The sequence below is a fragment of the Coloeus monedula genome, assembly GCF_965178545.1.
Source record: "Coloeus monedula genome assembly, chromosome: 2".
Classification (NCBI taxonomy): domain Eukaryota; kingdom Metazoa; phylum Chordata; class Aves; order Passeriformes; family Corvidae; genus Coloeus; species Coloeus monedula.
Genome location: NC_138782.1, coordinates 75,050,395 through 75,194,573, shown reverse-complemented (window position 1 = coordinate 75,194,573; position 144,179 = coordinate 75,050,395). Strand labels below are relative to the sequence as shown.

At 39.9% G+C, this 144,179-nt stretch overlaps 3 protein-coding genes across 4 annotated transcripts; 2 read left to right on the top strand and 1 right to left on the bottom strand.

The window, feature by feature from the left end:
- Positions 1 to 27,853: 27,853 nt before the first annotated feature.
- CRYBG1 (crystallin beta-gamma domain containing 1) lies at positions 27,854 to 93,090 on the top strand (the record flags this gene model as incomplete). Its single annotated transcript, XM_082276703.1, is given in 24 exon segments — positions 27,854 to 27,889; positions 50,179 to 51,668; positions 57,620 to 57,632; positions 57,634 to 57,671; positions 58,089 to 59,538; positions 59,616 to 59,792; positions 62,255 to 62,302; positions 62,411 to 62,529; positions 63,858 to 64,020; positions 64,968 to 65,107; positions 68,876 to 69,002; positions 69,384 to 69,419; positions 69,821 to 69,963; positions 70,213 to 70,339; positions 70,431 to 70,576; positions 76,867 to 76,993; positions 77,173 to 77,205; positions 78,965 to 79,074; positions 79,295 to 79,424; positions 83,157 to 83,296; positions 85,591 to 85,714; positions 86,827 to 86,985; positions 89,715 to 89,877; positions 93,002 to 93,090. Coding segments are annotated over 24 exon segments (5,328 nt in total).
- A 2,640-nt stretch (positions 93,091 to 95,730) lies between these two features.
- Positions 95,731 to 119,785, bottom strand: RTN4IP1 (reticulon 4 interacting protein 1). 2 transcript variants are annotated; one of them, XM_082302759.1, is made up of 9 exons: positions 119,429 to 119,785; positions 118,078 to 118,229; positions 117,220 to 117,288; positions 116,859 to 116,983; positions 111,475 to 111,523; positions 109,863 to 109,999; positions 107,581 to 107,764; positions 106,139 to 106,231; positions 95,731 to 95,864 (listed from the first exon to the last, which is right to left on the bottom strand). In XM_082302759.1, exons 1-9 carry the CDS (start codon positions 119,673 to 119,675, stop codon positions 95,748 to 95,750), a joined length of 1,173 nt encoding a protein of 390 aa, XP_082158885.1. In that variant the 5' UTR covers positions 119,676 to 119,785; the 3' UTR covers positions 95,731 to 95,747. The 2 variants fall into 2 exon arrangements, with proteins under 2 accessions (XP_082158885.1, XP_082158886.1); XM_082302760.1 differs by lacking the exon at positions 106,139 to 106,231.
- Positions 119,786 to 119,857: 72 nt separating this feature from the next.
- QRSL1 (glutaminyl-tRNA amidotransferase subunit QRSL1) lies at positions 119,858 to 133,718 on the top strand. The gene is made up of 11 exons (XM_082277033.1): positions 119,858 to 119,985; positions 120,198 to 120,357; positions 121,552 to 121,650; positions 122,662 to 122,758; positions 124,448 to 124,624; positions 126,846 to 127,021; positions 127,130 to 127,242; positions 128,780 to 128,972; positions 129,375 to 129,492; positions 132,596 to 132,801; positions 133,271 to 133,718. Exons 1-11 carry the CDS (start codon positions 119,962 to 119,964, stop codon positions 133,480 to 133,482), a joined length of 1,575 nt encoding a protein of 524 aa, XP_082133159.1. The 5' UTR covers positions 119,858 to 119,961; the 3' UTR covers positions 133,483 to 133,718.
- The last annotated feature ends 10,461 nt before the right edge of the window (positions 133,719 to 144,179 follow it).

The following is a 144,179-nucleotide window of genomic DNA, read 5'->3' as shown; positions in this document are numbered from 1 at the left end:
CTGTTACACAGGTGGCTGTTTTGCAAAGTAAAATATGAGCCCTCAGTTCAATGTACTTTATATGTTTAACTTCACATTTGTACATCATCTGGTTGAGAAAAAGAAAAAGGAATCATTCACCCATGTTCTTTTGTAACACTGAATATGGATTTCTGCAAGTGTTCCTAGTTGCACTTAGTTAATGGGAAGTGGAAATGGAAAAGGGTAATTCAGTTTGATGTAAAATTCTTGGTAATCTGTAATGTAAGCATAACTCATTAGGAATAAAGATGTAGTATTTTAATTTTTTTTATAGGGGAGAGAAGATATCTTAAGCTGTCATGATCAAAGAATTAACAGCAGATTTTTTTTTTTCTGAATTTCTTTTCTACATTGTGACCTAATGAGGAAATTGGTCCTTAGAAAAAATATATGTTTCTACAAAGATACTTAGAGGAATGATGTGCTAAAAAATTAATTTGCTTTTTTTTGCATTTTTAAGAAGTAAAAAATACTGTCCTGTGAAAGTGTAATGACATTTGTGCCATGAAAGTAGTAGTCTGTCTCTCCTGCATGAGTTTAATATCAGCTGCAGGTTTGGTGGCTGTGTAAACACCACGGTGAAGAACACTCTCTTTTTCATTTTCTCCTTTTCAAAATCAAATGAGAGTCTGAAAAATATGAAGCAGTAAGACTGCTGGTGTCTTCCTGGTCAGCCTGCTTGGATGTCAGGGTATAAAAGGTAGATCCTGGTAGAGAAGAGTGGCACCTCATTCCTGACTGCTGTGGTGCACAAGAATTGCTGACTTTCTTTGCTTGTGCTTTTTCCCTTAAATTAGAAAAGAATATCTTTAAAAAACAAAGAAGTGAATTAATGGACTCATGCCATTCACAGTCCAGGATTTTTCCTTGGTTTTTTGGGTGCTTCTATCTTTGTTGGATGTTTATTTGAGGAGATGGTATACCTTACTGTATCTGGGTGAATCTGATCCATGGTAGTGCTGAGTTCCGTTCAGGTGACAGGAGTTCTGTACAGAATATTTAAATGTCTGTTAAAACAAGGACTGTTGTGAAAAGCAGGTTCTATCCTCCTCAAACTAGGTGCCAGTGTCAGATCCACACTTGGAAATAGTGACAAATAAAAATAGAACGGTGTTTTGGGAAATTACTGTTACTAAACATCACTGTAGAAACCACCCAGGAAGATGCACAAACAAAAAGTTCTTATTGAGTGCAGGTACATACAGCTGGCACTTAGTGATGCATGGAGTGCTAAAAACGGTATTAAATACTGAATGCATACCAATTCAGTGAGTACCACTTGTCTGAATGAGGAAACAGCAGTTTTCAATCTCTGCTCTCTCTCAACATATTTATCCCTTGTCTCTTCTCCTTGTCTTGGTCCTTGCTCCTACAACTCTGTCCCATCTTTCCTTCCCTCTCCACCCTCTCAAGATTTACATCATGCAGGTTATGCTGCACACGCTAGTGGGGTCCGGCTTGCATAGAACAAACAGAAGAGCGGTACTTTATTGCACCTGTGGTGATCTCAGGGAAAAGGCAGGACAACATCTGTAGATAGAATTTAGCATGCTATAGAAAGGGTCAATATAATTCGTTTAATTTACTTCATATACAAGATGACATGCATATGCTCTAATTTCAGATATCTGCATCTGAAATAGTTCTTCACTTTATAATTAAGGAGGGCAAATAGTCATGTCTGGCTGCGATACATCTCACCTTAAGGTGAGTGTCCAAACCAGGCTAAATTAATTGCATCTTAGAAGTGCAAGCTTCTTCTCGTTGACTTTAAAAGCTGCCTGAAGGTGACACCTCCAACATCTAAATCTGGCCATCTGAGTTCCATCGATGTTATCCAATATGAGGGAGTCCATAGGCTGATAGTCCATGTAGGAGATGCTTCAGTGCAAAGTCAAACAGTCATGAGTTTCAAAAACTGTGTTCTGGTTTTTCATGTGCAGCTTTAAGGCACCTTCTTTGTTCACAAGCAGTCTGGTTTTAGAGACTCATTTTTGCATAATTCCTGTTATTCCGTATACCCTGTTATTCATTTGATTGTGGTTAAGACTTTCCAAGTTTCTTTAGGGAACTGGGATTGATCCCTACTTCTGCATTTTCTTGGGAAGGCTGGGAAAGGCATGGGAAACAAACCTTCCCCAGACGGCTAGAGTAAGAGAACGGGGGAAGCAGGAGAAAGGGGAGAGGACGCTACTACACCTATGGTCTGATTTGCATTTTAGCCAAAATAGTAATGCTTAGGAAAGTTAAATTCTGCTGGAAATATAATCCTGTGATAGGAAAGACGGGGAACTGTTGATACTAGGCAGTTCTTCCTTTAGCAGCTTGCATTTTAAAATAGAATAAAAACATGAGGACCTGTTCTGTCATCAGAGGTTCCTGTGCAAGGAAAAAAAAAAGCCTTCTTTTGCTTTCAAAACAGACAGAAGTCATCAATGGTTTGCATGCATGTAATGCATCTGATAGCAGTGTATTTTTGTATATACAATTCTTATATTCATCACACCAGCAAACCTTCTGCTGTACAGCTTATCTGCACACGTGTTTGTTCATGCAGCCACATACTGTGAGCTCACACAATCTATCATCAAATATTTAATCATTAGGTGCTCCCTTGAGACAAGAAGGGAAAGATCAGGCAAAGACTGATCAATATAAGAGATTGGCCTCCTTTAGTGCTCTCTGAAAAAAACCTCCATAGTATTTATTTAAAGACAATAAGATACCATCTTCTGTATTATTCTGGAACTGTACTTGGAAATTCTGAAATAAAAATTTAAAAAATATTAGTTGGATGAAATTTCTTTTTGGTACCTGAATCCTTTATTCATTTAGGATTCACAGTTATAAAGTCAACCAAACTAAAATTTTAAAGTATCCTGAGCTATGAAAATCTGTAAAACAGACATGTTTGATGAATTCCCCAAATCCTGAGTTTCAGGTAGACCCCAACACCAGAAGCAAAACTTCCATTTTTGTTGTCCCAAAATAGGTTCTTTTACTCTGTGTGCAAGGGGCCATTCCACACACATAGTCAAGGTATTTGATTTATTTACAGTTCTGTGCAGAAAGGGATACTGGGTGTCAAACCCACAAAGCCAGAACTACCAAAACTTTTCACTATACGTTTTAGCATTGATTCATTGGCTACAAGTTACACAGTTCTCATATTAATCAGTGTTCTATCTTCTCTTGGTTAATGATTCTCTTGCTTCTCATGCTAATCAGTCCCAAGGTGTTTCTCTTCTTTTGGGCCGATGGGTTTTTGGGTCGATGAGTCGGTGGTCGGGATCTCCCCCTGCAGAATTACCTTTTACCCGGTCAGAGCTGATTCAGCACAGTTGCTGGGTAGGGTTTATTAGTTTGTTCCTCATCTTGGGGATTCTGTCAAATGTCCTTGTGGCCCATAAATTCTGCATTCTTTGTGTCTGCTGTCAATGGTACATCCTTCTTCCCAACTTTGCTAACCTCCCTCTAGGTGTGAGATGGCTGAAACCTGTCAGGCCCTAAAGCTTAACAAGGCATTTCTACCAACAAGTAATTTGTCTTTGTAACACCTGGACATCACTTAGAGCTTGTTGTCTGCTCTCTGTTTCACAGATTAAATCTCCCCTCTTGTTGATTAGGCTTGAAAGTATACAAAGATCAAATATCAAAAAACTCCTTTCTTAAGAAAGTTTTTACATATTTCACATTTTCCAACATTTTGACAAAAGCAAATACAAAAATCTCAGTAACGATACCTTATTGCAGTGCTCCTTGTGCAGTTTAATCACTCCATAAGTACTCTAAGAAAAACAGGCAAAGAGGGGCCCCTGTGCATCCTTTAATCAGCTTTTTTATAGTTGGTCTTTCTTCTTTGTAAGCTACTTCTTTATTGCCTCCAGCGTATTTTGAACTGTTGCTGGTGCCACAGCTGTGGTGCTGCTGTTGAGGCAAGGCTGTAGGTCAGGAATACTGTCCGATGCCATTCAAATCCAGAAGCATAAGCAGCCAAGTCCACAGACTATGAGCAGTCGAGCAGAAAACACTTAGGTTGCATGGTCTCGTGGAAACCATAATTTTCTATTTGTCCCTTCTTTATTGCCAGGAGTAGGTGCCACAATGCAGTCTCTCAGGGCTCATGGAGAGTCATGTAGATGACTTCTAATTAAAAGATTACTTTTTCTAGGAAAGTGGGAGAGAACCTCTAAAATCAGTGGACTTGTGAGGAGAAGCTGCTTTTTAGGAGGTGAGGAGCTTGTATGTTTTTTCCTGGCAGGAGGCTAGCAGAATTTCTCGTGCTGCAACTTGCACCCCTTGCATCTTAGTCCTTCCCTGCGCACCTCCAAGTAGAGATTGGTCCCTGCTAAGCAGCCAGTTTCTACAGCCAGGTGTTTCTTGCACCTCATACCCCAGCATCTAAGCATCTTGGTGGCCCTTCTCTGTACTCACATCATTTTGTACACCTTTCATGTACAGGAGATGTACAGGTTGCCCACATTGTCACAAGGGCGTGCTGCTGATAATGACTGATAGTAGAATAATATGAAGACTAAGGACTTGCAAAGACTCGGCACTGAGAAGTGCAAGGTCACTGTGAACCTGTGGATTTCTGGGGGAGTGCCTATAGTTTCTTATTCTTTTACTTTCAGGAAGTTTTACTGATCTATTTGGTTTGGTTTCCATAATTTTAATTCCTTGGAAACCACCGGTGGGATTTCACAGTGGACATTCCACAACAGCCAGGGACGTGCTGTGTGGTTAGCAGTCCTGACACATTTTCCTACCCTTGGCTGGGAATCCTGTGACACTTACGAATTATTTAGTGAATAACCAGTAATTCTTGTGGCAAAATAAATATTTCGGATTTTGGTACAGTATAAACACATTTGGCATAAAATGAAACCATATGATCATTAACAAGATTCTGTAACATTGTAGTGCCATCTCTATCTTCAAGGAGAGCGTTTTGATGATTCACCCCTGGTTATACTGTTTTACAGATAAAGTACAAATAATTCATTCTTCATGGTAGAGGGAGGACACCTATGCTGGACCTTCCCTGTTGTCCCCTCTTGAAGCAAATTTGTGACCTCCCTTAGCTATGTGCAAAAGCTGAAGGAGTAGGGGAGAAAATAGGGATGGAAATGGTAAGATATCTATCCTATGTTCTCTCTGTTGGAAATGAAATGTTATGTTCTTTCTCCTTGAAGATTTGTGTGCTTGGTGAAGAGGAAGAAATTGTTGAGTCTGGAAGGCTGCAATTAGGTCACCCTGAAGCCACCTCTTTTCCAGGCTAAACAATGCCAATTCCCTCAGCCTTTCCTCAGATGAGAGGTGTTCCATCCCTCTAATCAACTTGGTGTCCCTCCTCTGGACTTGCTCCAGCAGGTCACTGTCCTTCCTGTGCTGGGGAACCCAGAGCTGGATGCAGCACTCCAGGTAGGGTCTCGCCTCCCTGGGTTAGAAGTTGTCTACGAACAAGGTACCTTCTCTTTGGAAGCAACATAGCTGGGTTTGTCTAGCTACCATAAACAAAAGTAGCTTAGTGCTATTACATTCTGTAGAGAGGCAGATTGATTGATTGGGCTGGTGGATTTGTTTCTACAGCACTGAGAAAAATCTCTTGTAGTCAGCCTGGAAGGACAAATGTGCAGACACAGCACCCAGCTAACACAGTGACATGGCTTTTGAACTAAAGCTGCTTTTTACCTGGCTGATTCGGACTTGGGCATATTGAACACAGATGTCTGCCTCACCCCACCTTGTAGAGATATTCTGAGTTAACTTTGTGGGATTCTTCTGATTTGTGGCTGGATTCCTTAACTTATTCAGTTGTCTGTTTTCAGTTTAGGCAGTAAGAGATCTTTTTCTCACACTTTTTGTCTGTGTTGTTAGTTTACAGAGTAATCTCTCCCAGGCTGTGGTGGCTTGGGTTGTGTGTTTATCAAATGTCTAGAATAATGGAGTCTGGTTTTGACTATGCAAATAGTAAATAACAGCACAAAAGACCAAAAAAGGTTGGCATCTTTCAAAAGCTCTGAATGAGTGCATATCATTTGCAATTTCAGAGCGGAACTTATCAGGCTTTTTAGTCCTTGTGTAATTTAAAGGGTGTGTATGAGGTGACGGATTAAAAAAGAGGCTGAGAGGCCTATGAACATTCCACAGGGGAGTATTTTAAATACAATGTAAGTGACAGTCCTGCAGGTAATAAGTGTACTCACATGAAATGGACTCCCTGGTTCCTGATGAGCAGCTCAGTGCCCATTCCTGTCACGTTACCTGTCAGTAGTAGAGTGTAGCCAGGGCTCTTCTGTATTTGGGTTGAAACCTCCTGATGTTTTCAGGAAAAAGCTTATGTTTAAAGTTCTAACAAGCCTGAATTGTGGTGATTTCTGTCCTCTCTGTTGGAAGAGTGGAAATCCAAAGGCAGCCAGAGCTGTGCTATTACTCATAAGAGTCTGTCTTGTTGGCACTATCTTAGACCCCGTATCTGTGGCTTGGAGCGACTGGTAATTGAACTAACCAGTTCTTCAATAAGATCTAGATGATATCTTCCTCTCTTGGGATGAGTAGAAAACTTCACTATATAGCCTTTGAGTTAAGGTAGAGTGAGTCATTTTAACACAGGATTTTCAGTGTTCCAGATGAGATAAATTTATGGGTAAGTTAGATTCTGTGGGAGACACTTCATGTTTTCACTGTAGTTCACTAAAAAAGGACAAAAATGAGTAGAGGCACAACATGACTGTCTAGTGGTTCCGTATAGTTAATAAAACAAAAAAAAGACCTAAAATTAACTTTAAAAATTCTGAGGCCTAAATGCAGCTTTTTCTGTTAAGATACCTAACTTCTCATCTTGACTTTCAAGAACGATTTGTTAGTGCAAACATAATATGTTTGGATTGAAGCATAGTCTATGAGGATGCTTTAATTTTTATAAACTTAGGTTCATAACAAACAGGAGTCTTATCCAAAACAACTTCTACATGTGTGCCAGGGTGCTAAGAATATCTTACAGAGAAATAAAAAATTAGAAAATCAGCATGTATTTCATAATGTAAGTTTTTGTCAGAAGTTAATCTAGTCAGATGATAAACTAGTCTGGTTTTTCATGTGAAAAGTTCCCCTTTTCTCCCTGTAAGTACTAACCACAATGTGGGAGTGAGACTTTAATACAAACACATGATTGAAAGGTGACCTCAAGTACAAACATTGTGAAAAAGTGTAGTAATTTAGTCCTGAGTATTTTTATGAATCCTCTGCATCCTAAATGAACTTAGGTTTAATGGGCTTATATCTCTTTTCTCCGCACTGCAGAGTACAGTACTCAGAAGCCGTGTGTGAGCCTGGCAGGAGCTGCTGGCGGGCTGCTGGTGCTGGAAGAATGTCCCACTAGCTGCCAAACCAGTGGGGCAGCATTGGAGGCAGTAATAATAGTTCAGGGCTCACCCGGAGGTATTCGAGGGAGGAGGATTGCATGTTACAGGGGTGCTTGCTTTGGCTGCTGGGGAGAAACTGAACAGGAAGTGTCCAACAAAACCTTGGCAACTTTGAATTCTTAATTTCTATGTCTACATGTCCTCTAGCAAGTTCAAATATTGAGCACAACAGTATTTTTGATGATGTTGTAGTGTTGCCTGATGTAATCAATATTTTTGTGATGAGTATTTATGTTTTAATATTCTGTCAAGTTTCTTCTAGAAGTACAAAATACAGTTAGGCCATGAGAGATGTTTAATTACTGTTAGAAACTTATTTGGATCACTTCTCACTGTTGGATGCCTGTTTACTTTATGTGACTTCTCTTGAAAGATTTATTTGTCAGTTGTTTTCCTTGGAATTGTTTAAATTTTTTTTTTTGTGATTTTGCTAAGTATGATCAGGGTGATTCCTTAATATCACTGCCATTGTGATTAACTTGCAGTTAATTAACTCTACAGTTTAATTTTGATTGGTTTTGTTTGGTTTTAAAAGAAAAAGAAAGGTCTGTATACCTGTTTGGACATGTCTAATCTCTTCTAAGCTAGATCTGAGTTACTTGACAACCTTTGGCATATTTCCTTGTGTAGTTCTTCTAAACAGCTCTCTCCCCCTCCCTGCCTGTTTTCTGCAGCAGGGCTTCTCCTGCATCCATCTTAAAGCAACTCCTTTATGCTCTAAGGACTCCACATTTTGATAATTGGTTAAGGTTTGTCCAAGTCCAGAAATTTTCTGTTCCCACTGTTCTTTACTGTGCCCCATGGAATTCTTTCTCACCAAATAATGTACTGGATAGGCTTTTCCAGTTAAGTTGAACTTTCCTGTCATTACCGTGGGAGAGCTGCCGAAGCAATGTGCTATTATGTATACATTTCTTCCCACAGTGAGATGTATCCATTCTGACTTTGTTTCACATGAAGTAGCAGTTGACAGCAGTTTACCATTAGTTTCCTGGTCGACACTCTGCCACCAAGATAGAAGGATTTCTCTCTCATTAGTAGTATTACTTATTTTTTACCAACATGCAATTCCCTCTGTTCTTTTTCTCGACATAATAATCCCCAGACTATCCACCATCTGATCTGTATCTCTCATAATTCTGAAATACATTTTTATTTATTTCCAGAGGACTCAGTGATATACAGGCTGTATTGCAGCATAGGTGTGTAGAGTAGATTTGATATAAATTTAAAATATATATACAAGACGTAATAATTGCTTTCATCTAACGTGCATTTTGGTTTACTACTGTGTTTTCTTACTAGCAGGATGTCTATTATATGTGCGGATAATTATAAATAAATTTTACTGCTGATGACAAATTAATTGTTTATGTCATCTAATGAAGCAAGTGTGAGCAGCCAGGTGTTGGCAGCAGCATGCCATGATGTGTGTGCCTCCTTTTTTTTACTTTCAAAAGAAATCAGGGTCCTTCTTCAAGCATAGTTTTTGTTACTTTGTGGGTTTGGTTTTTGTTTTTTTTTTTCTCTGTGTGTGTAATATTCCATCTAGTGTTTTACTTTTGAAAAGAGCTGTGAATCCTCTTCCAAGAAGCCTCTTACTCAGTTTGTGGGAAGAACACATGCAGATGCAGTTGCCTTTACCTCTCCAATCACATTAAGTGTCAGGGGAAACAGCTGTGAAATAAAGGCTGTTAGGAGTTAAGGTCATGAAAATAAATACTGTCTAACTGGATACTGAAATGTGGATGGACTTACTTGATTTAGCATTTCTTGTATCTTCCCTGGGTTGCCCTCACTTGCCTCTTTTCCTTGTGATTTTAGCCTGTGAATACCAAAACTTTGGTGAGACTTTTGAGTATGCCATTTTCTGAACTTTAGGGTCAGGTTTTTACAGGAGATGTTAGAAGTTGGTCAAAAATAGAGAAATTATCATAACGGCTCCTGAGAACAAGGGTTTGGCAGAACCTTTTTCTTTGCACATATATTTTAAATTGTCTGTTTTGCTTTTGAGCAGTGGTCATCGTTTGTGTTCACAGATGCATGGGTGTGTGGTTACTGGGCTCAAACGTAAGGACTTTCTGATCTAGCAACATCCACAAGGATCCATGGATTTGCTGCTGCCGCTTGTGCTTCCTATCAGAGGAACAAAGGGCCAGATTTCTTCCTATGTTTCAAACACTCCTCAGCCCGAGTGCAAGTTTCTTGTTCTCGCAGAGCTTTTACCTTCAGTTTCCAATACTTTTAATAAGCTGGGGTTCATTGGTTTAGGTCCTTTGTCACCGAGTTCACAAAGCTAAAGAAGGACACATGAACAAACAAGGCAGTGACTGGGTTCATCTGGAGGAGTAGTGAGCACCTCCCAAAACTGGGAACATGAATATTTTCCATTGGTGCTCATGCAGCTTTGGATGTTGGTGACTTGCTTCCAAAGTGCTTGGGTGAGGAACAGGTGCTGTGGCACTGCAGTGCCTTCTCCATCTCTGCCAAGGTCAAATCACTATCAAGGGACAATAAGGAAACAATTTGGGTGCTATCCTCCCGGTAGTATCTTGTTATGTAATCCTTATTATCACTGTGGTGTCCAGTACCATTGCTGGCACAAGCCAGGATGCCAGGTTATATTTGGCAGAGAAGCCAGATTCTGTCAGGGTGTGTGAGCAACAGGCAACACTGACTAATGCTCCAGGACTTGAAACAGTGCTGCTGATGCCATTCAGTTCCTGTCATGACCCTGCTGCCTTTGGCACCAAAGTTACTTCTGTGCGAAGGAAGGGTGTTGCATTTCCCTATGACTCCTCATCATTCGCAGGAATTTAGGAGGACATGGTGGGTGTAAATATTCTCAGTCTTTGGCAATATGAATAGGTCATGGAAAAAAAAGACGGTTTCTGAGACAGTCTAGGGATGCAAGGCATTTATGGTGGACAGGGTGGCCTAATTAGAGACTCTTCAGCCCTGCATCCACCCAGGAGCAGTCCCCATGGCAAAAAAATGTTTGGAATACAGTAATTGAGTTCACAGGAGATCCTGTTTCCAGCTCATCCTGTCAAGATGAAGTGACTGCAGATGAGCACTCTACAGAAGATTTCAGAGAGTTAAGGTCTAAGATGTCATGGACTGGTAACATGCCACCACATCAAACAGCCTGCCAGTATTGCTGGTAGTCCAGCAGACAGCCTTGGGAACAGGCTCTGTGCCTATAAATAAGTGTCCTCTGGGTGATGGACTTACTGAACTGACCCAGGCTGCTGGGGAAGTAGCACCTCCAGCATGGGCAGAAACTGTATTTATCTTATTTAAGAGGTCCAACAGACAGTTTTACAGTTCCACATTCATGAAATACTACACATTTTCTAAGGGCATCCAAATTTGATGGTATATTCAGAAAAACACTCCTTGAAGTCTTCCTTTCACTTCCCACTTCTGAGTTAACTTATTATTCCTTTGTTATTATTCATGTGTGTGCCTGTGGACAACCACAAACAGAAGAATGGAATTTTTTTAATGTGTTACTTAGCTTTCCTGAAGATATGTAGTGCATAGGCACCTTCTGCAACCACTTGCTCTACACATATGGCAGACTGGGATCACAGGCTCATGAGGAAACTGAAATTTTGGGTGTGTTTTGTCTTTTATGACACCAATGCAAAGAATATTAAGCTACATATGAAGAATATCAAATGCATAGGTACTGCTACGAAAAGCTCATCAAGTATGTATGTTTCTACTGGAGTGTATTTATGGCCAGTACTGATTTAACTCTGGTATCTTCTTTTTTTCTGTTTAGAACAGTCACACAGGATTGAATTAAAGCAGTTTTCTTTAAGTGAAAGAAATAGTGCAACATGATGGCAAAGTAAAGTAAAACCAGAGCAGTGTACATTTTTGCATGATAACCAAAAAATGGTATGAGTTTCATAAATAGGCCTTGGAACATATATAATCTCCTGAGGACATTTTATTGTGAAGGAATCCCAATCCCAGCCCCATGAGAAGGATTTTGTGATGGGTTGACCTTGGCCAGCAATTAAGCACCCACCCACTTCACTTGTTCCTCCCCATCAGTGGGATGGGGTAAGAATTGGAAGAGCAAAAGCAAGAAAAGACTCAGGGGTCAAGACAAGGATATCTTAATAAGCAAAGGAGAAGAAAAACAATCCCAACTGATGCACAGTCCCTCAATAATTCCACCAGCAGACCAGTGCCCAGCCAGTGCCTGAGCAGTAGCTGCTTTGGAAAGACATCCCCCGTGACAAAAACAGAGTTTGTATTGCTGAGCATGATGTTACATGCTGTGGAATATCCATCCCTTTGATCAGTTTGGGTCAGCTGTTCCCTGCCAGCCCACCTGCTGAGGAGAATGTATGAGAAATTGATAAAGCCTTGGTGCTGTACAAGCACCCTTCAGCTGAAACTTTGATGTGTTTTTCTGTTTTGCTCTAAAACACAGCACCATATGAGATGCTATGAAGAAAATTAACTCCATTCCAGCCAGACCCAGTGCATGCCCTTAGGTGCATTTCCATAGTTACTGATTTGTTCTTCACTGAAATATTTATTATATCACTTTGTGATCTGAAAAATTGGTGGAAGAACCTTGATAGTTAAAAGTGTGGTGAGTTTTATGCACATACATACTCTGGAAGACAGAGAAAAAAGCCAAACAGCTGTGACTTGGAAGATCAGAAAAGTCATTATGAAATAATCCAGGTTGCCAAAAAAATGAATATTTTCTTATATAAAGCTGATGAACAATATTGTTTTATACATGTTTAAAACCCACACAGAATCTTTAATGTAGGAATCACCAAATTAATAAAGGAATTTTAAGGCTGATTTTTTTTTTAACAGGAATTAAGAAATGACATTGTATTTTGAAAGCTCTTGAAATGAACTGCCTGGGGTGCACATGAGGTCAGAGCTGCAACTTAGTTTTAGCAAAGTCCTTGATAATTTTTACAAATGAAAGCATTTGTAGTTAGTAAGCTTAGAACAAGGAAAAACAAATCGTAGACTTCAGAGCTTAATAAGATTGCTTAGGAAAGACAGGAAAGGCTGTTTTTGCTCAGTATGCTTTATCACATAATTAGAGAAAAAACTGCCCCACTTTGTTTATAAAATAAACGAAATAGTGTCTTTTTAATGCTTTAATGAAACAGAGGTTTGCACATCTAACCTTATTTCACTCTCTTTAACTTTTTGTTGTATAAGTTTTCTTTCTTCCTTGTAGACTTCCTTTTTGAGTACTTGTTGTTGAACTTCCTGTTTGCATTTCATAATCCATGTAAGCATCAGTCTGGACACAAATCCATATCCAAGCAAATGGCTGATCACACCTTACCGCAGTGTGACATTCCCTGATGTCCTGCATCACTTAGGTAGTAGTGAAGTGTTATCACTGATACATCTGCTACCCTGGAGGTTACTAGAGATGCCACCAAGTTGGTGTGACTGTCACTGATGCCCCATGATCCTGATTTGAAAGACCATAGAGATATCTATGTTGTGTCCATCTTGGATGACTCCCGGGAACTTGCTCACGTCCTCTCAGTGGCTTTGATGTTCACACCAGCTGTTACGTCGTGTTGGTGCCTCCTGCCACAAGTCTTACCTGGCAGATGCTGGGTCTTGGTGATGATAAATCTGATGAAGCAGCTGCTGGGCTGAAACTGTTAGGATAATTGCAGATGTTTCAGTGTAATTGTGTCTCCTCCCTTCCCTCTTACTGGACATACCCAGTTTTTGGTACAGGGCTTACCACAGCGAGACTCAAAAGACTCTCAGCATAACTGCAGTGCAAATAGTACTAGATTTTACCTCTTACACCCTTTTCTTTTGGCTCTAATGCAGTTTACCTGTTGATTACATTGTATTACTTACTATTTGAGTTTGAATTTTTATGTGGCACCTACATAGAACAAGTGCAGCAGAAAACAACAAATTGCAAAAGCTTGAATCACTGCAGACAATTTTTTAATGTTTATACAAATTGATTTTTCCTGAAATGTCTTTCCATTTCCTCCAAGAAGAAGAAATACATTATTTTTAAAATGGCTTGAGGAGTCTCCTTCTTCTGCTAATTGTTGAAGAAGTCCTCACACTCCTTCATCTCTCATACTTTCAGAAGTGTTTTACTTCTTCCACTCTGGTTTCTTTATGTCTCATATGCTGGAACAGTCTCATTATTTACATCTGCTCAATAATGTGTCCCAAATGTGTTTATTTTGGTTATGTTTGCACCCTTCCTTTTGTGCTGGTCCACTATCCTTTAATCTAGCCCAAATTACTGTTTAATAATGAAGGTGAGGTTTGAGGAGGAGAGATAGTTCTAGTTCAAAAAGTTATCTGTAAAACAAAAGCCTTCTGCCCTCTCACATCTTCTGGTGTTGTGGTCCATGGTTCAGTCTGTCCAAGCTTTCCCGGGCACTTCTCTGTTTTCTTGTACCTGTGTACAGAGTGAAGTGCAGACTTGCTGCTGAATGTGGCTTACAAAACCAAGGGGGAACTGAGGCTTTTCTTTAATGAAAACTCTGTGCCTTTTTACTAGGGATGAGAAGAGTCTTTTAACAGAAATAGTTTGCTAAGTGCCTGCCGAAGTTTCTGTAGCAAAACTGACTTTTGAGCCAACTCTTTGAGTATTTGCCTAGTAGAGCACTAAAGAAGAATTACTAAGGACATAGAATCAAGCAAAAGGAAAGCAGAGTATAACATAATCAGTTTGGTTTGCCCTTTCTTGTATTTATCTTCTAGAGGGTTTCCATCTTTACTTCTGCATCACAACAGCTTTATTAATTTGTTTTATTCCAATTAACATGGGGAGGTGTTTGGCTATACCAGCTATACCTGAGCTGGAGATCTTTTGTTAGGAGATTGATGTTTCATTTTAACCTATTTTATGACTTCTGATAAATACTGGGAGGATAAAAATGGATTTGGGGTAATATTAAATTATACAGACTTATGTGGTAAGAAAATAAACTTCTAATGAATGAGCTGGTTTCATACCCATAATGAGATGGGTGTGTAAAATGCAGGTTGTTAATTCTAGATTTTTGTGCTGAGATTTGTAAAGCTTGACTTGTGTTTATTGCCTCCATTTTCACTGCTCTTCTGACACGTTCTTAAGGAAGACGTGTATTGGGGATACTCGTGTAAGTTATTTTGTACAACTGAACTTACCTCATAAACCACTGCCTGAGAAGGGTATAGGGTCTTGTTTCCAGGTACAGCCATTGCTGTTCTGAAGTTCCTAAAAATGTTACCACGTGTTAATTAGTGAGACCGAAATTATTAAAATTATGTTGAGCTAGCTCTCATTAGGGAAACCAAGACTTCAGAGTCCTCTTGTTTCTGTAGCTCCTGGGTTTTTTTTCCCTGTTAATTAATGGAAACATTAATAGAAAATGGTGTATTTCATTTACTTTTCTTACGTTAAAGATTTGTAATTAACAGACTTACAGACCAGGCTACAGTGCTGCCTTCTGATGGAAACAGACCAGCAGAGGTCTTTCAATAAGGCTATTTCTTTATGATGCTTCTGCAAAAGCATGCCATTTTCTGTTTATACCTGTAATTTACTATTTCATAACATTTAAACTAATGAAATCATCCATCTCAAAAATAAATTTCAACTATTTAGGAATTATTTGTCATTCTTAGCTACCTCTTCCTGATCTTTGACTTCTTTGAAGTCAGTATTATTGCATTTGAAGACAGAAAAAAGTACAGCTCTGCGTTATGGTTAATGAATATCTCTTGACAGAGATTTCAGGGTCTGTATCTTTGCAGGAAGAAACTTTGCAGTCCTAAAGGTCTGTTGCCAGGATGACTGCATCTTCACATGTGCATTTACTGCACACAGAAGCCTAGAGGAGGCTTTTAGAGTGCTTAAAGGTCTGGGTTTGGAGACTGGATCCAAATATTTTGAAATTGTCCCTTGTTTAATTGTGCATGTAATACAATGAAAACACGATGGTTTTCTTTCTTTTCCCTTGCATAACTAATTCTAGTAAGAGAGTGTTGATTACCTCAGTTGTTTACTCATGCTCTCTTTTGGAGATTACTTAGGGGTTTGGAAAGGAATCTGTGGCTCCTTTAGCTGCAGGAATATTTTTAAGAAAGGAGGGGTTTACATTATACTTTGAAAAATCACCGAGACAAAATACTCTGCTGTCTCAAACCAAGTATCAAAAATGTTTTGCCCCCAGATCCTGAGGCTTTATCTGTGGGACATTCTGATTTCTTGTTCCTTGTGAATGAGTTGCCCCATCTGGGTCACAAATGACGAGATAAATGCCTTGTTAAACTGGTTCTAGCCCTTAGAGGGTTGAAAGTAGGCAAATGCAGAAATTAAAATAGAAGGTTTTAGCAGGTAACTACAGAGTTGCTGGCAGATGACTCTGTAGTCAGCTATTGTAAATAGGACATCCTAGATGACTTAAGTCAGTCTTTGAACTGGCTCCAGAATGACTTGCATTTCATGTGTAAAGTCCAAGGCTCATAATGCATTTGTACCACATGATGCTTTAGGATAAAGTTTACTGTGTGAACTATTTTAAAATTAAAATGTGATTGAAATGGTGTAGTAGAATTATTTTTTGTGATTTGAGATGTTTGCTTAATTACCCTTTGTACTCAACTGTCAATTAAACATCTTGCGTAAGACCCAGAGCCAAACTGAGCCACATAACCAACCTACTGAGACACTGGGATGGTACAAACACCCTTGGCTCCAAAAGAACACCAGAAAACTTTGTATGTGGAGCTTTTGCAGTTTTGTTTGTTTTAAAATGGTCACATGGATATTTTAAGACTTGAAGCTTTCAGCAGCTTGTACACTGAAAGCCCATAAAGCTCCCTGAGATGGTATTCACGCACACTTGAACAGTGCGGTTTGTCACCAGAACAATGCATTTCTTGATGACAAAGAGCTGAAGCACGACATTTACTGCAATGAAAATTCCTTCCTTCAGCAAAGACCATGGAGGCTACTCCTGCTCAGTACAGACCAGGTCAGGTACACATAAGAATATGCAATGCTATAGCTGTAGGCTATTAAGAGTGAGTTCACTCTCTTAAGTTTTTGTTTTAAATCAAACGCTTCTTCAAACACTACCATAGTAATCTCATCGTTTTATACATGGCATCTTTAATCAAAGATAAGGGGGATAATATAAAAATTTGCTTGTCACATGGAGAGGGAGATTTCATTAATTACAGACTTGACCCAAACAGAAGAATAGGTGTGGCTGAAAGTTAATGCTTGTGGTGGACAAATCAAACTTGTTTTCATGCAGAAGTGCATGTGCATTGAGATTAGCCACCTCTGCTCTGGCTGTTTGTTAACTCTAAGAGACAAGATAAACTTATTTAGATCAGTGCCAGAGATAGAAATAGTTTGTTGTAACCAGCTTCCTCGAAATTAAGACCGTATTTTGTTTTTTTCTGAGGATTTTTCTTTACATGTAATGATTCCATTATAGGAGCACATTGTTTTTATTCATCACAAAGAGTCTGTGCCTGGTTTACTGTGTTCAGAACTCCTTGGCAGGCTTCAGCTCAGACAGTTAATATAATTAACATGAAGGTGTTTCCTGCTCAGGAGGTATTTAAGCATTCTAGGAAGATCAAGCATTGAGGCTGGAAGATGAGCTGTTCAAAACCAATAGTTGAAGGCCTTGTAGATTAGTAATCCAGAAGAGAGCTGTTAATGAGCAGAGTGGAAGCAACATTAAGTAAGTGAACTGAATTGTAACAAAATGCTCATCATTTTAAATAACAAAGCCTTACACAAAATTAACTGGGCTGTCAGTGTCCCAGTTTAAAAAATATTCTCCCTAGTTTGTCTGCACCTCCTTTCCCAGGAGCCTCCCATTTTCACTTTTCATTTCCCTGTCTCTTCTGTTTTCTGCATCCTTTCTTTTATCTTCTCTCACTGCCTGCAAGATCACTTTTGGTAGCTGTGGAAAAGAGAAGGAGGTGAAACAGGGGAGTGGTAAATGGATTTGACAAGAGGCAAAGATACTGTCAGGAGACAACTCATTCCTGAAAAGGTGAAGCAAAACAAACTCTGAAAGTGAAGCCCGTGGTCTTCTGGCTCTGTAAAGATGCAGAGATGCAGGTAGGCTGCCTTCAGTGAGCTTGTATCCTGAACAAATCCTGAATTCTGCTGCTATTTACTCGGTAAGCTAGTCCTTCTGAAGAAGCCAATGTGACTTCAAAGAAGCACTTCATAGTGTAAATCCATGTTATGATGTCTGTTTGAGCTGGCAGAAAGCCTGACCTCTGTGGAGGTATGTAGAAAACCCATCCACATCCATGTGTTTATTTTGATGTGTAACTTTTGACAACTTAAGTAACTGTATTAATGGCTTTTAAAGGAATGCAAGAATGAAGAGCTCTGATGATAATCTGTAGGGCTATGGAATGTACTGTGAAATGGTATCTTACATTGGTGCTGTGCTAGAATTTGTGATAAAGGTCACCTTCTGTGATGCATCTGTGACTGCAATTGATACAAGTTTTTGAGTCACCTTTTCATTTTCTCCATTGTTATCCTGTTGGAAGGTCTAATATTTTTCAAGACTTCCCTGAACTACTACTTCTGCTGGAGATGTGACTTGAAAAGCCATATGAAGTATGAGAATAGATTTTTACAAGTTGTATCTAAAAAGATGTCTGTGTTAAAGCATTTTTAAATTGTTTTCATAAATATAACTGTATATACACATTAAAGAAGATTGTTTGCACTAAGACGTGAGAGTCATGGACCTGGCCCATTAAACACTCATAAATTGTGATTCAGTATTGTCATCTTTTAAGAAATGATGCTTCACTCAGATGCTCCATATTGAAATATGCAGGGAATTTAAACGAAAATAATTAATCTAGGATTTATATTAAAATCTCTGCAGATGCGTGTTTTCAGGCAAACGAAAAAATCCGTAGTGATATCTTTTGCAATAAAGTTATAATTACTTAAAGCCTGAAATAATAAGTCCATTATTAAGTCTGGAAGCAACAAAATGTCTCATATTACATGAACTGCCTTATCTAAGTATAACTCTGTGTTTTCCTACTACTTCTTACCAAATATATCATTTCAATTCAGTTTTCCATTCCTGACATCAAAAAGGAGTTGTTTAATTACTGTAGTATAATTGTTCTTCCTTTCTTCTTCGAGCTCAGTAAAATTTTAATGGCCAATTTTCAAAGCTAAATTTACAAATCTAGGTCTACATTCTGAATTGGTGCCTCTGTAGTGCCACTTGAAAAAACATGTGGTCGCTCTTTTCTGCAGCACGTTTGTAACTGCAGGTTACCTAGGTACTTAGATTGTTGATATTCAGAGGTGACATAAACTTACATTAATGCAATTTGTAATCACAAATCTCCATTGAATGTAAGCCACTGTGTTATTTTCTGAGAAAAAGGTGGCTCAGTGCCTTGTTGCCAAAAGTCTGAGTTTCAATTGGGCTCAGCATAATTGATGCAAATGTGGAATAGCTGGTACCATACTAGTTGCTTCTCTTTGTTCTAGACAGTAGGCTAATTTAGTCCATGAAATCAACTCATTTTAGGTGAGTTCCTTTGCTGAAATTGCAGGGTGTGGTTTATGAAGATTTTGATGCTTAGATAAATGGATGAGTTTATGCAGCACCAGCCAAACCTCACAAGTCCTGGTTGCATCTCATTCATTTGGCCCTTTCTTCGCTCTCAGGCTGTGCTGTCAGGGACTCACCCTCATGCTGGACTCAAGGACCTGCCCAGGGTCTCCTCATTGGTCCAATGGGTAGAGGAGAGGCTGGAGCAGGGGAGAGCATTAGATTGCTGAAAGGCCATGTAATCTTCTAGGATCTCACACTGAACAGGACCTTCCTGTCAGCTGCAGTCCCCAGCTGCAGCCTGGAGCTGTGGTCATTCATTTCCGTGTGACAACTGGTGTCCCCACCACAAGACCTAGTGTTCAGGTGTGTGTAACAGTGCATCCCTGCCTCCCTGCTGCCTCTGTACCCATCCTGCATGGCCTTTCCTGCCTTTGGACAGTGGGAACTTGAGAGGCTTGTTTTGGTGTATGCAAACCTGTTATATCCCTTCTTGTGGACAGAAATTTTTTTCCCAGGAATTAAAGACTTTCCTACTTGTTGCTGGACTTGCACAGTATTTAGAATTGTCCAGGTGAATTGGACTTATTCAAAGTTCTGCTTTGTTTCCACTAAAGTGGAACTTCAGTCCAAGGCAGATTACTAGATGCTCACAACAAACTTTAAATAGTAAAGAGTACAAACTGTGCTGATTTTTTTTCAGCTATCACTTTGAACCGAAATGCTAAAACTCACATAAAAGAGTAGATGGGGAAATGCTGCAAGTGTGAGTCTGTATGTTCAAAAGCATTTTCATGTCCCTGGATTTGTAAGCAATCTTCTGTATCTCCCAATATAGCTACAGAAAGTAGGAAAATGATGCAGTAACATTTCTGTTCCTCAAGTCATGGTGAGTCAATATGAACAAAGGAAGACAAGCATCATGTGTTTAAAGAAATGAGTGATGCTGGCTTTTCGTCTCCTCAGTCAAACAGCTTCATCTGGTTCTTTGAGCTTCTTGCTATATAAAATGAGATATTACCTGTGTTAGGTAACTCAGTGTGATGATTGTTGTTTATACAATGCTTTAGAGCTAGACCAGAGTATAAATATCAAGATGAGCTTTTCACTCATTGAGATAGTCTAGTGCAGCATAGTTACAATTGACCTCAGGGGCAAGGACTTTATTAGTTCATTGCCCACCAAAACTGGAATTTAACTTGGCTTGGGCTTGTTGGATGCTACTGTAATATTAGACATGATTTTTTTTATATTGCTACAAAGCAACAAAGTTCATTATATATTTACTCTGGCACGTCTGTCAAAACAATTTCATATACTATCAAAAGTTGCCCATACCTACACATATTCAAAGAATCAGGTTTCTTTGTACAGATTAATTTTTCACAAAAGTTAGGAGTTGAAAAATTACAGCGGAAAATCCCAGGAATATTTCACAAAGCCAATATTTAGTAACCAGCTTTGACTGTCTCCCAAACATGGCTGTGCACACGAAGCTGATGTAATGTCAACACTTGGCTGTGGGAGGAATGGAGTGATTATTGAAGGCATCATGGATTTGTTGGGGCACACCTGGCATCTATGTAGAGGTGCCACCCAGTGGCTGGATGGTAATAATGAGCTTTTCTGATGAATTTTTTAAAAAGGCCAAAAAAAGTAGGAAAAAAAAAAAAGCTTAAAGGAGTACATCTTACATTAATATTTTACTAAGATTGGGGATTTTCTTTAAACATCACTATCATCACTATCAGGAGTTCAGTTTCACAAAAAATAGTAACTGACAAATTTGTTAATGGCCTTCAAATTACAGGATAAAAAAGAGCTTCAGTAATTCGAATAGTCTCCAAGTGATGAAATGACAAAATGTGTTTTTCCTTTGAAGTGAGGCTTTAGAAAGTGGATCAGTACATGTTCCCGTTATTTTGTACTAAACCAAATTGTTGTTGGTTGTTAGACTGTGATTTTTTCCTATGCAAATGAGGGCTAGAAATACAACTAGAGAGAAGTGATTGTTTGTGGTAGGCATTAACTGAAATTTGTGATGGATTTCCTCATAGTAACATCAATACAGAATGCTAATAATCTGGTTTGTGGATATAAAAAGAGAAAAAGTGGAGTTGCTGTGAAGATACTCAAGATGACAGCAAGATACAAAATTAAATCTATTACAGTTAATTCCATAGCTGAGAACATCAGGAGGCAAAAGAGTGAAAGGGTGATGAGCATCTGGCACAAGTCTGGTATAGATCAAACTCTATGCTACTACTCATGAATATTTTAACTGGTTATATAATGGCAGGGTTTCTGGGCATCTAACCTCATTATTCTCTAAATTTCCAGATTATCTAGCAGATAGCCTTATAATTCAACTTTCTTGTTGGATTTATAATCCATCTTTCTGTAGTGTCTTTCCTAATTAATAGAGGTGCTAAAGGAGTTAACTTTAAACATAATTAATAATGGCAGTAATTTCTGTGATGGAGGGGCTTTTTTGTTTTGTAAAATGGAAAAGGATTACTTGGGATAAGAAACCAGAAGCTGCTTGGATTCACTGTATTAAATATTTGGCTACAGAGCAGCACTGTGTGCCTGTGTTAGCCCTCAGAAAAACATGTTTTGAAGGCCTAATGACTGTAGTATTTCCAGCTGAATGCTGTTTGAAGTGCAGGAAAGCCAGAAGCTTGGAGCCATTTCATCTCATGAGCAGTTGCTCAGAGCTTCAACAAACTGCCAAATGCAAACAAATACATTTAATAACCTGAAATTAATATATTGTACCGGGAAGGCGGTAGAAAGAAAAAACAAACACATGTAGGAATGGAAGTGGACAACAAGTATGACAAGTTTGTGGTATTAGAGTGGCTCAGAAAAGCTCTGTGCAGTTTTTGTGTGAGCAAGTGTATCGTGGAACAAAGCAATGAGGCAGTGGACCTGCTCTTTGTGAGTGGAGCAGGGACATTGTATCCAGCTCTGGACACATCTTGGCTGGAGAGGTCTTGTCAGAAGGAAACAGAGAGGAGAACATGGAAATTCCTTTACAAAAGGGAGGATGATGCTAAATAAAGATTGAGTGAGAGATACAGGTGAAGTCTGCAAGTATTTAAATGGTGTGAATTTGCCAAACAAAGGAAGGAATTATTCAGGCTGAATTAGTAAGGCACTGTGGAGTAACTATAACAAAAGGTACTTTCAGGTGAGGTATTAACCCTGTTATTAAGATGTATGACAAAACACCTCGAAGTAAGCCAGTAGGAATACTTCTGTGCTGACAAGATGGTACCTAAGGTAGTTTAAACAGACTTTTCTATCTCTAGGATCCAGAACGGTGGAGACAAAAACGTAAAACGTGATTCACTTGTGGATCTGAAGCCTGGCCATTAGATGGCAGGGTGCTGGCACAAGAGGGTGCGTGCCTCCCTGCCACTTCTTAGTGCCATGACCAAGGAGGAGCTCAGAGCCATTCATCAGTCCCAAGGCCTGGGAGAAGTTTGAAATGCTCAGTTTCCCTGTAAAAATCACACACACACACGCACACAAACACCCCCCGTCACTCCCACAACAGAGGGTCATGTGGTACATGTCCCCCAAGCATACTTCCCTTCAAAGATGTGTGTCTGCTCTGGATTTTCACTCCTTGAATCTCTGTGTGAGTAGGTAGGTATGTGCAGAGGTGTCCCAGTGTAGCAACCACTTTGTGTAAGAGCTGAAGTTGGCTCTTCTCTTCTATAACCAGGGACACAGAAATGGGACTGCTGAGGCAGTGGGAAGAGGTGTTATAAATGTGGTAAGTAGCTTGCTGTAGACTGTGCAGGGAGTCCACATACTGGTTCTGTGGAAAAGATGACAGAAAGAATAACAAGCAGTAGCTTTGTAGGGAAAACTTCAGCCCAGAGCAGGCTGTTTGAAATTCTCAAAAGATATTAAGACTGTAACGACAGCAACTCAAATAATGCACAATTAAAAAAACCCTTGTTTAAAATAGTCTACACTGCTAAAGCATCTGCCCCAAGGAATGATCCTTACGGATGTATCCACACCTCTTTCGCCTCTGGAGTGAACTGTTTGTGTTTGTGCTGTCTAACATTTGACCTGGGTCCCCATGGCTCTAAGATCATAATTATATTTTGTGGCTTCAGTTCAAAGTGTCTGAAGTAATGTGAAGGCTGCTTTGTTGCCTGCAAGACTGGTGTTTTTATAGCATTATGCCAAAAGTATGCTGCATGCTCTGGGGTGTGGGGCACACAGAGGCTGTCTGAGGACAGCAGGCTGGTTGGGATGGTGGAGGGCAGGAGAAGCCACTATTGGTCTAGTCCCATCCTTGCTGTGACATCCTTAGGGCAGTCCATCCACAGAGCTGCACCTTGGCTTTTCCTTGGAGGGAAGCAGTCGGTCTCCTTCAGAAGAGAGTCCAAGGACACGGTGATGCATGTGCGGCACAGCTGACAAGGGCACCAGGACCAGGGAGTGAACCAGGGAGGTAAATTATTTGGCAGTGTAGGTGCACCTATCGTAGTCACGAGCACTGAGGTGGTGGATGAACCAGGGGAACGCCCCTTACTGCTCTTCATATTGTTCTGTGTTTTGCAGTAAATCTTTAGTCAGGTATTTCGCTGATCAGATTGATATTTCCTGCTCCCAGGGAAAAATTCTAGTGCTGATATGGTGTGGGAGGGCGAAGATTGGGTAGAGGATCTGAATAAACAAACAAAATATCTTTCCATTTTAATCGAGTTGCTCTTGCTCATGCATGCTCTCTCTTAAAAAATTATTCTGTGTTGATTGAAAAGTGGAAATTAGTAGGCAAGAACCATCTACTGGATACAGACTGAAGACTGTTCTGAAAAATAGCAGATGGGAGATGGATCTCAGAGCTGAATATGATGGATTATGAAGGAAGCCATGTCTGCAAAATTTATAAGGATGTTAGTTTAGTAAGCAGTGTTAGTTTAAAATGTATGGTAACCCAGACTTCTCTTCTTTTTGTTAGTGAGCTGTTTGCTCATTGGTCCTACATTGTTTTTATATACTTTTGTCCGCAGGCTAGTTCCAAATTATTTGCGATTGTCATATTTTAAGTCGATATGTTAAGACAGTTAATAAGATAAGGTTGTGTTGCTACTTAGCACTTAGGCAAGGACAGGTAAGAGTGGTGGGGCTGAACTGCGTGGTCTGCAACATAAAGAGAGCACTGCCAGATCAGTTCCCGTCTGATGGTTTCCTTTTCCAGCCAGTAGTTCTACTGTAAATCAGGTAAAGAGAAGATGTATGTACCTACAGAACTCCTCTTTCCTCCTTTTCGTGCCTCATGCTTTCTCCAACAGCTTGATAATCTCCAAGGCCTCCTGCTTGCTCCTCCTTTGCTTCACTGTAAAATTAGTTGTTACTGTAACTAATAGCTCTATGAAAACATATATGCTGGTTTTGGCTCGCATAGAGTTAATTTTCTCCATGATTGCAGGTATGGGGGTATGGTTTGGATTTGTGCTGGTAACAGTGTAGGTAATATGGGGCTGCTGTAGTTACTGCTGAGCAAAATGTCTGGGAAGGTTTCATAACACGCTCAGTGTGTTGCAAGTACCTTCTCCCCCCAGAGCCTCAGGGCTCTGAGCAAGTGGGTATGGTTACACAAACATGCCTGGGTGAGAAAAGCAAGGGTGTGGGTTGACAGTGCCTCCATTTCTCTATGGTGACTGTCCCCCCATCTGCCCTTGCCCTACAGTGATTTTCTCTGCCATGCGTTGGGGTGAGCTGCTCCGCATCTGGGCTGGAAGGAGAGAATTTGGCTGGGCAGCTGGGGCAGAGGAGGTGCAGCCCTGTGTCTTCACACCCTGTCTTGCCCTCAGGAGCTTGTGTGCATGCCCATGCCTTCAGGTGGGAAGCGTACTGCAGCGTTTCCCTGCAGCGTTTTCCAGTTTCCCTGGAAAACTGCCCAGTGCCATAAAGTAAGACTTCTTGGAGGCTCTGGTGAGCTCAGCTTGTCAGCAGATTTTTGGGAGGATAGACCTCAAACCGTGAAGAAATTCAAAGAGTACCTTTTCTCACCTGGTTAGAAATCTGGAGCTGGCTGTTTTCCAGTGCAAACGTCTTTGGGTTGAAACCTCCCAGGCTGCTTCTGTCAGCTCCAGTGAAATCGGTGTGAATTTGGTGTGAAACTGTGTCCTTTAAAAAAAAGGTGCCTGAAAGAATCAGTGCTGCTTCACTGTATTCTGAAGGCAGCAGCTTTCTGGCTACCACACTGTGAACATGTCAGAGCCCTGATGTCTCATGGTGTCTCAGGGACTGATGGCCATCAGGAGTGGGCACATGGGGCAAGGTGTGACGATGTCCCAAGGAGGCCCAGCCTTCATTGCTGAAAGGGAGCCAGCAGGAGCATCCCAGGTAGATGTTGCTGGCTTGCCTGGGGACCTGCACAGCCCCCTTCTGCAGCAGGACAAAGGGTATCCTGGCAAAATACTATGACTTCCTACCTAGAATGTGTCCAGAGCTTCCTCCTTTTGGCGTTTGGGGATGTGTTATTTTCTGACACATGTTCATTGGATATCACCTGGGGTGCAGAAGCTTGTAACCGGCCCAACAGCACCATGATGAATGGTGGCCTCTTGCAGAGTGTCAGTGTCACCTCAACAGTTGATGGCTCTTCCATCCACTTCCCCTGGTGTGCCATTATTTTCCTCCTCCTTACTCAGGCTTCTTATCCACACTTCAGCCAAGTACCTTCCCAGTCTCCTGTCCATACCGTGTCTCTTGTTCCATTGCTCTGAGTCACGGAGTTGACAGTCCCCAGCCTACTCTTCCTCCCTTCAGCAGTATTGACCTTAGACAGGGTAGGGTGCCACAGGATCTTTCAGCACTACTACTTTCAGCAGCTTTTTAGTGCAACTTTTGAATTGTCTCATATGCAATGTGTGTGGAACCACCCCAAAAGCAAGCTCTATCGGTGGAGGCAGAACACGAAAATCAAGATGGACAGCTCAAAGTCAGCTATGTCCTGCGGAGGGTAACCAGATATTAAGAGTGATGCAGTTTCTTCCTTAGAAATAGGTAAATAAACAAAATAATTGCACATGTTTATTGGGATGTGTTAAAATGTCAAAACATTTTCACCACAATTATGCAATAAACTGAACAACTTTATAAATATGCCCGAGGCTTTCCTGCTCACTTATTTACTCTTTGAAAACTCTATATGAAAGTCAGTTATAAAACTGAATTTGCAAATAAAGCTGTACAAACAGAGCTGGATTTGGGACAATATGATGAGTCTGGAAAAGAAGCCTGTGGGAAAAAAGGAGTTTTGTTCCAACCAAAATGGAAAATATGCATATTTTAAGGACAAAAAACCCCCAAGAACATTTTGAGACTTCTTTTTTTCCCCTGAAAGCAAAATATTTGATGAGGGGATTTTTTCTGCCTAAAGACCTCTCAGTGTTTCAAACTGGGGTGAGTTCACTGAATGGCCACCAGTTTGGTGGTTGCCTGTGAGGCTCCACTTGCCCTCTGAGGAGAGGATGCAGAATTGGGGCTTGTTCAGTTTTGGAGAGGAGGCGTCTTTGAGAGGTGATGGAGAGGAACCCAGACTTTTCACAGTGGTGCATGGTGGGAAAACGAGAATACTGGGAAAAGTTGATAAAGGAGAGACTCAGATTGGATGTAAGAGAAAACATTTTCTCTGTTGTCCAGAGAGGTAGTGATGTCTCTGTCCTTGCATATTTTCAAGAGTTGGTTGGGTAAAGCCCTGAGGGATCCCACAGCTGACCCCCACTTCAGGCAGGACACTTGACCAGGGACCTCCTGGCATCCCTTCAAAACGGAATTGTCCTATGATCCTATGAAAAATTTAGTCCAATTTTGAAATAAAAATACCAAAATACATACAATTTCTAAAAAGCTGAATTTTAACCAATTGTTGAATCATCTAAAGGAAAAAAATATATAAAGTGTTATATTTATTAACCTTTTAATAAAACTATCTTCAGAGAATTCTGGATTCTTGCTACTTTGGTTTTTCAGACAGTGAAGTGAGAGATTTTATAACTTGGTCAGTTTTTACTATTTTATTTCTCTCTTGGGAGGAGACTAAGTAAAATTTTTCACATTCTTTGGATTCAGAATTTGAAAATTGACACTGCAGAATAAACATAAGAAAAATTAGGTTCCTTAAGTTTTAGGACTGACTTGCTAAAAATGAATGTATTGTTTTGAAGATTGTAGACACTTTTATTGTGACAGCCTCTTCCCAGTAAATGACTTGTTGTCAGAATTCAACTGATTCTTTACTGAGACATCTTCCAGAAGGAAAGTGAATGGAACATGTGATGTAATGTGGAGCTATAAACTCCAAATGTTGTAATCTGCTGTCTCTGAAGAGGTGGAGTGACAGGAGATAAGACGACTAATTTTTCTGCCTTGTGGCTCTGATGTGGTTATCCTGCTGAGTACTGTATTTGGATTTTGGTTGCTTTATTATCAGGAAAAAGCTGACAGATTAGTTTCAGAGAGCTAAAGCAGGTGGGATGAATTAATGTCTAATAAGAGGAGCAAGTAGTTTGGCTAAAATAAAGCAGTAAACTTTAGAAGTACCAGAGGCCCGGAGCCACGGCAACAGGAGAAAACATCTTAGTGTTTTCTCAGAAATACAACAAATACTAACTCAGGCTTTATTTTGCTAGGGTGCAGTAGTTGAACAGTGTTTCCTCTCCTCGCAGGTACTATGATGTATCGGGCAGACGCTACACTGTTCAGGAGAGCCAAGCACCGTCAGTAACCTGTCCCCACTCTTATGCTCTGCCAGCGATATCAATGTCTACTGCCTCATTACCAGCAGCACTTAGAAAGGTAAGAGAAAATGAAATATGTGCCTTTATATAAATGTAGATATACACAAACATGCTTACATATATCATGAAGATGTCTATTCTGAAAACAGGATTTAACACAAGGCATAATTGTAATCTTCCTTTAAAAGACCTGTGTTTGAAGTACTGGAAAATTTTCAAATTAATAACATGTGTGGAAATAAGGAAGGTACATAATGACTATAGCTGGCATGAAGAGACAACAAAGAAAATGGCTCGAGGAGATCTTCCACATGCTCCCACAAACCATATGGCTTTTTCCTTTTTTTTCATAAAAAATATATAAGCCAAAATAATAAAGGAACAGCACCTACATTTCTACAGTTCTCCTCTTAACCCATACTGTTTTCTTCCCTTACTGTGTAAGTTTTTTTCCCAGAGAAGGAGGAATGGCTACACGTTTGTTTCTAGTGTTCATTTAGCTCATGTAGTGTTACTCATTTGCTTGGCAGCAGTATTACTGCATGGAAGCAAGCTAGGGAAAATGCTAATTACTCCTGTTCTAATGTGAGAACTTAATTTCAGATTGCAGACAAAGTTGTGCAATGCCATTCTTGTCTTTATTGTAATCTTTCCATGGAGAGAGAAATACTGTTTTTCCACATTAACAAAAGTACTCAGCAGGCCAGTAATTGAAAAAGTTTCTTTCTTCTTCCTTGTGGAACTAATATTCATCTGAATGTATTTGATGAAGGCTTAAAATATTCTGTCTTTAAAACAAATACTTTTATTGTCTAGTCTTCTCAAGCCAGGAAATCTCATTTACTAATTTCTGCATTTGGAAAAGACTCATTGGTCTTTAGCTGAATACACAAATAACACAAACCCCAAACATCCCTTTCGGTCTCATTCAGCATCTTAGTTCTATTGATACTGTTGAAACATCCTATAAAAAGATCTCAGTTCTTCACAAAACAGCAGAATGGCACATTACTATGCTGGGATGGCATTCCATTGTAGTAGAGCTAGCTGGGGAATTGGCTTTCCCACAGAAAAAATTGCTGTTCACTCTGTTGCTGTCTTGTATATTAGCTCCTTGCAAGGACTTCTAGAAAAGCAAGTAGAGGTTTGGTATTTTTCAGTGGAAAGAATAGCAGGACTCAGCTGTTGCTTTGAAAGCTCTGAGCTGGCATTTAGTTCTTCTTTTGGAATAATTTGTTCATACTTACAGCTAAATTAAACTGGTGGGGTGTCATTTCTCTAACTTGGAACCAATCCATTTGTACTAAGAACATTTACAACCTTTTAAATGAAACTTCTGAAAACGAGTGAGACCAGGCCACATAATTTTACACTTTGATGTATAACGCAAAGGTCTGATTGTTAGATAAATCATAAAAATCAAGGAAATTGCCTGGGGGTGTGTGTGTGTGTGTGTGTGTGTGTATGTGAATTCAGCAGTTTCTTTTGTACTGGGATAATCTCCTAATGTGTGTAATAATACAGTCACCTGCTGATGACAGATGGTTTATGGGAATTGGGATTTAAGGAAGCCCTACCTTCTCGCAGCATTTCTTGTGGGAGACTGGTGGAAAACGGTGCATTACAAAACATAAACTGTTTGCATCAGACTCCTCTCTGTTGCTGTTCTTTCTGTGGAAATCTGTTCAGAAGCCTTTCAAAGGTAAATGTACTGAGTAGAGTCTTGCAGAATAATGTACCCAGACTAATTTGTTTTATCCTCTGTTTTTACCTAATTCATATTATTCCCTTTACCTCGGGTAATTAAGAACTGACTCCAGCAATGACTAAAACAGACAAGCTCTCCTACATTCTTTTATTAATTAAACAGTCTTCCTAAGAAACCCTGCTTATCAGTCTCTGGAGCTTGTAAAATTTTGGTTTTGTTTTCTGGGAAAAAAAGAGTAATTTTGTTTTGCTTCTTTCCGTTTTTGTGGTAGTGATTATTAAATGATGGAGTTCACTTTCACCTAGATTGCCTTCCACTCTCAGCCAGTTCGTGCCCTACTAGTCAGCAGATCTAAAATAGCCACACCCTTAATGGTTTTCTTTACCTTCTGAAGAAAAGGCTGTCCCCAGCATATTCCAAGAACTTGTTGGACTGTCTCCTTCTTGTATTTATTTTCCAACAGAAAAAAATTAATTCCAAGAAGTAATTAAAGCCATCAGGTTCTGTCCTTTTGGATGCTTCCCTTGCATGATCAAAAAACACAACTTCTCTCCACCCAAAAAGCTAGTCTATAATAAACTTCTATCGTAATATACCCTGGTTTTCCCTTTTCATCTTCTTCCAGGATTGTTTAACAAATCTTCATCTTGCCTCTTCCTGTAGTTCACAGCAACTCTTCTTGATGTACAGTGCAACTTTTTTTCTCTTTCTTTTTGTTTGACTTCCATAAATAGTGATGGTAAAAGCAGGATATTAAAAAAAGTTTAAGATCACTTGCTTGATTGTATTACTCAGTGAGTAAATGTTGTGTTGCCCAAATTATAAGGTAAAAAGATTTGCTTTCACTACACCATTGTCTTAGGAAAAGAGAGGCATCCTTCTATAATAACTTTGCTTTCTCATCAAATACTTCTGATGTTGATTCAGATGTACTTCTGGTTCTGTACAAAGATCTCCACTTCTTTTTCCTTTGCAAGGCCATCTGAAATTTATAATTTTGTTTATTGTAAGCTTCTGATTGGAGCAACTGAAAATGTCAGCTATATAACAATGAAAGAGATTTCAGAGTGCTCTTATCAAAATATAAATAACATATATTTATTAAGTCACTGAAGGTAACTGGATCTATGAGAAATTAAAAATCATATAAATCTGAGTATACATTTCATTTTTGGGTTTGAGCCCCTTATAGGCCATTCACTTAAAAGTGGGACTTGATTATCCTTGTGTGTCCCTTCTAACTCAGAATATTCTGTGATTCTGTGTGATTCTTGGCTTTTCTAGTCCTGTGATATTTAATGTGCAAAGCATTTACTTCATGAAATCAAAGATTAGCAGTTTCTCTTTTGGTATTTTGACAAATAGACATTTGGTAACACATTATTAAATACTAAAAAGCCCCCTGAAATAATTTCTAGGTGTCAGATCCACAAAATACACTATTTCTAGATTCTAAAACTCAGCTTATTCCTTTTCCTAAATAATGCATTACATCACTGGTTACATTTTCATAGTCCAGTTTCACTAATTGAAGCTAAATAGGGGCATTTGGTATCCTTAAGTTTGTTTGCAAATGAAGGGTAAATAGCTTTATTAGATTCCTGTTTATATTTAGAATGTCTGTGTGGATTCACACTGAGGATTGAGCTGTCATATAGCCTATACTGCATGAAGTAGATAGCTGTGCCCATGATTTTGTTATCTTTTTTTATATCTTTTAGACTGTTTAATTAATCAATGTGGCTAGTGTTCTCACTATGAATAAAGAAACAACTTCCTGAATGTTTGATTCATTCCATTCTCCTTGGATAAATAATAATTCAAATTGAGAATCAAATCACAGATACAATGTGTATTTTGCAGTCATACAGCTTCAACAGTGAGGAAATGCTAATACCAAGGGTGAAGGAGTCCTACCTGTGCTATGGCAAACTCAAATGACCTTAAATTATGTAGTTAAAGACAAACAGGTGTTAAGGTGATAGGTTTCTGCATAGTTAAGCCAAAAGGCATTTATTCCCCTAGAGAACAATTTCAAATTTAGATTGGCTTCTGCTGATAGTAAAATGAGTGAACGAAAATAGAATTCTTCGTGCTTTGTTATTTATATATTTCCTGTGCATTAGGAATAATGATCACAAAAATCTAGACTTTAAAATTTCATGCAAGATACTTAGACTTCAGCATTTTTTTTTCTAAGTCACATCTGTGTGCTCTAATGCTGTCTCTGCTCTTATATTCAGGTGTTGATTAGTCATATTTTCAGACTTATAACCAGGTACCTGTCTAAAGGTTTCTCAGGATTCTCCATCTAGATAAGAGTTCTCACACCTACCTGCTACCTGAACACAGCTACTGCCTTTCACACAAAGATTTAGTTCTCTGACATGAATATTCATCGAAGGAAACCGGGTGGAGTACTTCTAACACCCAGGTGTGGCTATGGAAGCCCATTTTGATTCTGCGTCAAATTACTGGAATAAATGAGTTTATTCTATCGCTGCCTTTGCCATATTCCTGAGACAGCAGATATGCGGATCCTGAATTCCTCCTGCTCTTTTAACTCATCTTTCAGGATGATAGTCCATCAAGGTCTAAGGTATTTTCATGTTAGTCTTCCTCATCTGCTTCTTTAATTTCTGTCTGCCTTGCCCAGAGAAGTGTTAGCAAGACATCCAGCCCAGGTCCTCATACTGCTTCTTCTTACAGTGGTTGATTTTCTCAAGAAATAACAAAACCTAAAGTCTGTTTGGGATCCATGGGGTTACTAAATTACCTCCCAGAGTGATGTTTAAATGGTAGAAACAAAGCATTTAATACTGTCATTTGATAAACTTCCATACCAAGTAAGTGAAAAAGCAGGTGAGTCGCTTTCCAAGGTAACAGACAACAAAATTATCAGTTCATGGGTAGGTGAGAGGAACCTGTCCAGAAGAGAACAAGTCGTTGCCTTAAGGTTCACCCCAATTCTTAATAGATAAGGCCTTTCAGTGGTTAACCAATCTCCTCCCAGAATTTGAGACCGAAAGAAGAGAAGGCCTCCTTCTCCAGCTTGGAATCAGAAAGCTGAACAAAACCTTGTAGCCAAGGTCCTGTGAAATGAGTCATGCAGGGGCTGAGAATATTTGCTGGTGTCGGTTTTCTCAAAGGAGAAGAAACCCCCACAATTTCAGGAGAACACAAACCTCCCTTGTTCAAAGACTGAAGGGAGAAAAGGAGGGGAAACTATATGACACAGAAGCATTTTTTGAGGTGAAGGGGAGTTATAGCAAAGCAGTCACCTAAGAGAGTCCTAGGTGAGGCAGGGGGCTGGGCTTCTCCGTGGTTTGGTTTTGTTTTGTTTTCTTTTGCAATCTAGACAGGTCCTCCCTCAGCTGTTTGGAATAGGTTATATCTTTCCAGCTAATTAAATGTTGCAGCAGGACAAATTTTATTGTATTACCTGGAAAAAAACAGGAAAAAACCTGCTCACTGCTGTGCTGGATGTCTGGATTCTTGCCAGAGTTTCTATCTGCTTAACTACAATTATGCTCAACTTTTTTTTTCCCTCTTCTTCAGTAGAACTGTTGTGTTCCTTACCTGGTAAAATTACTGTTATTCCTTGCGTGGGAAATATAGCAAGGGTACTCAGGGTGGTTGTACACCTCACTGAGAGTGCGTGTTCAGTGCAGACAGGTCATTTGCTACCATGTGGTGGTTCCAGCCACCATCCTTCCCCCAGTGTAACTTGTTTTCCTGAAATAATGGTCATACTTTCCACCTCCCTCTCAGGCTTAACCAGATGAATAATTTTCCTTTCCTTTTTTCTTTCTTTTCTTCCTTTTTTTTTCTACTAGGAATTCCCCCATGCTACTAGACACATAGATTCAAAATCCCTTGGTAATCCCCACAAAACGCTGGCACTTACTCCCTTTTCAATTACTCATATTTGTGCTCACCCTTCTAGGGTTACTTTTTAATCACATTGCTCCCCATTATCATTCCTACAGAGGAGACAGTAGCCTCCCATGTTTTAAATTTAAAGTAAAACTTTTAAGTTCTTTATATAGACAGATTTGCTTGTGAGAGTTACTTACATGTGATGTGCCTCTAGTTCACTAATTTATGGGAAATCTGGATAAATACATTTCTTTGATTTAAATCAATCAAAAATACAGCAATAAATATTTTTATAGGCTAAAGTATGTAGAGTAATTTTATTTACATTTTTATATAGAAATGGATATAGATATGTATGTATGGGTGTATATTTAAATGTAGATAAGAACTGGAGGATTTTTTGGGGGATGTTATTCATAAGCCATGGCTTTGGGATTGCTGTCCTGATGTATTTGTGTGAGTTGAAGAAAACAGTATATAGAGAGAATGGAAAAAGAACAGATGTGGTGAAGCACAGATCACGTGAGAGCTCTTTGACAACATTCAGAACAGCTACATTATTCATTGTCATGTATTCATTCATGTATGGCTGTTAATAGGATGCTGTTGTGCTGACCAGCACAGTAATTCCTTATTATGCTTTAAAATATCTAGGAAAACATGAAAATGTTATAATGGTGTATTTAACTTGTTTTTTTTCCTTTTTATCCTTTCTACACAATTTGTTCCTATTCTTGGGCTTCAACCATGATGTGATTTGGGCAAGAAGGTGATGTTAATGTGAGAAGAACACTGAAGTATTTACTTTGAAATTCATGGGGGGGAAGTAATCAGACTCTCAAACCAAACCAGTTGAGTAGAGTGGAGAAATGTGGGAAGGGAAAGAGAATGCTTCATTTTGCCCTTGCCATGCAAGTGTTTCTTATATGGTTGACAAAGTATCTATACACTTAAAAAATATTTGATTTGCTCTGTCCCTTAAACTTCTAGAGTTTTTTAAGATGTTTAGTTCTGAGTCATGCTCTGTTTTACAATAGTATGGGATAATTAATACAGAAGTATTTTTTGAGATTTATTTAGTTGATAAACATGCAATTCATAATTAAAAACACAACATCACCATAACCATTAAGAAAAAACCAGAAATTAGAGAGTATTGAAATCATTATGGAAGCCAGGAAATGCAGAACTGGTGGGACAGAATTTAAATGCTGACAATTTAAGTCACAGTGATGTCTCCCACAAACACTTGTGCTCCAAGAAGCCACTGTATATTAAATTACTTGACCAAGTGTTTTGGTGAGTAGTGTCATAAACCAGTAAACTGAAACGGCATGGCAAATGTTAAAACCCACAAAGTACAGGGGCAATAATTTGAATATAACTTCTATCAAAGCATTTTCTGCAAAGAGAATATTTAAGAGCATGGTCTACAGAGATGTAATGGCAGTGTTGACTATCATAAGTATATTTAACTGAAGGGGGTGCTCAGGATCGTGGAAACAAAGAAAAATTGACCCCAGCATGTCCAGATAGTGTTTGTGTAATGCCACCTGCCAGCAAGAACCCACGTGTAGGCAAGCTCTTCCTAAAGAACAGCACTAAATAAGAGTGGAGGACTGAACTATGCTCGTTAATTTTTTCAGTTTTAATAACTTATGGTGCTGTCTTTTAACATAGAGCTCTCTCAACATTAACACTAAAAAATATAGAAGTAGCAGAGCCCTTATACAAGGAATTTGCTTTTAATAGTGTATGGGTGCTGTTGTACCTGTGGGAATGCTGAATCAGGACACTTGGGCAGCCAGCTGTAGTTGTAAGTCACCATTTTGGCTTATTGCACTGATAGAACCTAGATACCGTGGCTGGTTTTATGAAAAAAAATAAAGAGAAATGTGATATGAATTTGTGTACATCAAGCCCATTTGCTTTTGGGCTGTAATAATTGCACATCCATTGCTCCACCTGTGTCAGTTCTTTGTTAAGGACTCGATAGGAGGAAGGAAGAGGGGACAAGAGGGATACCAGAGAGGACTGACCAAAAAGGTTGCGCAAAAGCAAGCCAAAACCCCAAAGCAAGAACAACTAATTGTTTATAGATTAAATTCACAGCAGATAGGAAAGAAAGCTAACCCAAAAATGGAAGTAGGAGTGTTCAGAACACTGAATAGGCAGTTTCTGTCATTTAAATGCTTTCAGTTACATGATAAAAGGTTTGTGCTTTTCTAGGATTCTGCTGTAAGTCAGATTTATTTTATGTCTCTGCTTAAAGAATTAACATTCTGATGTTTGCATCCCTAAAAGAGTAAGTGATTCATAGTAGAATTGCCTTTCTAACACAATTGATTTGTCCAAGACACATGACAGAATTAAAGATTCCTTAGTTTAGAGTATCCATAATGATACAAACTTTTAGTTAAGCGTCATTCTGCCCACGTTTCCCAGGATACAGCAAGCATTCATAACACTGCAGCAGAGATGCTCTGGATACAAAGATATGGTTCTTTAACAGAAGAAGATAACAGGTGTCCTCATTTCATCCATATTGGCTAATAAAGAAGACAAAAAAGTCAAGCAACTAGTTAGTTATACACGTGGTGTCATACTCACTGTGTAGGCAGAGACCAAAATTCTGAAAAGTCCCAGTGTCAAAAAGCCTGGGCAACAGGTCCACTATAAAACTATCTGATTATTATGATTTGGCTTTAGCCCACTGAAGACATGCTTTTGTCTTCCAAAAAGTCTGGAAATTTATGGCTAATTACAGTACAAGAGAGGTTCTCAGCTATCCATGACAAAACCTCTCTGGGTATTGCTCAACAAAATTACTTCTCTGCTTAATAAAATACTGAGCTGCTGACTAGACTGATGGCATCATGGCAATTTCCTTGTCGGCTAACTTTTTTTCCATATTCCCAGCTCATTATTCCTCTTATCCCCATTTGAACCACAAATTCATTTCAGTATTAACTTACAGAGGTTTTCATTTTGCTGTTTCCAACACGGCCTAAGACATTAACTCTCTTATTTCCTAAAAACATCTCAGTTGGGTTATGTCCAATTCTTATGGCTGACTCTGAGAGACCTTGAGAACATCTTTTTCTCTTGTATTTCTACTGCTTTTTGGTGAGTTAAATAGGAGAGCATTTAAGCTGTGATTGATTTTAGGTGTGTAGGACCACAGCTGACAACAAACATGGGCCTTAGAGAAGGGCAAAACACAGGAGGGAAGATGGCATGGGGTTACATACCATTTTCACAGAAGGAACATAGATCCTGGAATACTGGTGCAGGAGGAATCTGTCTCGGAGTCTAATATTTTGGCATTCAAGATGGCAGTAGATGTATTGGGTCAAGAAGGCTCCCTCCACCCCTTTAGAATACATTTGAAGGCAGGGATACCAGTAAATTCTTACTCTGATAGACATCTTTCAAGTACTTCAAAGTTTATTGAGGAGATTGTTGGGGTTTTATGTACACAGTTAAAAACACCCAAACTAACTTTAACTTGTATCAGACAACTTACATGTATTTATTCTTGGCTGGCAACTTAAGACAGATGTCACTTGGACAACTCTCCTTCTGAGCAATTAAATACATTCACCTTGATGCAGGTGAAGTATAAAAAGGTTATGTTCAACTTTACATTGGATCTGAATCCTGAATAGTATTCATGTTCAGCTATGTTTGGAATTGAATTTCATCTGAGTTATTGCATGCTCCATGTAATATTGTGAACATATTTAGTGGAAGCAATGGATTAAAATGTGTTTCTGCTAGGATTAGTGATGGCCTAGAGCCATGTGAGCAGTGGTCCCAGAACGTGATAGTGCTGAGGTCTTCAGGGCTGGGCTGCTGCATAAGCTACAGTCTCCCAAGCAGGGACAAAATGAAAGGTCTATCACACCAGCACATGTCTGTGCTTTGCATGAGTAAGGTAATGTGGACAGCCACATACTCCGTGTGGTATTGCCCAGGGAAGGCAATGAACCCTTAATGCATTACAAATTATTTAGGAGGTCTGTCATCAATGATCAAGCATTGACAGCACATAATGACTCTGGTAATGGTGACATGGGAGTGTGCACCAGGCAGTCTAGTATTATCGGTGACCATCCTTTATCTGCCCCACCTCCGTGTATCATCATGCCAAACACCTAGCTTCACAGCATTTCAACATTTCACAGGTGTTACTTATGCTAGTACGTAACTCTTCCCTAGGATGACACCAGGCACTTTATTGCTTTCTTCCCAAAGGGTATACTCCTCCCTTCTCTTTCCCGTGGTGAGTACATCCTGTGAAGTTGCTCTTTGAATTACCAGGGGTTTGTTTCTGGCCTCCATGATAGACTGCTGTGCAGTGATGTCTGTGGAGAGCTGAGGACTTGTTCTGCATCATGCTTTTCTTGTACCATTTCCACACTTGTGCAATGTGTTGGAATCATTTTCAGGACCTTGGCAGCTAGCTCTGTGCTCTCCTTGGGTGTGGCCCTCTTTCCATTTTGCCATGCTACGTGACCAGGTGGCTCACAGTCTACCTGAGCACCCTCAGATCTGAGGAGGTTGCGACACAAAGCTTTTAAGCTTTTACTAATAGTCCATTCCTCCTGACCAGGCTTTTGCCACTTTTTAAGCTATATAATGCATATGACAATTAGGAATGTGTATATGCTTACATATATGTGTAATTTATTGCTCTGTAGTTCCAGCTGCAGTGTAATAATGGGTTTGAAGAGGGTAGTCATGAAAAACTTCATCTTTCTGGTTTTATTGTCTCAAGAACTGAATTATAGTGAGTAAGCTGGAATGCTCCTTCACTTACCTCTTTAAAACAAGCGCTTGACCTGCCATGGCTCAAGATCTGCAAAAGCAAAGCATGAACCACTTAAAAAAACCAAACTGCCTAAATTACTGTTTGAATAAGATTTAGAGATTGTAAGAGAAATCTACCATTCCTACAAACTAGTATTGTGCATATAATTTTCAAAATCACAGTGGGTAACATTTCACCAGATAAGTTTTGAGTTTGTTGTGGTTACAAATAATATCTAAAGACTTAAATAGAATGTAATGTTTTCTACTACAAACTTTGCTTTTTATGATGGAACCTTGACATCATAATTTCCTCTGAATCATACCTTATGATAGGCAAATGAAAATATACCTTCTTTTCCTCTCCTATCTTTACAATTCTCCTTCCCCCCTTATTTTTTTTCTTTTCCTTTTACTCAATTTGCTTTCTAGGGTATATTTGCTGAAAAAAAAAGAGAACAATTGTCTCAGAGGAAAATAGGGATTTTAAAGTTTTTGAAAAGCTTTTGAAAAGTCTGAAAAATCTGACAAACTACACCATAAATGTTTAACAACCAGAGTTCAGATAAAAAGAACATCAAGATCTGTTCAGGTTTTTTTGTGTTTCATCTGGAGAAATTAATGATTTTAAAAGGCTCACCAGAGGTAATTCTGGATATTCCCCCTCCCTCTTCTCCAGGGAAGTTTTGATGGTTTTGCTTCTGGAAACACCAAGGGTATGTTTTTTGTCTGGTGTGTCAGACAGTTTTAGTTAAGTATATTTCTGACTCTTGGACCTGAAAAATAATCCCACTTTCCGAACATGGGAGATGCATAGACAGTTTGTGAGGGTTTTTTTCCAAATGTCCAGCAAGCAAAAGAGAAGCTCCCCCTGCTTGCTGCTGGCTGCTGTTCAGAGCCTTGTGCACAGCTGGGAAACTGAAGAGGCTTGTCAAGTTCACCGTGTGGCAACTGAAGAAGTTGCAGAAGAGACAAGAAGATGGAATTACCTGCAGAGGAAAAGGGTAGGTAGCTAGAGAAAAACCATACAGAGCAGGAGAGATTTGTATTCCCAGCCTTTCCCAACAGGTGCCAAGAAGGCGTGGGAGGGAAGCGGTAGATTAGGAACGGGAGAGAAGACTCACACCTGCCTTCTGCATGTAGGAAACTCTTGTTGTCTACCAGGATTTCATGGTCGACAACCACCTCCCTCCTGCATTCCAAAGCACCAACAAATAATGGAATAAGTTTATGCAAAGGAGACTCCAGGAGTTGCTAATGCAGTGGTTTTGCTATAATTTATTTAGAAAGTATCTAAAATAGTTTGAACCCAACACTAGAACTGTTGTAGCTAAAACTGTGGTTAATCATGATGCTTTCAAGGTTTAGCTTTAAAAGTACCTTTGTCAAGTCTGTTGCTCTAAGTCACAGATGCCAAAGCCAATCATAGAGTATGTTGGATTGGCCTATATCCAAATTAACAACTTCAGAAATTCAAGTGCAGAATCAATAACTGTGTAGTTCTTGACATTTCCTGGAAATCTGGGTATTTCTGAACTGTACAGTTTCATCCAGTTTGATCTAGTTAATTCCCTCTTGCATTATGTTAATCAAAAAAAAATATTTTTAGAGGTAAGACATGATGTAGGCTTTTTAATATCAGGTAGGAATTAGAAATTCCATCCAATTATCCACCAACAATAGTAGTGCAATTTAAATGCTGTTCTAGTTGTATCTTTTTAGTAGCTAACATTTAGCAGTTTGAGTGCACATAATGCAGCATGTCTGTAGTAATTCATCTGTAATAGCAGGAAAACATGTATCTCCCTTTTTCTTCAGAAGTAATAATGTATCTGTTTTCTAGACAGACGTATTGTTTATTTTAATGCTTTCTACATTAATTAGTTCTGTTTGGAGCCTAAAATAAACACACCTAAGAATATAAATGCATTTCATGAGAACATTTCCTCTTAGAAGTTTCTCTTGCTTAATGGAAAATATTGCGATATGGAAGTAATTGTGGGATTATAAGTAAAGAGTTTGAAGGACTCTTCCACTTGATTTAAATTTTTGCCCACAGCACTGTAGGGAACCAGTGGGTTTGGAGTCATTCCTATTTTCTTCATACTGGTTTTATAAAGTTTATTCTAACCAATATTGAGGCAGTTCTCTGTAATAATTATTATAAGAAATAATTTTAATGACTTCCGGAAGCCTTAGGTGAACAGTGTTATTTAGAATAACTGCTAAATTATAATACTGTAATTTGGATGTAAAACAAGGTATCCAGCCAATTTTTATTAAGCCAGGATAAGGTATTTTAGTAATAATAGTTTCTTGTACCTAAAACTCTTCATTTGTACATAATGAAAAATCTGTGCATCAAAGAAGTTATCAAGGAGTGTAAACACTTTATACACTTCATAAAAGGGCTCTTTGAAGCACTAGACTATCAAACCTAAATTTTCCAAAGCAGCTGCTATGTTGGGCACCTTCATATTGGGGGGCTGACTTGAGACACATTTCAGTTGAAAGGTACCAAATGGTACCCTGGTATAACGTGTAATAGGATTTACATTGCATGATCTATTTAATGAGAGCTTCTGTGAAGAAAAGAGATTATATTAATTTCATATTTAAATACAGTTTGATTAAATATTGTCATTTTCTGTCCTGTTAAATGGTTTTCAGAGTCAGAACCATACAGCAATTTTTTTCTGTCACAGCACCACCACATCAACTTTCCAAAGCAAGCATGTTAAACATATAGTTCACTTTGTTGTCTATGAAATTTGGCTTTGATCAAATTAGCAATCCAATTTACAATGTGTTTACTGTCTTTATTCTTTCACACTTTAACAGCCTCACCTCAGTAACACAGTGCTCACAAGAATGGCTTTCTGCCTTTTGGCCTGTGACAGCCTATATTCTACTGTGCCTGACCCGGGGAAAGTCCCTGTGTTGCTAGCAAAAGGCTTTTAGTCTTCCTTTTATAGTTTCAGCCTATCTGATACCCAAGAAAAAGATCTCTGGTTTTATAAATTTCAAATTACATAACAAGTGACTTCTGTGTATCTAGAGCTCGAGCTGCTGAAGGACACTTTCGTGCTTCAGTTAGTTAAACTAACTCCTCAGCATCTGTTCCCTAGACTGAATTTAAACTGCAGGTGAGACCTAGGTTTCCTACCTAGTACTGTGAGACAATCTATAACCTTCACCTGCCGAGTTTTAGAGCTAATGAGAAACACTGGGCACAGGAGTATATTAGAAATTCTGCCTTACTCTTGAGTTACATAGAATCATAGAATATCCTGAGTTGGAAGGGACCCCCAAGGACGATTGAAGTTCAACTCCTGGCCCCGCACAGGACACCCCAAGAGTCACACCCTGTGCCTGTGAGCATTGTCCAAACCCATCTTGAACTCTGTCAGGCTGGTGCTGTGACCACTTCCTTGGGGAGCCTGTTCCAGTGCCCAACCACCCTCTGTGGGAAGAACCTTTTTCTAATACCCAACCTAAATTTCTCCTGGCAAAACTTCAGGCCATTCCCTCAGGTCCTGTCACTGGTCACCAGAAAGAAGAGATCAGTGTCTGCCCCTCCTCCTTCCCTTACGAGGAGGTTGTATACTGCAACGGAGTCTTGCCTCAGTCTCCCCTTCTCCAGGCTGAACAAGCCAAGTGCCCTCAGCCACTCCTCATATGGCTTCTCCTCAAGATCCTTCACCATCTTTGTAACCTTCCTTTGGAAGTTTTCTGATAGCTTAATATCCTTCTTATGTTGTAGCACCCAAAAGAGCACACAGGACTCAAGGTGAGACCACATGCAGCATCATGTAGAGATGCCCAGGAAAAGCCAGCTCAGTTAACCAGCACAGAGTAGCCACATCAGTGCCCTGTTTGGGAAAGGCTGATAATATAGGTGGCTCTGTAGGATTATTTTTTTCCCTATATTCATTTAATGTAATGCTGCAAGACTTTTTCAAGTGCCATATACTTTCAAGACTGCTGAGCTCCATTGACAGCAACAGTTTTGTGTGAAAGCATGAGGAAGAGATCAAGATTGATAGTGCTTAAGAAAGAGCTGAATTCCAGAGATTGATTGCTCTTTCTGTCATACAGACACTCTTAGGTTTGCAGAAAAAAAATCTTATTTCTTGTCTCTGGTAACTATACACAAATTCTTCATCTAAAAGGAGTAAGTTTTGCAGTAAGCTATAGATCTAAATTAGACAATTTATGTTAAATCTATATTAACCAGTATACACCATTTAGTTAGTGACAGGACACTGTACACTCACAAAACAGAAGAGGGACCTACAAGCCTAGAAGAAAAGAAAGAGACCTCCTAAATCAAAACCACTTACATAATAGATTCTTTATAATTGTGAATTGCATTCAGAAATGAAAAAAAGGGTTGGGGTTACATTTTTTAGTTGTGGCTTCTGACTAGAGGACACTTAAAAAACTCCAAAAGCCACTCTCTTGCTCTCCAAAACACTTTTGCCATTTATCCTTTATTGCTCAAGAGAAGAAGTACTTTCAAGTTCCTATCTCTTAGAACAAAACACATACATGTTTATTTTCACTCTTTGAAAGAGCTAGTTTTGATGAATCTTTACCCTAAGTAGATTATCTAATGATACAGCTCTGACCCAACAGCAAGAATCAAAATCCTGAGAGCAAAGATGTGAGGCTAACTGATATCAAACTTCCTCAATTTCTCTTGTAATGAAACACAATGAGTTTCAAGTGCAATCATTTATGTTAATACTATTTTTTGCATATAATTTTTTAATGTATGTTTTTAAGGTTCAGGAGAGTTTAAATATTCTCTCAGTTATTCAGTGTTGAATAATCCCTGCTCCTACTCTTGGTGCTAGTTCTTTTCTGCTTTTTCAAGTCCCTTTTTAGTACCATTTTACCATGAGTAGCTCAGAAAATACAGTCTTAATATACCAACCTAGGAAGGTGAAGAACCAAGGACACCGATATAAATCAGTCTCTTTCTGCATAGACGCACAGGTGATTTTTTTTTTCTTTAGCCATCTTAAATGTGGATCAGAAAACAGTAACCAGGTCTGTGAGAACCAACGTGTGTGGTATATTTTTTCCTACTGTTGCATATCTCTGCTCTAGTATTGCACTTTAATTAATACACGTAAGGCGTTTGCCCAACACTAACTTTGTAGTTCTTTGCAACATGTTCTCTGCTTCTGTAGAGCTGCTTACTGAAGGACTTGCTGCCACCCTTCTGCAGTTCTTTCTCCTATCCTCTAATTGAGCCCCTTTCATAATTTGTCTGCCAAATGACTTATCAGTTGGAAAGGCTCAAGTCAGATACTACTTCCTTTTTTTTTTGCTCGTTTTTACCTGAGTGCTGCCAGAAGAAAGAAGGGGTTAAAGCGTGGGAGGATTGCTAAGAAAAAGGGTTTGGTTAGTGACACACAGGACTGCATCTCACACACGATAGTTTGTTTATTCTTCTGTAAACAGCAGAAAGAATTATCATCATCATGGTAAGGCAAACAACACTATTTTATTCCCTTTTTAAACCCCACCATAAATCTTCAGGTTAATACACAGTTATATTTTTTTTTAATCATAAAATCAACTGATCTCCATTAGTTTTATAGAGCATTTGTTTAACCAACAGATGCTCCTCTTGACAGAAGGGGAGGGGGATAGATTTTAGTTTATGGAAATAACTAGCTCTGGGGAAGAGGAGATGGGAGCAGACATGCCTTTTCTGACATGCCTGTTCTTATTTATCTCCCTCCTCTCCTAAATACTCATGTAAGGATTTGTTTCATCTGAAGAATGCTTCTTTGTCTTTCCTGAGCTCTTTTGAAAGATTTCCATTTATTTGATTTTGCATGATTTGCTCCTTTCAGTTTTGCTGTTCTTTTCTAATACATCCAATATCTAAATAATATGGGATATACAGATACATCTATGCTTCTTGAGCTGATTATTTCTGTTCCAAAAAATCCGTTAAACATGCAGACTCAGTAGTCTCATTAATCTAGATGCTGCTGCAAAATAGCCAAAATTTACAGAGAAAAAATAAATCGGAAGGAGACAGGTCCTGTTCTCTTGAAGATATGAAATGTTTCACTAAAATATCCTGACTTAATAGAAAATACGGTAAATGGAAAAATATGACTACTAAGAAAACTTACATTTGTTTGTTTCATCTGCTCAAGCCTCACATTTATAGCCCCTTGGTTACTCAGGTAAGTTCCCCAATCTAAATAAATGCATTCCCTGCACAAATTGCTCAGGTGAAGCTGAAATTTGTTTAAAATCCAGTTATTGCTGTTTATAGCCTCTATCTGCATAGCAGGCAAAGAGCTGGAAGAGGCAGGGAGTGAATTCCATGCTAGAGTGGACTTTTTAAATTTAAAGTGTGTTTCTTTCTCTAACTCTGAAGAGGACACTGTCAACCTGGAACGTGGTATACTTAAAAGAAATGCTAGAAAAAGTTTAAAGAGCATATGCCAAACTCTTGGTGTTTGGAAGAAGGCAGTTTGGGATTTAAAATAACATAAGTCATACTTTTCCTAATAGTAACCCCCCTTTTGTGTCTTTGTGCAGGGTCAGCATAAACAAGGAACAATTAGTGTAGTGAATTGAAGTAATTCACATCTATTTGATTGACAGCAATGTCAGTTAAACTGGTTAAGTTCAGAAATCATTTAGATTAACTTAAAACATAACTGCTTTTTTTTTTCCCTCAGTGAATCACAACAAGAATTAATTCAGGTCAAATGTTTTGTTAAGTATATTTTCCCCCCATGGTTTTAAAAGAATTACATAAGCACCAAACCTTTATTTCCATCTGCAACTCACCCCTCTCTCTCTGCCAGTAGCTATGGGACTCACCTGTAGGAAATCAGTATGAAATCTTCTCTCTGTAGGACTTGAAACAAGGACTCGAGTGGGTCTTGTGCTTCTCAGACTTTTCTCTCTCTTAGCTTTGATTTGTACATTGTTCCTTCCAGTTTTTCTACCAATATTTTTACAGCATGTTGAGCCAGCAATACTCCAGAGGGATTTTCAGTCTCACAAAGCCTGGCAGTGTTAGTGTGGGATATTTGAGTCTCAGTCTCTGCAGAATGTCAAAGCCTGAAGATTAATAGTTTATTTATTTAAATGTTTTTGGCTAAAGCACTTTTTTTGGATGTCATGTGACTGCTAGAACTTCGAGGCTTTCTGTTTCTCATGGCTGGTGGAATTATGATACCATGATTTAAAGATACTTGAAATTACTGGCTTTCCAGCATGAATTTGTAAGGGTCCTACACTACTAGAGTTGTTGAAGATAGAAGGGTCTCAGAGGTTTTCATGTAACTTGAAATCCAGTTGTTTATGACCTTCTAATGAATGACAAAGCTCAAACTTACTCTTCACTAAATGGTTTGTTGTCTTTTCCCCTCTGAAAGTGAACATATGCTGGAAAATAAATGTTTAAATTAAAGATCTGTCCACACTAGATATTACCATCTATTAGTTACCACAGAGTTGTTAATGACTAGTAAAAATACTGCTTTTTTGCTCTAATGTGTGCTCTAAGAAGTGTATTCATTTATGTTCAGCTGACTCAGATGAACTCATCTAAGAAAATAGCATCCAATTGATCCCTCAAGACACATCCTGACATTTTGATTCAACAGATCATAGTAGCTTATGCTCTCTTTCCACTGGAGACCAGCAAAGCACATGTTTAATTACACTGTTAAATTAGGGGTTTGGCTGTGGCAACTTACATTAGCTAATGAGGAAAAAAACTCAGCCAAAAACAGAGGAAATATTTTAATGCTAGCATAAAGAGGTATGAATATAAATACAAACAAGATTTACGTTTCTTGGTTAAGAAGGCAGCGGCATTTTGCTTTCAGATTAGAGCACTTTAAGGCTTTAAAGGTTCATGCAGAGTGCTTGAAATGACTTCCTCCAGTGTCCAAGGAACGGGTAGGCAGGTCCTCTGGGCTTTTCAGTTGCCAGAGCCTTTGATCGGTTATTTCTCAGGCAGCTAACATCTCAAGAGTAAGAATGCTTGAGCATAAACACATTGAAGAAGCCTGATCTGCAGAACAAGGGTACTTCTTGCCTTCTGAAATCAAACATTTCTGTGCGGTGCTCTGGAAGTCAAGCATTCTCGTGCTGTGCTCTGGCAGGCTGGGTCCCACTTCAGAGTCCCTTGAGAAGCGCAGTCTCTGTGCCCTCTTGCACTGGCAATACTGGCTCACCTACATTTATCTGACTTAAAATACAAGCTCTTCAGGGCAAGTACCTGGTCTTTTATGTGTTTTGAAAGAGCTGTATATAATTAAGGTACTTTGTATGAAGAAATTACTTCAAAACAGTTCACATAGGGCAGCTATTTCAAGATCAAGAAAAAATCTTTAGCCTTGTTCCCCGAGGAAACAAGGCTTATGTGACTGGACTGGCTGTCTGTCCCTCCTCACTTCCATTCAACACCTTTTGAACTTGTTGGTTGTAGTTTAAACTACATTTGAAAGGGGGAGACGTCTGAAAGATAATTAAGTTCCCATGGACTTTATGAAAATCACTGGCTGGGAAGAGAGAAATCCAGATCCCCAGTTCAAATAACTAATTCTTCCAAGTGTAATCTTGCAAATTCAAAACTTGACAGCAAGTGTAATAATGACAGTCAGGTGGACAATGTACTCCCAACTACTTTAGAAGACTGACAGCTATTCCATCCAAATATTAATGTGCAGGTTGACACCACAATAAAGTTAAATTTTCCCTGTTACAGTGTTCCAACAGTTTTTAGTATGAACAATATAGTCATCCTCCTCACAGTTATAGTTATAATGAATTTTAAGAGAAATCAGTATCATACTTTATTAGCTTGCATTAAGTGTAAAAATTTTGTGTTTTTGCTGATTTTATCTAGCAATGGTCATTATTGTAATCTTATCCTTTCCCCATAATTAGTTAGTACTGGCAATATATACATAGAACAAGAAATCGATAATTGGGCTGCATTACTCATGATTGTTGCATCTGATAGGGAAATTTATAGTTGGTTTTGTTATCACTAAAGCACTTTACCTGTCTGAGCTGTATGAACTCAATGCAGCCCTTAAGGTTGCTCTTTAATTAATTGTTTTGGTTCTACTGGCAGAAAAAAGTCATCAAAGGGAGGGGGAAAGCACAGGCATCAGCTTTCTCATTTGTAGATTATTTCACTGTCTAATAAAACCTAAACCCCAACAATACAAAAACTTAGCTTAAAGTTATGATCATAGACCTGCCTATTTGAAGGCCACTGGTTGAAGATCACTGTGTGAGGACACAGGACTTGGTTGGTGGTACAGCTGCTTATCAGTTGAACGAGTGATACTGGTTAAGAGAGAGTAGGCAAAGACAAGGGTTCCACGGATTTCTGTTAGGTTGCAGTATGGTAAGTCAACTCTACCTCTTCCCCAATTTAGGCGTTCTGTGTTTTTCACGTTTTTTAGTGTTTTTCATGTGCTTGGGCAAGCCTTGCTGCTGCACATTCACTGACATTAAGCAGGTTCTGTGCAGCTCTCCTAAGCCAAGACTATGCAGCCTGTTGCTTAAGAAAAAATAACTAACTTAACACTTTTCCAGCTGGAGGAGGAAGTGACTCCATAAGAAAGGTCCTTATTTTCTTCAATAGCCGGAGGGCCAGACACACCGCAGGCCGGGCACCCCGGCCAGCTGCAGGCGAGCTGACCTGGTGTCTCTCCCGCCTCCGCGCTGAGCCCTTAGACGCTCCGAAGTGAGACTTGCGTGGTCCTTCCTGTTGAAGCTGTTCCACTTCATATAAGTAATTAAGCGTTAATTAGAAGAGGACTAGTTGAGCATTCATTAAACATTAAATACTAATTGAGCGCCCGGGGAGAGTGCCGGCACCATTCGGCCGCGGAGTCATTCTCACGCCGGCCCGGCCGGGGCCGGGGGCAGGCGGCGGAGCCCCGACCGCCTGCAGCCGTGTTCCCGGCCCGCGGGCGGCCTGCCCGGGGCGGGCAGGCACAGACGGCAACCAGCCGCGCCCGCCGGGGCGAGGTGGAAGTTGCGGGTTCATCTTTCCGCAGGGCTTTGAACCCAGATGTCCCACGGCAGCCCCAGCGGCCGGGAGGTGCCGGTGCGGGCACACCTTCCCGGGGCTCGGGGGGAGCCCCGCCTGCTCCGGGCACCTCCGAGCGGCCGGCGTCGGGGGGCGGCCGGGTCACGGCGGCTCCACACGCCCCCGCACTCCGCTGCCCCTGTCCCGGCTCGGGCGCCGGCTCACGCCGGACAGCCCGCACTGCAGCTCGCCGGGGCGGCGGCGGAGCGAACCGCCCGCCTCCAACCCTCGGTGCTTTTCCCTCAACATCAAAGGACGTCGGTTTTGCCCGGGGCGGCGTTTTGCCCTCAATAACAAGGCAGCAGCCGCAGCGCGGGCTGCTGGGGCACGTACGGGGCGCGGCGCCCACCCGCGCCCCGCCGCCCCCTCGACGGCCTCGCCCGTGGCCGGGGGCGCCCGCGCTTCCCGCTGCCCCGCGGCCCTCGCTGGGGGCCGGTCCAGCGCCGCCGCCGCCCTTCCCTCCGCGGCCGGGAGGGGCGGCCCGGCCAGGTAGAGCCGCTGCCCGCGGCGGGGCGGCGGCTCGGGGCGGGCTGCGGGGGCGGGCCGAGGCGGAGCGCACAGACGGCCGGCGCCGGGGCAGCGGCGTGGGGCGGCTTCGCGCAGGGGCCGCCGAACCCAGCCGAACCGGGCGGTGAGTGTCGGGCGCTCGGCGGGATGGGGAGGCGAGGCGAGGATGCGGCGCGGCCGGCGGCGAATAAAAGTCCGCCACGGCACCTTCCTCCTGCTTATCCCGTTTTGGGACGGGGGAGGATAGTGGCAGCCTCGGGCGTCTTCACCCTTCTGGTAACGCGCGGACCGGGGTCCGTGACTCCTCCGGTGAGGTGGTGCTGGGCCGGTTCTCTGCAGCCGTACCTGCGAGGAAGGGATCGGCGGCCGCGGGGCTGCGCGGAGGGCGCGGGGGTTCAGCGCCGGCCCGCGCTGGGCGCTGGGGGGACGCCGGGCAGTGGCAATTCGCTGGGCACTGGCAGGCGGTCTGAGCGTTTGCAGCAAGAAACAAGTTGGAAACTGCCGAAACAGGGTCCGTGCTGCCGAGGGAACCCGCTCACCTCGAGGGTCTGGTGCGCCGGAGTAGAAAATACTCGCGGTGTTTTGAAATAGACGTCTCAAAACAAGTATTCATCGTACCGGCATGTAAAAAGGGCTAATGTATTAAAATGCAAATATGCATGTGTACTCGGCGATGCTGTTGCGTGTTTCCTGTTTACCATGTTAATTAGAAGTTGTAAGGCAGAACCTCACCAAGAGTAATCCAGGGCAGTATTTGACCCAGTAACGCTCATTGAATGATGCAGTGGCTTTTATAGTTCTGGGTATTTTAGCCCAAAACACAAGCCAAATATTTACTGAACTTCATTATTGAGAAATGTATGAATGGTAAGACAACTTACACCTTTGAAACTATTCTTTACCAGCACAAGTGTGAAAACTGACTCAGCCAGTATACAGAGAAAGTTAAACTTCCCACTCTTGTTTTCATAAGGAAAACGTTGACATGAAGTTTGTCACCGGTCTTGCAGGCACCACGATGCTTTTCTGTAATGTTTTGGGTGATGTTAATTAATTGTGCAAAAGTTTGAGATTTGGGACGTATAATGCTGCCATCATAAGGCAAGATGAGCACACTTGTAAACAAATGCAGGTAAAAACATACAGAAGCATTGTGGAATAGTAATTGTTTTGCAAGGGTTTTGTTTTTCTTGTTCTTTTTTTTCGAGAGCTAGTATTGTTCAGTAAACTGTTTTGTTTCTATTCACTGTGTCCTTTTAATTTATAGATGGTGCTAAAACAAACAAACATATTACAGAAACAATTTTGACATTAACCAAATGTTTGTTTGCTTTTGTAGTCCACCTCACACCTTCCAGATCCTTCCAGAGAAGAAAATAAAAAAAAACCTGTTTTGGAAAGACTTGGAAATTTGTTTGGTACAGGGAAGAGGAAAAATGTCAAAAGTTCACTAGAACACACTTCGCATCATAAGGGTGAGAGGTCAGGTTCTCCTCACGGGGCGCAGCCAGTATACTGTAGGCACTTCAGAGAAGGACACGAAGATCCTCAAGTACAGAAACAAGTGAGAAACATAAGCGCCCTTTCCGAGGCACAGGAATATACTTTCAGTGGGGAAGTAAGACCACTGTATCACGATACAATTTCAGAATGGAGTAGTAGGGGAGTCTCTTCTGACAGTGAGTGGTCAGCAGATTGGAGCGGCAGCAGTGAAACCATTAAAAACTCTTTCTGTGAGAGTAGCCTGAATGTGGAAACACTGGGACTGGAGAAAGAATCCATCACAGATATAAGTAATTCCACAACTCCAGATTTCATACAGAGCTTGAGAAATTTGTCTAGTGAAGACTTAGAAAAGAGTATCTTAAGCCACAAGCAGCTTGTGAGCACGTGGGTGTCTGAGGAGCCTGGGCATGCAAAACCAAAGGATTTGCCATACGAGTTGGAATCTGCAGCGAGTGAACACGCATATTCTGCTAGAGTGTTAACAGTTGATATCTATCTAAGGAAAACCGACGAACTCCTTAATGAACCCGTGACTCTCAAATCAGAAGAAAATTGTAGTGATTCAGACACAATGGATAAAAAATCTGCTAGTAAAAGATCTGGAAAACGGAGAAAGTCTCAGTCATCTAGTGACATTCCAAATGGAGAGAGAAACCAGGCTGAGAATACGGCAAGAGAAGAACCTGTTTTTGAGGATGATGCCCATTCTGAGGTGTTTTCAGACAAGATAATAAACTCTGAACGAAAAGTGAGGTCTCTTCAACAGACTCCTGAAAGAAATTCCTCTTCCTCAGGTAATAATCAGGACCTAAAAGTTGGATCTTCTCACAAAGGGGCATCTAAAGCTGAAGCTGACAAGGGCAAGCAGCAGATCTCAAACACAACTTCTGCAAGGAGAAGATCATATAAAAAGAATCAGTCAGATTCTGTACCCATTTCCCCTACTGGTTTGAAGGGTCAGGTGAAAGATTATTCTTCAAAAAGGCAACCATTAGCATTGCCAGAGACCAACCCAGTAACAAAAAGAACTTCAGTGGAAAAGGGAGCTATACCTGTGGCTTTTGGGGAAGACAGTTTGGAGTCTCCCAAAGCTTCTTTGGCTACTAAGACAGAAGACAATGCCTTGGTGTTTGCTGAAGGCAGAAATGATACCAAGGTAGTAAAGCATGGTAATGGTCCAGATGGAAGAGCTTTCTTGCATACTGATGGGATTAAAAATGGAGACCTGTGTCTGTCAGCTGAGAGACAGACAAATTCTGATTTAGACACATCGAAGCTGAAGAGTTTGGATGCTTCCAGAACAGTTACAACAAAGATTAGCCTGTAAGTAACAAACAAGTTTACCTTGTCCTTGTAGCTGTAGTTTTGCTTGTGTCTGGGTATAGAATCTGTAGAAACACTAGCTGTCTATCTGTTATCAACCTAAATTGTTTTCAGTTAAGAACTGCCTTAAAAAAAAAAAAAAAGTTACCATAATTAAAGCTGCCACTTAACAAGCACTGTAGTCTGCATGTATTAGAAAAATAATTCATTTTTTCATTTTTTAAACGGATAGGGAATATCTTTGTCAATTCCATTATATGGAATAACTTAACATATATGAAAGCTGCTCAGTCATCATTGTTGTGGATCAGAATAATTCAACTATTGTTGACCTTAATGTTATTTTTTGCTCTGTAACCAAATCAGAATGTGGTTGAATATTTCGTATGTGAAAATCTTTGAATAAGAAATGTGTTCAGGTTTTCCATGAAACAGCCTAAGTTCTGCTATTATTTTATGAAGAAATGTAGGATGCAATGTAGAACTTGATTGTTCAAATTATATGATTGATCACACTCCAGAGATTTGAATACATATGGTTGCTTCCTTAAGTATGTGCAGGATGAATCATTTAAATTTTGATGCATGTGATAACATCAGGTATTTGCAGAATTATGCATATATTAGTTTTCAGTATTTGGTTTTACACTTGAAGAAACTGTCTCTGTCAAACAGGTGATCAGAACTTTCCTTAGGATTATAAAGAATTGGCTGTATTTATAAAGTTCACTGTTATCACTAGTATGAGGCCAGTGATTGATTTCTTGGATTCTTCTGCATTCTCATCCACAGGGAATGATTTTATTGGGTTATTCATTTCTGTTGTTTGGTTGTCACAGCTATGTGCTGTGTGCTATTGCACTCCTCATTCTGGCATGTTCAGGTACAGGTGTTGGGGTTCACCAAATCCTGTAGGCCCACCTGAGGTACACCGTGTGTCCATAATTGTCATTGTTTTAGAGAGGTGTGAAGGTTCAACGTGATGGTTTAAGAGACATTTCTGTTTCCAGTTATGCTTCCCACATCTGAGAAGCACAGAGCAATTTCCTTTGCACAATTTGTAACACTACATCTGAGCTGTTAATTTGTAACTTAAATTTAAAAAGCCGAATATTGAAAGTTAAACTGTGGCATTTTTGTTCTTGGTGATGCTTTGCCATCTGGCAGTATAGATTGCAGATCTTAAACTCCTGAGTTTGTATCTTCGTAGCTTCAAAGAAAGGGTAGCTTTCATATTGTTTTTTCTCTATGTCTCTGTTATTAGTGATGATGAAGTTATAAGTGCCTGCATAGCTGGATTGCATTTTTCGGTGTATCTCCTGGGCTTGCTGTACAATGAATTATCTTTTACTGTACTCATAAAGTAACAGATAGGTGTCCTTTCTAAAAGAGACCAAATTTTAACGAATAAACAGCCTGTTCTATTCAATCCCATTTTGTCAGGTGTGTGACACTGTGTCTTGGCCTTATCTGCTGCTATAAGGACTTTAGCCCTGGGTGTAGACTGCTGTGTTGCCTGCAAGGTTCCTGATGCATCTCAAGCTGCCATTACACAGCACCAAACTCTTTCTCTAGCCAGAGTTACATGCTCAGGTGATCTGGTATAATTTGTAGTCATTCATTAGAGCATACGAACTATAAACCTGGCTATGGTTTAAGGTGCTGTAAAGTGGGAAAGGAAAAGTTGGTGCCATTACTAGAAGATGGTGTGTTTTTGTTCTCTAGTTATTGCTTTGAAAAGATAACTTTTCTGTTTTCAAAGGTTAAAAAATTGTTGTTAGGTAGTTCACATGAATTCCTTTCACGTTGAAAAATACACATTTACTTACAGGTTCCTTGGCCCCCTGTAAGATGGATTTTGTATAATACAAGTAGTTCTCCCTTAAAAATGCATGGTGTCTCTTACTAATGACATTGTGCCAATTCTGGGAATCAAATTTCTTTAGAAACCATTTCAAAACAGGTCAGTTTCTCCAGTCACCTCCAGAAATGCAGGTTTCCTGTAAATAAAGATAGCATTTTCTATCTTTTCTCCATTTATGTCTCTGTAGTGGATAACTTGAAAGCCACTGGATACTTTGCTTCTAGCTTTTGAAAGGGAAACCTATCAGATTTGAGACTAAAATGAGGTTGATGGTAAGTCTTAATTGGCAAATAAAACCTCAGGCAGTAGTTACTTTGATGTGCTTAGCAGAAAACTTGGCTTCAGTTGTCATACTTTATGTTCAGACATGGTTTTGTAGTTGCCTTTACATTTAAGCCCACTTGCTGAATTATTCTGCTCTTTTCACATGCCATTTTTCTTTGCTCACCTCAATCTGATATTTTGGCATCAGAGTTTTTTGGCACCAGTTGCATGCTTGACGTATGACTCACCTTCCATTTATGACTGGGAGAGGTTTAACTGCTTGCTTCTCAGTTTAGCTGCAAGGTGTAGCCAAAGAGAAGGACATTGGTATTTCTCTTGTGCCTGCTTGTTCCTGGCGTTGCAGATCAGGAATGGGTAGTAAGAATCAGCCACATTGGACTGTTTGTTAGGAAAAGCATTTGTACTGTTAAGTGAATCCATCTTTCAATGCTTTTTCCCCATATGAGATGAAAGGATACTTGTACTTAAAGGATACTCAAACAACATCTCCTTTTAAACAAGCTTAGAAATTCAGTTCTTGCAATAAAGTGCATCTTTTGGCTGTATTTAAAATCAGTATTTTGTAGTGTGGAAAAAGGTGTAATGAAAAGATTAGTTAGAGGAGGCCAGCTGTAGTGAGTAGAGCTGCAGGGCTGAGCTTTGTCTTGCTCTTTGGTCTCAGCTGTTTGGCGGCTGCTGCTGCTGTGCAGAAATACTGCGGAATATAAAATACAGAGTGTTGAAGTGGTTGTTTCTGCATAAATTTGCAAAGCTTGAAACGATACCTTTGAGGGGTTAGCTCTTCATTTAAAATAGGTTTTAGGTGTGGTTGATAAGTATCACTGCTAGCCATTAAACTTGCTTGTGTCAGGGCATACAAAGAGACATGGATTTTATCGGGAAGATATGTATTGTTATGTTGAAATAAATGCATGTAGTAGCACAAGTGACAGGCTTACAAAAGGGTGGTATGGGAATGAATTTAAGACAATTGGGACATTAGTATTACCTCTTAAAAATACAGGTAAAAGAAGAGGATAGGTACATTCTTTTTTTCTGATCAGGAAAGGATATGAAGGGTCCTGGTGAGCAGGAAATTCACACGTCAGTAGTGCATTGTAGCAGGTGAAGGCTAAGACTGTCGTTCCATAGGCAGGAGCATAGCCAGCAGGTCAAAGGACAAGGTATTTAGTGCTCGTGAGTCTGCATTTGGGTCCTTATATTGAGTTGTAGCACTTCCTCCCCTTCCAACTCTCTTCTGGTACAAGAGAGATGTTCCCAAATTGGAATGAGTCTAGCGGTGAGCCATTAAAGAAGGTGACAGCTCTGGAGCAAATCACATATGGGGAGAAGCTGAAGCAGCTTGGTTTCTTCAACTGAGAGAAGGATACAGGTAGACCTCAGTCATCTCTCACTACATATAGAGAAGGCAGAGCCACATTTGTCCCTGAGCTGTAGAGTGAAGGGACAGCAGCCACAGCTGCAAGTTGTAACAGTGAAGTTTTATTGGCATATAAGGCAAAAAAAATTCACAGCAACAGTGGCTGCCCTGCTGCAATGCTTCACTAGGAAGGTTGTGAAATCTTGATCCATGAAGTGATTCAAAACTTGGTCAGGCAAAGCCTTCAGGAACTTGATCTAACTTTGAAGCTGTCCCTGTTTTGAGTAGGAAGTTGGACTAGCTGACCTTTAGAGGTCCCTTGCAACCTATGTTCATTTTCCAAAGAGAAAAATCATAGAATAATTTAATTTTTAAAAGCTTAGGAAAAACCAGATGTGGTTAAAATGAAAAGTAGGGCCTCAATATATTTCATCTAATGCTGTATGATAGTTCCCTCCATACCTCCCCTCTTTCAGGAACATTTTGTTTTTCTGTTTTTCCGTAAGTTTTCCAAGCGTGTTTTATTAGGACCTATCTGAAGTACGGACAGTTGCTTTTAAGTTTGTTATTTCCTCTTTTGTTGATCATGCATTCTTCATAAGAGCCTTCCGGCTGTGAACCAGCTTGAGTAGGCTGGTAGTTACAGGGAGCACTGTTGGGAAGTCTTCTCTGAAAAGACATGATGATAAGAAGGAAATGGAACTGTTGGAGCAAACCCAGAGGAGGCCACAAAGTTGATAAGAGGACTGGAGCACCTTCCCTATGGAGACAGGCTGAGGGAATTGGGGCTTCTCAGAGAGGAGAAGGTTGTGTGGAGACGTCATAACCTTGCAGTATCTGAAGGAGGGGTCTACAGAGAAGCTGGAAAGGGACTCTTTGCCAGGAACTGTAATGACAGGACAAAGAGTACTGGGTGAAAACTGAGAGACAGGAAGTTTAGGTTAGATATTAGGGAAGAAACTTTTTACTTAGGGGTTGTGAGACACTACAGAAGGTTGCCTGGGGAGGTTGTGGATGCCCCAGCCCTGGTAGTGTTCAAAGCCAGGTTGGATAAGGCTTTGAGCAACCTGGTCTAGTAGGAGGTGTCCCTGCCCCTGGCAGGGGAGCTGGGACTAGATGATCTCTTAAGATCCATTCCAACCTCTTAAAAGTCTATGATTTTTAACAGTTGCTCTCTGTATAGATTCTTAGGTAACTATTTTTGATTCCTTCTGTTATTTCAGTTAATTTGTTCCTCGTGGTATTCCCAAGAAATAAAGCTTGTACAATGGGGAGTCTCGCATTAGTAGGGTTTAATTTCTTACTTGGGATGGATTGCTTGAGGAAGACAGGAAAGGATCTCACTTTTTGGGTTGTTCCTGTATCTCACACCTCTTTCTTGAGCTAAACAGCTGCCTGAGAACTCAGTGAACACAGTTTGTGTAGGTAAAAAAAGAAGAAAGTACTGGAATACCAGAATCATCCATTGATTGGTAGAACATTTGGGACTCTGGAGATTGCTGCATGCTATTTTCTTTTTATCTCCCACCTTTGTCAGTTTTCATATGGGGCAGTGTTCCCCTGTCACTGAGTGTCCCCAGATTCCTCTTTGGAGAACAGGACTGTCTTTGAGGTGATGGTGGGCTCTTTGACACGCCTTAGATCTGACTGATAAATTTTGAAGCCATCTGCCTGGCATCTTCACAGCTGTTCATACTGTACTGTTGCTGTTGTCCACAGGGACGGTGAGAATCATGACATGGAATTCAAGCCCAGGATAAATGGGATTATTTAATTAATTATCACCTCGTTTATATAACTTGGTTTGCAATAGAGAAATTACATTATTGGCTGCTTGACCATACACCTCCCAGAGTGATTGGCTGAATGCTACAACGCCTATTTCAAAATATTTTCTTCAGTGAACCAAAACAAGACCGTGCAGGTGCAAGATAGAGAGTTAGTTTACAAAACTGTCTCACTGTTTCTTAGCTAAAGCATGAGAAAGGAAAACTTCACAAAATGCTTCAGCAGCTGGAAATTTCCTCTGCTCCTGCTCTTTGGCATCCATACTGTACAGTATGCAGTAGCAAGTTACATGGACAAATAATTTTTCCTGGTTGTAGGTATTCAGAGGAAAGGAGGCTTGAAACACTCAGCTACGCATCAGCAGCCTTCTGCCATAGCACAGGAGCACTGCGTGCTATGTACTTGTACATGCGTCTCTGTCCACTCTGACAGAGAAGTTTTGTGTTTCCAAATTCAATTCTCGTGAAATTATTAGGGTTAGTTTACACAATTTAAATTGTTAGCTAAGTTTACCTGAAGGAAATGGAAGAGTGCTCACATGTGGTGTTTGCTTAGCCAAGGTGGTGATGCAGTGCTTGGGGACAGCTGACATTTTCTGCAAGCACTAATGAGAGTGGAAGAATTCTTTTACTCAATTTAAGGTTGCTTCTGCAGTGTAGGTGCAGAAAAAGAATCTGGGCAGATGTCTTCAAAACTCATTGGAGAGAATATGCAAATGTTAACCAACTCATTATCACCTTAATGAATTGGGATTTGTTTTCTAAACTCTGCAGGGAATTGCATGTTTATAATTTATTCTCCCTATTCACTACTAAATTTTAATGTTCTGTCAGTCATAAGTACTTGTGTTCTCTGCCTCAATTGCAGATGCTGTAGGCTGTTGTGTTTTTTGTTTTACTAACCTTAAAGAACTAAGTACATGTTTGAAATATATGTTCCTTATTTAGTGTCTAATCTTTTTTCATCCATATAGTTACTCCTCTTTTAGTTGATTCCTTTTGAGATACCAAAATTCAAATTAAGTCTATGGTTTATAATGCTCTATTTTATTGTTTTGAAAATTGTTACAAGCCTGTTCAAGATTAATTAAAGATGTCACTCTGTGTCACTTTGCCTCCTGTAGTCCAGCCAAACCGAAGAACATAGAGCTGAATTTTAAAACACCTACAAATCAAGACAGCTTAGAAAGTGAGCAGGATATTCTTGAAAAACCAGTTAATAAAACTAACAGCAACATTGCCAACAAAATTTCCTTGTTTGAAAACAAATGTGCTAACCAGAGCCAGAGGCCTACTGACATCCCTGCCTCAAAAAATAGTAATGTACCAAGCACATTCGTTGGCAGAGCAAAGCTGAAATTTGGAAAACAACCTAAGGAAAATGAACAGCCTGATAAAATTTTAAATAAGCAAAGCAGTCGTCAGAAGTTATTTGAGAATGGCACGCAGGAGAAAGAAAGCACTGCAGAGTTAAAAGGCAAAAATGAAGAAGGCTTTGCCACCTATGAGGATATTGGGAAGACACCAGAACTTAAAGTAAAAGCTGCCATATCCCTTTTTAACCAAAGCAGCAAAAGTGATGCTAGTAGTGCCTCTCTGAAGCAAACAGAACCAGAATTAACCACAGCAAAGAAAGAAAGTTCACCTTTTAAACTGTCTTTGCACTCACCTGTTAAAAGTGAAAATGCTCAAGATCCTTTCTACCAAAGAAATTACACAAGCTCAGAATTCCACAGAAATGAAGAAAAGATGCTGCCAAACACAGAGGCTTTATCACCTTGCAATAATGATAAATATCCTCTACCATCTCATCAGGTTTCCAGATCAGAATTTAACAAGATGGAAAATGGAGATAAAAAGGTAAAGCCAGGAGATTTGAATTTTGCAGCACTGCAGTATGACAGCAGTCAAGACAGTATATTGGAATCAGAGCACAACACCAACACACAAAAGAGCCCAGGCAAAACCTGTAATGGATCTGCTGAAGATGACAGCATTTTTGATTCCCCATCTGACATGAAGAAGTTTGCTGAAACAATAAAAAACTTAGACAGCTCAGTTTGCTTACCCCAGAAAAAGAAGAGATCAAAGCTTCCAAAGTCTCCAGCACCCCACTTTGCAATGCCTCCAATTCATGAAGATAACTTAGAGAAAGTATTTGATCCTAGTGTATTTACTTTTGGTTTGGGACTGAGGAGGGAAAAAACACAGGATCTGTTACCAGCACAACAAATTAAAATGCAAAGCCTGGAAACAATAGCCAGGGTCAGGCCCAAGCGTGCATCAACAGAGCAAAGTATCATATTCAAGTCTCTTCAGTCATGTAGAGAGGAACCTGCCTTTACTCAAGAAATAAATGGAAAAGAGAACACTGACTGTACAGATGGTGAAATTAAGAGATCACGGCTTGAAAAAAGCTCCCTCTTCTCAAGCTTGCTGTCTTCTAAAGAAAAGTTTTATAGTCCTTCTGTCACTTCAGTAAATAACACAACAACTTTTGCAACTGACTCCTCAGGGATGCCTCCTTTACAACAGGATGCTTCTGGGCCATTCATCGTGCCTCAAAAATCTGAGGTAATAAAGATCATTCAGGAAATGAAACAATGTTTGTCTGCTGCTGAATGACTGTTAATTTTGATTTTGCAATTCAGTCTCTTTCAGATATGAAGTTTCCAAGTTTTGTGGAGAAGTTCCTGCAAGCAGATAGTGCAAAAAAAGAGCTAAGTTTACAAATGCCCAACTACGGCAACCCTGAAAAAAGTTTTTCCAGCTGGTTAGGGACAAGCAGATATGAATCAAATGTCCCCCCTGGTTTATTAGATGTGGATGTAAGTATTGTGTTTTTTAAAAGCTGCCTGCAAAGTTATCCAGCTTTTATATTTTCGAAAGGCAATGTGCATGCATTGGGTTTTTTTCCCTCTTTGGGATGCATATAGTTTACAAATACATTGAGGTGAACTTAGGTATGGTACCAGTTTTATCTGAAAATGGCATATAGATAGATGGCATCTATCAACATGACTAAGGGGTATTTATTTTGAGACTTTTTGCAAATATGAATGAAAAGCATATGTCTGAATATGTCTTCATACTTGATTTTGTATTATATTGAAACAAATCTTATGCTAACTTTAATTTTTTATTGCAAATTACTAGAATGCTTTCTGTGAACTTCAGAAATCTTCTGTTGACAGTAATCTGTATTCTCTTCCAACAAGACATTCAGCCATTGTACTGTTAAATAAGTAACAGAGCAAATTTTTCATTTTAGCCTTCTGTTGTATTCCCATGCATTTGGCAGAAAAATATATGTTCTTTAAGAATAATTTAAGAACTGGATAGTAGGCATTATTGAAAGTGCTGTTACAGCAGAGGGCTGTCCCTTGCTCTGATTACAAGCATCTGTTCCTCATGACTGAAGACAGACCTATGTTTTCCCTTCAAAGCAACTTTAATGTGGAATGTATTTGTAATTTCTGTTTTTAAAATGATGGACAAATGCCCTGTAGTATTTGCTATTTCTGTTGATGTAAGCTCTTATTGTGACCTGAGAGGAAAACTATAATCAGGAGATCTAAGAACCATGGGAAGAAATACATTTTCCAAAGTTTAATAGCCACATGAATGTGACCTGTGGAATTGATGCAGCATGTAAGAAGTTGGAGAAATACTTTCCAAAGCTAATGGTTATCTGCTGTAACAGTTCTACTAAAAGGAGTGAGGTAGTAGAAATAGCCCCTTTCTTTGTCACCTTGCAGGAGGCAACCATCCATGGTACCTTGCAGTTTTGAGAACGTAGGTTATTCTCTTACGGGAAGTTTTCTTAATTAGTGTGGAGATGAAAATTTACAGTAGTGTAGGTTTATGTTGCCAGTTACACAGGCTTTCTTACTCTGACGGTCCTGCTTGGATTTAAAAACTTGAATTTAAAGCTAAATGTCTAGTACTGTTTTAGTTTGGATTTTTCTACTTAAACTGTTGTTCTTGAGTGGTTTCAGTTTTGCAGTAGAGTGTGGAGGCCTGTTCTAGCAGAGGAGTGTGTACATACCTAAGACTGCACTTGAGAGAATCCCTTTAGGCTTCAAAGGGTTTCTGGACTTCTGTGGCAGTGTGGCACTGGTGCTGACTGAATTATCTTGCTCAAGTTGGGAATCAAAAATGTTTCTATGAGGCGTACTTACTGTGCATCTTCCACTGACTAAGAAAGTGGTGATGCAATGGCTACTGGGCAATGTGAAGGAAAGAGTAAGGGTAGTCCAAAACAATGACTTTGGCATTCCTCAAAACACAGAACAAGTTTGAACTGGAATTGAAGCGCAGGCTAAAAAACCAGTCATGCTTCAACCTGTCTCGATGATGCCTACAAAAACCTGGTGGTGGTTAAGAACTCTGTCTTACGACCACTGCCTGCTCTGCATGGTAACTACTATGTTCTCGTTAATTCCTTGCACGTATTGCTGGTTGCCTATTTAGGGGCAGGATCTGCTTTGGTCTTTTTGTTTGTGTGAATAATTCCTAGAAGAGCAGGACCCTGTCCCAGAATGAGCACTCCTGTCCTTGCTAGGAAACCAAACACCTAATTTCCATGCTACCTTTATTTGTTTGAAGATGACGTGATGCAACCACAAGTTTCCCAAATATTCTATATCATATAATTTACTGCTGACTTCAACATTGTTTTAGATTTTTGTATACCTCAGTGTGTTTTATTTGTTCTGAATATTTTTAGTTTGTCACTTAGTGCACAGTCTCACGCTCTTTGAGGAAACCTGTTACAAGGTGTTCATCACAAAACTGATTATGCTAGTTAGCTCATACATGTATGTGCCATCATGCCCCCTCAGTCTTATGATCTATTCCTTCAAAATACTTCATGTTTTATGGCTTGACACTTTTAGACATTTAAATTCATCTTTATCATTGTACAGCTTGGCATCTATCAATGCCAATTTTTAAAGTAGTCTCTTGGTATTGAACTCCTAAAGTATATAGAAATCTGATCCAGAGGATTTTAAAGGGTTTCAAATCTGAAGTTAGTTGACTTCAGTGAGATGATAATTCAGAGGTTAAAAAAGCATGTAAATTTATACATTTATGGCAAGGTGCTCTGCAAGAGGAAGTAGAGATGGAAGCGGTAAGTAGGTATAGTTGAAAGGTTACCAGCTTTTACTATTCAGAGTAGTTTTTATTTTGTTCTACTAGACCTTTTTTTACAGCTGAGTATAATTATTGAAAATTTTTGATTTTGTGGGGTTTTTTTTGTGATTTTTCTCTCCTCACTGTCTATTAGACACTTCCAAGAAATGGACAAAGTAAAATCAATCCCAGACCTGGCAAGGTAAGATCAATTTTAATAGTTTTACTGTTCCTTTCTGTATGTAAAGCCTAGGAAGATAGAACTATATGTTGCTGGTGTGTTTTTCTGTTTTGTTTTTTTTTAACACAGCTGGTGATATACTGTGACTCAGATTATCAAAAAGCTGGCATTGAAGTTTTTCATGATGTTCCGGATTGCAGTTCTTGGGTTCTGTCACCCACAATTTTAGTTAAAGTCATCAGAGGATGGTAAGAGATCAATTTTTACTCTTTATACAAAGATTTTTACTCTATCCAAAAATGTTTTGAAACAGAACTGGCAAGTAATTCACAGTAAATCTGCCTTGTAAATGGTAATGTAACATGCTGTGAGCAAGAAATACAGCATTTTACCTCTGCAACAGGAAGTTCTGAGCTGAAAAACCTATTTTACTGACCAGTTGAGTGAGTGTTACCATCTGGAGGGATGCGAGATTTCACCAGGCATAGGTGGGGGATGAAATGACAGATTTCTGTCCAGCTATTTTGCCCTTCATCTCCTCTGGTCATTAGGGATTCTTGGATGGTATTTGGATTGGACTAAAAGGCTAGCAAACAAGTTTAAAGCCAGGTCTTACATGATTAATTTCATGACCAAAGGAATAAGATGATGCTATAGGGATAATTGACTGTTTCTTGACAAAAGGAGGGATTTTTCTCTAAAAGCTATATTGCTCAAGAGTAATTCAAAACAAGTTCATCTCCTACTTTGTTCATAGCATCATCAGCAGAGGGGCCATTAGTAATGTGGCTAGCATGGCAAGTTATGCTGTGGCCAGGCTATAATGCAGTCAAATAGCAGGTTCTCAAAAGTAATTATCTGATAGTAAGTTGCAGACACAAGGGCTAGCTGCAGTAGGAGATACTGGGAAGCACACTGATTGCTGTTTAGCTTTAGAAAACTGGAATGAAAACCTTTTGATCTGTGTAAACCAGGTTGTCTTTTCCAGCATGGTCTAGAGGGGTTTTTTCTCCTTCCATTGAGAGCTTGAGTGAAGGGTTTGTATTTGCAGATGGATAAAGTTCCTATTTAGTTATATATTCCAACCTGCCATTAAAAATGAAGTTATCCTTGTCTTCTGAGCAGTCTCTGGCACATCTACACCAGCTCCTGTGGAACTCCAGGCTGTTGTTCACAGGATCCAAGCAACTTGTCTGTTTATACATGATGCAGCAGTCTGCAGTGTCATTGTTTTCTGATGCACACATTGGTTATGATTAGTATCTCATACAAAGTCTGGTCTTCAGAGACAGTAGTCCTTGCTGCCCCAAATTATCGATTTAAAAAGGTGGAGGAGTTTTTTGTGAAAGTACGATTCAGCAGTAGACGTCTTTGTTTTTATAATTGCTTCTAAAGGTATCACAGAGGTTGGAAAGGGCTTGCATCAGCAGTGTTGGGCAAATAAGCTCTATTGGGGAAATGGGAAAGGTCTGGAAACAGCACTGTGTATGAAACAATGTCTTAAGTGGGAACATGATTTTTGCAAATCACTTGATAAAGCACCATTAAAAATTAGATTTTTAAAATTTATTTTAAGCTGGATACTCTACGAGAAACCAAATTTTGAAGGCCCTTCTATTCCATTGGAAGAAGGAGAGTTGGAACTCACAGATATTTGGGGTGCAGGTACTTCTGAAGAGCAAAGTGACTGCAAGTCTCAAAAGCCTGCAGTGATCGGTTCAATAAGACATGTTGTTAAGGCAAGTAATATAAGTAAAAAAAAGTCTTGCATGGAACTTAATGTGTAGTGATGTTTTATACTGATACAGAGTGTGATTGGTCTATTAGGACACAAGTGTAACATGAGCTACAATTGCATGAAACAATCTTCCATGCTGAATTTCATGTTTAATCACAAAATGCATGTGGGGGCTTTTGCGCAATGGGGATTGTGGTAACATCAACAGGAAGGATAGGATTGGAACGAAACTTGGTGGGCTTTATTAGAATAGCCACCAAAATGCTACATGCAGCATATGGTTTATAGTCTGGTCAGTCTCAGGAAAAGCATCCCAGAAAACTATCAATAATTCTGTATTTTTGAAATACAGCTTTTTCTTTTTTTTCCAATACAAACCAAATTTGCACTCAATACAAACTTCAATGTCAAACACCAAACTTTGGTTTGCCCGGTATGGGCAAACTTACTAGTGAGTTTCACACATGGGGGAACAGCCTTTCTACATGCACTTTTAACCTACCATTAAGCGGTTACAGTTGCAGGTTGCCGAAACAAGCACGAGCTATAAAGTTATTTGACTAGGAAAGAAAAAGGAGGAATATATATTGCTTGTAACTACAGTTCTTGTTTAAGTTGCAGTTCTCTTCAAGGATGGCTTGTTTGGTGTTATCTTAGGATTTAATTTGCTAGAGGAGATGTTAACTGATGAAAGAAGATGCATTCCTGCCTAGATGGCAGAAAGTAAACAGTGTAAATGCTGAAGAGAGATTGACTGACTGTCTTGGTTCAGAGACAGGGAAACTGGCTTAGCTATACTTTTATTATAGGCATCTAATAGCAGTAGTAATTGACTAGGGGGGGAAACAATTTAAAATAAACAGGTGTTTCAAAACTGATTTAGTTATGCACAGTAATTACAGAACTCACAGCACAGATCAAGTGATTATGGCAATCTTCATTTTTCAGGATTACAGGGTTTGCCAAATTGATTTGTATACAGAGCCTGAAGGGTTAGGAATCGTGACTTCCTTTTTTGATGACACTGAAGAAACAGGGGTGTTTGGAACCACTCAGAAGACTTGTTCTATTAAAGTACATTGGGGCATGTAAGTATGTAGCTCTGTATGAATGTGTAGTGCAATGAAAGGAATTTGGTTTAAACCCTTGATTACACCTGTCAGACTTGCGAGCGGGCTGTATTTATTCTAGTCCTATATTTTGGAAGTATTTGTTGACAGTAGTGTTAGTACATCACTGTAATGCTTCACTCTTGGGAAGTCTGACCTCTTAGAATGTTTTGTTAGAGTCAGATTTTCTTCTGCTTGCGTGTAGCAAATACTGAATAATCCCAGCGTATTTGTAGCCAAGGAATAAGAGTTTGCCTCTCTTGCTGTTTCTCATTCAAGCAATCTTACCATAAGTGAGGGTGGGGAATGAACAGTTATTATATATATATATATATATATACATATAAAATAAGACCACATTTCCCACTTGCTTTCTTCTAAACTTGAAATCGACCTACTAAATGAAGAAAATTTTTGAAGTCCTTCTATTATAAAATATGGCTTAGTGCTTTAGAGAGTCCATACGTGACATTCCTGTATTTCATAGTGCATTTTGATCTGGGTTTTTATGATAATGTTTAAGACAAATACATTATGTCACCTGAAACTATCTGGCCATCTGAGTTAGGAGGGTAATATTCTGAACCAAGCAAGCTTTTATGAGAAAGGAGGCCTCTAAGGAAAATTCCAGGTGCTGAACCAATATTAGTTTTCATGACTTAATGATTTACAAGTCTGTTTATTATGGAAAACATGCCTCAAAGTAGTACTGGGAAAAGTATGCAGAAGAGAGAGGCTTCTTTCAGAAAAAGTGAGACTGGAACCGCTTCCAACCATGTTGGATCCTGCAAAACTTCTTACAGGGTGTACAGACCTTGGTTGTTAGCTCTTACATTTGGGCACTGATAGCACTTGCCTTGCTGCAAGTGGTCTAACTATCAAAAACTGCCCAGCTAAAGGCACGTGTTACATACCACTGCAAAGATGTTTCAAATATGCCACATGATATATGGACCTCTTTGTTGTTAGCCGAAGGGTATTTTATCTGAGTAAATATTTACACCTTGACTTGTGGAAAAAAATGAAGCATTTTGATATATATGCAAATTTGAAGATGTCCAAGTAGTTGGTTCTCTGATGGGAAGTTATTTCTAGTGAACTGCAACCTTAATCCGAATTACATGTCTCGCAAGAGTAATGAGATCAGATACGTTATTTGGAGGTTGATTGTTAACTCCATCTACTTCTCCACTTTATTTCTGTCTCACTTAAAAGCTATCTGTTACTAGTAAAATTACAATTTTTTATTTTAAAGGAGGCAGAGCCTGTGCACATCTCTGAGTTGTCTTTTTTTTTGCATCACTGTAACAGCACTGTTTTACTAAATCCACATAAACTCTTGCTGTCCTAACATCTCTTCCTTGCGTTTGGATCCCTGAAGGAAAGCAGACTAATATTCGCACCAGGAAGTGAAATCGATTAGTTTTCAACTGTCTTTCTCAGATATCTGTTCATTAGTCCAGAGTAGAAAGAAGTTGCTTCCATGAGAAATTCAGCAGATGGGTGCTGCTTTTTTGCATGTTGCAGGGGGGGGGGTTTTTGCCTTTCGTTTACAGGCATGACATAGTTCACTGTATTGGCAGGTGAGGGAGGCTCTGATGCTGAGTCACCTTGCCATGTGGGTGTGGTTGTATCATCATAAAGTTTCCCAGTGTTCATGCTTAATTGTTGTTTGTTAAAAGCTGCCAAGAAAAACGAGTCAATGCACCTTTATCTTCTGACTGTACTCTCTCCTTGTTCTTCCATGTGTGTCAGTTCTTGCAGTGAACTTAGTCATAGAATCCCTTAGGTTGGAAAAGGCCTTATAAGACCATTCAGTCCAACCATTAACCCAACACTCCCAAAGCCCCACTAAACCATGTCCCTAAGCACCATTACTGCACACCTTTTAAATACCTACAGGGATGCTGACTCCACCACTCTCCTGAGCAGCCTGTTCCAGTGATTTGACAACTCTTTCAGTGAATAATTTTTTCCTAATATCCAGTCTAAACCTCCACAGGTGCAACTTGAGGCCACTTCCTCTTCTCCAGCCACTTGTTACTTGTGGGAAGAGACTACCTGGCTAGAACCTCCTTTCAAAGCAATTGTAAAGAGCAATGAGGTCTCCCCAGAGTCTCATTCTTTCCAGGCTGAACACCTCCAGCTCCCTCAGCCACACTTCATTAGACCTGTGCTCCAGACATTTCACCAGCTCCACTGTCCTCTTCTAGACACGATCCAGCACCTCAGTGTCCTTTGTGTAGCGAGGGGCCCAAAACTGATCCTGAAACACAGGATTTGAGGTGTGGCCTCACCAGTGCTGAGTACAGGGGGACAATCACTGCCCTGGTCCTGCTGGCCACACTATTGCTGATACAGACCAGGTGCCACTGGCCTTCTTGGCCACCTGGGCACATGCTGGCTTACTTACAGCTGCTGTTGACCAGCACCCCCAGGTCTTTTTCTGACAAGCAGCTTTTCAGCCACTCTTCCCCAATCCTGGAGCACTGCTTGGGGATGTTGTGACCCAGCACTTTGCCATGTTTGACCTCATCCCATTGGCCTCAGCCCATTGATCCAGATCCCTTTGTACAGCTTTCTTACTCTTCAGCAGATCAACTCTCCCACCCAACTTCTTGTCATCTGCAAAACAGCTGAGGGAATACTCAAATCCCCTCATCCAAATCATTGATATTAAGGTATTAAACAGAATTCACCCCAGTACTGAGCCCTTGGAAATACCATGTGTGACCATCCACAAGCCAAGGGCTTACTGAGTGGTGTGAATACAGGGCACACAATATATCAAACATTCAGCTATAGACAGTAACAAAACTAAAGCACCTTGTTTGTTTCTTTCAGCCATGTATCTGCAATGAAGATATACCAATTCGTGCCACTTTACATTAGCTTGGAATCTCCCTTTAATGCATGACAGAGTGATGGATTATTTTAATATCTTTGATATCACCAGATTTATACATTATGATCCTTACATGATTAAAGGGTTGGCTGCAAAAAGTGTTGCTGTTTATATGTGTTTTATACTGCTCCACACTGCACTTCTCTGAGATCAGTAAATTTTAATTGAAGAAATACTCTGACATCTTTAGGCAGAGATCAGCAGTATGATTTTTTGTTTCCATTAAGTGATTACTGGGTAAGGTTTTTTTTGAAAAAGCTTTGAAAAACTACTTTTGCTGCCCCTGTCAAGAATTCTCGAAGTTACGGCTTTCAAAGTAGATTTATTAGCAGACACAAACTGCGAGGAAGCAGATTTCTAAGGAGTTGTCAGGATTTTCTATGTATTAGTAAATAACATAAGGTCAGAATTTTTTTATTGAGCAGATTTTACATCAAATACAAGTCGAGTTTAGTAGAGATTTTTTAAAATCTTGTAAATTGGTTCTGCACTTTAAAACTATTCTAAAAAATACTAGAATAACCTTAAATCTTGATATTTCAGTCTAAATATGGTTGCCTTCAGATAAGATAGAGTGAAATTCTTACTGTTCACTGATTTGTTTTGGGTTTTTTGGCCTGGTCAAACAAAAAGCATGTTTTATTGGTGGCTCCTCTAGGGGACAGAAGCTTGTCAGTATGCCAGCTTTTAGCTGGCAGTTTTGGTGGTAAAGAAACAAAGTTTTGTTAAGGATACAATGATGTCTTTCCTAAAGTAAGCATATTGTCTTGTTCTTTACTGTTCAGAAATGTTCTGGGGTTTTTTATCTCTGCCTTTTGTCCCTGCACCCCCTCTACTTTTAGATGGCTTCTTTATGAAGAACCTGGTTTCCAGGGAGTCCCTTTAATGTTGGAGCCTGGTGAATATCCTAATTTGTTGTTTTGGGAGAAGAAGGAAGCCTACATTAGGTCCATGAGACCCTTGAAAATGGTAAAATACTGTTATTACTTACAAGTTAAATGACCTACGTTTGTGTGTTCTAAATAACATATTAAGGTGGCTAGATTTTTCAAGATTTACAAAAATCTAACTCTTTTAAAAAACCCAAACTTTTTAATCTATAAAATTCTTGAACTTTTGATTGCATTCAACTGTGCCATTAATCTGCCTTTTATTTTCACCGGTGCCCTTTAAAGAATATTTCACATTAGTCCTGCCTTTTTGTAAAGAATTGATGACTCTTAAAGACATCTACAAGTTGCCTAAGTTATGATATTATTATATATCATAACTTATATATACAGTTAGGCATAAGTAGGCATAATATATATAAGTTAGTTTAATTTTTTCTTCTTCTTTTTTCTTTGGCAGGGTGGTCGCAAAGTTGAATTCAGTGGGGAGCCAAAGGTAAAAGTCAGTATTTATTTGATTGTCCAAAGCTATTTTACAGCACATGAACGACACACGGGTAATTCATAAGTATGCTTTGATTGTATACCAGCTACTGAGGGTTTACTGGGTAGTCCTTCTGTATGTGACCACACCATGAAACTGCCATTTCTGTCATATTTCTGCATCCATCACATACATATATGACAGTCTTAATAGCAATCCAGATAATGCAGATAGGTAATGAATGCTCAAGCCCTCATGTTGCATCTCTAGTGGAAAGACCTCTTGTAAAGGATCCCACTAGTTGGTTTCCTCATTTTGCATTCTCCCTCTATGTGCCCATCCAAAAGGAACTGTCTATTGTCAGAACTTATCATCCTCCCTGCAACTTTTCTTTTGCTTCATTTCCACTACAGGTAATTGTTTATGAGAAACCTTTCTTTGAAGGAAGACATGTGGAAATAGAATCAGAGATCTTTATACTTGATGACAAGGAATCAGAAGACAAGACAAGGCTTCCACTCACATCAGTGGGATCCATGAAAGTACTGGGAGGAGTGTAAGTGTGGAAAAGTCATATTTACCCTTCAGCTGAAGTAGTAACTCCACAGCTTGGAAGTTGCAGTGGACAAATCCAGTCCCTGTTTATTTTGTTTTCCTAGTTTTTGGGTTGAGGCACACACCAGGGTTAAATTTGAAAATATTCACAGCAAAAGAATAAATGTCACATATCTGTACCTGCTTCACGAAAGCATGGAGTGGCACTTGTCCATTTGCACATGCAGACTTTGCTGTTGTTGTTGTTCAGTTGGGTTGCTTACGAGAAGCCTGGGTTTGAAGGCCATCAGTACCTGCTGGAAGAAGGAGCGTATCGGGATTGGACAGACTGGGGTGGCTACAATGAGGAGTTGCAGTCCCTGCGACCAATTGTTGGTGTAAGTTCCAAGAACATGTAGCAGGCATCTTCTGAATGCTCTGAGATGTCATGTGCCACTTTCCTTACGGTGCTTCTCTTTGTTTTAACAGGACTTCACAAGCTGCCATATGATAATGTACAGTGAAAAAGACTTTGGATCAAAGGGTTCCAATATCAATGTGTTAGGTATCATTTCCAATTTGAAAGACACTGGATATGGGCTGAGGACACAGTCTATAAATGTGCTAAGTGGCGTGTAAGTGATATTTTTATGAACTCTTTCATTTTAGATATGCTGGTCTTTATAGAAATTGATAGTGTTTGCAGATGTTTTTCAGCCCTCTGACTTCTATGTGGGGTCTTCAGATAAAATTTTCTGCCCTTGACCACAGAATGTGAAAAGTAAAGTTTGAGTGAATATGTACAGTAAATCATCTTTCTTCTCACAGTAAGATAAGATGGTCCCAGGAAGCACTGACTTTGTGATACACAAAGCATGAAAGCATGAGATAACATTTCATCAAGAGAGGGAGAAATAGCTTGTTCTTGTGGCTGCATTTAAGCATTTCAACAGCAAAATTGTTATGGAAATAATTTCCAGGTTTAAAACTAATTTCCAGGCTTCTTGCATTTGACCAGAGGTAGATTCCTTGCTCTTTCTCTCACTTGTGTGTTAAATGGAGATAATTTTCACCATGCTCACTAATACATTTTGATACTAGGGAGAGTAACTGTTCTGAAAATTAACATTGCTTTTGCAGTGAATCCTATAGGTTAACAGTGGTTTAGTGCAATGGTGCTGGGTTTTATTGTTTGTGGGTTTTTTTTTAACATATGGTTCCCAAAACTCTGTATTAGCCATGGCCATTAACAAACCAACTCTTTGTGCCATGAGTGCTATCACATGCAGTTGATCAGTTGATAGACTTTGCTGTTTGATTAGTCGAGTCCATCAATTGCAAATTGAGTTTCACAGCCTTGCAGACTGTATCAAAGAATTTTGGAAATGCAGACAAGTATTAGCAATCATGGCTGCAAACACACAAAATTAACTAAAGTATCAGAACCAAAAGAACATGAGATGTACAGTCTGTCTTCCTGCCTGGTATGCAGGCAGGTGACTTGCTGGAAGCTCTGCTTTACCTGCCACACCCTAAATCTTTCCATGTGTTACCTGTGCTATATCTCTGCAAGTTTTGTTTGGGTAAAGGTTGCAGAATCAAGCTCCGTGCATTCCAGAGGAATGCTTTTAATTTGTGTATGAATATGGTGTGACAGCAGGTTTTTTTCTGCCTGGTGACCTTTGAAGTCACTGTGCTCTTTTGTCTTCTGTAATATGCAAGGGAGATTCATAGGAAAGAGTGGCCTCTGAAGGTTGGGAAACAAATTGTGGGTTACCTATCATGCCCTTCATGTAGTCATTCTAGTAAATGTGTCTGTTGCATCTGAGATAGGAATCATATGTGAGTTTGAGCATTCTAGTAATTAAGAGTAAGTTTAATACGCTGATGGCAAAGGAGGCTAGAAGTCATTATGAACAAAACTTCTCTGCTACCGCTCCAGTAATCTCACCTTGTAGTCTCCAAAAGATGTAACTTGTAGCAATAACCTTTTTAAAAGTTCAGATGCATTGTTCATAACAAGTGGTTAGCGCTCAGCTTTTAAGAGCCTGTTTTCAGAGAGGCTGTGAGTCTTTGGGGGTTTTGTGGTGATGTTACAAAATGTTAATGTGTCAGAAAGCTTGAATGATCTGTGGGAAGTCGTGTTTGGCAATACAGTGCTTCATTTTAAGTGTTAACCATCTGTTCAGGTAGAAGATTTTTTTATATCTTCCAAGAAATCTGTCATAGAGCAATGAATAATCTATTGAGCAATTTCCTGAGCTGTTTAGACTGTAATGCAGATTATGACATAGTGAACTGTGACAGAATCAGTAAAAGCTTGTCATAATATTTTGAAGTAACCTTCCTGGTATCATATTGAAAACACTTAATTAAAATAAGAAGTCAAAAATGTAAGAAGCCCTGAACCTTTCATTGCAATTTTTTAACTACAGGTATCTGGGTAATTAGTTAGAGCAGTAAGATAACAGATGATCTGCATTTCCCACATAATTAATTTGATTGCTCTGTAATTTAAAGGGTATATCAAAGAAAAGAAAGCCTGACACTGCAGTGCACAGATAGAACTGAACAAGTTGTGAGCTCAGCTGCAGATCTAAACTGTATTGCTGGAGACAGCCCAGCTTTGCATTTGGGGAGTGATTATTCTATTTTGGGGTAATTTAGCATTAGCTGCATTAAAATTGTTAGCTATCGTGTTTCCAAGCAATATTTTCATGTCTTTGTTAAATCCATTGTAAAGACATCCTGAAAAATATATCCTAAGGAGATGAGGATTGACTTTTTGAAAAATGAAAATGTACTTCTTTAAAAGTGAAAATGTTTTGCCCTTGAGCATTTTTTGAAGACTGGCCAAACGTAAAATTCAAAAATTATTTTTCTGCCATTAGGGTGGGAGAAAGCAATCTAGGCTGCCTGAAAATAGGAGAGGCCTTTCTTCTTTTAAGTAGGGTTTGATCTTTATTTCCAAACTGGCAGAAGTTGAAGTGGCGGAAAATGGAACTATTTACTAGCAACAGGTAACACCCTTTACAAGTTCAAGCAAGTACTAAAATCAAGTGTTGTACTATTTTGGTTTCCCCTTAAGCTTAAAAACTTCTTCAAGTTTATATTTAATAGTGATGAAAATCATAGGAACTGCATGTTTGAAATGTGCTTTTTCTTTATCCATAAACACACCAAACTTTTTGCAGAACTCCTGAAAAAGTTCTTGTCTTTTAGTTGATTCCTTTTGAACTTGCTGGAGGAATTTTTCCAGATTTGTTTATTTTATGTAGTCATCCGTTTACTGTGGTTGTGTTATCAGCCTGGTTTTCCCCTAGTTTTCAAGTAATTAATCCACAATGTAGATTTGGCTGCTTCCAGTGTACATATGGATAGTGATATTAAGGAAATAATTAGGTAATGAGTGGTCCATATACAGAAACCAGAAGGTGTAGTAAATTTAATCTAGATGCCTTCAGGAAGGTAACATGAGTGAAACTGAAGAGACACATGGTACAAGAACAAACCTCCACTGGGAGCTAAAAAGGGCAAGTACCCCTGGTTACCCCATTGGAGAACACTTCAAACAAAGCTTTAACTTCTCTCTATAACTGAACTGATGTTCAGAAAAAAAAAACTTTCAAGGAGGCACAAAATTAAAGTTTGCAGGTCCCTGGGATACAGGGATCACAGTCACAAAGGAGCGTGATGAACCTGTTTTCTCTTTGCTATAAACAGAATTTTATTACCTCATCCTATCTGTTAATTATGCTACAAATGTGCAAGTGCCAGTTAACTTTCTGACCTCCCTCCTAAAGTTAGACAAGGTGAGTCCTGGGCCAACTGAGAGCAAATCCGATTTTTGGTGAGTTATTACTGTAGCCCGCAGCCGTAGGGAGGAGAGGGGAGAAGACGCAGCAGGCAGGAATTGTGTGGTAAGATTATTTAATTATTTTACAAACTCTTTTATAGACTTTTTCTTCACAGTCTAATTGGACAAAGGATCAGCCACCCCCTGGGTTGATTGGCTAGAAATCCTAAACATCCATTGTCAAAATATTTTTCTACTGTACCATAAACATAGTTCTACAAGGTTGCAGGTGTTCATAGTTTACAGAACTTCTGCTAATCTCTTCGTGAGAGAGAAAAGCATCTCACAGGGCTTAGAAAGTAGCAAGAAAAATTCTTGCTAGCAGCAATATTGTATCCACAATGAGTTACCTGTGTCTGGATTATTTTCTTGGCTCTACTTTCAGACCCTGTTTGGAGCTGCACTTCCTAGATGTCATACATAGAGGTTTTTGGAGAAAGATTCTCTGTGTGTAATAGTACTAACAATACATAATCAAAGCTTAATGCTACTTCTGGTTTCAGGGGCATGGATGATGCCCAGGAGTAAAGGTCTCCAGCACCCTCCTGCCAGCAACCTGGGAGGGAGCTGCTGCTCAGCCTCGCTAAGGCAGTTTGTACATCTGGGGGTTACAAAATCTGTTGTGTCAGGAGAGCTCACTCCCTGTGGGGCAGGATGGTTACTGCCATGCTGCAGAGCACTATTTCAGTTTTTGTTGTGCCTGGCAGCTGGAATGTGTCTCTCTTGCTCAGACATGGAGGCAATGTCTTGCTCTCCATGTCTTTCTGTTAAGTGAGAAGTTGGATTAAGGCAGTGCTCCTTCCTAGGGATAGTCTTGAGGTCTGACAGGTTTAGCTGGTACTGAATTCAGCTGCCTGTCCTTGATGATGTTATTACTACTTTAAGCAGGTTATATGGGCTTCTGAATGGAGAAGCACAAGTATTTCACCATTAAGCCCTGACTCTAGGAACTGTCTAACTGCATGGGCTGAGTTGGATAGAAGAGTGGCACTTAATTATTTAAATCCCATTTATTTAAATGTAAACATATGCAAGTGAGATTTGTTGATTACTTCTCCATTCAGGCTTCTTTTTAGATGGGGGAAACTAAATAACTGCTATCAAGGGATTCTTAGGAGGCTGCTGACATGTCTTACAGTTCACTTTGTATCAGAAACACTTGTTTGCATAGATCTCAATTGAGTACAACTACCATGCACCATAGCTGTATCCTGGCACTTGTGCATTGAACAAGCTAATGAATGTCTGCTGAAGAAATTGTTTAAGGAAACCTCATTTTCACTGCTTTTGGTACATGTGGTATACAGGTATAGACACACCTGAGAAATTTGAACTCTCTGCTCAATTTATTGTACATACCAATGTCTCTCTGATGAATTACTCTGAGGTGAGTTTGAAATGGGCCTTGAAATATGCCGTAAGTAATTAGTGTGTAACAAGTTGGAATAATTGATTATATCTGAGGCAAACCAAGACATGTGAATAGTGATATATGTGAATCACTGTTTGAGTGTTTGCCATGGACAAGTAAAACAAAGTTCATACTCTTGGCACATGTTGATGCAGCTTTATTTCACTTTGAGGCTATCCCGCTTCTTGTATCTGCAGACACTGTGGCATTTGTACTTGGAATAAAACTGCAGCTTAGTAGAATCCACTTGATTGATACACATAGATAATTTATGCGGAATTTCGATGTTGAGAGTTATCTTCCCTTGCAGACTTTAAGATCTGTATAATTTTACTGCTTTATGATATGAAATTTTTTGTTAGTGTTGAAACTCAGTAAGTTTCTGAGCCCACTGAAAGTGGATTTTGGCATAACCTAGCATACACTCGTTATGCACCACACCAGCTAAAATTAAAAGCAGGTTGACTCTGAGTAGAAGATTTCCATGTAGAACCAGGAACCAGCAAGATGTCCTGATTCCTGCATAAATTTAATGAACAAAATGCAGCTGCTGCTGTGGTCTGTTCGAGTATGGGCACTCAAAAAACAACCAAACAGGAAAAAAACAGTGTAAGTATGAGAAAGTTTAGGAAATGTAGTAGTGAAAGGCAAGAGAAGTTCTGCAGGTTATCACTAAATCAAAGGTAGTATAGGTGCAGGAGGTGCTCTCTTTGGGCTCTCAGTATGGAACCAGGGTTAGAAGAACACTGTAGTAGAAGATTTATTGAATGTAGTAGACTATGCATAGCCAGACTAACTGATACCAGATATTTAAAATTGGACCTAAAACACTGCAGGGGTAATTGGACATCAGAGAGATATATGCAGTGATTTGGTTGCTTTTCCAATACTTCAAGTGTGTATCATCTCAAAAGTTGAAAGCCTTTCAAAAAAGGCACATTCCAACTGAGACAGGAGACTTGATGCAGATCTGAGTTTGTGGCCTATGTCAAGCATCAGATCTAACTGAGCAGTTACAATAATGGCTTTGCATTTAAATACATTGATCTGGTCAAATTTGTGGTGGTTTTAATGCTTAACTTTCAAGGATGTTCTTGCTGTCTCTGATTCCTAGCAGGGAAGTCTGCTCTGATTAGCATATATGCCTGTTGTAGCAGCTCAGCATTCTGTTGGGGTGTGTATTTGCTTAAACACAAGTGAACCAAGGCTACAGGCAACATTAAAAAACAGTATTGCTACATTTACTGTCTAGATGACTCTGAAAGTTGGTTTTGTTGGAAAAGCTGTATTCTGATATCTGTCTGGTTTTTGGGGTATTTTTTAGAGAAGAACTTGACCTAGGTAAAATAATAAAACATCTTGGAATATTCTTACTGGAGATAACTTCTAGGGTATGTAGCAGATGATGTGTCTGAACTTGTGGTTTGCTTTAGCTAATTCACTCTGATTTGTATCAACATAGTGAAGAAGATAGTAAAATTCGCATGGGGTTTGCAGTATCAGGTACACTGCTTTGCTCAGGGTTTTAACAGCATCGCAATTTGGAACTTTGTATTTTTTATTTGTTCTTACATTAAGACAGTTATGAACATACACATCTATATTTTGGAACAGTAGTGTGACTTCTACCAACCACCCTCCTCTTCTTTCTCTTTCAGATGGGTGGCTTATGAGAATCCTGAGTTTACAGGGGAGCAGTATATACTGGCTAAAGGGCTGTATCCCAGCGTTGAGGCATGGGGGGGAAAGAATTGCAAAATATCTTCAGTTCAACCCATTGTTGCGGTAAGGAGCTAACTTTATACTTGTTTAGCAAGCTTCTCTGAAGTATTTGGAACTCTACTTTTTCTATCAAGTTCGGTTTATTTACATTATTTAAACAATAATTAATAGTAAATTTTGTATGTTATTTTATCACTGTTGAAATTTTTTTTTTTCACTTTTTCCCCTCAAAACTTTTGCAGGATATTGTTGGAAGCGAAAGGGGTAAAGTCAAGGTAAGACACTTCTCTAAGCACATGAAACATACTGTGTAGTGTCTCTAACGTGTAAATGAAGGAATGGCTATTTGTCCAGTGGAAGACTCATCAGGTATTTGCATAGACGGCTGACTAGTCAGACAAAGAGTGAAAACTGCAGGCGAAGGAAGGCTACTTTCCAAACCTCTTGAGTAAGGCACATTAAGACCCAAGGAAGGTGGGATTTAATACACAGTTGCCATCAGAACTTTCTTAGGGCACTGGCAATGTTTTGGTTCAGCGACTGAGGTGTTTTGGGGTGCCAGTGATTGTTCTGAGGAGCTGGAGCCCGCAGCCCTCTATGCAGAGGTGCAGGACCTGGAGTCTGTTGCTGAGGTGAGGGCTCTACAGGATAGATTTTGTTCTTCTTGGTACAGCTGACTTAACTCCTTTTGAACCTATTTCTTTGGTTAACAGTTTTGCTAGTGGTGGTTGTACTTGAAGGGAGTTATTCACTCACAAATACTGCTGAGTTGTGCTTAAAAGTTAATGCCACCTTTGTCAATAAGTTAAGGGAAGGAAATGGCAGGGAGAACTTGTCTGTTCAGTGAGTTAATATATTTCTACATTGGATTGTCTCCTGTGTGCAAGTACTAATATGTAGTTTTGACAGTAAAGCTAATGGACAGCTTTTTCATCCTTCTTAATTCCGAACCTTTTCAGGTTTGTCCCTGTACAAAGTTATTTTTATTTTCATTTCAGTGAAAATGGTGAGTATATCATGGAACTAAAAACTAAGGAGACAATTCTTAGCTGGTTTGCTACTCCTGATTAGTAGCACGCTTCACTGGAATCTCCTGCACAGGCATAATGCATAAACTATGGGGAATAAAAATCTCAAGGCTGCTTATTTTCAGCTGTGTGCATGAAAAATTATTTGCATCTGTATATTGTGTGCCTATTAAGACCCTATCCTAAGGAAGACCTTATCCTAAGGAAACAAAGAAGTAGAGGCTTGCAGCCAAGAGACTGCATCCATCGTCAGCGTGTTCCTCTTTGGAGAACGCTGTACCTGCCCACACTCCTATCTCTATTAAGAGTGAATAAAGCTGGTAGGCATGCTGTAATGTGAATGACTTCTGTGTGATCATGGCTAATTATCCTCTAACCAAATTAGCAAGTTTGCTGCTTAGAATTTTTTTTTAATAAGGGCAAAAGACTCTGGGGGATGTATCCTCTCTTATCCTTGGAGCAGAGAAAGAGCCAACATGAGGCTGTGTCTACAGCTGTAACAGGCCCATAAAGCCAATCTACCCTGGGAATATATACCATGCCTCTTGGCATGCTGTCTGAGTCCATTGCCAGGATTATGCACCGTTAGCGTTCTGCAAAGCAGAGAGTTTTCATTTACTGGGAAGAGTATGCATTTTTGAGATTAAGCAGATTGATAATATAAAAGAAAACTTTTTATGGCCCTTTAATAAAATGTGTGCCTATTCTGGCCATTCTGTGGGAATTTAAACATCTTACCCAGCAGATAGACCAAGGAGCTATATTTGTTAGTGTTGTTTTAATTATTTTGTATGTTACTAAGTGATGTACAGCCAGAAGTAATTTTTGGAATTGTAACCTTGCTCTCTTGAACAAGTATTGCAACACTGAAGAGGTAACAAACATAGGTAACCAAGGAAGTCTGGGTGTTTTAAGCATGTTTCTATCTAATTATAGAATTAATGGTAGAGATGTAACTGAAGACAGAAGAATGAATTTCCTTAAATATGTTTATAACTTTTTAAAGGTCCAGTTATTTTCAGAGCCTGAATTCAAGGGTAACTGCCAAATATTTGAAAAAAACACAAGATGTATCGATTCATTCGCTGTGAAGTCTTCAAAAATTCTAGATGGCAGGTAAGTTATATTGAATGAATACTGCAAAATCACTAAAATGGTAGAAGTTTTAGAAAAACAACCAGCTTTCTAACACCTGGGGTGGTTCATATATAGGGACCTACAGAGAACAATGCTTTGCAGTTTGCATATCTTTCAGGACAAAACATTGTAAATAATGTTTCTGCATTTTACTGGCACAGATGTCTTAAGAGGAAATTTATTCTCCTCCTTTCTGCAGCTGCATAGTGTATGACCAGGAGGAATTTGCTGGCAACCAGTATGTGTTAGAAGAAGGGATCTATCCTGATCTGACGGCAATGGGTTGTTCACCCCAAGCAGTTCTAAAATCTTTACGGATCATAAATATTGTAAGTAAACATATTAGAAATACTGTAATGATAAGTACAACGATAATTCCTCATTTCTTGCAACAGTAAAAATTCAAACATGCAACAGAGGAGGGTTTGGGTTGGGGGAGTGTTGTTTGTTTGTTTGGGTTTGATTTTTTTCTGTGCAGTAGCAGTTAAATGTCCTAGCTGCATTAAGTCAGGTTTTTTTGACCTCTGTGCTGTTTTTGTAAAGGAGAAGATGTCACAGAAGCAGTTGCCTGGGATCCCTGTTCTTAAAAACAGCTTATAAAAGAACTTCTGTAAAGAATCAAGTCTATTTCCCAGAAAGAGAGACCACTTAGAATGGGTTGAGAAAGTGGTAGGACAGTGTGAAGAAATATCTGTACCATGGGCCTTGTTTTTGATGCATATTGAAAAAACAGGCTAATTTAAGCAACTTTGCATGAAATACATGTAATTATAAAACACTGTTGGTATCATCAGGACAATGGAATTTGAGTTAATCACAAAATAATGCACACTTCTAGATAAGGTAAAGCAACACCCAATACTATTTGGCAAAATCAGGCCGTGATGTTATGTGTTGTGGATACAAACTAAATTACATTTACATATTTTGTAACTCATCAGTGGCCCGGAACGAGTTTACTCAAGCTTATAACCAATCATTATGATGGATCACTTATGGAATCTGCAAGTATCTTTTAAGATCAAAGTAATTACTAGCAAAATGTGGTCAAGATTCCAGGAACTTAACAGCAACATGAGGAGATGGTACTCATTTTAAAAAAGGAGGAGTTCACTATTGAATATCTTCTTGAAGATATATCTGTATTGAATTTGGCAACTTTATTGCACTCCACTGTAATTTTAGTAACCTGTCAGCAGTGTAGCAGTTGATGAAGGAGAGCTAAAATGTGTCATCCTCTTTCATGTCTCTGGAGAATTTTGATGTACTCTGTAAACAAACAACTGCAGCAAGAACGTCTGCCTTCTGAACTCTCTGTCTAGTAGACAGATCCTATTAAAAACAATAGAATTGTTTCTAGCCAAGCTAGGTGGGTGATCATAATGAATTAAAATAGGTTTTTCTGTACATGTCAGTAGTTCCTGGGTTTAGAATGCTTGTTTCAAGCTGGAAGGATCAGCTTACTTTTGAAAGATTTACTATTTGTGACAGACTGTTGCATTAAAACATAAATGCCAGTTCTGTGCTTCTTTAAGTTCTTTACACTTGTGAAACTTGTTCTAGCATTTTGTCACACTTCAGACAGTAGCACAGACCTGCATCTGCCTGCAAATCATGTGCTGCTGCTTCCTTCTTCAGAGGCTCCCTATCTGCGGAGAAGAGGAAAATGGGTTACTTTGCTCATTGGTTTATTAGCAAACCAGTACAGAAAGAATGATAATTTCTATTTAACTATTTATATTGTTTATTTTTCATGATTTTCCAAAAGCTTGAACCTTATTACTTTAGCTCCTGGTTTCACCTCTCAGACTTATTTTGGGCCTGTATTTTGGCAGTGCCAATCTTAATTCCTCCCCACCATCTGCTGCTTCTATAACTTTCCTCAGGATTTTTCTGTGACATTTCTATACAAGAAACACCTTTGCTATTTTAATGTCATGTTAGTGTATTTATCTAGTTAAGCTCCCCTTTGCAGGGATCTTTTTGTAAGGAACCATTAAAAAAATAAAAAAAGGAAATTAAAGGGATATTTGATACACTTGTAAGTGAAAGCTAAAAGGGCTTTTTTAAATCAGGGAACTTATAAAACTATGCAAAGGGTTGTTCATAAGCTCAAGGTTTATGGGGTTTTTATGCCACTATATCTCGGTTGTGCTTGCTTTGCATGCTCCACATGGTTATGCTGCAGATACAAAATAGTATTTTTCCTTCTTGAGTTTGACACGTTCTTTTTCCTGAACATACTATAAAAAACAGCTGTGAATGTGGTTTATGCTTGAACAGTCATCTGAAATTACTTTTTAATGAGCAACTCTGTGGAATAACTAAATGTAGATATACAGGAACACCAGCTTGGTACAGTAGATGGGAAGTACTGAAAGAAAATTCATGAGCTGACCTTGCACTTCTCACTGTGGGAAGTGTTTTATGTAACAGTGTTGCTGCTGAATCAAAAAATGCCCAGTGTAAGGTGTGGCAGAAAATTGGAGGATTTCCTTTTCTGTTTCTGTTTTCTTTGCAAGTAGATTATTTCTAAAGCACTACATGAGGTTGAAAGGCTGTTGCCTGAGAAGTTGCATGTCTCAGAGGGCAGGTGCCAGTCAGTAAAAGGGCTTAGAGTTCAGAGACACTGGGACATCATCACAGCGTGACTGGTCCTGCTGGACTCTTTACCTGTGGTGATGCATGACAGTCTAACTGGTGTTGCCTTTCATGGTGGGGCTGAGCATACTCTGATTTTGGAGTAAAGTGAAAAGGCCTCTCCTGGCATTTTCCACAGCCTAGCAGCATGTATGCTATCAGGAAGCATAGCTCAGCTGCTGTGTGGTAACCTGGACCGCTGTACAGATAATGGTGACACTCACACAACGCTGTCATCTGAGCCCTTAAACATCTAAAGGAAGATTAAAGAGGAATTTAGGCACTAGAAATTGGTAGATGGGATGTCTTGACTAATAAATTCATATGGAAGCATGCATATATGAGCTGCCATGCATGCGTGGAGCCAGATCTGCCTTGGAGGGCCTGTTTCCATGCCTGAGGCTGATGGGAGTCTGTCGAGACTTTGCGTCATGTCAGGTGTTCCTGATCCAGTTGATGTGAGTGCACTGAACACATGCCAGAAGTAAGGAGCTCTTCTGGCTGTGGTGTTGGTTTTTATGCAGTCGTTGCTGGAAGATTTATGAGAAAGGGAGTGGCAGTGTCATTTGTGTCTGAGTGTACACTGTAACACCAGGACACTCAGGCTTAATTGACTTTACCCTGGGGAACTTCAAACCCTACCTCCCAGCTTCCACAGGAAGGCCTTCATTATGAGAGGTTATTTCCAGTCCACTAAAGATACCTTGCCCCACAGAAAAGAGTCCAAGGTTCCCTTTCCAGAAGACATTCAAACTGGATTCAGTGATGCAGGGAGCTTCATGTGGGCAGAATCCCTTTGACACCAGAAGCACTTTGACAGAGATGGAGAAGAATCATCTCCCCAAAGCGATTTGGAGGATTCAGATGTTATAATTTTCACTTGTCATGAATTTTACTTCAGTAATATGGATCTTGAATCTTTTGTCTAGTCAGAGATTGATGTTGCCGTAACCTACTGTAAAAGTTAAAAATTAATGCAGTTAAGTGATAAGCAGTGCTGACAAGGTGTCACCATTTGAAGCTGTAGAAATCAGTATTATCTTACTGTCTGTTCAGCTCTTTATATGAAAATTCCCTTGAGTGGGGGTTAGTGCAATGGAAGAGAGATTTGGCACTGATTAAAATGTATTTTAAAACATACTTAAGGTATTGTGCAAGAATCAGCCACAGAGATCTTTGTGCCTTAAAATAAGGAAGTTTTATGTTCCATGCAAGAAGATCCCTTGTGTGATTTGTATAAGGGTTTTTTATGACTTTTCAAGTTTAAGTAGAGCGCTGAAGAGCAAAAACATTCAGGGTTTTTGATCTTAAACAATCAAGAAGAAACCTCTGAAATAAAAGGGCTTATGTGGAGTACTGATGTTCACAGTCACCATCTGGAGTTCCAACACCCTATAAAAGCACTCATCTTCCTTTTGCAGGAGCTGTCTGAGCCCTGCATAGCTCTTTTTGAAAAGATGGGTTTCCAAGGAAAGAAAATCGAATTCAGTACAGAAATCTTAAATCTTCAGTTCCTGGGATACAATCCTCGAATAGCTTCAGTTCAAGTCCTCGGCGGCATGTAAGTTTAAAATCACCTTTTGATTCTTTAGAGTGATGTACTTATTCAAATTTACAGGTGAAATGGAATCACACAATGTAAAATTAGAGTATCATGTGTGTAGTGCATTAATGCCATTTCTTCTTACAGAGCATTTTCATATCCTGTTTCAACAATATGTTATCATTGACTCATGGTCCTGTACTAAAGTTGAAATTAATTTGAATAAAGCTGTCAAGGAAACTTGCATCTTCTCTCATGTCCTATTATAAAAATCAGCTTGGATAGCATCCTTAAAACCAACTTCTATGCTCTTGGTTTAGGTTTCAGACATAAAAAAATAATTTAGTTTGTGATCTGTGTCATAAGTTCAAGATGTTTTTTAATAAGTCTTCATGTTCATCCTTTAACCTCTACTATGGACACAGAGGTGCAATTAGACCACAATCTCACCTATTTTGGTGTTAGTAGTAATAGTCCCTTTTACTTCAGGAACTGGATGAGAATCTAGCAGTTAGATTTGGTAGGTGTTTTCAAGCAGTCGTGTTCTCTGAGTATACTCTTGAAGATCATGTAAAAAATAGTCTGTGATGAAATTTAAAAGCTGTTTGGAAGCATTTTTGAAACTACTGTCCTATATTTTAGGATTCCAGCAGATCTGTTAAGTTCTCTTTTTGGGTTTTTTTCCACCTGTTGTTAACCTCTACCTCTAAGATACTTGCCTCCAGTTTTGGTGGGTTTTGTAGCTTTGAGGGTTTTTTTTTGTTTTTAATGATAGATCCATGTTACTGTTGCTTTGCATTTAAATGTGCTCTTTTGAAGAGAGGAATTTCCAAGGTGTGTGCTAGAGAGATGCTGTTGGGTAGCTTAAGACTGCCCTCAAGTGGATAGCTATAATAAATCTGTAGAGCAAACCATTTTCCCCATCTGGATAAGCTGGTCAAAGGGTTTCCTTAGCACACTGAACTGAACTTTGACACAAAGGTAGTAAGAAAAAGTACATATTTGTATTTTGAAGCCTCCTAAGGTTTCAGTATCTTTCACCATAACCACAATACAGTTGATTCTCACTTTCCATAACATGAAGTCAAACATCAAGTTACTCCTTTGCCAATGTCATGATTCCAGGTAATGGAATCGTGCATTGTGTGTGTTTCCTGTCCAATGAATATGTGTGGGGTGTTTTTTCTGGTGGATCACTGGAAACATAGAATATGATATGAAAATTCTGATTTCATTATAGCAATGTCAGCTGCTGAAATGTGTCAAAGTACAGGGTTTACAGTTTCCTTGCCCCTGCTGCCTCCCTTATTGAAGAGGGTTTCATCTTCTCTTCCTTTGCTAAGAGACCATCCTTTATAATTCTCTTAATTTCATACCTGGGGCTAGATGTGTATTAGGCAGTGAAAATCCACCAAAATTAAAGTGAGTGTGCTTCTGGATGGAGATGTCTGGTGACAAATCAGTCAGTGGAAGGAGGTAACCTGAAACTTGCATATTGAGTGTTCATGTGCTCAAACCCCCATGGCCACTGGACTGTCCCAGCACATCAGTGTGAGAAAACTCTACAAATTGCACTGTATTGCAGCCTATTTTGAAGCCCAGCCATAATTCACTGGTTGTGCCAATAATGGAGAATCAGAAGTTGGGTTCTGACAGATTACACTCAATGTGTGATTTTAAGCATAGCTGGATGCACGCTATGGAACACTAAACAAAATTTTTCTATGTGCACTCTTGCTCTATCTCTTCCCCACCACCCTTTCAGGTATTTGGAAAGAGAGGTGTTATGAAATAAAACCTCTACCCAAATACCTGAGAGAATTTCACCCTGTTGCAGTTTCCAGTATTTGCTTGTTCCAGTCTGCATCCATAGTAGTTCTTTCTCACGCACACCAGGCCTGGCCAAGTTCAGATACACAAAACAGCTGGAAAACAGCTGGTTCTGCACCTGCAGCAGTGTAGCATATACAGCACATGTGGCATATAGATCTATGCTCCTTGAGGAGTCACAGTGCCTCCTGAAAACAAATGGTATTTAAAAGTTGGGTTCTCCCACAAAAATGCTTTGTTTCATTCAGCTTGTAATTTTTAAATAATAGGACTCTAAAATTTGAACTCCTGTGTACTCATGTTAATGTGGCTGATCTAAATCACGATGTAATGCTGCTATTTTTTAAGGCCTGTTACAAAGGTCATTGGGTTTCCAAAGCTAAACACTACTATGTTGTGGGACAGACTTCTATTAAACTCATTTATTGATTCCAAAGCAGAATTTGGCAGTTAAAACATTGTCTTATTTTTTCTCCTCATAGATGGATAATTTACGAACACACTAATTACAGGGGACGTCAGATGTTGTTAACACCAAATGAAATTCCAGACTGGTATAAAGCCAGTGGCTTTTGTCAGATAGGTTCTCTGAGACCTTTACTGCAGGTGAGTAGGCTTTGACATGAGCTTATCAAGTACTAATTTATATCTTGTTACGGGGTTGAGGAGATATTATGCAGTTGAAAGCAGTGTTACAGCCTTGTCACAGGCATGTGACAAACTTCAGCATTGGCAATTGTGTAAAGAAATCACTCCAGAATTTCGTGTGTAATAAAAGCTGTTTGATTATGCTACATGGCTTTGCAGTTACACTGCTTAAACTGTTCATTAGGAACATCCTTTAAACCAAAGTACAGAAGACAGCATATAAGGATTAATTAAGGATTAATAAATAATGGCTATAACTGCTATATATAAAGTATTGTAACTTGTTTCATAACTAGCACCCAGACTGGTTGTTGGCATATCTGTATTTTTTACGGAACAACAAGAAAATTGGGGGGGGGAAAAAAAAATATACCTCAGTTTAGGAGGGAAGGTCCCTCCCCGCTTATTACTTGGCAGAATGATTTGCAAATCTAATGCAAAATTTATTCTTGTCATGCCCTTTTCATTTTGTTCTCTAAATAAGGACCATATGATCTTGTCCAATGGTGCAGCAGTCCTGGGAGCTTTAACATCTGAGGTTCTTGCTGAGCCATATTTCCTTGGAGAAACAGCTTTTTCTAATTCACAGGGTACTTGTACCTGTAACCAACTGCATTTTCTTGCTGTCATAGCTTTGTCTTCATATAGCCCTAAGCAGAGTTAGGAATAATGCATTTTGACTGCCCTGCTGAGAGCTTGTCTGAACAGAGGTGTTCATGTGTAATGGGCCACACAAGTGCACCCTTAAAAGCTCAGAGCATCTATAGGAGTTAGCAGAGAGAAGTTAGTTCTGCTCTGAATTAAAAATTTTTAGCTTTCCACTGTGTGCTGATTTCAGTGCTTAGGAAAGCCTAAAACTCTCCATTGCAGAGTGGCGAGTTCTCAAAGCTTGTCTTGCCCAAGATGTTTATGGGCTTCTGAATTAAATCATTGAATAAAAAAGTAAAGGTTTCAGAAAGAAAGAGGGAGTTTTGGGGTTCAGCACTGACAGTAGCTGCTCTGAAGTTAACCCAGAGCAGGATATCTTCTCTGCTGAGATTGTGGTTAAAGAGTTCCTTTGTTTTCTGCAGAAACGTGTGTACTTCAGGCTTCGAAACAAGGAAACGGGAAAATTCATGTCAGCTGATGGAAACCTAGATAATCTGAATCTTCTCAGAATACAGGTTGCAGAAGATACAGACTCAGATGATCAAATCTGGGTTTATCAGGATGGATTCATAAGGTGTCGGGTAAGGTTTGAGTTCAATGTGCATTTTCTCTTTTCCTCTCCAATTGTAGGGCTTTATGAATTTAGCTCCTACTGCAGAATCTTCATTTATTTTATAGGCTTAATCTGTTTCAATTATAATGTAATCTTTCTGTTGGGAGTTGGTTTTTGTGGGTTTTGTTTTGATCAACTCTGGCTTTTTTCAGGTGAAAAACAAACAACAACAAACTAGTTGTATGATACTTTTTTGATATAATTGAAATTTTGAGAGAAAATATTGCAGAAGTATCCAAGCAGGGGAGACTTTTTCAAGTACTGATAATATTTTGAACTATGCATACCTTGTGGTAGGACAGTTAGTGTAATGTAGATTGATATCCTCTTCTGCATTTAGGCAAGCTTAAAGATAAAATCCCACTCTCTTGAGCTGTTTGGGGGTGGGGGTTTTTTTTGTTTTGTTTTGGGGTTTTTTTGTTTGTTTTCTGACTATCCCTGTATTTGTCAAATCCATCCTTTTTCCTTTCCTCTGTACAAGTTTCCAAATGAAGCCTTACTTTTCTCACAGTCCATAAAACTAATCACGTGCAAATTGTCATTGAGGTGAGCAGAGGTATGCGCAGTTCATATAATGTTTAAGCATGAACAGTCTTAGGTAGGGATGCCACCCAAAAGAAAATTAAGTTACTTTAATACTGTTAAACAGCTTGACTGCAAAGAATCATGTGAACTTTTTCTATAGGATTGTATAACTTCAAAGGAGCCATTTATAACTATGTCATCTATGCTGGAGGGAAGAATCTTACTGTTAATAAGCTAAGGCATTGTTCAGACATGTTTACAGGACACATGCAGTTGTAAAAGGGATTTATGCAGACAGCAAAATGATGCAAAGTAAGCTAAAAGCTTTAATATCACATACAAAAGACTTCTCTTTTGATGGTGCCTCTCAAACATGTCACTGAAAGTTTTCATATTGAGGCAGTGCTGTATTATACGGCTTTGGATAAATGCTCCTGGGTTTTGCCCCTTTTTCTGTGCAATTCTTCTGTGCACAGAAAATACACAGCTTGTGCTGTATAGCAATCAGGTAGCTTAGTGCAGAGTGCAAGCTGGCAACTTTGATCTTAAGTGACTGAACTGTTAGAGAGCTCTGCCATCTTTCTGGCGAATGATAGTAAATCCATTTTGCACAAACCAAAAATCGGGGTTTACCACATATTACAAAGAAAACTGGGCTACCTGCACATAGGCAGACATAGGTCACTGGAAAAACCTGCACCTTCCTGTAAGCTTGGGTCATCTCAGTGACTGTGTCACAGTACCTTGGGCTGTGCCTGGGGTTTTCAAGGAAGGGCCGTTTTAAGTATGTGGGATAACCAGTAAGCAGGATATGAAAGTCAATCTGCTCCTTTTTTCAGAAATAGATGTGAATGCAGGTTTCCTTACTCTTTATGAGTTTCTTGGAGATGGGTGAAGTACTGGCCCAGTGGACCTAATGTCTAAGCTCAGAGTTTTCCTAGTTCCACTAGAGAATGCTTCAGATACAAATGGGAATTTCACAGCTAAGTCGACTTACTCGAATCCTAGGTTATGATAGTTAGAAGTATGACTTTTTCAAGAAATAGTGCTTTCAAAAGCACTTGTAAAAATAATTTAGGGCCATTTCAACAATGGCAGATGAGTGTTTAACCTGCCACAGAAGTGCATTCAGTAGTTAAAAGGCACAGCTTATGGTGATCTACTGAAAATCGTTTTATCTAGAAAAATTAACTGTTACTTAGTAATACAGCCTTAATACTCCTTTGAAGTAAGCTTAATTTTTGCCAGCTCTTTTTTTAACCAAGAATACATTTGCAGACTTTTGGAATCAAGTAATACAAGTGACTAGGAAAAGAGTGTAGAACAAAGAAGCAAATATTACTGTGATACCCTGTGAAATGCATACACTTGATACTGTGCAGTTATGTCCTTTATCTGAAAAGGTTACTGCAAAACTAAAAGTGATTGAAAGAAAAAAGAATGTTCAGAGGAAATGGAGAGCCTCTATGGAAGGAAGAGACAAAATAGTGAGGACATTTTAGCCATTTGAAGGATGGTGTGCTTGAAGTCTCTGCAAACATAGCATGGACAAAGACATCCCTTAAAATGATCAAGGGATGAGGAGAGTTTCAAATGAAACTAGTTGCATATCAAATTATTCCTAATTTTTTTAAAATAGTGGTAGTTAGGATTTGGAACTGCTTGCCACAGTATCGAAGGGCTACGATACACAAGAGTGTTCATGTAAAATCACTGATCTTGGTGGGTAGTGACGAATAAATTTACACATGGGACGGAAAATGAGCATTAAAGATACGGGGATGCATGGAAAAGCTTCTGGGCTGGCAATTGCTGTAGACTGAAGAGATAACCAGGAACATACTGCATACAAGAGTTCGGTCAATGTAATCTTCCACAGTATCAATGTAATCTTTGGTTATTGGCCGCTGCTAGAGACAGGTGCTAATTGTTCCTTTTGATCTGATACAGGGTTGTTATTTTACAGTTCCTGTGTAGTGCAGAGTGTCAGCAGAAACAGGAACAAAAGAAAAACGAGTCTTGAGTTTGGGGCAAAAATCGATTCCTTGAGGGAAACTAATTCCTAAATTCTATTCTCACCTGATGCTATCTCTCCTATTTGATAAAAAAACCCAGCTGACACTAGAAGTAAGGCCATTTTGAATAATTGCTGTTGCCTTCCTGATGACACAGATGGCAGAGGATTGCTGCTTGACAATTGTTGGAAATCTTATAACTCCTGGCTCTAAACTCGGTCTGTCATTTGAGCGGAATGAAGACAAACAATATTGGCATATTAGTCCCGATGGCAGAATTTATAGCAAGATGAAACCCAAGCTGGTTTTAGATATCAAAGGTAAGCAAATGTTATCTCATTACATTGGGTCTTAATTACATGGTATTTGCAGTGGGATACACACTAAATGTGCCTATAAATTAAGGATGGTGCTTTAGTTGCTTTAATCTAGAAGCAAAAGACCCGATCAGCTAGTTTGACCTCCTGAATTATACAGGCCCTAAGACTTCATTTCATTTCTCCTACATACCATTTAGTAACTCACAGTACTTGCTTATCTTGTATTCTCAGTGTCCACTCACTGTAGATAGCCTCAGTTAATTTTTGGGCAATGTGAATATGTTTACTTAAAATGCTGAAGCAAGAACAACCTAACTTCTCATTAACTTTAATTTCTATAGAGCAAATTTTCTTACCTAGTAGTTGTAGATGAAATAGCCAAAGGATATTAGGAAAGCAATGGCAGGCTTGTATACTGATGTGATTAGATGCAAAAAGGTGGGGGGTTTTTGTTTATTAATGGTTATGCCGCTATGGCAAGCATGAGACTCTGCCATAGCAGCCTAGGGTCTGTGAGCACTTGATGTGTATTTTGGAGTCACTTTTGTCATAGTAATTTGATTTGTGTAGATACTGTTTCTGAAGTTTGTTTTCAGACCTTCACAGAAAGACTGAAAAGTAGAAAATTGAATGATTAGGAGAATTAGCATAATCAAATGTTCTTACATAATTGCTTTTTTGGGTGAGGGGAGTAAACATTTTATATATCTGTTTTATTCTATTTCTATTAATATTTTAGCTGTTTTAAAATTAATTCTTAATTGATGCTATGACATTAATTACATCAATTACAACCACCACCTCCCCCCCAAAAAAAACCCAAACCAACCAGAAAAATATCATAGTCAACAGTCAGCATTTTAGAATTAAACAGGACTGAACTCCTAGAATCATAGAATATCCTGAGTTGGAAGGGACCTATAAGGATCATCAAAGCCCAACTCCAGGCCCTGCAGAGGACACCCCAAGAGCCACACCATGTGCCTGACAGCATTGTCCAAACGCTTCTTGAACTCTGTTGGGCTTGGTGCTGTGACCACTTCCCTGGAGAGCCTCCTTCAGTGTTCAAACACCCTCTGTGGGAAGAACCTTTTCCTAATATCCAACCTAAAACTCCCTGATGCAGCTTCAGGCCATTCCCTCAGGTCCTGCCACTGGTCACCAGAGAAGAGATCAGTGTCTGCCCCTCTTCTCCTCACAAGGAAGTTGTAAACTGTAGTGAGGTCTCTCCTCACTCTCCTCCAGGCTGAACAGACCAAGGGACCTCAGCTGCTCCTTGTATGGCTTCCCCTCAAGGCCCTTCACCTTCTTTGTAGCCTCCTTTGGATGCTCTCTAATAGCTTTGTATCTTTTTTTATATTGTGGTGCCCAAAACTGCACACAGGACTCAAGGTGAGGCTGCTCACTCAGGGTGAGCACAGAGCAGAGTGGGACAATCACCCACCACAGCTGGGTAGGACTGTCAGAACTGTGAGATCAGGGTTATCTGGTGTCTGACCATAATGCAACAGTGGCACAAATGGTCACAAATTCTCTTTACTGCCACAAAAAGCTAATGAACATTAACTATAAACTTAACAAAAACACTCCAGTTCAAGGAGAGTCTAGTCACAATGACTGCATACCTTTTTTTAAAACCCATTCTAAGTGGCACCAAACAAGCAGAAATACTATTGCATTGCCTTTTCTTCAGTTAATCATGTTGAAGGCAATTATGTATTCTGCATTTATAACTGAAGAAGTTCACAAAGGATAGGTCTGGTGGTGGAAGTATAGATGCACTCTTAGCTTTAAAACAAAGTAAATCTGTACAGTAAATACAAAACAGTAGATACATGTAGCTTTTATTTGAGAAAGCCTAGTAGGAACATTGCCTGTTCCTGCCAATTCTGCTGATCCATTCTGGACCACGAATAGTGCGTTAAAGAATTCCTCAGCAAATGAATGCAGTTGTTTAACTGTGCAGTTGCCAGTGCCACCTTGTGGACAAACTGGCACAGCACAAAGCCTTGTCCAGAGCACCATGCTATCAAAGTAAACAGTCTCTCCGTCCACTGGAAAAAAAAATCCCATCTTTTCCCATTTTAGCGTGTTTACATTCTATCAGACACCACTTAAAAACAAATTTTGCACTCACAGTGCTAACTGAGCTACAAAAAATAACATGAGCTGCATAGCTCAGTATGTTACATTCAACACAAGCTTTCAGCTGTCAAGTTTGTCTTCTGCTCAGCCAGGGAGGGTGAGGCAATTGGGGTGCAGAACACAAAGACAGTGGTCGTGGGAGTGTTGCAATGCTTTGTATAAATGGTTGGCTCAGACGGCTGCTTCCAGTGGGAATACCACTTGCTTTGCAGGTGTGTTGTACTACAGGAGATGCACGTGTCCTACATTTCTGCATTATGTACTAGATCTGAGGGAAAAAACCATCAATTCTGACTTTCAGCTCTAGTCAAATGTGTCTTTGCTTCCCAGTTTCTTAAGTCAGAATATTAATGGTGCTCTTCTATGAGAACGTGTTTGGCATTGCATCGTGTAAGCAGATTAAGCTCTTCTAAGAAATGTTCTTATTTTGCATTCAGATATGTTCAGCTGCCAGTGCAAACAGCTGAACATTCTGGTCAAAATAAAGGATTATAATGGCAAGGAGTAAACCAGTGCCAGACCTTGTCTCTGACATGGTGACATGCATATTGTCTGTTAGTAGCAGGACTTACTTCATCATCTAAACATCTTCACTCCATTTTCAGAGCCAAGTGACAATTGACAACTGTTGCAGGAAAACTGAATTAGTCAAGCATGACTTTTGGGAAGTGACAGTCTTCAACACTGCAATACTGAGTGTATTTCAGTGTTTCTTTCCCTTTCCATCCAGGCTGAAAAAGGCAAAAAACTGAACTACTGAAGGGGTGGCGAGAATAAGGCAGATTGATCCTGGTTAATTCAAAAACTGTTTCAAAATGAATTCCAAAAGCAGGCAGTGATGAAAATGCATTTGTCTTCTCAGATCCATGGGTTGAAGAGAAACTGTCTACACCAGCTCTTACTAGAGCTTTTCTGAGACCTAGAATATTTGTCTCTTATTTCAAAGATAATCTCCCCTCTTTGAAATTTCTCTCTACAGGAGGCACACAGTATGATTGTGACCATGTCGTTGTCAACACAGCCAATGAAGAAAAGTTAACGCAGTGTTGGGAACCACTGGTTGTATAAACCCAAAGAAGGAAAGATGATGTTTGAATTGGCCACTATTCTGGACACTGGAATCAGCACTGCCATCTCTGGAGGATACAGGATCAACAATGAGAGTTTTGTCTTTTCTTCACAATTTTAAAAAGAACAAGCAACAGAATGATTTCACCTCCCTATCCAAGATTATTATCCCTATAAAAGCTTGGGTATCTCAAAACCTTTTTTTTTTGAATCCTTACAACTCAGTGTTGCATAGAAAGTGGCAGTATGCCTCAGGCTAGAATGGGACAACTAAACACGGGTGAGACCACATGGAGTTACAATTCTGTCAGTGTGTAGTTAACCCAGAATAGTCAGTAAGTGTAACCTATTTTATAAAGGACAGGAGTGCAGTGCATATGTGGCTATAGCAACGTGGACCTATGAGCTGTAGTATAGAGAAATATTCACTACGGGAAATTAATATATTTGGTTCACTGGAACAAACTTATGTTTACTGAAAATTTAAAGACTGCTAGTACAGCACATCCAAAGAATTTTTAACATGTGGCTTCAAGTTTATTTAGTAAGCTAATATAGTAAGTCCTAAATGCAGAAAAAATTCTAGATTTTCTCATGTATAGAGGATGTAAAGTAGCAGATATTTTGTTAGAAAAAGAGAGGGCTGGCAAAAGGATGCATTGAAATATGAAGAATTTGCCCATTTTCTAGGTTGCCTAACTTCTTGAGTTGTGGCTATTTTTCTTCTTTGCCATGTCACATTTGTACCTTTTAAAACAGTTTCAGTAAGTAGAGTCTTCCTGAACTCCAAAATCTTATAGAAAACAAGAATTCTTAGGGAAAATATCACTAAAGATGACTCCAACAGCACATAAGCACTGTGGTTACTGAGTTTTCCAGCCATTGCCTGTTGGGCTTACCATGGAGAATGCCAGACTCCCCAGACATTCTGGTGATGTTGGAGAGCAATGTTTGTGGGGGGCTGCTGGCTCCCCATTGGACAGAAGTGTCAGACTCCCCTAGGAAAGGGCACAGCCAAGCCTGGATATGTCCCCAGCCACAAAGGCTATGCCCATTCCAAGTAAGCGTAACTGGTTTAGTAAAGAACTTGTGACAAGTAGGATGTCCTGATGACTGCAGGAGATCCTTCTGTTGCCCTGCTTTGAACCTGGTCATGTTAGTTTTCCTTAATAATGTTGGCAAAAAGGTAAAATACAAACAAACTCTTGTACTATGCTGCTGTGTTTTGTTCTGGCTTAGACCAGTGTTATTACAAGCTGCTCCTAGGAGCATCCAGGCCTTTGTCTTGCATAGTAAGTCTGTTTAAAATTAACATTTTCATTACTATTGTATTGCCTCAAAGGATACTGGTGCTTTTACTATTACCACCCTAGAGGAAGTGCCTTACTAATTTTCTTCCTTTTGTAAAGACGCACTGAAGTTTTGTTGCTCTGAAATGTGCTGCTTTTAGTCCTTAATAGAAAATATGTTGTTACTGGTTCCAAACAGTGGTACTTTGTCATATTGATGTGCTCTTGCTATATATAATATAGCATTTTAAAAATAAATTTAAGTTAGGTAACTTTTTATTGAAATTATTTTTAAAGGTAGAAAGGTGAATTTTATGGTTCCTCTTGTGCCCATCTCTGTCCATAATTCCTCTGTGACAGCCAGCCCCTGAGGAGTGAATACATGGTGTAGAATAGCTGCAGGCTCTGAGGAATGGGTGATTCTTCTATGCAAGCACATGTTCAGTGCATTTGTGCACGGGGCCACCATTCACATGGCTGCCACTTCCGTCCGCAGGTGGAAGTGCTACATGACATGGTTTGTGCACCACCACAGCTGCACTGCAGCAAATGGACAGCTCTCACTCAAGAGATTGCCATTTTCCTTCAATCCACCAGCATAATTGCAGGGGAAGTTACTCCATAGCCCATCTCTGGCAAAATGGCAAGTTTAAAACCAGCCCACCAGACACAAACACCCCCTCCAGTACTTCACCAGCAGTGATGGGACACAGCAGGAACAAGGGCTCCTGACTACTGACAAAATCATGTCTACCCTACTTGCATAAGCACTGCAGTCAGCTGAATCTGGGCCAGGAGCTGGGCAATTAGAATAATTATCAGTTACAGATTGATTTTGTTCCATGCTTCTATTTAGATTAGCTATGTCATGAGAGAGTTGCCATAACAAGATCAAAGTATCGGTCTTGAGACAGTGATGTAACCATTTAGTTCTGAGAATTAAATAGCTTGAGTAATAATCTACATTAGTGAAGCTAAATAGAACTAGGAAAGGCCAAGGAAAAACAGCACAGGTTTCATATGGACAAGTAGATAAGGGTGTCCATTTCAGGACTTACATCTGGAAAAGAAAAGCTCCAAGATGTACAAAAGGAAAATGCTGCAGACTGTTCCTCTTATTCCAAGAGTGAGGGGTGTTCTGCAAAAGTCACAGTCACACTTTTAACATGGTTTTCAGATAGAAATGCCTAAGGGACATTAGTATGTCTTGTCTGCTTGTTAACAGGCACCATGCAAAGGAACCACAGGCTTTTCTAAAACAAGACTTTAAGTTATGCATCCTGTATGAGCTTTTAAAAAAGAAACACTTGCTACATACCAATTCATGTTCAAGGACTGACTGCAGGCAGAATAATGATTAGAGATACTTTATTGTCTACTAATTACATTGATCACTGTTTTTCCACGTGCATGTCCTCCTTCCAATTTCAGAAAGGCCTTTGGAACTTCAGAAAAAGAGAAGACTTCATCAATAACTGGTTGAATCTACAGAATAAAGAAAAAATGTCTCTATATTAGGAATAAAGTAATGCATCATCCTCACACTTCAAAACTGTAGGAAGAAAGGGGGGAGGTTTCTTTAAGGTAGTTAGGACAGAACTTGCCATGTAGCCACTAGATTTTAAGATTTTTCAGAGATACCTCTGCATGCAGAAGCAGGCTTTCTGCTGCTCTTTGCCTGAGTTTTGAAACACCTCCACTCTAGCACAGTTTAGAGCCCTTACCTGGGGCTTCTACCACTAAAGTCACCAAGTAAGGCTCTAACGTTTACATCCTTTCAAAAACTGACACTGTGGTTTAACTTTTTGTTGTCCACAATGATATACTGACAGAAAGAACTTTTTTTTTTCTCATATTTCTCTACTGGTTTTCTTGTCAAACCCACGAATTCTCACACTGTCAGATATATTTTAAACATATCTATAGATCTGATGCCTATCTGCATCAGTACATGGCTCAGTACCCTTAAAAGACCACAACTGAAGTACAAAAAAAAAAAAGTTCACCACTGTTTGTTGCTGAAATCATTTAGCTACACTTGAAAACTCAGCCACTGTGTATTCCAGGAGGCATAAATCATTATTAAGCCCAGCTTGCATCAACTGCTGTTCTGGCATTAATTTTGTAGAGTGGCCTTCTGGATTGTTTTAGACTCATTTCTAACAACAACAGTGAAACTACTTATTCACTCTCCCCATTATTAACTAAGGAGCCTGAAACCCCTATAAGCATTTTCTTTAGATAGCACAGTGTACCAACAGAAGCAGAAGAAATTCCAGCTCTTCTAAAAAATATTTGTCACTGCTGGTCCAAGGGAAGAGGTTTTTTTCTACTGTCAAGTTCTGAGTCAGCATTCCAAATACCAAAATAAGATTTGTATACAAAAGTACCTCCCACACCTCCTACCAAAGATCTGCCTACCCTGAGGTTGGTCCTTTACCTTGGATTCCATAGCACCAGCCCAGTGCATGTTCTTGCACTGATCCTAATCCTCTTACCAGAGGAAAACATGACCAGTAGATGAGTCTGCAGCTAGCTCTTGCAGTGATGAAGATTTGAAGTACCAAAGATCCAAACACACTATATACAGTGCTAGAAGATCCTATTCACTTGTGTCAGGGAAAAAATATTTTCTGCATTTTCCTTATAGCTGTGAGCATGCACCATCTCTTGTTGAATACTCCAGAACTGGTAATTTCCCTGTGCTGGCAGGACACGCATCTTGCTTGACAGAAAAGGAATACAGCAGCAGTAAGGACACAAACAATGTGCCAGCATTGGAACGGTGCTGTCTTTCAAAAAGCTGCCTTGCTTTTACCAGAAGACAAAGAGTTTTACTTTCAGACATGCTGCTTAGAAGGTAAGTGTGCAGCACTACCAAGGAGAGGTTTTCATACACACACACACACTTTACAAGCAGCAGTGCTGTCCATCCAGCACCCTCCCCAATGGCACAACAAATGCTATCTGATAGCTGTTCACGCTCAGGGAGGTCCTTTTCTCAAATCTCTTAATTTCCCCTTCATTTACACATTGTGCCTTACTTTGATGTCCACTACTTGCATTTAAATAACTGCTGGTTTTGCCTGTATGATAACAGTAATTCAAGACATCAGTACTCCAACTTGTACCACAGTATCTCCTAATATTATTACTAGATTTTCCTTTTTATTTTGTCAAGGCAAGCTTAGCCATAGGGTGAAACTGTACAAGGCAGAAAATCAGGAGTGAATAAACCCCCTCCAAAGAATGCATCAGAATTAGCAGACAAATCACTTTGAGAGCAACTGTGCAAATACATATAGTTACCAAGTGCCTCGAACTTGCCACGCAGCAACATAAAAGGCTGAGTAATTTATTTCCCTTGTTCTGCCTGGACAATATCTGTAAACCAACCTCTAGCAAAGCGAGCAGTAACACACAGCAGAGGAGCCACAAAGATACCCCAGCTGAGGAAGAAATGTTGGCTATAAATGATCATGTTCAAGACAAACTCATGTCTGGTCAGCATTCAGCACAGAATAGAAATGTTGTCTTGGACATCAGCAAAGTCAGGGACGTGAACCCAAGGCAGCAAAAACACTGAATCAGACAACGGTTTGGGGTAAACTGAGCATCTGAGTGCAGCTGCAGCTGCCGTGACCATCAGCAGGAGGAACGTGCTGCTGATCAGTACTGACTGTTTTGAGGAAGACCAACCCTTGCTTTCACAGCAGATGCTTGGGAAAACACAGTTCACAAACCTTGTTGAGCCAAGCACTTGTACAGTACTCATTGTTGGTGGCAGTTGTGTACAATGCTGTGCTTCAGTTAAGGGGAAAAAAAGAGATACAGAAACCCAGCCTGCTGGAGCATGGACACTGATGACCCTGACATGGCAACAGTCTAGGAGGAGGTGGAAAGTATTCAGGGAAGAAAGCAGAGCAGCAGCACAGGGGATGTAAAGTGCAAGGGATTCCAGGGAAAGGCAGAAGTTAATTTCAGACATGTGCAGCAACTGAGAAAACATAAACAAGACACTTCACTGGTCTGCTAACCCGCAGTCCCTTACTGTAGGTTGCAGCTTATAACCCTCACAGAGGGTTACATACTCAACCTGCTGGGTAGAGTTCAAAGCATTGCATTTGAAAAGTGGTGACACAGTGATTCAGAGGAGCCTCACAGTTCAAAACACCGTGTGTATTGCAGCCACCACATGCTCAAAGCCCATCTGCTACATTGATGTAACCTCTAGCTTCATTTAAATGCTGGCTTTAGGCAGTGCTACAGAGAGACATGAATACCGAATTGATGATCCTGGCAATCTAGAGCATTAAACATTTTATCTGACTGGCTGGACAGTCCCATTGTTTGAATAACCCTGAAAGGGCTGACCGTGTTGCAGCACAGTGATTCACTCAGCCTTTACCATAATCCACTGACTAAGATAAAATTTCTTCCTGTGAACAGACAAACAAGTAGGGGAGCGTCTGCTGTTTGTTGAATGTGTGATAATAAATGGAGATTAACTGGATAACAAAAACACTGCCTATTTACAGCCACGCATCAGGTCCTTGCCAGAGGACACCTATTTGTTCAGGGAAAAGGGATTAAACTAAAGTCTGGGAGAGAAAGGATTACACATACCCACATTGAAATGTTTATCTGAAAACAGATAGGGCCTGAAAGGTATTTTCCTCCTCTTCATTCTCTCCAATGCAGGACATACTATAGAAACGAATCTCAGGTCTCTTGAAATGAACTCATGTGTTTGGAAAAATAAAAAGAGTAACTGCTGATGCTGATTAAGGCTATCCTACACACAGCACAGAGGTGGTGTCCCAGCCCCCTCCACCTCTGAATGCAGCAAGGCAGGGAACAGCACTGGCAGGAGTGGACTGGTCAGCAGGAACACACTCCTACTCATGACAAATTCAGGCCCATCCTTGGAGGTCTCACTTTCTGCGGTAACAAGGACACAGTTTGAATTTATCAGGAAGGGACTAGTGAAAAAATATGAAAGGAATGGAGACGGCTTTGACCCTCATAGTAGCAACAAGTCGCTCCAGCGCGTGGAGTTCTTTCCTGCCACTGGAGGGGGAGCGAGAGCCTTGAAATTCTCAGGAGAGCGACGAACTGAGCGCAAGCCTAGTTCAAAGCGCGGAAGGACAAAAGTGCCCTCACTCAAAGGACAGTGACAGTGCACTGGCTCTCCCCCAGGTCTGCAAAGGATGGCCGTGTCAGAGCTGCCGGGCAGCCTTGCTTGGGTGACTGCCTCCCTCCCTCCCAGCTGCTGCTTCCCACAGCACATCCCCTTCCTATGCCTTGCTGAGGCTGCTCAGGCTCCCGTACGGCACCCCGCAGGAAAGGTACTTGCACGTGCACAGAACAAAAACTGGGATGTGCTCCACCAGACATCAAAATCCTCCTGAGGGCTTGCTGGAATGGAAGAGACCTGCCTGCTGTTTTCACTAGCTGAGTTAAAAGACAAAGGCCATATTCCTCCAGAAATTACCACCGTGCCTAAATGCGGTCTGTGAGCACAAAGGCAGAGCTCGATAGTCTCCTTTGGCCTTTAGTGAGTCTCTCATCAATGTCAACAAGAATCTTGAATAGAAATCATTAAAAAGAACAGTCGTTGTCCTGGAACTAAACAACTGGTTATCCATTTGTTACTTTATTGTCTTCCCATAGGGAAAAATGATGCTGTTTTGGGACACTCCTGCTTTAGCTGAGCATCTTCTCTGCTGTACTCATGTTCCACGCTCTTTGGATCTTACTCTCACCCCTTTCTTCATCCTTTCTTCCCCTTAAAATGGCATGCAACAATGTATGCTGAGCCTCATATTGCTTGCCAACAGCAAGTCCTAGGGTCAGCCCTCACTGAAGACAAAGACTGAAGTTCTCACCTTCTGGAACAGCTGGCTCTGGTCACATGTACAGGTAGGATTGCAACTGCACAGTACCAGCATACAGTCGTAGGATGGTTTGGGTTAGAGCCCAAGTCCAGCTCCCCCTGCCATAGGCAGGGACACCTTCCACTAGACCAGGTTGCTCAGAGCCCCATCTTTGAATGTTTTGTAAAAAACTTCCTTGCTGTGTTTAACTTGTACTTCAGAGAATATGCACTTTCATCCATGAGCACATTAAAGGACATCAGGTACATGATATTTCTATCCCAAATACCTAACTGAAGTAAAACTGATCCAACAATACACCCATAAGAAAAATGGTGCTGCAGTGGTTAAGATACGGGAATGGAAGGCAAGTGTCCCAGGGTCTAATCCCACAGCCATCTTACCAACAACTGTATTATCAGATCTTATTTGTTGGGTTATTAAGCCAAAGTATGTTCTTTCATATCAAATCTCTAACAGTAGCCCACAGGAACTCATGAGTATCATGTACAATTATTCAAATGCTAGCAGGCAAATCCCAGTTAAGCAGGCTATCAGGGTACAGTTCAGAGTATAGAAGAGGCTTCAAAAATCTCTCGTTTGTTAAGTAGCCCTGGTAGAACAGCTTCTACAGAACACAATGAAGAGCAGTAAGAAACTGGGACAAGCCCAGAACTGCAATGTGTGCCAGCCTAGCCCAAGCTTAAATCAACAGAAATAAGGAGGATCCTGGGTTTAGTTACGTACTGGACCATGCTGAAAAACTGTTGACTAAAGGAAAAGCAATTAATCTCTGCTGGAATCCCCTGTCAGGCACATTCTTGGTAATTGTCCTGATATTTATGCTGGTAATTAAAGCAATCTGGGGCAATGTCACCATATACTTAAGACAGAACCAACTTTAGTACAGTTGTATATAAATACATATTTACATATGAAAGCATATCATATATAGAGACTAGAAATTGGTCCTGCATGATCCACATCTCCTTAGGTCTCAGCAAGTTAAACTCACAGCAGACAAGAGCTGCCTTGTTGACCCCACACTTTATACCTGCACTAGGCACAATTCCCTCCTACACTAGGGGGCTAGAGCTCAGAACACCAGGACTGACTTTCCACACAATATACAATTACATCAGGTTAAGGGAATTCATCTGATTAAATGCCTGGTAGACAATGATGAAATTTTTCCAGACCTCATTGTGGAGTATGTGAATTTACATATTCAAACCCTATCTCCCACAGTATGTGAAATTTCCATTAGTGCCCTTCACAGACACTTTGTGATGTAACCACGCAGCACTTTCATGAAGAGCATAAGCAAGCTACCATGTCCTGGAGGAACAGGAGCAGCTGTGTTTTAATAAAAATCACAGTGGGTTTTTTTTTTTGGTGGCCATGACAAAATGCAGATAGAGGTTCTTTCTGGAAGAGAAAGGGCTGAACAGAGCTTTTGGCAACCCCTCCTCGGTCAACATCTCTGTGCTCTAGCCAACCAACCTGGCAAGCAAATGCACTGCAACAAGAAAACACAAAAGCAAAGCAAAAAAAAAGGTACAAGCTTTGCAATTTAGCATGAAGAAAGATGGTCATCAGAGCAGGTGTGAGTGACTACAGAGAGTGGGGAGAAGGACTGATCTCTAGTTAATTTAGACTTTTAAGTGTAGAAATCCCTGTACTTAGGCACCCTAGTGCCTTTTCTAAGAGAGACTAAAGCAGGCACCACGCGAGGGCGAGTTCTCAGGTACCTTAGGATACCTCAGCACAGTCATAAAGTCTGGAATTACTGTAGAAAAGGCCACATCTATAGATACCATGTTTGGAGAGCAGCCAAAGACTCAGTGTTACATTCACTGTTTGATATTCATACAGGTGAGAGAAATACAGCAATAGTACAATAAGGTCCAGGGAAAAAGTTACTTGCAGAACTGTAACAAGATGAATTTGAAGCAAATCAATACACACGGGTTAGGAAACTGAGTCCAGAAGCTGTGATGACCTACACTAGCAGTAGGTATAAACCATCTTAAATCATGGCCAACTCTCAGAACCCATGGCATGTCAAAGTGGATGACCATATCCATTTGTGTTATTTACTTCCTGGATAGGAAAGACCAGGAACAGAAAACAATTGAATTCCATATTTTAACAAGGTATCTCAGAGTAAATCACCAAAGCTGGATAAAGGGCATTAAGCCCACATTAGGAGATCAAGAAATTATGGTAGCAAAATGTTATGTGATTTGTTCAGCATTGCACAAGAGGACAGCAGCAGGGCCAAAGAACAGTCAGCATCCTGCCCTCCAAACCATAACAGCAGGTGCTAAGTCCAAAGCATCTAGTGCCTTCAGCAAAATGTATAATCAACACTACTCACAAATTACATTAATATAGGCATGCAGTTGTTCTTCCTGTGGGTACCTGTGCTGGAACATCTATCTAAAAAGCAAACATCAGAGAGAATGATCTATCCATTTCATGATTGGAGACTCTGTTTGCCCTTTAGCCTTCCTTCTGCAAAAACAACTTTTACCCATCAGCCCATCTAATGCAACAACACCCTGAAGGAAAGAGTATTAAGTCACCAGAAACACTGCACACACACTTGTACTGCATTTAAATAGCACTGAATTAAAATGAAAATGTCACATTTCTGTTGGGCTGCAGGTTAACCCACATCCTATCATGATCCAGCAGGAACACACAACACACTCAGTGCTCCTGCTTATGACACTAAGGAGACTTCTGAGCCTGCCTTCCTCCACCAGGCTTTATAAAAGGCAAAGTTAGTGCTCAGTTATGAGTTAGAGGCTTTCTACCAACTTAAGTACTTATATGAATTTGGCCTATTTTCACCAAGGACTATATGACATGTCCTTAGGAGGAAAATGCTGGGCAAGCAGCAAAACGGGAAATTGTCAATGTTAAATCCACAACACTGATCACAAATACACCAAATTAATTCCTAACGAGCCTTTCAGTGATGATGCTTCACCGGACAGCAGATCTGTGTCCTGAATTAAAGGCTCTGTTGATTTCAGTTGTCTTTAGATGAGAATTAGTAATTCACCAGGAACATTCTACCATGTAAAGAGACACAGCAGCTTCTGACATGGGCTTCGTCAGCTTATTTGGTGGAGCCCACATTAAGACAGTCCTTACTGAGTCATAATTAACTGCTGCAATTCAAACCACAACAGGGATTCCCCAGGAGTAGAAAAAGTAGCCAGTATCTTTAAAATTTGTCAAGGAAATACCGGATTTTCTCCATGCCCACAACTGCTGCAGCAGTCTCCCAGACCCTCAGTCTTGCAATAGTCTCTTTGAAAGATGTCCAGCTTCAAGGCAGAGAAAACAGCTCATAAACTGAAAATGGTTTTACAATTCCCAAAACTGACTGATGTGCAGGTAAATTACACAAGGAAAATTATTCTCTTTTCCTTGTACTACCAACTCATCAAATCCTCTCCTTCTCCTCCCCATTAAAAAAAGGCTGTGAAAAGAACTCCTCCTCAGAGCTGACATTTTGCAAACCTCTATTCCTTGCTGCAAAGATCATCCAGGTGAAAACCAAATCACTTTAAACAAAATTGCTTGTTGTTCATCCACTGAAGGATTGAGAATCCTTTTGCTTTCACAAAGGAACATGATGAACTCATCAGAACTAAAAATCTCTGTTGGTGCAGAAGGACTGTAAGGAGAAACACTGTAAAATCAAAATGATCTGTAAATGTTTCAGAGGTATGCTCTTCAACGCTTCACTGTAATATCTCTTTAAACCATCATCTCTTTTTAATTTCCTACGTTTAATACCCCCTCATCATTTATTCCTGACAAAAAAGCTGCTCATTTTCAGGAGCTTTCTAACTGCTCTCTTATTCACACTTCATACAATCTCAAAATTAAGATGTCTTTAACAGAAAAGACTAACATTTAAAAAAAGCCCCCTGCGTTACTCAAAAATATTCACTCAAAGGTAACAAGTTCAACTACATGAACTCAATTTGCTGGCTTCCCCAAGCCTTCTTGATACACTTCATTGCTTTGTGCTTTTTTCTTTCTCCTTTATTCTTTCCTATTCAAACATAAACATTTATTTTCACTTACTTATAGGAAATTGTGGTACAATTTCTCCAGTGATTCTCTCCTGCCTTTTTTTCCAAGCACCTACTCTTCTGAATGTATGGTCTGTCCATTTAAGAGAACTCTTGTGTCTAAACAAGAAAGGTCATAGTCTTATTAATAGCTGTCTAAATGGAACACAACTGGGTCTTACAAAATCCTGATGACAGCTCAAATGTTTACAACATTGCACAAAATAGAGTAAAATGCTGCTAGAATAATGACTCTGCAGACAAACAGTCTGACGTTAGGACCTGTTTGTGCACAGAGAATAAACGACCAAGCAAACATCTTTGTCCTCATGATCATCTTACAACCAGAAGTACATCAGGACATTCATGTATGTATGACGTACCTTTTAAGTGGCATTGCAATTCACCTGTCCAGGTTACTAAGCAAAGAACACTGATTAAGCCCTATGTCTATTGCATAAACAGGTGTTTTCCAAGAGGCTTTCATGAGCATATTCTGCATTTGTTTTGCATACAAGCTAGGAGAAGAACACAAAACAAATTGCAACTGGCTGAGAGCAGGACAAACGGTAAGAACAAATACAAGGGCATTTCTTTTTCTTAGACACTTATAATTTAGCAGTGTGACAGAATGCAATCACAGGATGAGGACCACCTTCTACAGCTTCTTTCTTGACCACAGGATTATGCCTATGGCACTGGACATAATGCAAAGCAGAGAACTTTTTCTTACCAGTAGCACTGAGGTGGCAAAGTAGAAGCAATCAGATCTTAAGTACAACAGCAGTTTATTTACTCTTTTCCAAACTCCGGAACATATTGCATACCAAAAGAAAGGGGATTAACACTCTGAGATATCTAAATTTTACTAATATGCACAAATTTTGAGCACAAGATGGCAGTTCACATACTGGAATTGCCAGCACTCATGGCAGATTCTGCTTACTCTTCTGCTTAGGTACCACACAGAAAGATTAACAGCAGTTGTCCATATTTGCTACTCTTGGATAATTTCATGTTGCCAAAATTCCCAAAGAGGACACTGCTGGGACCTGTATCACCACACAATCCAAAACATAGGAAATAAACTGTTCACTCCCACAATATATTTTGTAAGAAGCTCATAAACCTGAAAAGATCACAAAAACACACCGTAATCTATCTTGGCTTTTCCCCCAAGTCCACTAAGATTCCCCAGAAGCTTATGAATGCTCACAATATTCCAAGTCCCTGTGCTGAATTAGCACAAACATCATACTCTGCAGCACTGAAATAACGAAACACAAGATTCCTGTCACCACTCTGCCAATGGATATCATCTATTACCTGCAATAACCAGAATATTCTATTTCTGCACACACTATGGGCAGGATGCCCAACCATCCAGGCTAAGCAATTTTGCATATGCAGATACACAGCCATGTTATTCTGCCTAAATGAACCAAAGGAGAACTCTTAAAACATAATTTTCATACAGAGTTCATATTAAATGATTCCCACTGGCAAAAACAAACAATCACTGGACTTTACTCCTCGTAACTTTGTAAGCTTTGTGTTTTTAAAGATGTACGCTCAAGAGGGAGAAGGCAGAACAGTCTTAAGGACCATGAACTCCTAAATTCCATGCAAAAGGCAGAAATCAGAAACTGGAACAAGTTGATTCTCAACTAGTTTTCCTCACCGTGACTCTCAAAACATTTTATTTCCCAGTAGTGAACTCCATCATTTTTAAGTCCAAGCAGCATCTCTTCCAGCACAAATACGTAAGTAACCTTCACTGACATACCTTTCCAGAATCAACCAGTTCTGCTATTTCATCCAAATTTGGGCCACTTGGCATGAAAAATGCCCACCGATAATGGACTCCTTTAAGGAGATGCTGCAAGAAAGATCACAAAATCTATTAAAAAATCATGAGAGCAAACTGAAATGGGAACTAAAATTAATGACAGAATCTCTAAAGAAGTAACAAGAAAAAGACATGGAAATTATATGCTAGTGTCTGAAAAAAATGGCACCTAAGCATGTGGATTAAATGCACAGACTAGGATGTTGTGTTCCACAATAGGATCAGGGTGAATTTTGTGTCCAATTACACAAGTCAGCTCGTAGAGGAAAACAATTACCTTGTCTCTGCAGCTAGAAACAGCATTATTTGTTACATAAGAGAGAAACTATGTTATGTGTTCATGTACACTCACAAAGGGGGTGAAATAAACCCTGCAATGTGACATTTAGAACCTTCCACTTCAGTATCAGTGACTTCATTTTCCACCATCTTATCTGCCAAAGTCATCACTGTCCAGTGACAGATGGCAGCTCACAAGAAAAGCATTTTGGGAAGATCTCACAGGCACAAGTCAAGAGCATCTCCTCTGAGCAAGCTATTACAAGAGTAAGAGCCATCATCTGCCAAAGAGACATGATTTTTATATACGGCATAGAATTCTCTTCATCATGGAAACACGCAATCTGAAAAATAATATTACATTATTTCTTCCCTGCCTTTTCATTTTATCTTTCTTGTGAAAGTACTGCTGCAGGACTTAAAATCCTGTTCAGCCAAGCCTTTGCAGGAATACCATAGCAACTGCTTGAAAAGCATTCATTTGGAGAGCGAGTACACAAGCACAGGGAAGAAAGGGAAACTTTCTAAAAAGCCCCACTGATCTGGCCACTGGCAGAATGTTTTAAGATCCACTTATGAAAACTAGAAAAATCAGTATCACCATCCAGACACATGAACACGAAAGAGATGAAAGACTTCCTAGCCACCCTCGACCACTCTTATTACTCTCTGGTGCTGGAACAGGATGAAGAGAATCAGTCATGGAACAATGTTTTGAGAGAAAGCCTGACCGGCCTAAAGCAAGTAACAAAACTGCCCTCACTTCAGTGAGGCAGGGATTTGCTGTATTTACTATGAAACCCTGGCTGTCAGCAGGACACACTAGGGAGGCCATAGGGAAAAGGCCACAATGGAATCAATGGAAAAGGCACAATAAGGAATCAAACTTCAAAGCTCCCCAAACTACTACATACACCCAGCAGCACCACCCCAACACATTTCTTTCAGTGCAAGAAAGAAAGAAAGAATAGTATACTTAATGACATATGAGGACAATGCAACAGCTGCCTCTCCATGAGCTCTGTGACTGACATCCAGGCCACAGAAGTAGTCACTAAAGTACTTCAAAATATCAAAGTACATAGGATTTTGTCAAATACCTTGAGAGTTTTGGAACCAACAGTGACTCCTGTTTGCAACATGCCATCAGCCACTCCAAGTTTGTCCATATTGATCAGGAAAGGTGTCACTAAGGTAACATATGTTGCTCCTGACCATTTCTTCAAGCGATCTAGTGCCCACTTCTCAGTGGATCCACCAACATTATCTAGGATAAAATCAAACCTGCAGACATATAAAGAACAGGTTTAAAATCTTGATATGGGAAAAATAACTTCACTGTAATTAAGTTAATTAATAGCAGAAACCAGCTATACTTCACATTTACATGTCACTGCAATGCAATAAAATAATCAGCCTGCAAGACAGCACTAAGAAAGTCCCAGAACTTCAGCGAAGTCCCAGCTTAATGTACAATGGGATTGAAATTTACAGGTTATTGCCCATTCACTGTGCAGCAGACACAGGCTATTTAAAAAGTACACTTAAACTCCCAAAAGCAAACTTAGATGCATGACTACATTCTGTACTTGCTTAAAGCCTTCTAGAGCTCTATCTCTTCAGCCCTCCCACAGAGACTACTGGAACAGTCTTGAGGTCTAGCTCTGAACAATATGGTATGTACATGTAAAAACTAGTCTGGACTCATGCCCTCAGCTAGGAACAGCTCTTGTACATGCTGTACTCACATGAAAGGCAGTTCCAGTGGCTAAAATTACGTAAACAAATTATTCTACTAACATTTATTTCCTCGCATCCTTTCTGTGACCCAGTTCTCAGCTTCACTTCTCCAAGGTTTTTTTGACCTCCTTATTTATTTAGGAGCCCTTTTACCTCTCCTGACAGCCCTTATCTTCACATCTACCTATTTAACATTGAACCTAACAATGCAAAGGATCTAAAACCTTCTCCCCATGGAATGGGTATATGCAGCCTCTGGCAAAAAGCCACAGTTTCAGTATTCCTTCTCATTATCCCAGCATGTGAGCCTGTAAAGGCTGAATTGGGCAACAGGGAGCTATGCACCTGTTCTGTTAAATACACAACTCATTCTCTTTTCATCAGTAAATTTTCAGCAATCTCCAGACTGCAACAGATACGTATATACACATACCTCTAATCTAAATAACCTACAAATATGAGGTAAAATACCTAATGCAAACTAAACAGAAATGTCCTTATCTCTCTGGAATGACAGTTTTCCTGCCTGTCTTCCAAAGGTGTAATTTCACATTCAAAATTCAGTTAACGTAACAGTTAGCTGCCAACAAGAGAAGATCATGAAAACTAATGCTCCTGGAAAGGGTAGCTGACTATGGGTTCTGAAGAGTCAGTACAACTGAAAAGGGGAGGGAAGTAGGAGCATCCCTCCCAGTAGATCTGACTGATCAGCCTAGTTGCATCATTAAACTGCACCCCAGAACACTGTTGTTGATATCTCTTCGAAAGGGTCACTTGCTAGAATGGGTATTTAGCATTTAAAGTGTTGAGCTGCACAAAGGCAAATTCAGCACTGACTGCAAAGTCCATCCTGCCATACAGACAGTGTCACTACCCTTGCAACTGCCCTCAGGCCTGCTGACAAGTGCATTACAGTTAAAAGGCACATGGCTTCTTAGCACAGTTACCAATAAAATTCTCCCACAGATTGAGCAGCTTCTCTTCACCCTCCCAGAAAGTTAGCTCGATCTAGCTAAGAAGAGCAGTGTAAATACCATATTCAAATACAAGTCACAGCAGACTACGTTTAAACAGATGGAAAGATTACAAAAGCAAAGAATACTTCTGTTCTAGAGAAAACTCCCAGGCTAGTTTAAACATAGCTGCTGTGACAAGATAAATGTGATTGTTTATCAGAGGCAGCTGTACCGAATGTTACAGAACAGAAATTTACTCGCAGTTGAGTTGCACAGTGGCAAGTCACTGCTTCATGATATAGTTGTTCCCTCTAGAAGACCAATTTTATATTTACCAGCTTCACTCAGGATTTCACAGACTTATTTTAATTTATTCATGCACTGTATATTGTCCAAGATACTTGGATGGAAGCTACAAAACTGTTCATATCACAGTCATTGAAGAAAAGCACGTGCAAGTGAGCTTGTCTCAACAAGCTCAATTTACTGGCTTAGTCTTACAATGAAATCTGTGCTGGGCATACTCACTTGCAAATTGCATTCAAAAAGGTGAATCTGCTTTACAAAATAATGCTTTAAAAATGGGGGGAAAAAATTAGGGAGTTCTGACAGAGTCAAGCAATCAAAGGGCAGAAGGTCTGACTGCCAACTCCTTCATCTCAGTATTAAGCTACACAAACACTCACAAGGGTAATGTTTTAAGCTGCTCTTCCAGATTTCTAGATTTATAATCAACCACATCATCTGCTCCAAGCTTCTTCACCAGTGTGCTGGCATCATGAGAGCAAACTGCTGTCACGTGAGCATCCCAGGCCTTCATTAGCTAAAAAGAAGTATAAAAAAAAACAAGTCCAAAAATTAAAATTTAGTGAAATATTGAGAACAACTTAAAAAGCCAAAGTCTCATTATATTTATATAACAAATGAGCACCTTTAATAGGGAGTAGGGAGACTGTTCCAATACCAGATAATTTGTCACAAATCCCACAGACAAAACAATGGCTAGAATTTATCAGTATTGAAGGTGGTTGTGGGGAAGGAGTTGGTGTGAAGGAGGAGTGTGGGGGTTTTTTAATGCCACTGAAAGATACCAGGTCTCATGACAAATAAGGCTCTCAGTTTGCCATCTGAATCTGCCAGCTAAACATACACCAAGAGGTACTGTCCAAGTTGCCAATCTACCAAACTGTCACCAGAGGTACCATTAAATGTTATTAAATACATCTTTTAAGTATTTCATATTACTGCAAATAGGCTAAGTACTAGTAAGAAGAAAAAGAAGGAAGTCATCTCTGATTTAACCACAGGGTCAGTATCGGGTTATCTTCTACTCCAAAAGCTATAGTAAAGTAAAGGATTTTTGCTAGTTATTTATCTCTTTTCACATCTCATTTTTTCATTCACAGTAATACTTTTTACCTTTATTCCAGATTAATTAACGTAGTTTATTCAGGATTGATCAGTTACAAATTGTAACTAGTCAGTGGCTGGTCAGCCTTTCATACTGACTTTATTACTGACCTGCTTTATTACTGATCAGGCAAATAGCATACCACAAAAAATTCTGCTGTAAACCTCCGTGCTTATGGCCCAGTAACATGGAAAGTAGTGATGCAATCACCTGACTTCTGTATTTTTTATAATCTTGAAAGAAAGATGTTTCAGCATGACACTAATTAGAACCAAAACCCCCAAATTAACTGAGAGCATGAAAGAGTATGTTCCACAACTAACGAATCAACAAAAGAGCATAGGGACTTTCCAAAGTTTAGAGCTACTGGAACAAAGACAGACAAAAGGGCAGCAGAGCAAAGACAGTGAGGGAAAGTAAATCTAAGCCTCTGTGCTTTACATCCACTGCACACAAAAGCCTCATCACATCATTTGACCAACTACAGCAGTTGTGGTAGGTGATACGTTCTCCACCAGTTTTTCTACTCATAAGCCAAGTTCTGTTCATATTAGAGCACAGAGCTGACTGAAAGATAATGAGAACAGGCTACATATTTCAAGTCACACCATTCAGAGATTTCATGCACCCAAATTGTGAAATGTGATTTTACACACAACTCCTTTCTTTGAAAGTCCCTGCTTCCTACCTTAAAATAATACAACATAATAAATGGAAAGCAATAAATCTGAAAATACTCTACTTTTGGAAATATCAATCAGCTCATTCAGGCAGATTGATCAGTAGCTTGCTATTTCTCTATTCCTTCTCTCAATTCCCTTCTGTTATTTTTTTTTTTCTTACTGAAACGCTTGAAGATTCGTCCTGGGCATGCTGGTTTATATTACCTGTACAGCAAATGTACCAACTCCTCCTGAAGCTCCTAATATTAATACTCTGTAAGAGAAAATTAAAATATATTTAATAGTTCTTTAAATGAATTCTACAGTAACTATGTATTCTAATGTTTCTTATACATCTCTGACACTGAATTATTTTTAGCAAAAGATTGGTTTTGTCAATCAATATTATTCAAGAGTTGTTAACTGTTCAGATAGCCAAAAATGTGACTTAACATTTCCTGATCATGTGTCCTGTCCCAAAAGCATTATCTCAGCACAGCCAGAGAGACTTCCTCACATGTGCTTTCCACTAAATGCAGGCAGTGGAGCTGTCAGGTAGTAACATTTATATCCCTCAAAACCCCTGTACCTGTCCTCACTTTCCCAAACATAATTGTTTAGTTTGGGACAAAATCAATTAAAAGTCCTTTCTGTCTCCCAGACTCCACTGTCATATCTCCTAAAGAAAAAAATCACAAAAATCAGTCTTATCTAAGAGAAAAAGTAGTTTAGTATCACATTATTTACGGAGACTGTGAACTGCAGAACACATGGAACATAATTTTCCCATATTGCATAATGTTTATCTAAAAGACAAAAATACAATGAAGTACCCTTACCATTAACAAGTTTAATTTCTATTAAATTAAGATAGGTGTCTTTTTCTCTAGAAAAAAAGCACTAGAATTTTTCTAGTTCTTTCCAGTACATCTCAACAAGACCCTGTAAATGCAGATTGTGGAAACTGGCACACAAGCAAGAAAATGAAGGAGTAGATTACCAAATTATTAGCAATTGAGAGTTCATTTTAAGTGATCACCCTAAATTTCAAAAAAATTAAAACAAGTTTAGTTGTGTGAGGACCTTACTGCTAGAAGACTAATCACTGTTCAAAAATTTCATCCAAATACTTTATTAAATAACATCAGAAAGTGAATTAGTAAGACAACCTTGAAGTTCAAGTTGCAAACAGTGCTGGGACTTTGGATCTATTTGCTAATTCTAGGACAAAAGGAAGATCCAAGATGAAGTCCTGGCATAGGATTGGGGAACATCATGTTTCTCAGAGCTTCTGTTTGCCAGAAAAATCTCAGAATCTTCAGAAGCTGATGACATTCCTGTTTTAAATCTCACAGTGAAGGATATTGAAGGAAATTGCTTTTTACAGTACAAAACTGTACTATACAATCTGGAGTCTCAGTTTTCAAAAGTTCTTTGAAGTAGCTTAAGAGACTTGGCTTTGGTCACACTATCCATTTTAAAATGCTTCTTCCTTTGTAACTGATCAGATTCTGTTCCCTCCCATTTCACAGATCCAAGCTGCAAAATTCAGATTAAGAATATGAAACCACAAAGCCTGCAGCTTTTAAATCTGCCAAAATGTACTTATCCTCAGAACCAGGCTTCTAACGACAGATGCCCGGAGCAACATGCATATTTTGACTTTAGTATACTTGAAAAGGCTCCGGGATACCACACTCAAGATATTGGGTTAAGCCCATCTTTATCCTTAAAAAGGACAGTCAAAATGAAATCCTTTCAAAGAAACCTTTTCAAACCACCTTTACAATTTTACTCCTTAGTTGAAGGGCGTTTCTTCTACCACATATTTGGGGGAAAGCTGTCATCTTAAAATGTACAATTTCCTCAAAGGATTTAGGTAAGATTTTCAGTTTGGGGAGCAGCTTGGCTAGGACTTTTTTTTATTCTCCCCTTCAATAAAAGCCCTCAAGATTCTTCACATAGAAATGCTTTCAGATTCAGTTTGTTCCTATGTTACATGGGCTATTTTCTACCACATCTTCCAATTATTAAAACTCTCTCCACACATTATGACTTCAAGAAAGCTTTTCATTTCGGAGACAAACTACATCTGCACAGGAGATCCATGTGCAGCCTCTCAACAGATTAGCATTTTTACAGCACTGACAACAGTAAGACACACAAGTAAGTCGGGGAGTGTTTGAAGGTACAGGACCTGGTAGGACAGTACTGAAGGACCACAGATGGTGGCAAGTGCCGAAGCAGGAACAGTGTTGTTTGCACTGCCTCAGGAAAACACAGCCAGGAGAAAACATATCATAGAAACTACTTGTTTCCACTGCAAGGGTGAGCTCAGTAGTAAACTATAATATCTAAGCATGTGCACTAGGGAACAAATCTAACAAATCTTCTGACCTGGACAGAGATCCAAGAGAACCAATTCTTTCAAAACAACAAAATGAACATTCGTACCCGAGGCTTTCCTCCCTTCTGACAACGGGACAATATTCACCAAGCCCCCATGGGGCTCCAGCAGTTCAAATGATTATAGGGAGCAGATCTCTCCAGATAAGCATACCATGAGATTTGAAAGTTTAGTCCATCTCCCTGGGCCCTGCTTGAAACTATGGTGTGGTCAGAAACAAGCATCAGACTGGCAGGACCTGTTTTGGCTGTATGTGCCCCCCACCAGAACACACTGAGGATGGGGAGTGGGTGTAGAGATCAAGGACTAGTATTTTCTCTGGATTATAAACAACTAACAATTTTCAGTGACTGAGTTACATGCAAAATAAAAATTGAATAAATGCATCAATTTTATATAGTTATAAAATTAATGTATTTATTGATTAAATATATCAACTCTATTTAGATATAAAATTATATTTCATTTGATTATGCCAACAAAATGTCCCCAAGAAATTTATTCCTGGATCAAGCAGTGTTTACCCTATCAGGAAGTTTTACAACCTACACTCAATTTGTACTTCTCAACAGATAAAATACACAGATGAAAAACATACCGATGAAATAACACACAGACAGTGAAAAAAATATTTTCTTATGATACCATTCAAATTTTCACTGTAACCATATAAACCAGGAGTGTACATTTGGTAGCTTACATTAACAGAATCCAGCAACTCTGCCCAGCATACATGAAAGTCTAAGATATTGCCTCTGTATTTACATAAAGACTTTTACTTAATAGCAATGTAAGCACTTTGAAGAACTTCTCAAACTGTCAGGTTTGTTTTTATTCTGCATTTTATGAATACAGAAAGCAAGATATTTAAGCCAGTCTTGAACGAGCATATTCCCTTTCTACTGAAACAGGTCAGTGGCACATCTGAGAAGCTGTCCAGGTATCCACAGAGAACAGAGTCATTTTGAACATTTTGGATAGTAAGAACATTCATTTTTAGCTTGTAAAAGAATATTGACATTAATTACAGTGGTATAGAATAAAAGCTATGGAAAAATGACTGGAATTGCAGTGAAGCAGGAGGGTTCACAAAATAATGAGAGCACACCTCAGGTAACTTGTAAAAACGTAACCTGTGAAAGTATGTGCAGATGGAGCAGATAATCTGTCAGATCAATGTACAGCCAGACACTGGAATAACAGCAAGTACTTGTGGTTAGCTCACACTAACGCCTTAAAAGAGGTGAAGAGAACAATACACACCAACAGAAAAATCTCACTGCTTTTAAGATGTCTTAACACTGTAATAAAGCACCAGTGAAGTAGCTTTCATCAAGGAATACAGGCTGCTCTGCCAAAATAAGACACATTTTTGTATGCATATACACCCTTCTACATAGCTATTTACATACAACTAAAGGAGACAAAAAGACTGACATAAAATCACGTATGTAGGTAACTTCTTACCATTTATATGATCTAAAGAAATTAGGAAACACTGTATAAATTCTTGTATTTTTAAATTATTGACTTGAGAGTTCACGGAACATAATTTTGCACAGCCCCTTCCATGCATTTTAAATACCTTCCTACAAGTAATTTTTCAGGGGAAAAAAGGTACCATCACATAAGTAATTTGCTGCTGGTTCTACAGTTCAAAATTTATAGATAGGAAGCATAATATTTTTTAAGTACATTAAAATCGGGTTTTTTGCTGACAGAGTAATTAAAATTTTATTTGGAACATAAAAGTAAATATTAAATGTAAAGAGACATTACAAATGCAGTTTGAATTTTACCATTAACAATCTAAACACTTACCTGTAGTTTGGAAAGACACTTTAAACAAGGCTAGTTTATCAGTGTATCTTTAGATTAATTCTATTTGCATGTGAAAGTTAAGATAATAAAATGCCTAAATACTGAAAAATAAAAAGTAAGGGGATCTTAGGAGTTTTGTTATTAGCTGGAAGTTAATTTCAATGATGTCTCTTTGAAACTCCTTTAAATGTTGCAATTTTGTTTTCTCAAAACATTGTTTATCTTTAGAATAAACAATTACTCAATATTTTCATGATGAAGTTCACTGTGACAGATGAACAACCACTCATTCAATTGTCTTCTAAAGATGTGGGTGAAGAATTTCCATAGATCTAGTATCCTTCGCAATGTGTTGCATTACAAACTATCAGTCAAGATAAGAAGAGGTCAGGCATCCAGACTCCTACTGCCCAATAATTACTTTATGACCTAAATCTGTGATGCAGCATAGTAACTTTAACTATTATTTTTCAACTCCCATAGTTTTACTTTTGTCCTTATTTCCATTCTGAAGATCTTGCTATCTATTTACTCAAACATCCAAAGGTCAACATAACAGAAAATTTCAATTATCAGGAGAAAAATGGTATTTGCTCCAATCCTTCAGTGCATTTTTCATCTGCCATTGTTAGATTAACAGACTGATAAACAAAGTCAATCTTTCTATTTGATTGGCTGCTCGTCTTGCACATTCTCCTTTTCTTGTCTGCATTCCTGACCTCATCAAAGTTCTGGCCTGTAGGTCAAGTAAGAGTTCATCAGCTGCTCATTTTTCTCTAAAAAGCTGGAAAACCAGTCTGTTCCAAATGGCCCACACATGCAGGAAGTGAGTGAACCACACCTCTGTCCTTGAGAGGGCCTTTTGTGAGTTGCCAGTATAACTGAGAGGATATTACATTTGGCTAGCTGTCCTAAAAAGGTGAAGTCCCTAGAAATTCCTGGAGATAACATCCTTAAATTCTCTATATAGCCCATACACTAGATATACACTGGATTATGACAGAATCATAAAATGGCCTGGGTTGGACAGGACCTCAAAGATCATCTAGTTCTAAATGCCCTGCTGTAGACAGGAACACCTTTCACTAGACCAGGTTGCCCTGAGCTCCACCCAACCTGGCCTTAAACACTTCCACTTGTGGATGTGGCAGCATTCACAACTTCTCAGGGCATTTTTTACCTCTATATAGGGACCTCATCTGAGCCTTCCTCTAAAGAAGCCTCTCTTGGCAGCTGTGTAGACAGAATCCATCATCCTCAGGCAGCTGATCTTTATGAATGTCATGGTATAAGTCTTTATCACTGCTGGACGTGTCATAGAAGCAGCTCATCAATATAAAAATGAAAAACTTCAGTTTTAGCACCAGAACTATTTACTTACCTTTTCCCACTACAGTTACTTTGGTTCAGTCCTCCCACTTGGTTAAGTGCAGACCACGCAGTGAGACCAACATATGGTAAGGCAGCAGCTTCTGTGTGACTGAGACACTTTGGCTTAAAAGACACCTGAAATAAAATCATATCTAAGTCACACAGCAGCTCTCATGTGACACTAAAATATTTAAGCACGCTTTACTGAATTGGAGATCGTGTATTGCACATTTTCAGCCACCTTCAAAACTAGTTGGACTACAAATCAATACAAGCACTAAGAAATAAAGTTACTTAGATACTGAAGAAGAAAAATGCCAGTTTTTACAACTTTGGAGTTTTGTCTGTTAGCCACAGTTTTGAAAGTTTACCTCGTTTCCACTAGCTACCACGAATTCTGACAGAGTACCCTGTTTCCATGGGGGAATTGCTGCCCACACCTAAAACCAAATAGAAAACAACTATCAATTTTTGTAACTCTGTGCACAATTGTACGTACACAGAAATTTCCTTCATTAAAGAAACCTTTTTTCCAATTTACAGAATGTCTTCGTTATTTATCAGAAACCAGCTTTAGCTTGCTTTACACAAAAAAAAATATCACAAAACTGACTAAATGAAGGACTGGAGGGCTATGTAAATAAAATGTACCATTGCAGTGTGCATAAGACATAATTTTTCAAGCCCCCCCTACTACTCCCATGCCAGGAAAGCCCAGATTAGAGGGGCAAGGATGGTGCAGAATCAGGATTTGCTGTATTAAAACTGGTGAAATGTGAAAGCAACTGATGAAGGTGAAAGCAAACAGTATCAGTATTTGTTTAGGCATCTGTGAAGTGCTTCTTGGGTTAAGCCAAAGTTCCTACTCCAAGTTACTCATGAAAAATAAAAACAAATCCCTTCTTGTTAGAATTCTATCTTCAATTAAAAACAAAGTGGCATTTTGAGTATGCACTTAGAAACAAATTCCACTCTTGACACCACTGAAATGGACCAAAAACTCAAACACAGAGGGGAAATTAAGTTGCAGAAGCAAGTGTCTGAAAGACCATGTTTTTCAGAGAAAAAATGAAGGGAAGAAAATATTCTAGGAATTTACTGCCAGATAGGCCTTATTAAGAGTGCAACAGCATTAAAAAAAATAATTAAGAGGAAAACGAATGCTGAACAGCCTATAGTATATTTTAACTATACATTTTGGAAAAAAAATAAAAGATTGGTGGTATCACCTCATCTCCAGGTTTGAAATAAGACACACCCAGTCCACATTCCATAACAACACCAGAGACATCTCGACCAAGTGTTAGAGGAAATTCAGTCTCGCCAGTTTTCAGTTTCAGGGGATCCCGCTTCATATTTAATGCAGTTGCACCATAACCACCTACAAAACATGGAATCAACCACAACACACCACACTGAGTGCTCATTTATTAATTGCCTAATTCCTATTAGAAAGCATTGTCTACACGTAACGTGCCTCATTTCTGTTACAACTGAAGCATGCAAGAAATCTGCAATATTTTATACTTTTACAGATTTTACAAATAAAGAGCAAATGTAAAAAAATATTAAGGCACATCTCCTAAGATGAATAACCTGGACGTCTCTTCAGCAAGCAACAGACAAATGCTGTGAAGTCTCAGAATTCCCCATCTAACAACTGTATTCAGCCTAAAAATAACCGGCATTTGAGCATGTATCCCCAGAGTTTGGACAACTCTGCCTAAGGGCCGTACCGTGCTAGAAAGTGTCTTAACAGGAATCCTCAGACGGAAAACGTCCCATCACCAAACTCCCAACCATATACAAGGATTTTTAAAAATTCATTTATTAGAGACCCAAACCACAGATCACGGATCTATCAGCGGGCTTCCTGCAGATATATTTCCTTATTCTACTGCATCTGATTCGATATGCAAGCACTTCTACACATGAAGTATAACGTATTCTACTACCACAACTTCCTTTTTGTGTTTCAAACCCAGTAACTGGGGAAGAAAATCTAATTAAATGTGTCAAATACAAAGAGTCGGGCAGTGAAAGTGACAGATTTTCTGGGCGGGATGACAGCACGTTCCCAGATGCCAATTCACGATGGGCATGAACGACACGGTTTGCCTTCGGTCGCCTATGCCAACTTGGCAGTACCTCGGACCTCCAGCCCCATTCACCTCAAAGAGATGGGAAAATCCAGCATCACTTAGGGGGAATGCTGCTCCTTGACCGGGCAAGTCTCTCGGTCAACAGAGCAGCACCACAATCACTCAATTAACAGTTCACCCTCGCAACACACTCACACTTTTGTCAGTGGCTTTTTGTATCGTTCTCCCCTAAGAACTTGAAAAAAATTTTTTTTGGTATCGTTCTTCCCTGAGACCCTTAGAAAAGTTACGGTTTTCCACAGAGCTCGGGCAAACACGAGTGTTGAGGCACCCCTGGACACTGCCGAGACAGGTGTGTGCCGGGGCAGGACGGTGTCCTGGCACGACTCGGAGCACCGGGTGCCACCGGAGCCGCAGCCCCAGCACAGCCCCTGCCATCCCGGCAGCCCGGCCGCGGCTGCCCGGGCTCGGCACTTACTTCTCATGCTGAGGTCGATGGGGTTCAGGCTCGCAGCGTGAACCTTAATGATGACCTCGTTCGGGAAATGTATGATGGGGAACATCATGTCCCTGGTGAAGCGCAGCACCTCGTTGCTGCCGTACCGGTCTATGACCCAGCTGGGCATGGCGGTCCGCGCCCGCGGAGAGGCGCGGAGCCCGCGGGCCGGTGCCCGCCCGCTCGCCCAGCGCAGCGCCCGCCCGCTCGCGGCTCCCCACGACAGCATGACCGGGGCGGCCGGGCCGGGCCGGGCCGGGCCCAGCCGCGGGTTCGCGATCGGGATAAGGATCGGGATCGGGACCGGGACCGGGCCGGGTCGCTCCCGCTCGCCACAGCGCTCAGCCACGGCGGCACCCGCAGCCAATGGGCGGCCGCCTTCTTGGCCGCCCAGCCAATGGTGCCGCGGGGTGTTGCGGCAAGATGGCGGCGCGCGGCCGCCGTGCCGCGGGAAGGGTCGGGGTTGTGGTCACTCGGTGGGCGTGAGGCGGCGGCGGCGGTGGGAAGGGGGAGCTATGCTGCGCGCCTCTCTCCGACAGGTGAGTGGGGCCTGCGCGCCTGCTGGGGGTGACGAGGAGCGGGGACGGTTCGCAAGGTGACCGGGGTCCCCTCGCGTCCCCCCTCCCCGAGGCGGCCCGGGAGAGCCGTTCCCGTGGGCTTCTTCCCTCAGCGGGGATCGCGCTTTCTCCCCGTACCGCCCCGGCGCGGCCTCTGTCACCCGGCTGTCCTGAAAGACGGGCTGCGCTCTCAGGTGTCGGCGGCGTTGAAGGAAGGACATGTCACTCCCACGGAGCTCTGCCAGCGGTGCCTGGCCCTCATCAAAAGCACCAAGTTTCTGAATGCCTACATTACCGTAGCGGAAGAGACCGCTTTGAAGCAGGCTGAAGAATCAGAGAAAAGATATAAAAGAGGTATGTTGGTTTGTAAGTAATATCAGTCCTTAAAAAGCTGTTGTGGAGGAACCGTCTGTGTTAGGCGAAGCACCTTTGCTTTTTAAAGGAGCTGTCTTGGCTTGTTTCACTGCTGGGGGATGAGGCTCACGCTTGAGGTTTCTGTGGGTGCTCGTGGGTGTACACGTGGCACACAGGAGAGTATTTAGTCCAAAAATCAGAGGCAAAACCTGGACCAAACAAGGCACTGCAGGCTAAATAGGCTCTGTGCCTTTTGGACAGCACTGCTACTTGGTGCCTGCTTCTTCTTTCCATCAGCAGTTCATTTGGAATGTGTAGCCAACAGGTACCCAAATAGGCAGATGCAGTGGTCATTCATAGGTCTCCTGACTGGGACAGACAAACAGCTGGCACAACCTGTTGAGTTTTTAATTAAGAAAGCAAATGAAAATAAAACAGCTTTGTTAATTGCCGTTATTAATTGGAGAACAGAACAGCTTTCAGTCCTGTTATCTGCAGCATTTTAGAAGCTGGGCATCCTGATTTTCCTTTGCGTTTCAAGAAAGGCAGGGAAGGTAGATTTTCACTCAGTGGAGTACATCTTTTTCTTCCTGGGTGACACTTGCTGTCCTCTGGCAGCTTAATAAAATTGTCAGCCAGGTTGTTTTGCTTCCTGATGTAGGCCTTTTAGTTTTTGGTTTGGGTTTTTTTTTGTGGGGTTGTTTGTTGGTTCAGGTTTTTTGGATGATGGATAATCAATCACTTGGGAAAGATTTTCTCTGCTTCAGTACTTTTTCAGGTCATACGTACTGTGTATGTCAGGTAGGCAGAGTTTATTGCTCCCAGCCTAGTGATGGAGTGGATTTAGCAGCACCTATGGCTGAAATAAGCACTGTGTGGTCACACTGGAAGACGTATGCACTCCTTTGGGATAGGCAGCCTGGATGAAGGCAGCTGCCCATCTGGAGGGCTTGGAGCTCTGCTCTGTGAGACCGGGTCTGGTTTGGGCGGAGTGCTCAATGCTTGAGTTGGAATGGAAGATGGTTCTTGAAAATGGAACAGACAACCATCAAATGCCAAGTGGAGAGCAGTCTTGCTTCCAAAAACCACCCAAAGGGACGTGTAAAATAAATAGTAATTGATCAGAACACCATGTATATATATGGCACCCATTTTGCTTTAATCTGTGTTGTCTTACCGTCATTCCTAATGCAGGTCAGCCACTGGGCATTCTAGATGGAATTCCTATTGCAGTAAAAGACAACTTTAATACAGCTGGCATTGAGACAACATGTGCATCAAATATGCTAAAAGGTACAGTAAGGCTTTTAAAGTGAAATCAGATCTTTTGCTCTTTAGAGGGTTTTATGGAGTGGAGTCTTCCAGAAATCCAAGTATTTTCAAAAAATGAGCTGGAGTCACTTGAGGAAATACATTTATCCAGTTTCACTAGCCAAGTTCATCAAGTATTACAGATAGATCTTTTTCTTCTTCTAAGACATTATCTCTTTATTTATATTTGCATGCATTTAACAACAGTTATAATAAAAACCTATATACTACAATTAAATGGTTCCAAAATTCACATTTACCTTCACATTGCTTTTAGGTCTAGAGGAGAGCAGTCAGTATTGTTCTGCCTAGTGAAACCCAAAGACAGTCCTTTTTTGTTGTTGTTCTGTTTATAATTGTTGACTTAAATAGTTTTTTCATATGGCTGTAGGAAGAGTAGACATTAACAATCCCAATATACAAACGCGTTCTATAATGCTTTTAAGGCTTTTTTTTTTAAATTTCCTAAACTCATTGTTTCTATTAACATGCCATGAACGTTTCCAAGACATTACAATGTTTTTATAGTAAAAGCAAAAATAGGAAACGTTTCTTATGTCTGTTTTATTGTGCACAAAGTAGAACTTTATATTAATCCTTGTGGAAGATAGCAGAAGTAGATTAGCAGACCCTTAATCTGCTCATGGTTTTTTTAATAGCAGAAGAAACAAAATACGACTTCGCTGTTGTAAAAATTGTTATATTACCTGAGATGCTGTTCCTTAAAGCACGTTCTCAGACCTGTTATGATTGATTGCAATGAGTATTAGGAGTGATGTCCTTGTTCCTGATGAAAGTGGGAATGGAGAAGCCCCTGTCATCATTCACGAAGTGAATTGCTTACTACCTGAGGTCTCATGTCACTGTCATAGTTCTCATCCTAGGTTATGTAAGGTCTAAGTGGTAATGACAATTGCAAAATGTTCAGAGTAGCTACTTGTAAAAATAATTTGTATCTCACCAGTTGCTCTTAATTGTTCTGATTATTTTCAGGTTATATTTCTCCTTACAATGCTACAGTAGTTCAGAAATTACTGGATCAGGGAGCTGTGCTTTTAGGTAAAACAAACCTAGATGAATTTGCAATGGGGTGAGTGATATTTATTATTTTTAATGTGTGATTGTACATAAAACAGCATACACACCATCTACCTGTAATCCTTAACTAGTGTTACTGTGAGGCGAGGCAATAATGAATACTTACTGGAAGGGTACACAGAGCTGCATGAACTTCTCCCTGAGCATTTAGAGTGTTGTGTAAATGAGACAGACGCTGAGTTTTGTGAACATTGCGTTCAGATGTGGCTGTGCTCGAACGGTAGGAAGCGGTCCAGCCTTTGCAGAAGGCCAAGGACAAGTGGCCTTCTTCGAGATTGTGTTAGTAGAATTGGTTACAACACAGGTAATTGCTGCCTTTTTGTCTCTCCTTACTGATGGCTTTTTGCCCTTAGGTAATTATTGTCATGCCCTCGCTGGCAGTCACTGCCTCTGCCAGTCAGCCACTGGAGTAATTTGTATGGGTACTCCCTGACTTGCTGCACACAGGCTAATTGAGAGCAGCACTTTTAGGTTGCCTAAGCTACTGTTGGTGACTTTTTGTCAGGAGCACATTCAAAAATGCTCCTACAAATTGATTCTTCCGCAAATCAGTGAAGGCAGCCAAGTGTAGCAGAGAACAGCATTGGGCTGTTAGGGATGGGAATCACTGCTAGGTCTGGAAGGGAATTTCTGGGACTTTAATTACCTGTGAAAAACAATCAGTGCTGTGGTTTGGTTTTATTTTACTTAAACCAAAGTCCAAGGTTTGATTGGAAATTCACATGGATGGGGTGGAAATACTTGGACTGTATTGTTTTGAGTAAAGTAATTTGCATGTAAAAAAGCTATTCCTTAGAGGTAGAGCAGGCAAAAGCTTGGGAGAAACCTGATTACATGGTATTACAACAGGTTCATAAAAGCACAGGATTCTCCTAAAAAGGCTTATCCCAGTACTGGCTTCTCATTCATTTCGGGTCTGTGTGTTTGCATGATCTCTTGATCAGGGGGCGGATCCAGCTCTAAAGTAATGATGTCTCAATAAGGTTGGTTTTTCAACTGCTGTCAGTTGCCTGTTCTGTTTGATGATTTAGCTGATAACACTGGCACCTTGGAGTCAGGGAGAGCATGGCGTAGGGGTCCTGAGGAAGGAGGAAAGTACCCCCTGCTCCTGCTTCTGGTGGCAGCTCACACTTAGGTGACACAAGCTGATTGAAACCAGTTTCTGAGAAGCCAGTCTGGCATTCTGAACCAGTGAAGTGTGGCCTCTGCAGAGGGCTACAGGGTGAATAAGAGTTTGTCATTTCAGAGAAATGCTTGTTCCTGGTATTGTGGAGCTTTTTCTCCACCTCTAGCAGCATGCTTTTCCTCAAGACTGTGATCTTACATCAAATGCAGGGCTGGAGAAACAGAACACCTTTGTTTTGAAAGAGATGTGCTCCTTTACTTTTACATAGCTTAAATCAGTTTTATGTCTTTGTGACTGTGTTAATTTCAGTGTCATTAGCAGAAGTTAGAAAGGGGTACCAGTTCAGGTTCTGTGTCAGAAACTGATGAAGAGCTATAAATTTTGCAGTGGTAATGTTGTAGAAGTTGACTGCATAAGGATTTACATACACCAGTCTTCTTCTGTTGAAATTGAATTTGCAAGGATGATGAGGAATTGGATTAAAGTAATTAAATTGGTGAATACAGTGTGTCATCTGTCGCTTCTGTCTGTATTTGTCCTGTCTGACTATCTTAGATCTGGGAGTACGGATGGAGTATTTGGACCAGTCAGAAATCCCTGGAGTTATTCAAAACAGTACAAGGAAAAGTCTGTCCCAAAATCCCATTCTGAAGACGAAGAGTCTAGCTGGGTAATAACAGGAGGGAGCTCAGGAGGCAGCGCGGCTGCTGTGTCATCTTTCACGTGTTTTGCGTAAGAGGCTTTTAAAATGGTCTTTCCCTAAATGTCTCAAAATATGTTGGAATGTTTTAATTTTATAATTTTCTTACGTGCTAGTATGAATAGGAGGGTTATTGGCACTGGCATGCAAAAATTTATTTCAGCATCCCTAGGTAATTTGTGGCATATCATGAAGCCAGAATTAATCCATGCAGGCAAATTTAGATTTACTCATTTCAATCATTATTCAGTGGTATGGCCACTTTGCACTGTGTGAAATAAAATTATGATAGCAGTAAAGGAGTGACAGTTTTATTCTTATTCCCAAGAATAAAATCTCTTTTAAAAAGTCTTATGGGGTTTGTGACACATCCTCTTCCTCACTAGGTGCATTAACACAAATGCACACTGAAAATGTAATTCAGCAAATTAAGAGATCCCTTAATTTGTAACAGTATGGTAATCTTTCCTCCCCTCCTTTGTTTTTATAGCATAGTTATGTAATAGTACGTGAGATTTGGGACCTAAAAGCTTTCAAACCCCTGATATAACAAGAGTACTGAGTACTCTTGCTACAAACGTACTAACTTCCCTCTTTTTAAGTTAGAAGACAGTTTTAGTGTTGGGGTTTTTTTTTAGGCAAGTGTGTGTTTATGGTTGTTTGGAGGTTTTTTCCTAAAGGAATTTAAACAAGCTGGATGTTTTTTTAATAGTAATTATTAACTGTATGGAATAGCAACACACTATTTAGCAAATCAGTTGTCTATACTATCTTCCCCCTCTGACTGTTAAAAGAAAACTGATCACAAACCTTTACACCTTGCATTTAAGTTAGAGCTACATGTTGAAGCATGTTTTATAGAAGATTATTTCAATTGTGCTCTTAATTGGAAGGTTTTTAAAAATGCTCTGTACTTACTCTATCCTTGTTTACCCATAGACTACATTACAAGCTTCTGTTTTGTTGTTAAAATATTCTTGCTAATGTTGATTACAGCTTCCTTAATTACCCTTTACTGGGATATAACCTACTGAACATTTTAATACTGTTGAAATTGAACTCTGTGCAGCCATTCCCAAGGACTGCTGGTCTTTATCCTGAGCCAGAATGGGCTGATCCTGAGAGGGTCTGGCACCTTTCCTTATGTTCCTGGGCACCCATTTTGCACTGCTCAGCACATTGTCAGATCAGGGAGATTTTTTGTCCAGCAATTTTATTGCCTATAACCTATTATATATCCACCCTATTAGTGTCTTTCAAGCACCAGGAATGCTGCCAGGCTTTGTATTTTCAATTTGAGATTTGGATGTCCAAAAATGCTATAAAATAGAGGAAGTTTTACATCAACAGAAAAACTTTGAAAAAAATTCCACTTCAGAAAAGTCAATTGAATTGGTACAGCTATGTCAGAAACAAAAGCCTATGGGAAAAGTCATATACTCACTTCGATAAAAATGATACCTATTTCTGAAGTTTAAATTTGTTTTGGCAAAGATTTTGAATAAAAACTGCTGTATCTTTTTAATGCTGCTTGAGTTAAACTTACTAAAAACAAGAGAAAAGCATGTTTCATTTCAATACAATTTTTGAAATAAAAATTTCAATTTAGAAAGAACAAGGTTTCACCTGCGAACAAAAAATGGAAGTCAACTTCAAAATAATTATTAATAATAATAAAATACTGTGTTTTAATTGCACCTATGTGTTTTAATTGTACCTAAGCTACTGTAAACTGGGAGTTCTGATCAGTCTTTGTAGATTTGGAAACAGGAAAAACATCTTTCCAAAGTATGCTCTCTTGTTAGGGGCAAGAAGTGTCGCTCTTCATTTTTATACTGGAAAATGCTGATTCATGGTGCATTGGCTATCCAATAAATAAGATATCTGTGTTGAAAATTGTACCCTAAATCACATGAAATGTATCATTGGAGTCCACAGTATTGGAACAGACCAACAGAGAAGGCAGAAGAAGATACTTGGGGCCATTTTCAGATGCTCTGAATTCTACCTATCTGCCTCTGCTTTGTGAAGAGAACTGGACTCCTAATGGCTAATTCAGAGACCCTAAGAAAAATCAGAGAACAGAAAAAAGATAGACATAGAGAGCAGACTGTAATTTAGGTTGTGTGATGATGACTTCTGGTCTGGAAGAATTCAGAGAATTTTAAATCCATGCATCTTAAAGCCACACATTCTTATGATTTGAAAATGTTCTGAATTATCTTACTAATGATGATCCTTTTGAAACCATAGAGCCTTAGGGTCAGACACAGGAGGATCTACCCGAAACCCTGCTGCTCACTGTGGTGTTGTAGGTTTAAAGCCAACATATGGACTGATCTCTCGCCATGGTCTCATTCCTCTAGTGAACTCCATGGATGTGCCAGGAATCCTAACCAGATGTGTGGATGATGCAGCGGTTTTGTTAGGTATTACTATGTCATACATCTTCGTTTACAACATGTCCTCTAAACAAACTGAATCCTGACTAACTAATGTATGTTTTCCTGGCCTTCACATGTTGTGTCATATTTCAGGTTCACTGGCTGGACATGATCCTAAGGACTCTACCACAATTCAGGATGACTTTAGGCCGTTTGAACTACCTAATTTGACTGATGTCAGCAAGCTTTCAATAGGAATTCCAAAGGTAACACTTAAATCCTGTTAACCATTGTGGACAGGAAGAGCAAATAAAAGACACTTACCAAAAAAATACTTGTGTCTTCCCACCACCTCCCAGTCTCTTGTGATTTGAAACAGTGAAGGCAGTGCAAGCAGCTCCTGGAAAAGAGCAGTATTGTGTGTGCTCTGTTGCCTGTTCAGGCAGTTTGGAGCACACATGCACTAATGCATCATCTAAAACGTTTTCTCATCATGGTGGGAAGCACTGTCAGGAACTTCAGGGGAAATGGGGAACTTCAGTTCTTGGTTCTCTCTGTTGCTCTTTCATTAGTCACCTCTGTAACCTCAAGTTGCTTTTGGTGCCTTCCCATGCAGTGAGCTTGGTACTGGTTTGTGCAGAGTTTAGAGGTACTTGCCTAAATGGCACTGTGTTAATACAGAGCAGAATTTTAAAGGCAATTGAATGGCATAAGGAGCTGTGATTTGCAGAGTTCTAAAAAGAACTGAAAGACATCTGTAATTTGGCATCTGGTGTACGCAATTCAATCATGTTTGTAACTATAAGAGTGCTTGAAATTTAGGAACAAAGTTTGGGACTTCAGCCTATTTTTAATTTAATAAAGGCTCTGCCTTCAAAGAGACAATGTGAATAATGTTTATTGGTTGGATTCTCAGTATTGGAACCTAAGATGGAACTGGCATACCAAAAGATTTAATTTGATAAGCAGAGATGTCCACTGACCAATTATTCACAATCTGTGAAATGCAAAAATTACACGCCTAGAAAATTGCTCAGCTGCATACTGTTTAAATTTTGATAAATCTAAAATGGTGATATTGGTTAATTATTCCAATCCTTTGGACAGTTTTTTCTCCTGCTGCAGGGTATTCGAAACAGATCCATGCATACATTGAACATGCGTCATAGCTACTCAGAAATCAGACAGTACTATGACCCTGATGCTGTGAGTTAGAACTAAAGCAAGTATCTTCAAAAATAGAAAATTTTAATTGAATATCTGTAATTTGGCTGTGAAAGAGGAATGTAGCTAATCGAAGTCTTCTCCCAGCCCCTTGATTGTAGTTCTTCTTTGGTGGGTGGTTTATTTGTTTCACTGAGGTGTGCCAGTTGCCACTGATATGGTGTGGCCATTTCTTTTTATCTTTCCTGCTTGCAGCAGCCCTAGTTTTTTTAGGATTCAGACCTGAAGAATTTCTACCCATGACTGCAGAGCAGTGCAGTACAGTCTTGATAGATAAATAAGGAGATAACTGGGCAATTACTTCTTCAGAAGAAACTGCTGAAATTCCATGATCTGTGATACATATGTTGATCCTACTGAGATGAACATAATACTCTTAAGAAGACTAAATCCTGTTAATTTAATACTCCTTGATTGTATAGGATTTAGTAGATGCAAAAAGCTTGAATAAGTACTTTAAATCATATAGTGGTGAGGTAATGGTCTCAGTGTATTTTTAGCAAGGAGTATTTGTGTCTTGGTTGCTATTAGAAGTAAACCAATCTGTAAAATAACTCCTTTTCTTGTTTTTCCACTAAGGAATATCATGCACCAGGGCTGTCTAGTGAAATACTGGGTCTCTGGTCAAAGGCTGCTGACCTCTTCAAGAATGCAGGTGCTAAAGTGGTCGAAGTGAGCCTACCACATACTCGTTACTCAATTGTCTGCTATCATGTGCTGTGCACAGCAGAAGTGGCATCAAATATGGCCAGGTTTGATGGGCTGGAATATGGTAAGGGTTTTGAAAAAACTTTTTTTTCTCAGACAGTGGAAACACTGCTGGATGCCATGTAAAAGTGTTTGTTTTTATAGATGTTTTTGTTTATGGTTGGATGCTTGATGTTATTTCTCCAATGTGGAATATAATAAAAAACCTTGTGCAGATAAAAATATGTAAATAGATACATATTTTAATAAATTTTGGTACTAGGCATATCAGTGTCTGGGCTCAAAATCTAGTTTAGTTAGTTTCCACAATAAAACAGGAATATGTTTTGGTTTTTTTCCACAATAGTAGCATGTCAGACTGCAGCAAACAGTGACCTGTTGTATTACTATGTATAACCTTACCTGATGTTATTGAATCTTAAGGATTACAAGAAGTATTAATACCCAAAATGCCTTTTCTTTTCAGGACACCGTTCTGACAAGAAGGACTCCACAGAAAGTATGTATGCTGCAACACGGCGAGAAGGCTTCAATGATGTTGTAAGAGGAAGGATTCTGTCAGGAAACTACTTCTTGTTGAAACAGTAAGAACATCTTGAAATTCAGCTTTGCCAGGGTAACAAATTTTTGAGCAAATGGTGATTAATTGTTCATCATGACATGAAAAAGAAATTGCCCTTACACTAGTAACTGTATTTTTATGATTGCTTTAGCTCTATAAAACCTAGTGAACTGTTAATAATGAACGAAAATGTTTTCCCTGAGTCTTACCAATAAGCCTCCTAGATTAAATAAGTAAAACAATTTAGTGATATTTTTTTCTCCTACCAGAGCATTATTGGCATCCATTAGTTAAATTAGGCAGAAATCTACCCTATGGTATGACATTGAAATCATACTGAAGTCATTACTGTCCTAGTGTTAGAAGTTCTGTAGCTGTTAATGTCATTAAAACTGCATAGAAAAACTGCTGGTACATTGTAGAGAGGTCTTCTAGAGAAAGCCAGAGACAAAGCAATTAAATTAACTGCAGCTCTCTGCCCCAGTGTACAGGGAAAGAGAAGCACTGGCAGAAATACTGAACTGATGTCTTTACAGAAGTCAGGGTTTTATCCAGCTCACGTAGCAAAGCTGGTGCATGGATCAATTTTACGTTTTTAGTTTTCAATCCTTATCCAGTCCTAATTTATGTTAGTAAAAGTGCTGTTTTTCTCTGTCTGCATTTGTTCAGATACTAACAAAAATATTAGGCATATAATCAGTCTCTGTAGTGCGCTTACTGTGAAAGAGCTCTGTCAGCAACAGTATTCATCAGATGTGACTTCTAATTGCTCTCAGAGACAGGAATGTTGTCAGTCAGTCTGCAACAACCAGCTTTTATGGAATGCCGATATTCCTGCCAAGTGTGCTCCCTCTGCTTACAACTGTCCAGATCAGCTTTCCTAAGGCTGCTTTAAAATTCACATAGTTAACTCTTCTGTGAAGGAATACACAATTGGCTTCCACCAAGATTGAACAGGGGAGTTCTGTTCCTGTTCTACAGTAAATTACTTTTGAAGAACAGAGTGCAGGGTTCAGAAAGCATTCTTAGAATAAGTAGTAGAGAAAACCCATCTGTGTCTCCTGCAAATGGTGCCTTTTACAGCTTATTATTTTTATCTTGCTTTTCAAAGCTTTAAAATGACCAGGTGATTGTTCAGAAAGTTCTGGTTAACGTCTTTAGAGACAATGTGGACAAGGGGATCGGCAAGTTGGCAGACAACTCTCATTTGAGTGGTAGTGTTGATTTGCAGGAGGGCAGGAAGGCTCTGCAGAGGGATCTGGACAGGCTGGGCTGAGGCCAATTGTGTGAGGTTCAACAAGGCCAAGCCCTTGGGTCACAACAACCCCAGGCAGTGCCACAGGCTGGGGCAGAGTGGCTGGAAAGCTGCCCAGGGGAAGAGGACCTGGGGGTGCTGGTCAACAGCAGCTGAACATGAGCCAGCTGTGCCCAGGTGGCCAAGAAGGACAACGGCATCCTGGCCTGGATCAGCAGTAGAGTGGCCAGCAGGACCAGGGCAATGATTGTCCCTCAGCACTCAGCACTGGCAAGTGCTGTGTCCCAGGTTCTGGGCCAGTCCCAACAAGAAGGACATTGAGGGGCCAGAGTGTGTCCAGAGAAGGGCAGTGAAGCTGCTGAAGGATCTGGAGCACAAGTCTTATGAGGAGCAGCTGAGGGAGATGGGGTTGTTTAGCCTGGAGCAAAGGAGGGAACTTATCACTCTCCCTACAACTACCTGAAAGGAGTTTGTGGTGAGGTAGGAGTCGGTCTCTTCTCCCAGGTAACAAGTGATACGAGAAGAGGAAACAGCCTTATGTTGCACACCATGAGGTTTACATTGGATATTAGGAGAAATGTATTCACTGTAAGGGTTGTCAAGTGTTGGAACTGGCTGTCAAGGGAAGTGGTGAACTCCCCATCCGTGGAGATATTAAATAGACATGTAGGTGTGGCATTTAGGGACTTTCTGAAATTAATAGCTAGGTTGATTTCTGAAGTGATTGTAGGAAAAGTCTAATTCCCATTATAATTTATTAGCTTAAATCTGCTGTGTATTGATTATAACCCTTTTCATTGCTGATTTTTGGAATCTTAAATCTTTAGATTATTCTTAACAAAGTGGGATTTGGGCAGTTTCAGTTGTTTTATCTATAAACACTCTAGCATCTAGCAGTTGATAATACACCCCTCCATTTTTCTTTCACTTTAATTTTTCTTTCCCAAATAGCTGAGGGTTTAGATGACAGTTACCTTTGAAACTGAACTTCTCTGAATTTAAGATTCCACATCTACCAGTTCTGCATATGAAATTAAAAGGAACAATAGACATGAAGCTGACTAATGTGTTTCTGCTTCAGACTTGTGTAAAGATAGAAATCCATAGACCACATGTTTACATGAGGGGAAAAAAAGGGTAAAGTCTTTATAGTATTCTACAGAGACATATACTACGATCAGATACATAGTTTTAAATCCATTTGGAGTCCTCTGCAGATGATGGGACTTTTTCATATGCTTCAAGTATCTTGCTGGATTGAATCCTAGATGGTTAATTCCTATTTTTCAGACCTGTGTAGTTCTATATTTTCTATATTTTGCTGTGCTGCCCTACAGTGAAATTAGGTTAGATACCAGCTTTTCACCCAGGGGGTGGTTGAGCACTGAAGCAGACTCCCCAGGGAAGTGGTCACAGCACCAAGCCAGTCTGAGTTGTGCTCTCAAGCACATTGTGTGGTTCTTGGGGTGTCCTGCACAGGGCCAGGAGTTGGACTCCATGATATTGATGTGTCCCTTCCAACTCAGCATTTTCCATGATTCTGTGAAATTCAATACGCAGTTTACTTTCCAAATAGTCATAAAAGTGTTGTTTTCATTTTTAGTTAATTATTGTAAACTAGGGTTTTGTTTTCCTTTCACCTTTCTTCAGCTGTATGCCCTCATTTCTTTCTCTGACAGCTTCACTGCTATGAGAGCATAAACACGTGTGGTGATTAAGCTTCCAGTATATCAAAAACCCAAGTACCAGTGTGAGTTAAAATTTTGTCCAAAAGGATTACTGGGCTTGTCTTTTCCACAGTAACTAAGAAATAAAGTTCTGTATTTTGGGAATTAAAGTGTCAGGCCCTTATGTCCCTATTTCTTTCTAGGAACTATGAGAAGTATTTTGTCAAGGCACAGAAGGTGAGACGTCTCATTACCAATGACTTTGCAAAGGTTTTCAGGAGTGGTGTTGATATTTTACTCACTCCCACCACTCTGAGTGATGCAGCACCGTACACAGAATTCATCCAAGAAGACAACAGGACCCGCAGTGCTCAAGATGACGTCCTGACACAGGCTGCAAACATGGCTGGTGAGTAGGGACAGGAATTCAGTTATGTTTTCCCCTGCCTAGTCATTTTAAATGTCTGGTCCCTTTAGCTGTCTAACCTTCTCTTTAGAATCAAGGTATTTCACCCCCATGGTGTAAGTCTTGCAGTGATAACCAGGTATAAGGATAGTTTATTAAATCCTTGAAAATGTAAGACTAGATTTTAAAGTGGGGCACCTTGGAGCTGAGTGTGGGCTTGCAGGTAAGATGAATCTGTTCCAGAGACAGAAATCTCTAAGGAGAACTCATTATCTTTTTCAGAGGATGCTGACTCCTTAAATCTCTCTAATAATTTCTTGTGATCATCTAGCATTCATTTCATTGAATTAAATTATTTTAGCTAATCTTTTTTCTCTACATAATTTTTTTTCTTGTTCTCTTAAAATTGATACAAAAATTACTCTAAGGTTTAATAGTAAGTCTTTGCATGTGTATTTTTTTTTTCTTTCAGGACTGCCAGCCATAAATGTTCCTACAGCTCTTTCAGAGAGAGGCTTGCCAATTGGGCTTCAGTTCATCGGACGTTCATTCCAGGAGAAGCAGCTTCTCACTGTGGCCAAATGGTTTGAAAAACAAGTACAATTCCCAATGATTCAACTAGAACAAGTAAAGAGGCATGACAATGGTGTCTTTCAGCATCAGAAATCTGCTTCTTTTTCATAGCATGGGACTTGCTAGTCAGCTAGAGTAAGAAAGCAGTGGGGATGGTCTAAAAATGTATTTCTGCCATTAATTGTCTTTTGCAGAAATAATGATCTAAGACGACGTTATGCAGTAATTCATGATGGAATCAAGACAGGTTGTTACTGTGTAATTAAGGCAAAGTGAATCATTAAGTAAACATGCTTATGTCATTAAGAGCCATTTCTTACTGATATTAAATCACCAAGTTGAAATTACGTATCTTATGCCTGTGAAGCTGATTTTTTCATCCCCAGAGGGTGTGTAAGGTATCTGACCAATTAATTACCTGAACTTTTGTGTAAAAACTCTGTTGTTGCCAAAGGGCTTAGTTACCTTATGGAGTGTAGACTTTGTAATGACAACAACCAGACAAGCTCTGTTGGAACAAAGGTATCAAGGATCTGTTCACCAGGAGTTAAATACAAAAGGAAACAAGGGAATAACATAGAACCACTAGAGTAGAAAAGACTTCTAAGGTCATCAAGTCCAACCCAGCACTGTAAACTTCACCACTCAGTCATATCCCTAACGCCTCATCTACACGTCTGTTATCTACACGTGATGCTTATTAAGGTCATTGTGAGAAAGCTAAATCACACCTGCATTTAGATCCATTTTTTATCAAAATTCAAGATGTGGCAATGTTACTTCATTTAAAAAAACCAGAAATATTCCCTACTTCTAGCTAACTTGTGTAGGAGGTGAAAAAAACTTCTGGATTTACAAATCATACAGATTACATCCATGTAAGAATGATGAATTCCAGGTATCTTCTGGGGAAAGGTGTGTAGTAGTAGTCCTTGAGTAGTTACTTTCTTTTTCCTTCATCACTGTTCTTTATAATCAATACTTAAATACTTACTAAGAAAGAGATCTTAATCAGTGTGACTCCCTTTAGGAGTAACGCCACCTATTCTTTCATGTCATTCAACACAATAGTAATTTGAACTGAATTTCCAAACCATCATATCTTGTAGACTGGAAGACTTACTAAATAACTATTAACCTGTTTCAAATGTTGCAGTTTGCATTTCTTGAAAGTTAAAAACACGAAGGATGAAATTTGTAGATGTTTTTGCATCAGATTCACTTTCAGTCATAGTCTACAGCATGTATAAGCACAGATGTAAAAGGTGTAGAGGGGGGAAAATGACTGAGGTGGAATCTCCTATGGAAACATAAAGAATCTTCCTGAATTACATCTTGTCATATACTGTATTGTCCCCCATGTAAAATAGAAAAAGCTTATTTCTAAAAGTTGCAGATGAGTTGGTGAATTTTCTGTATGCCAAACTGAGCTTTTTCAAGACCTTTTCCACACGATTAAAATGGTACAGAACTAAAACCCCCACATTTAAAAAGCTAAATTAAATTTTTAAATACTAAAAATCAAGGTACAGCCTATTTGCAGCCTCACTCTGACTTTTTCCATAGTCTTTAGGGAACTTGTTTTTTCTATTAGGGGGTAATGATGAATTGAGGATCCTAATAAAATACTTTCGCTATTGACTTGTTGAGTAATTTAGGTGTGCTGTAATCATGCATCTTGTCTTAGAGCAGCTTGCTGACCAGAGCTCTTGGTGACGTTACTCAGGTTGCTACACCTGGATATATACTTGGAATAGCTGCTCTTTGATGTGCAGTCACATCCCAAACCCAGACCTACCACTTGCTGTTTCTGAAAGTAAAGGTCAGTGTCTTTGGCCCAGAGTTTGAGATTAAATCCTGGCTGTGGAGAGCATTCCTGGAGAGACACGAAGCACCTTGGAGTGTTACGGAAGAGAACAAGCTGAGAACTGTGCTTTCCCTTGGTAATTAATTCTGGACTGACTTCTGACCCACCGAAAGATCACTGCTTATGCTTGGCAGTCTTTCTCTTAAAACCTCCTCTGATATAAAGGGATACCTGATGGGAAAAGTGGATTAAGGCATAGATCCCCACTCATATTTCCCAAGCAGTTAGAGGAGGGGTAGGTGGAGGGTGCCTGTATCTGCACTGCCTTTTTTAGAAGTGGGGCTCCAATTCCAATCTGCAGAACTCTCTAAAGGAGCATTCAGAAGATCACAGCAATTACCTGTTCTGACACAGGTCCCTCAGAGTTTTGGCTGCTGGCAGATTTCTGAGCATAGAACGACTGTGTGGCGAAATACACAGTGGGGGAGGTACCCACCAACCAGACACCCATTCTGCCTCGCATTTATAACTGGATGTTAGCAGTTGAATTAACAATTGTAGAGACTTAAAAACCAAACTCCTGGGTAGATAATTAAATTGCTGGGTTATCAGATTCATAGCAGCCCCAACAAGGTTTCTGTCCTCCTCCCATTCCTAGCTGGTTTGCATTTTTAGGACATGTGCCTATGCTCTTTCTGCCCTCCCCTTTCTAAGGCTGCGATTTCACCAAACCAGAGGTAAGAACTTAGGAACCAGTTTGGTCAAGCTGCTTGAGGATGTAAGCAAGAGTTCCTTACACTGTGCAGGAGAATAGCTAAGAGACCTCTGCTGTCTTTATATTAGAAAAACTGGTAGTTGACTCTGGACCCCCCGGCAGTTCCCAAAGGAGCATAACACCCCAGCCTATCTATAGGTATTGTGGCTGTGAGGGATATCTTGGAGCAGAGCTTTGTGCAGCTTCTCCTCAGGCCAAGTCATGGCTCCAGAGTTATGAACAGAAAAATTTCTATGCCATATAATTAAGACTCTCAAAACCCCTTGTTAGAGAAGTAAAGGAATTCCAAGGAGCAGGAAGATCTGGAGCTAAAAAAATAAATTAAAAAAGGAAAACCCCAAAACCCTGCCTATACAAACATATTGTGCGGCTGTCTTGAAAAACAATTCACTGAAATAATAGAGTTGGAAGTTTCATGGTGTTGCAGCACAGCCACAGTGGGAGGTAGGTGTAACCTTAGCACACTGTGAGCCCAGATAATTCCAGTGTTTCCTGAAAGAAACAAAAGCTAGAGCTTTAGCAAACAAGTAATCTGGATTTTGGTGCAAATTGTTTTTTCTTCACATAATGAGAACCTGTAAGGACATTGTATAGTGGAAAAGTTACTTTTTAATAAAAATAAAAAAAGAGGAAAATTGTTAAGAGCTTTTGCTTAAGATGTTTTTAAATACAATTGCTGTCTGATACTGCACTTTATGCAGTTTCCCCATACGAGTTTTTCCCTCGCCCTCTTTAAGAGCACTCATGAAAAGGAGAAATTCAAAGCAAAATTTAACCTGAGTGCTGCTACTTCTCTGTTCCTGCATTTCTAGTTTTCAAGTATCATGCAACTGCAAATTCGTTATAACTTCCCCTTCCACAGTGCTAGTCATTTCTCTACGAGTTTTATGATTCACACAGGAACTAATCTGTCTGGAAAGCTGCAATAGGGAATGGGCTTTGTACCCTACCTGGGGAATCCCACAGGCCTCCCCCTCAGCTTTCCCCCCCAGAATACTGACAGCAGTACCACTGGACTCGCATACAGATAGGCAACTGAAAAGGGAGGAAGAGGTGTGCACAGCATGCCTAAAAATCCCAGCTGGAGTTACATGGCAGTCATGCTTCATGTTAAATTGATGCCCACAATGCCACCAGAGAGGGCAAGGAAAAAAGCAAAAAAGTCAGAGGAGCAAAAAAGGTTTATCTAAGTTTGTTATTTTTCCATCTGTCTCTCAAATAAAAAAGAAGGTATCCAGTTACAAGAATGTTAGAAAGAGGCAGCAAATGAAAAACACAATCTTCTTAATTAGCTCACCACACCTTCAATTGACTAACGTCCAGATGCAATTAAGCGATTCCAAGCTAACCTTTCTTTGTAAGCAGAAGAAAGGTTTTTTTCCCACCCAGCACAGGCATCCTCATGTACTCGCTGTTGAACAGCAGTAAAAGGTGTCTTCAGCTCAGGAGTGCAGGGCACTCAGGGAAAGCAGCAGGAACCCAGCCAGGGCACTTTGCCATGTCCTGTGCCCTTTTACAGTGTGGGCTATGGTCCAATACCCACACAGTAAGGGTGCAAGTGGTGTAGGGAGTCACAAGCCGAGTCAACAGCACAATATGTGATGAAATGGACTTCAAAGAGCTGGAAACTGAATCTTTTTCATCTGAAGAGACTGTTCTTGTATGTCACTGTGTGTGAGAGCCAGTGATGAAGGGATTTGTGTGTCCTGCCTTGCTGCACTGATAGTGACGCATGGTGTACAGGGTACTGTCATGTGTGCCAGTTCAGACACCTGGGGCACAATGAGGACTCCTCAGCTAGAGGCCCCTTTCAGGGGATGGTGCATTATGGTGGAAAGGAAAGGACAGAGGACAGACTGTCTGAAAGGCTGCTGCCAGGAGGGTGTAAGATAAGGGAGCAGGAGCAGAGGCAGTAGGTGCTCAGTACTGGCTGGCAGCAACCATGTGCCTGCCCACACTGTACTGTGACCTGGGACAACTGCTGGGTTGCAGCTGCTGTCTGCTAACACCAGTTCCAAAGCTCCTGCACTGCACTGTATGGAGGAAAAGCTGTAGGCTCTTCACTTTGTCACCCAGGAGGGGACATTTCTGCTTGGGAAGTGACACTGAGAAGCACAGAAACGTCATCTAGGCCAGCTGAGAAACATCAGGAGGCACAAAGCACACAAAAGAGGGAAAGCATTAAGTGTCATAAAAGCTCATTCAAATAGCTAGACTTGGGAGAGGAAGATTGAAGGGGATGAGGAAGCACACATAATCTCAGAATACTCCGAGTTGGAAAGGACACACAAAGCTAATCAGAAGTATTCTGGTGAAGGAGAGTCTCTGACTTCACGTTCCTAAGTTGAAATCTTTGAAGGTGGGTACCTTTTATAAATTGTACCTCTCTGAACAGAGAGGCAGCTTGATTTAGTCCATGATCAGAGTGTTTAGGACTTCATTCACAAGCTTTAAGTGCCAAAGTACGTGCTACTCAGGCACATATAATGTATGACACAGACACATAAAATACATGTTTAACAAAGATCAAAGCATGTTATTATCAATACACTTCAGGAAGCCTAGGAACACACTGCAAAAGGGACCATATGGGCTTGATTTCTCTTCATAGATAACAATTTCATACAGTCATCTCCATTATAAAAATCTAACAAGTATTTTTTGTTTCTTTCTTCTATTAATATTCAAGAACCTTTTGTTTAGAAACTTAAATCACAGCTAAGCCACACACACCTGTTTACTCAAGGCAGTATTGTTCTTTTGTTTAAATAAACCCTTCTCACTTGATGTGTTTAATTCACTCTTGTATTTATAGAGCACAGTTACATTCTTCCTTAGCCTTTATTCTGCTAGAACAGTTTACTCCTGCAGAGTGCCCTGTGCTAATCCACTGCACCTGCTCCAGCTGAATCCATGTCTTCCAACACAGGTGACAAGTATTGTAAAGGCAATTCCAGGTGCAGTTTTACAAGCAGAACAGCATTAATATTTCCCTGCCACTCCTGAAAAATTCTTCTCCAGAACACTCTGGAGTCACACTCATCCATTACTTAGCCACATTACACCATACCCATAGCTCAGAGCCAATTTATGATTAACCAGTGCACTCAGGGCTTGTTCTGCCTTCGTTGCTTTCAGTGGATAAGCATTTCCCATAGGAGCTGGGAGCTCATTATTAAGCCTCTAGGTTCATGACCTTGCACTCCTTCTCATCATTGCTATTCAGATTATCACAGTTTTCCAGTTTTTCCTGTAGAGTCCAACTCTCCACTGTTTTGACAGTAACTCCCAGCTTCATGTCATCAGAAACAAAGAATGTGTCCTTCAAATAACTTTACTTTCCTCATTGCAATCATTTTCCAAGCCACTGCTGCCAGTGGACTTAGAGGACACTAAAATCCATCTTCTCCTGTGTGGCCTCTGTAAGTCTCCCCTGTGCCCAGATGAATCGTGTAGAGGCAATCACCTATTGACAAAGCCAGATACAGGCTGAGGAGCTGCAGCCTTTCTTAAAAAAACTTGGGATTTCAGCCCTCACTCTATCCCCTGACTGGCTTGCTTTGAAGGCTAAAATCACATAGAATCCCATTGCAATAAACACTGTGCATGGATATCAAGAAAAGAACTTGCCCCTGAAAAGAGCTTGCATCTATTATGCATCTATCCAAAACCCCAACAAAAAAGCCACCCCAGGATAATGAGCTATTGTATCCACAGCACTGGAAACATAAGAGCCTGAATGATCTACTCTCAGTTGTGGACAATGGAAACACGCTGAATCACTAAAACCGAACCTTCAATAGGCAAAATGCAGCCTTGTCACTAAGACAAACTGCTAATAGCAACAATGAGGCTTGGAACAGCTTGTAGGGAGCCAAAGCAGCTCTCACACTTCAGCTGAAGTTCATCCAAAGTTGAACAGGGAGGTCTCCAGATGGTCACTGCAACTGGGGTTGGAAAGAGGGGCCATTACGTTACTTTACTGTTAATACAAAAAGTGTAGAATTTTGTTTAGTGATGAAAATTAAGACTTAGCCCCAGAGGAGTGGAGAGGATATGCCATGAGGGGAAATGGCATCACTTACACAGGGAAGATGATACTACTTTAAAAGGATATTGTAGTCATATAACTTTGGCAGAAAAGCAGGGGGGAAAAGCACAATTGTGTTGCAAAATTTGTGCTGTGCTTTTTTCACACAGCATTTAAAACTATGTCATTTCCTTTGTAGAAGAAAACATCTAACTTCACGGTATTTAAATAGACAAGCAACAAAATCATCTATTGCAACCCCAGTCAGGAATGTGACAGGCAGAGGGATGTCCACATTGTTGAACTGAGCTGTAAGCTACACTTCATCCCAGATCTTCCATTTAGGGTTGTCTGTCCCCTGACAACCACGCTGATGATGTGGACTTTGCCTGGCTCAGGGAGAGCACAAAATACCTCAAAAGGCCCTTCAGAAAGAAGCATCATCTCTGAGCTAATCTGCCTGCTTCCACGGACACCAGCTAGCCTGCTTGCAGACAAATGGAGGTGGGAAGTTTGCTGGACTCCACCTGCTTGGTTACACAAGTCAGAGAACATATTTAGGAGGAAAAGCTGTCCCTGAGAGGGCTGCCCAGTACACCAGGGCAAAGGCTGTCTTTGAAGAGATTTGAGGGCAGACCTGGTGCCTCTCCAGAAGTGCTGGCTTCAAAGGACTCAGGGAGAAATTTATGTTTCTTCATTTCCCATCCCAGTCTTGAATCTTTAAATCAATCACAAGGTTCTTGGACCACCATACCAGCATGCACATGGAGAGTGTGAGGAACTTATAAAAGCTGCAAGGGCTGTGTGAAATACAATTGCAATCAGATCGATAACATATCCCAAGGCCTGCTATGGAGAACATGTCTAAACACTAACAGGGTGGAACAAAAACACAGCTCTGCTCATGCCTCTTTGGTTTGGGACTTAGAGCATCCATCTGACAGAATCACTTACAAAGCCAAAAAGACATTCACTCTGTGTTGTAGCCAAAAGTGCTGCACATCTTTGCCACAAGACCATCTCACCTGAGGGCAGCCCAGCAGGACCACAGCACATCCTGGCAAGAGAGACCCCCTCAGAGAACAAGCAAAGAGGCTGTCCTCATCTTCTGCCAAAAGGAGAAGAGATTACACCTCCCAGTATCTCTCTTGGGGGAGGAACTTGGTGAAACACACTACTCTTAAACAAAACTACTCTTGGTTTTGTTCCCAGAATATATACTGAGATATTGCAGGTGCCAAGTGTATTTCTTGAACACAGCATGTTTTTCTCTGAAATCAAATTCTCCTTTTCATATACATGCCATGGAGGGAGGAACAGTGGTGAGGAGGTGAGCATGCCTTAAGAGATGAGAGGAGACAAATGGAGTACCAAAGGAGGAAATAGTTTTTGCAAGCAACTCAGCAAAATATTCGAATGCATTTGCTCTTCAAGCACAGTTATATTTACAAACAGCCTGATGAAGGGGAGGTGTGTTGCTTGCCTCAGCAAGAGCGAATTGGAGCACTAAAGGATTAAGACTAGATCTATTTAGTACTTTGAACCTGGTGAAAAACAGACTTCAGCTGAACCTGCATTGAACTAGCAACATAACTGAAAATAAAGAAGATAATTATTTTCCTTTCTTCTTTAAAAGTGAGACCCTAAGACAAGTTATGGCATAGAAGAACTTTAAGTAACTATTCTCTGTGCAACCTTAGCACTTTTCATGTAGATCATTTCTGACTCCTGCCCTTCATCGCCACTCAATTTGTTCCATTCAAACCCAAGATTTCCTAATGAATTTGGCCAACAAATATGGAATTCATTGATAGACCTCAGATGGTGGAGAAAACCTTTCAGAACTCATTCTGCTTGGTGTAAGTGGACTGATCATGCTGTTATCGAGAAGAGACATCAGTGAATGTAGTAATGGGTACTCTTCCCTATAGACTTGTCCAAAATTTCCTTCTCCTGGTATTCTTTACTCTGAAAGCACAGACATTTCCTAAACTACTGGCTCTGGCTCTCATGAGTAAACTCACTAAACAAACATCACATTTCCATGCAGTCTAGTATTACCAGAGTGAGTGTGTTATTGAATTAACAACACCTTAAAGCCATTCTAGAGCATTCTTCAATCTTATTAAATACGTGAGAATTTAACTCATCTCAAGCTCCAGTTCTTACAGACAGAAATTGCTGTCATTGCCCTAAGTATCAGCACAATGTATGGGTGGGGGACAAGAAGACTAAATACTACTTAATTGTTCTATTGATCTATTCCATTTTTAAGTCTTTTTTATCTAGGACCTGCTGCAAGCACTAACCTTTTCCTATAATTACCACTAAAGAACATTGCCAAGAAACAGTTCTGAAACATTATGAACTCTTGGAAGATGAAACCTGAAAATGAGTTTCATTATTCATGAATATCCCTTGGAGATATCTAACTGTTTCTATAAGGCTAACACTGTCAAGTTCCTACCCATATGCCACTTTTAAAACATCTGATACATTATTCTATTTTCAATATATTAGTCTTTACTGGTAGCTGGGAAGGTTTGGTTTTCTCTGCTTAACTGAGGAAGACCAGCTGCACAGGGACACTGAAGATGTAATTTTCAAACTGATCTATTTCAGAAGTGACTTAGCTCTCTACCCATGTCACTACTTCAGAGAGCTCTGTCAGGCCTCAGAGCAGAGGTTGCACTTCAGGAGTTTGATGAAACATTACAAGGAGAAGGCCAGTACTCAGAGACTCCACTTAAAGTCAATAATTTTTCTTACTATCCTGCTGAAGGAGGTTTTACTTATTTTCGTGTGCTATACTGCTTTTCTATCACTCCCAATTTCTACACAAGTGTCAAATACCATCCAAGGAAAAAAAAAATCACTCTACAACTCTAAATATACAGTGGTAACATTATAATATATCAGCCACCTCTTATAACAACATTACAAACCTCTCAAGTCTGACAGGAAAATGTTTCTATCAATCTGTTGACACTCAATATATTGTTTTCAAATTGTTATCATTCCAGTCCCCCCATCGTGGTTTCTGCTATTTTTCCTCTGACTAAGATCTAACAGACTTATGGCTGGCAGTGCCTGCTGAAACCCTAATGGGTCTGAGATGTATCTTCCTCCCCTCCTTCCTCAGGGCTTCCCTGGTGGCCACACCACCACTCACCACAGAGACTTCTCAGCCCGCTACATTTCCTGGAAGGAAGTTATGCCTTTTCAAATGTTTAGCTGCAATTTAGCAACCTCCCAATTTATTACCGGAGCGGAAGATACAAAGTCATATGAAATAGCTATGGCATCTCTGTTTTGTATCTATAAATACCTTTAAGTCCTTTCTCTGCTATTAGTGACAAAGATTTTGTTTTACCAACGGCACCAGTAGGTGACCAGAAGCCCAGCTGGGCTGAGGAGGGAAGGTGGGTTTTTATTCTTAAGTCCTAGGCTTTCCTAAGTGTTTAATATCTTACCTTATTCCACATATTTAGTGCCTTACCCTATGGAAAGGGGTGCATCAGCTTTTCCAGTTAGAAATTTATGTTCTGTATTTGTTACTCTCAGCTTCCCCATTCTTCTACTTGTTTTATATTCACAGAGAGGAGGATTATTGTTTTAACAGTTCCCTCTCAGCCAGGATGTTGTCATTTTTCTTGAAACTAATGTACCCTTATTTTTTTCTCAGTTATGGCTTATTAGGCAGCCTGTAAAATATTCTTAGACATTTTACAATTATAACTTACATTTTTTCCCCCAAATGACTTAGTTCAGAATTGTTTCCCACTTTGTGAAATTGTGCCAGCTAAAACTACTAATTTGCATTCTGTTTTCCTTGAACAAACATAATCAAGTTATGAACATTTTTATTTATTGTACCACTAATTTTTATTACTGTGTTTCCTCTCCTCTGCTGAGGCAAAAGTCTAGAGTTTCCCTGATGTCTGGAGCTATCATCTTTAAGAAAGAAAATTAAGAACATTATTTAGTGATTCTGAAGATGTTTCAGTGCTGGCAGCATGAGACTGCCAGCATATGGCGTTTGGATTAATGTCTCCCACAAAACCCACAATTTTCTTTTCCTCCTATACATTATAGACAGTAACTGAAAGAGCCAGTCACCTGTTCCTCATAAAAAGTAGGGTTTTTTTCTCTCACAGAGGGACAATCCTACTCCATCTTGCTCTTTTCACAATGGG

Coding starts and splice junctions, on each gene's coding strand:
- RTN4IP1 (XM_082302759.1), bottom strand. CDS start 119,675: ATGCTGTCGTGGGGAGCCGCGAGCGGGCGGGCGCTGCGCTGGGCGAGC. Junction 118,230..119,428: donor CATCGACCTCAGCATGAGAA/GTAAGTGCCGAG, acceptor CATGTTTTGTAG/GTGGTTATGGTGCAACTGCA. Junction 110,000..111,474: donor TTGGTACATTTGCTGTACAG/GTAATATAAACC, acceptor ACTTCTTTTTAG/CTAATGAAGGCCTGGGATGC.
- QRSL1 (XM_082277033.1), top strand. CDS start 119,962: ATGCTGCGCGCCTCTCTCCGACAG. Junction 127,243..128,779: donor TTTCAATAGGAATTCCAAAG/GTAACACTTAAA, acceptor TTTTCCACTAAG/GAATATCATGCACCAGGGCT. Junction 129,493..132,595: donor AACTACTTCTTGTTGAAACA/GTAAGAACATCT, acceptor ATTTCTTTCTAG/GAACTATGAGAAGTATTTTG.